General features: G+C 53.5%; 9 protein-coding genes and 4 long non-coding RNA genes across 24 annotated transcripts; 9 read left to right on the forward strand and 4 right to left on the reverse strand.

The window, feature by feature from the left end:
• Nucleotides 1-239: 239 nt before the first annotated feature.
• On the forward strand, nucleotides 240-8430 carry HOXC13 (homeobox C13). The gene is made up of 2 exons (XM_014836324.3): nucleotides 240-1095; nucleotides 6835-8430. The coding sequence occupies exons 1-2, from the start codon at nucleotides 351-353 to the stop codon at nucleotides 7089-7091; spliced, it is 1002 nt and encodes a 333-aa protein (XP_014691810.3). The 5' UTR covers nucleotides 240-350; the 3' UTR covers nucleotides 7092-8430.
• Nucleotides 8431-9804: 1374 nt separating this feature from the next.
• On the reverse strand, nucleotides 9805-12132 carry LOC123279898 (uncharacterized). Its single transcript, XR_011496985.1, has 3 exons — nucleotides 12062-12132; nucleotides 10967-11067; nucleotides 9805-9924 (listed from the first exon to the last, which is right to left on the reverse strand). It is a non-coding gene; the product is annotated as an uncharacterized lncRNA (long non-coding RNA).
• Nucleotides 12133-16415: 4283 nt separating this feature from the next.
• On the forward strand, nucleotides 16416-20515 carry HOXC12 (homeobox C12). 2 transcript variants are annotated; one of them, XM_044756164.2, is made up of 3 exons: nucleotides 16416-17136; nucleotides 17910-18070; nucleotides 18907-20515. In XM_044756164.2, the coding sequence occupies exons 1-3, from the start codon at nucleotides 16527-16529 to the stop codon at nucleotides 18979-18981; spliced, it is 846 nt and encodes a 281-aa protein (XP_044612099.1). In that variant the 5' UTR covers nucleotides 16416-16526; the 3' UTR covers nucleotides 18982-20515. The 2 variants fall into 2 exon arrangements, with proteins under 2 accessions (XP_044612099.1, XP_014691815.1); XM_014836329.3 differs by lacking the exon at nucleotides 18907-20515 and having other exon boundaries at nucleotides 16418-17136; nucleotides 17910-18286.
• Nucleotides 20516-23832: 3317 nt separating this feature from the next.
• On the reverse strand, nucleotides 23833-27726 carry LOC123279963 (uncharacterized). Its single transcript, XR_011496855.1, has 2 exons — nucleotides 27506-27726; nucleotides 23833-25693 (listed from the first exon to the last, which is right to left on the reverse strand). It is a non-coding gene; the product is annotated as an uncharacterized lncRNA (long non-coding RNA).
• Nucleotides 27727-27808: 82 nt separating this feature from the next.
• On the reverse strand, nucleotides 27809-34729 carry LOC123279888 (uncharacterized). Of its 4 annotated transcripts, none has more exons than XR_011497025.1 (4): nucleotides 34591-34729; nucleotides 34072-34221; nucleotides 30203-33454; nucleotides 27809-28551 (listed from the first exon to the last, which is right to left on the reverse strand). It is a non-coding gene; the product is annotated as an uncharacterized lncRNA (long non-coding RNA). The 4 variants fall into 4 exon arrangements; XR_011497024.1 differs by having other exon boundaries at nucleotides 27809-28987; XR_011497023.1 differs by having other exon boundaries at nucleotides 28855-33454.
• Nucleotides 34730-34775: 46 nt separating this feature from the next.
• On the forward strand, nucleotides 34776-39877 carry HOXC11 (homeobox C11). Its single transcript, XM_014836336.3, has 2 exons — nucleotides 34776-35460; nucleotides 36712-39877. The coding sequence occupies exons 1-2, from the start codon at nucleotides 34776-34778 to the stop codon at nucleotides 36942-36944; spliced, it is 918 nt and encodes a 305-aa protein (XP_014691822.1). The 3' UTR covers nucleotides 36945-39877.
• A 6851-nt stretch (nucleotides 39878-46728) lies between these two features.
• Nucleotides 46729-51912, forward strand: HOXC10 (homeobox C10). Its single transcript, XM_014836227.3, has 2 exons — nucleotides 46729-47618; nucleotides 50798-51912. Exons 1-2 carry the CDS (start codon nucleotides 46868-46870, stop codon nucleotides 51073-51075), a joined length of 1029 nt encoding a protein of 342 aa, XP_014691713.2. The 5' UTR covers nucleotides 46729-46867; the 3' UTR covers nucleotides 51076-51912.
• Nucleotides 51913-56578: 4666 nt separating this feature from the next.
• LOC106828112 (uncharacterized) lies at nucleotides 56579-61533 on the reverse strand. 2 transcript variants are annotated; one of them, XR_011496827.1, is made up of 4 exons: nucleotides 61395-61533; nucleotides 57979-60964; nucleotides 57531-57607; nucleotides 56579-56713 (listed from the first exon to the last, which is right to left on the reverse strand). It is a non-coding gene; the product is annotated as an uncharacterized lncRNA (long non-coding RNA). The 2 variants fall into 2 exon arrangements; XR_001397290.3 differs by having other exon boundaries at nucleotides 57531-60964.
• HOXC4 (homeobox C4) lies at nucleotides 56597-117631 on the forward strand. Of its 5 annotated transcripts, none has more exons than XM_044756356.2 (4): nucleotides 56597-56729; nucleotides 113948-114066; nucleotides 114211-115153; nucleotides 115647-117631. In XM_044756356.2, exons 3-4 carry the CDS (start codon nucleotides 114715-114717, stop codon nucleotides 116000-116002), a joined length of 795 nt encoding a protein of 264 aa, XP_044612291.1. In that variant the 5' UTR covers nucleotides 56597-56729; nucleotides 113948-114066; nucleotides 114211-114714; the 3' UTR covers nucleotides 116003-117631. The 5 variants fall into 5 exon arrangements, with proteins under 5 accessions (XP_044612291.1, XP_044612289.1, XP_044612290.1 ...); XM_044756354.2 differs by lacking the exon at nucleotides 56597-56729 and adding an exon at nucleotides 78805-78942; XM_044756355.2 differs by lacking the exon at nucleotides 56597-56729 and adding an exon at nucleotides 80854-80988.
• Nucleotides 61349-64701, forward strand: HOXC9 (homeobox C9). The gene is made up of 2 exons (XM_014836347.3): nucleotides 61349-62415; nucleotides 64147-64701. Exons 1-2 carry the CDS (start codon nucleotides 61878-61880, stop codon nucleotides 64389-64391), a joined length of 783 nt encoding a protein of 260 aa, XP_014691833.1. The 5' UTR covers nucleotides 61349-61877; the 3' UTR covers nucleotides 64392-64701.
• On the forward strand, nucleotides 66674-92184 carry HOXC6 (homeobox C6). 3 transcript variants are annotated; one of them, XM_070494140.1, is made up of 3 exons: nucleotides 66674-66976; nucleotides 89943-90288; nucleotides 91022-92184. In XM_070494140.1, the coding sequence occupies exons 2-3, from the start codon at nucleotides 90135-90137 to the stop codon at nucleotides 91327-91329; spliced, it is 462 nt and encodes a 153-aa protein (XP_070350241.1). In that variant the 5' UTR covers nucleotides 66674-66976; nucleotides 89943-90134; the 3' UTR covers nucleotides 91330-92184. The 3 variants fall into 3 exon arrangements, with proteins under 3 accessions (XP_070350241.1, XP_070350242.1, XP_014691860.1); XM_070494141.1 differs by lacking the exon at nucleotides 66674-66976 and adding an exon at nucleotides 78803-78942; XM_014836374.3 differs by lacking the exon at nucleotides 66674-66976 and having other exon boundaries at nucleotides 89047-90288.
• Nucleotides 70928-74434, forward strand: HOXC8 (homeobox C8). The gene is made up of 2 exons (XM_014836369.3): nucleotides 70928-71506; nucleotides 72874-74434. The coding sequence occupies exons 1-2, from the start codon at nucleotides 71071-71073 to the stop codon at nucleotides 73164-73166; spliced, it is 729 nt and encodes a 242-aa protein (XP_014691855.1). The 5' UTR covers nucleotides 70928-71070; the 3' UTR covers nucleotides 73167-74434.
• Nucleotides 94412-96776, forward strand: HOXC5 (homeobox C5). The gene is made up of 2 exons (XM_014836388.3): nucleotides 94412-94958; nucleotides 95654-96776. Exons 1-2 carry the CDS (start codon nucleotides 94505-94507, stop codon nucleotides 95866-95868), a joined length of 669 nt encoding a protein of 222 aa, XP_014691874.3. The 5' UTR covers nucleotides 94412-94504; the 3' UTR covers nucleotides 95869-96776.
• Nucleotides 117632-135335: the final 17704 nt, after the last annotated feature.

The following is a 135335-nucleotide window of genomic DNA, read 5'->3' on the forward strand; positions in this document are numbered from 1 at the left end:
AGCAGAGACCTCTTCCCTTTCGCCCCGCCCCACCTTGAGGGGTGGGAACACCCGAGACCTGGCCTGGGCATCACGTGCGGGCGGGCGGTGTCACGTGGGCGCCAGAGGGGTGCCGTGGGGAGGAGGGCGGGAGCTGGCGGATTTCTTAATGAAGTGTCCCGCATGCGTAGAGGGGAGATGGGGAGGGAGGTGGAAGAATCAGGAGGAGAAGGGGAGGGGAGCGATGAGGAGGGGAGGAGTGAGGAGGGGAGGAGTGAGGAGGGATGGGGAGGGGAGAAGGGATCGAGGTGTCTCCCTAGCTCGCTGCCTGTGGCAAGTGGAGTTTTTAAAAAGCTCCAGCAGATCATGTCATGACGACTTCGCTGCTCCTGCATCCGCGCTGGCCGGAGAGCCTTATGTACGTCTATGAGGACAGCGCGGCGGAGAGCGGCAGCGGCGGCGGCGGCGGCGGCGGCGGCGGGGGAGGCGGCGGCGCGGGCGCAGCTGGGGGCGGCTGCAGCGGAGCGAGCCCCGGCAAAGCCCAGAGCATGGACGGGCTGGGCAGCAGCTGCCCGGCCAGCCACTGCCGCGACCTGCTTCCGCACCCCGTGCTGGGCCGCCCGCCGGCTCCCCTGGGCGCCCCTCAAGGCTCCGTCTACACGGACATCCCAACCCCGGAGGCAGCACGCCAGTGCGCCCCGCCGCCGGCTCCCCCCACCTCGTCCAGCGCCACCCTGGGCTATGGCTATCCGTTCGGTGGCAGCTATTACGGCTGCCGCCTGTCGCACAACGTGAACCTGCAGCAAAAGCCTTGCGCCTACCACCCCGGCGATAAGTACCCGGAGCCGTCTGGCGCCCTGCCGGGTGACGACCTGTCTTCCAGGGCCAAGGAGTTTGCCTTCTATCCCAGCTTCGCCAGCTCCTACCAGGCGATGCCCGGCTACCTGGACGTGTCGGTGGTGCCTGGGATCAGCGGGCACCCAGAGCCGCGTCACGACGCGCTCATCCCCGTCGAAGGCTACCAGCACTGGGCTCTCTCCAACGGCTGGGACAGTCAGGTGTACTGCTCCAAGGAGCAGTCGCAGTCCGCCCACCTCTGGAAGTCTCCCTTTCCAGGTAAGGAAGAGACCGAGCGCCGCCGCCGCCGCCGCCGCCGCCGCCGGGGACCCCTCCCCGCCCTGCCTGCCCCGGGGCTCCGCGCCCCAGCCACCCCCGCCGTCTGGCCCCGGCGCGCCGGCTCTGCTGGGCTGCCGATGGAGCCGGCCGGGCGAGCTGCGCTGAGGAATGCGCCGGGGAAGAAATCTGCTCCGACACGTTCCCCGGAGCTGCCGGCCGAAAATGAAGCAATCACAGGCGCCCGAACGCCGGGGGCCGCCGGCTTGGAGCTCGCCTCCTCCTCCTCCAGCGGCTCCAATGTCCCGCGCGGCGCTTGGCCCCCCGAAGCCCGCTTCCGGCCAGGAGTGGGGGTGGGGTGGGCCTCGGGTGCCTTGGAATCCACAACCACCAGGACGAAACCCTCAACCCACAGAATAACTAGAGGGAAAAATAAGAACCCCTAAACATTTTCTTTGCCTGGATTTCCAAAGTTGAGTCACTAAACAGTTTTTTTAAAAAAATAGAGATCTAATTTGGCGGCGTCTACAGAAATGTAGGATGTTTCTTTCCTTGGTTTATTTTAAAAATTCGGCGACAAATTTCCTGATTATTAGAACTAAAGTCTCTCCAGAGGGTGTGGAAGGAAGGGAGTTTGCACCCCTCTCCTGGGATATAAAATTGTCTTTGCCTCTGGTATACTGAGCTCAAAGACTAAGGATGTTTCCACTGCCAAATTCCCCAAATGTGTGTGTGTGTGTGGGGGGGGGCAATTATCTGTGCCTGACACAGAAAAAGGGGAGTGAGGGTGAGAGGCAAGGGGAGGAAGACCTGTTCTGGAGGGATCTGGGGTCCAGGCCCAGGCTGGGGACCCCTTGGTGTGATCCGGCTGTGTATGGGGGCGGAATTCACTGATTCCTGCTCCCTCTCCAGTTGAGGCTATCTTTGAACAGGAGGGGACCCTGCAACCTGCCACTCTCCAGGGTGGGGGAAGACCAGCCCCTGGTTTCTCAAAACCCCACCAGAAGCTTTGGATTCATCACTGTGCTGAGAAATCAGGATTCTGGGTCTAGCGAATGTGGAGCTTGAGTCTGCTCTGACTGAAAGCACAGCTCAGTGGGAGAGGGCTGACTGGCTCCCTTCTGTTGCCTACAGGGATCCTGGGGGGCCCAGAGCAGCCATAGATGTCTCCCTATACTGCCCAGAGGGTCCCCGAGCTCTACATGAGGGCCCAAGGACGTGTTCATTGGGAAGTACAGGCCTGAAGACCTCCTAAGGATGGGCCTGAAATTCCTCTGCATCCGGGATTGGGACAAGGGAGGATGGAGAAAAATCACTGAATGATGTTAGAAGGTGTAGCAAATACCATTCTTGTGATCATTCTGAGATTACTTCCTATAACACAACTGAATACCAGGGTGGGATCCACACTAGGCACCCCATTTCTGACTGACGGAAGACTTAAGGATGATAGAATTTTAGTGCTTGGCATCATGCATTACCTATTCTTCTGGCTTTCATATTTTTATATAATATTATTTCTCTTATTAACTAACTAATATGAAACATATAATACTACATTTCTAGAAGATAGGCAATTCACATGTAGGTATACAATAATGTACTGTAGAGAGATGGCCCTTTGATTCTCGATCTCAGCCAAATGGAAAGCTCCTTAGGAGATGTGGGACCAGCAGGAATTCCGGGAGCAGAGGGAGCCTGATAGGCCATGCCAAGGGGCCGAAGAGCAGGGGGGCAGATGCTCACCAGGCCCACTGTGGGCAAGGGCACAGGTCTAGAGCAATGGGCAACGGTTTTAGTGTGAAAAAAGGAAGACAGGGAGCTACTCTGGCATCGGTGTGGATGCATGTGGAGTAGGTGGGGGGGAGAGATTGGCTGGCGAGAAGCTCAGCAAGATCTTTGAGCAAAATAAACATCTTAAAGATTTCCAGAAAAAAACTAGCTAAAAATAAACACTTTTTGATCATAGCCTCCTAGAGAAAAATACCTTTGAAATAAAAAAAAGTACAGTCCAACAGAGATTTAATACATTTGCAAATTACAGCATGGAAATGGATATAAATCCAGTGTATCTCAGCAGCTATGTGCTCACACACTCCTGGCGTGGAAATAGAATCGGGCTGCTCTATCTCAGTGAGTGCAGAGGTCCAGGCAAAAGGCAGAAGAAATTATCTTCAGACAGCCTTCATCTTTCTACCCACACTGAGATCTTTTAGAAGCAGTGAGATTTCCAGATAACTCTGTCTATGCAATTGTGGTTTGTTCAGCAGCATCTAGGCATAAACACCACTGTCTCTCTTCAGTGCCTCTGGCTCTGAGAAACCTCATCTGTGGTAGTCTGGGCTGGTGTGAGAGATGGAGGCAGTTGTTCAGAAAGATCCAGATAATTAGGACCAAGGTGTGTTGTGGCTTCTTCCTTCCCCTAATTATACAGACCCTTGGTTTGTTGCTCTGTTTTGTTTTTTTTTTCTTCCTATGGTGAATGTAGACACATTTTTTTTTGACAGAGAGAGGCAGAAATTCCAAGAGAGAATCAGAGAGACCGTAGAGGGGTGTAGAGACAGGGAGAGACAGAGAGAAACAGAGATAGACAGACAGAGACAGATAGGATTGGAGGAAAGAGCAATAGAGAGAAAGAAATAGTAGATTCTTTGGGCCAAACTGGAATTCCCTAGTAACAAGCCTTTGGATTGTTTTCGAGAAGAGCAACTAGAATTTCTAGCTGGCTGAGGTCCTCTTCAGGGCCCAGCGCCTTGTTGTGGCAGTAGGTGGTCAAGAGCAAGTGGGTAGTAGGAACCTGTACACAGAACCCCAGGAGAAAGCTATGGTGGAGCATTCATCTGACGTGTATCCGCTCCTCAAAGGTGTCTACTAGGTTCCCAGGTATGAAGTGGTTTTTGTGTGTGTGCACGCCGGTGTGTGTGTGCGTGTGTGGGAGGGAAATTAGGGAAGGGCTGACTGTAAAATTAATAGCCAAGTCCCTTACTTATTTTAAGGGGTATAGACACAACTCATGGTCTATGCTTCCAGATGTTTCCACATCAGTAGATCCCACTTCCTTTCCAGACGAGACAGCAGACAATGAAAGGGATCTTCTTTAAAAAGGCGAGACTAAAGGCATTTCCTCAGGAGGCTGAAGCAACCAACAGTTTGGTCTGATCCATGAAAAACTTGGCCAAATCAATCCGTGGCATCCTATAGAGAAAAATTACCAGTTTAGACCAGTTATCTTTTTTTTAAACCAATTTTTTAGGGTTGTGTTGATTAAACCTCATTGGAAATTTAGACTTGGGGTCTAGGGGACACAAACTTGGGTAGATGATTGTGAGCATTTCCAGAAAATGAGGTAAAAAATCAGGGACAATTGTCTGGTTGATTCAGGAACCAAAACCTAATTTTATCGCATCCTACTCTCCAGGAGAAAGGAGAGATTTTAAAGCTGGATTGTACCAGGTGGCCTATTTCCATTTTAGAACTTACTGTGTCTTTATGTTGAGTCAGAAAATCTAGGTTTAAAATGTGGCTGTGTTGCTTAAGTTATTTTACCCATTCTGAGCCTCCGATTCCTCGTCTTGTGAAGTCAGTTTACTAAAATAAGCCTGAAAAAATGTTCTGAGCATTAAAAAAAAAAAAGTCTCACAGTATCCAAAAAACCCCCTCTCTGTTTCACTCTTGTGCCAGAATCATCAATTTCCCAAATCCTAGTTAAATCTTTTTTTTTTTTAACAAGATTTTATTTTTCCTTTTTCTCCCAAGGCCCCCCCGTACATAGCTGTGTATTTTTAGTTGTGAGTCCCTCCAGCTGTGGCATGTGGGACGCCGCCCCAGCGTGGCCTGATGAGCGGTGTCATGTCCGCGTCCAGGATTCGAACTGGTGAAACCCTGGGCCACCGAAGCGGAGCACGCGAACTTAACCATTCAGCCATGGGGCCGGCCCCCCTAGTTACATCTTTAAGAATAAAACAAATTCGAGAACTGAAAGATTAAAAAAAAATTATCTTGTACAAACAAATCCTTTTTAACCTAAAGGATCTGCTATGTAAAGTGAAGTTGTTTTGTTTTTCAGATTTTTAAAAACCTTGGCCTACTCCTACATAGGCAGAGAAAAGTGACAAATGCAACAATTTTGCCGAGAAATTGTCCTCATGAAGACAGCCAAACCAAGCTTTTGGAATCCTGTCTCTCCCATGTTGCTCCCGAACACATTATTTCCCTCCGCACTTGGTTGTGCCCATGTCTCCCCACCCTGTGTGGGCAAGGGACCCTGGGAGAGAGCAGACTCATGGGGATGGGTGTATGGAAGGTTTTATGATGGTGGCATGAGAACAAGCATTTCAGGACAAGCTTTGTGTCTTCATTCCTCACTGTGTCTACACTTCCAAAGGACAGTAAGCGCGAACAGGAAACCCCAAATATTCAGTCCTCCTCATTGGCTTCTGCCTGAAAAAGTCGAGCAGTTACATTTAAAAAATTGAGAGATGAATCATTATTCAGATGATCTTCCCTGTCCCCCACTCCCACTTGAAAGCATTGCAATGAGCTTTTTATTGACAGAGGTGAGGATGGAGTAGAAAGGGGGACATAAGTGAAATATATTGTTTTTAGTTCCTGTGACATTCTCAGAGTGTAAAGAAATGGAACTAGTGGTGGTGGGGATGACAAGGTATTTTAAGGGTTTAGGATTAGGGTTCCTGCATGGAATGGGGACAGTTTCCTTCAGCCTTGGAGGAATGGAGAGGAGAGGATCCTGGAGCAGAATTTGCTCTGTTTTGGTGAGTGAACATTTGTGGGAGCCAGGGGTGGGTATCGAGTTCTTTTTATAGAAGGCTTATGTGTACAGCTGGTTTTAACCCAGGAAGGGCTCTTCTGGTGACTTCTCTCGGCAGACCCTGGGGCACGGACCCTCTACTTCCAGGGACCAATTGTCTGTATCTCAGGGCCAGGACCTCCCATCTTGGATGTAGTTAAGCGGCTCACAACATCGGACTCCTAGAGTGATTGGCTCCCAAGCAGGCTGGCTTCACCTGGACCCTTTTCTTCTTTCTGTTGGTGCATGCCTCAGATTCCTAGTGCAGAGCGGGTCACCAAAGGCATGAAGCCCCACTTGGTGGTCTGCACCCACCAAAGCTGTCTCCCTGCCTGCCATCCCCTCCCTCAAACATACAACAGAACAGCTTCCTCTGATAATGGGGACAAAGTAAAGCTGATGGTTGCCCAAATGATCCAGCGGCAGGAAGGAGGGATTTTCCCCGAATGCCTGCAATCCTGCAGGCCCACAGACCAGAGTGAAATTTGGAGGGACCCTTCTAAGGGTACAAGAATTCTAATAACGAGTGCTGGGCAGAGCCGTATGGGAGCCTGCGCAAAAGGAAAAATCAGTAATACTGGTCCCATCGTTCATCTTTATTTAAGTTTTTGATATTTTGTTCATCGTGGCTTTTTTGCACTCATTTTGATTTTTTTTAAGTTGCATTAAAATATTATTTATCTTAATTCCTGAGTTTTGGCGCCCCCCTCCTTCAAAGTCTGCGCCAGAGGCAATACACCATGGCCTCACCTTAGCCGTGGCCTCGTTAATAACAGAGGTGCGAGAGACTTGGGGCCTATCCGGCCCGCCGCCTTTGAGACTCTGCCGGAACCTGGCGCCTCCGCGGCAGCCGCGTAGCCTCGGGCCCGCCAGCCCAGTCCAGGGTCCAGCCACTCGACTCACTTGCTCCCGTCTTGCCTTTTCTCTTCCCCTAGACGTGGTTCCCCTCCAGCCCGAGGTGAGCAGCTACCGGCGCGGGCGCAAGAAACGCGTGCCCTACACCAAGGTGCAGCTGAAGGAGCTAGAGAAGGAGTACGCGGCCAGCAAGTTCATCACCAAAGAGAAGCGCCGGCGCATCTCGGCCACCACGAACCTCTCGGAGCGCCAGGTCACCATCTGGTTCCAGAACCGGCGGGTCAAAGAGAAGAAGGTGGTCAGCAAATCGAAAGCTCCCCATCTCCACTCCACCTGACCGCTTACCCGGCCACCCGCCCCGTCTATTTATGTTGCCGCTTTGTACCATAACCGAACCCACTGAAGGACGCTTCGCCGGTGCAGACGAATATTTAATGTTAACAAGAGAAAGGAACCGCGCAGCCGCCGGGAGGCAGAGAGGATCCGAGAGCGCGCTCTGCCTCCCCTACTCCCCACCGCATCTTCACTCCGGCTCCCATGCAGATGGGACCTACCCGGCCTCAAGGACTTTGGAAATGGGTCCGGGTGGGCTGCGCGGGAGGAAGGCTGCCGGCCTCCACTCCCCCTCGCCGTCACCCCTCACCTTGCCAGGAAGCCGAGTGGCAACGAAGAGCCCAGTCATTCCGACCGAAGCAGGGTTGGGGAACCCCAGATGACCCCATACTTGCCTCTTCCTTTGCCCAGGCAGGTTGACGACCCTCCTGAGGGTGCGGCCTCAGCGCAGGACCTGGCGAGCTCAGACTTTCCTTCCAGTTCCTCCTCCTGTTTCCTTTCCCTCCCGCACTCCTTTGTTAGGCAAAATTTCCCAGTTAAGATTTTCTGTGCATATTTTAAAAGTTGCATTAATATTAATGATAATTATTAGGGATCTGGCATCGTGACTGGAGTACAGACAGCGCAAAGGTCTTCTTTTTTTCCTATCTGTTTCAACAAAAGCTGGAATTGGCCCAGGAGCCATCTACCCCCCACCACTTAACGAAGAAACTAAATTTCTTGGGAGCCGTCTTTGCCCCCACTGCCTCCTCTGTCCTGCTCTCTAAGTCAACATGTGGAAATCCAAGGAGGATGCACTCCCCCCCCCCCCCCCCGTCTGTCTGTCTGTCTCTGTCTCTCTCTCTCTCTCTGTCTGCAGTAAGGTTGGAGATCAGGCCAGGTACAGAAGCAGAACTTTTTTCTAAGAAGACAAACTTCTCTTCAACGGGATGGAGAGTGGGACACCCCCAGAGTCTCTCTCCAGGCGCTTCTCCGTGGCGGCAATAGTGAAGGAGAGAGACCTCAAGCTCTCGCTTTTAGCTTTTACTGAATGTCCAGAGGAAAGCAGTTTTCCTCCAGGAGGCCAACAGAACCGCCCCCAATTAGCCAGCTCATGTAGGTGCTGCCTACCACTTCCTCCGAGGCCCACTTGGTGCTGGGGCAGGTGGGCTCACCTTCTCCCCTCTCACAGGCGCATTACAAAACAGTGTTCTTTTGAAATGTTCATCAGAAATAGGCTTTTTAAAAATGTTGTGTATCTGTATATAGTATTGTGATGTCTGAATGACAATGTACTGAATGCAAAAAGAAAAAATCTCATAAATCTGTTTTTAAAATAAAGTCTTTTTTTTTTTTTTGCCTTGATTTTCTTGTTCAGTTTCCTTCTGATGTCCCTTCTGCCCTCTGGCTCTTCAGGGAAGTCTGATGCCCTGATTCAGCCAGAATAGCCTGGTTGAAGAATATAAATAACGCCCCCAGCTGGGTAGACCCCAAACTAATATTTTGCTCCACTTAAGTTTTTTAAAGTGGTGTTTGGGTTGTTGATACTATCTAGACAAGAGAAAACTCCTTCCCATCCTGATGCCCAAAATAGATGAGTGTATGTTGGGGAGAGAAGGATGTAATCAGTGACTGGAAAGGCCTAGGAGCAGGTGAGTGAGAAAAATACATTGCTGTTCCCTTCAGTTAATATTTGGGGCTCAGATCTGGATCTGAGTGCTCAGAAGGCAGCATTCCGCCTGGGAGCTGGATGTGGTGGTGATATGGTGGTGTGGTGGTGGCAGTGGTGGTGGCAGCAGCAGCAGTGGGGAACTAACCTTAGGCTCCTGGGGCCCTACTGCCCCCAGAGGGTCCCAAGTCTCTCCAGCCAGTTCAGGGCTGGGCCCAGGGAGGGGTCCGCACAGGCTCCCATGCTGGGGAGCAGCTGCAAGCTTACCATCCCAGGCTGTACTCTTTTCTTCTCCATCAACCTACACAGAGAAATTGGGCTGCTGGGGACCGTTGGCCCCAGTTCATGAAGCCAATCCCACTTTCATTCTCCAGCATTCCCGGGAACCCATCTTCCAGGCAAGCAAGAGCCATGTAGACTCTGCCCCTGATTTGTTTTCTCATCGCTTCCGTCTGTGCCTATCTCCCTATCTGGTGGAGTTAATGAGATCGTTAAGTTGTCAGGTTAAGAGACTTTTAAAAAGCAATATAGTCTAAAACAATGTTATCTCCGATAAAATCTTTACTGCAGCAATTTTTATTTATATATAATATTTTTCCTCTCCTGAGACACAGAAAGACTGGAGGCACTAGGTTGGAAATCAGAGCTCTCCAATCTCTCTTTGCCCGATGGCTGAAGTTCTGAAAGTTTTATTTAAATAAATGTTTCTGGGAGTGAAACACACACACACACACACACACACACACACACACAGAGTCTGAGAGACAAAGAGCCTGCAGAATTCACCCTCTGTGGAGGCTCTGCTGCTGAGGTGGCTGCCGTCCTGTTCTGCTCCATTTCAGTTCTGGGTTAACTACCAAAGAGTCACACGGTGGGCAGTGGGATTTAGGAGGGAATAGGTGAATCTCTCAGGAATAAGGCTCATTCTTAATCCCCATCTCCCCTTTCTCCCCCCACCCACCACCCTAACCTCTCTCCACAACTCGAGTCTTTCCTGAGATGGAAAGAGTTGAAGATGAAACGCGTATTTGGGTAGAAAAGAGGCCCGGGGATCCCTGGATATGGACCCCCACCCCTCCTGACCTGAGGGTGCATTGGGTAGTCCCATGACATGGCTGTAGACACAGTAGAAGTTGGAGACTCAGTGGGGAAAGAGAAGTCTCAAGTTCTCCAAGGGATCCGTCCACTTCTGCAGGCAAACCCACACATAACCAAATGAGTGAGTCTTCCCACACGGAGGGACCCATCCTATGGCTCCAGAAGGGGGCGATGGAAAAGAGAAGAAAGCTTGTGCAGGCTTGTTGGGGCTGCACTGGGGCACGAGTAACCCAGGCAAGGACTGTAGTCCCTCTGAGTCCCTGTGAGCCCTGGTGTACCAGGGTGTTTAGGACCCTCTAATGAACCGGATTAAATATGCCTGGAGGGCTTTCAGAGAGGCATCATGCCTGGACCGACTTTGGAGATGCCTCTTCCATGAGAGTCAGCAAGCATGAGAATGGAAACCCCCGTGTGGGACAGGGGTTGTGTGAGTGTGTGCTCTGGGGAGACAAAGTTGGGAAAACCTATGATTCTTTCCCTGATTGTGTTGGTCCTTATCTTGTCTTCCTCTAGGAGCTGGCCTTCTCACTGAGGATTCTGTGAGATATTCCTGCGAGGGTGTGTGTGTGGGTATGCACATGCGTGTGTGCATGTGTGGAGTCTTTGACCAGTGGAGAATTTCCTCAGTTTTTCCAGTCTGTGTGTGTGAAAGTGTTTAAGTAAGAGTGTTGTCAGCCGTCACTCATCTCAGGGGGTAGAGTGTGCTTTTTCTTCTTTATTTATATCTGTAAAAAGCCTGTCTTTCCAAGGCCTGCCTCCCAGTGTTTGTGTGAGAGTGAGGCTGTGGTGGATAGGGGGCTGCAGGGGATAGAAGAGGTCTGAAGGGCTGTGCCCACAGAGGCTTCCCCTGGAAACACGGCCCTTCTCCTCTGGGACTGCCACTCCTGTTATCTCTCATAATGCAGTGGCACTCTCCACTCGCCATGCTGCCCCCCAGGCCAGGACTGGGGGACCTGTCTGGGACGGAGCCTCGTAACACTCTCCATCTAGAGGTCACTCTACCAGGCTGCCAGGGTGGCTCAGTTAGATCCTTTCCTGAGCTTGGGGGAAAAACCCTTCCCCACCCAAATCTTAGTCCCCAGACCTGGGGCCAAAAGACCTTCCCACCTTTAGTCTCATGGCCAGGAACCCACCTGAGGGAGCAAGGCCAGCAGTTCTCAGGAGATCCCTCCACGACTGTCTCCACACCATCTGTTCCTGAGGCTGATTCACAGGCAGCTGGGTCAGCGGGCCACTGTGGGTGTAAGACAGGGGCAGCCCCTGGGACATTCTCCGTCTCTCTGAGAATTGGAGCTGGGGACCCTGCTGCAGCCCCCTCTGTTCAAAAGAGAACTCCCCACCCTAGGATCCACCTGAGTCCAACTTGGATGGTGTCGGGAGCCCAGCCCTCAAAAAACTCCAAGTGCTGGTTCAGGCACATGTCTATCCAGACCTGCGCTGGTGGAGGATTGAGGGGCCCTGGGGAGCGAGAGGCTTCTGGGAGGAGGAGGGGGCCAGAGCCTTTTCGCAACCAACCAGGCTCTTCCTCTTTTAGCCTTGACCGTGACTAGGTCTTTCTGACCTTGACATCACAGGGAGCACAGGGAATCGGGGAGGGTGGAAAAGGCCTTGATCTTCCGGTGGCCAGAGTAGGGGAGGGCTGCTGGCCCACTTGACGCGCCATCCCCCTTCCCGCCAGAGCCCGCCGCTTCTGTTTACACACAGAGGAGGTGTCGTCTCCAGTCTAGACAGGGGCGCTAATAACGCCCATAAAAGGCGGCCTCTCCAGAGATGCTCTCCAACTCGGCTCCCGCGCGCCTACCGCTGGCTGCTCCCTCCGCCTCCTCCGCCCCGCCCTCCTCAGATACCTTCGCTTGGCCTGCGGGCGGCCTTGGGAGGGGGGACCCAGAGGGTTTCTAGAGGCTGAGAACCCCTGCCCCGCATCCTTCTGAACCTCTTCTGCCTCCAAAGGTAAGTGGACCCCCGTTCTCCCAGCCCAGCAAGCCCCGGGGTTAGCAGCATATCCTCCCACCCTAACCAGCCTCCTGGGCGGGTAGCCTCCATTCCAATCGCCGCCGCACCTCCCCCCCCCCCCCCCAATTCCCCCGGACTAGGGGCTTGGATTTGGGAAGCAGTTGTGTATCTGGGCAAAGCAGATCTCAGCCCCTCCCCAAAGCTAGGCCTGGCCAGAGGCCATGGTCACAGCCAGCCTCTGGCTGTGGGGCGGAAGCCACAGGAGTAGTCCTCACCCCATAACGAGCATTGAGGTCCTCGGAGACCAAACGCCCCGGCTCCCGGATACTTTGCAGGCGGCTGTGGGTGTGGCCTTTGGTGAAAGTGGTTTGTGTTTTTTTTTGACTTGGCCCCCACACCTTTCCTGACACTCAGTAATTCACTAGGCGGAGGAGATCCTCTGCTGGCAGAAGGGGAAAATGTCAGAACTGCGAAACTATTTAACTATTAGCGCGCCGAAAGCACAGAGAAAAAGGAGGAAGATGGCCCATTTAGGGATGCTCTGGTGAGAAGTGGAGAGGTGGCGTATCAGATATTCCCACTTGGAATTTCCAACCCCTTCCCCATTTCCCGAATGGCAAACGGGGGGCCGGGGTCTTGTGGTGGGAGGGGGCCCATTGGAGCCCCAGAAAGATTGGAGGAGGTAAGGACACTGCTGACCCCAGGCCGCTTGTGTGAGCCTGAAAGCTTGATTGGGCCCGCTCACCCAACGTTCCTCTAACCCCTCGCCTCCAGGCTGCAGATCCCTGGAAGGCAACACCTGGGGAAGTGGTCTCCCAATCTTCTCCTTAAGTCCTGGGCACCCTAGAGAGGCCTGGGAGCCAGGAGGGCACTGACTCCTGGAGAAGCTAGTGAAGCGAAGAAAGAGGAGACTGAGCCCCCTGCCTCCACCTCTCAGCCTTGTCTGAACCCGACAAAAACCTGTCCCAAGACTAAAGCGAAATGAGGGGTGGGAGGGCAGGCTTTCCCCATTTGCCACTTTTCATCTCCCCTCCACCGCCAGCCCAGTTCCCACTCACCTCCCTTCAGGGGTCCCGGCCCTGCCTTATTTGCATACGCGGCAGAACCTCTTTCTACAAGCTAGACAGTGACCTTGAACCAAGCCACCGCGGCCTCTCCACTGACCAGGGCGAAGGCAGAATCGTGCCGAATAATCCTGACCTCGGGTTAGCCGGGTAAACCGAACCCGCCGCACACAGCCGCGCCGCGGTGACCTAAGCCTCCCGCAGCGGCTTTGCCCCTGCCACCGGAGCCGCGTGGATTTGATAATTAACTCTTTTCTCCTGGCTCGGCCGTGGCGGGGTCTCAAGACCAAGCGGAGGGGCCGCGGTGATGAGGAAGGGATGGAGGTTCAATCAGACAAGGAGCGGGAGAGGCGGCCGGGCATCCAGCTGGCGGATGCGCGGAAGCGCGAGAGCTGCCCGGTCTTCAAGGAAAGCCTTAACCACATCCTTGCCTTCAATTTTAATTAGCCCCCAAGTTAATGAGCGGGACATGGTTGAGCCAGGCCAGCTGCAGCAGGAGGCCACCTTTTCTAATCTTGTGATTTGACGAAGGTGCTGCAGAGGGGACTAACAGATGGCTCCGCCGTTCCAGGGCCTGGGTCTGGCCGGTACAGTTTTGCATGCGGGCTGCGAAGTGCCGGCGGGTTAAACCCCCTAGACGCGGCTGCCCAGCACCTTGGGCTGCGAGTCAATCCCGGTCTCCTCACCCAGCCCCAGTAGACTACTGGCGAGCTGAGCAGCTCTGGCCCAGGCTGGATTTAGATTTGAAGCTTTACACCCGAGCCTCCCGCCGGCCCCGGGGACCCAGGCTGGTAGCGCGCTCGGGGAGAGGGTGGCTGTTTGTCCTGACCCGGGTAACGAAGGAGTTCCTGAGCTGCGTGTGCGGCGGGGTGCCTTAAAGGCAGACAGAACGGCGGTGGTGCGCGGGGAGGCTGGGCACTTAGATTGTCTGGGTCCTCGCGGGGGACCTGAAAACCCCAAGGTTCACAGTGGACCTCGAGGAGCAGGACGCTGGGGATGCGAATTTTGCTGATGGTTCTAGGCAGCTCTCCCTGAGAGGAATCAGAGTCGGCTGCACGGAAGGAAGAGGGGTTTGTGCTTGTGCGTGTGCCAGTGCCTGCTGCAGGATACGAAACCTGGGGCAAACGGTCTTTTTTTGATGGGGCCAAAGCCACTGGGAGAAACTGCACGAATGAAAGAAGGAAGCCCTCCTCCATCCTCATTTGCCCGGTGTTGCATCCGCCGCCCTGTGGCCGCTGCTCTGCGTGCTCAGCGGCCTGGCTGCGAGGGCAGCAAGCAGAGCTCTGGGCCTGAGATTTTCGAGCTAGAAAATGATGGGTAGAGACTGAGACCGTCCTCCTGGGGTCCACCTTCTAGGAAATTGGAGTCATCTGGGAGGGAAAAAGAATGGGGAGAAGCCTAAACCCCACAAGAACCAGTGATTACTCGACAAAGCTCAGCTGGCCATCTCTCACACCAACAATAGCGCTGAGGCCTGGAGGCCTGGAGACCTGGCCGCCGGCTCAGTGTTCCGATTGAAAACAGCAACCATATTAACGTCACACCTTGTTTATCCACATGACAAAAATAATCCAGAATAAATTTTTTAAAAATTAAGTTTTCAGTGACGCTTATTAATACATCTTGAAAAGGGGGCAAAAATAAGATGTTGGAGGTGCTGTGACACGGAATTTGCAGCTGAGGGATGCTCCCTTCTGCAGCCGCTCAGCCCTTTAATCAATTAGGCACAAAAAGTCCAATCCAGAAGGTCTCCTGCCTGCACCTTGGCGCCTGGGCTCTCGCGGTTCCAACTGGAGGTGATTGTGTGGGCCTGGCATCCTACCGCTTGGCCTCGGTTCCAGTTCCAGCAAGTGAGCCCAGTGGGCGCGGGGCGGGCTCCTGGGGCTGGAGGGACAGGCCAGGCAGCCTGGCAGGCCAGGGCGGAGAAGGGGAAGCGGAGCAAGGGGCGGGCGCCGCCGATCTGTGAGCTGTGGCCCCGTGCGGACACATTTCTGTCCGAGTGAGCAGCTGTGGTTTGGGATATGAAATCGCCCCGCGAGCTGTGGAATTAGAAGAATCTACGTTTTTCTCTCGCGCGTCCCGCAGAAGAGAGAGAAAAAGAGAGAGAGGAGAACCTTCTGCTTCAGTCTGCTTTTGTAGCCTCGGCTCATTCTCAGATATTTAACTTTCACCTACATGGGTTTCTTTTTCCCGTATTCTCTCGGACTCTCTCGGTCTCTCTAATTTTCTCTAAATCTTCTGGTGTTTTCTTGTGTTTAGACGTTTGCTAACCTATTTATCTCACCTTGTATTACTTAAAGCCGTGCTTTGGATAGGAGGCCGAAATAATCACATAGAAATCTGAGTATTTTGTCTACTAGGTCCCAATAGAATACATCTAGTTTTGAAGGTTTTTGTTTTGTTTTTCATTTTAATCCGCTTGACTGTGTTCTGTGGACTTGGTTGAGAGAGGATTGTGGTTTCCAGATGTCGATTAATCTCGCCAGTGGGCAGTGTTGGGTTCTTACCCTTCTGTGGAAGGAGCTGTTGAGGTTAGCACCATAAATATAATTTTAAACCCCCAACAAGAGAATTCTCCGGAGTTCTTTCCCTCACTCCCAGCACACCTATTGGCCTCGGCGCTGCTATCTGCTGGTCCCAGCAGCAGGCTGGGCCGGTTCTGGAGCGAGCTCGGTGTCTGCTCCGCTGCAGTGCGAACCAGGAGCCTCTCCCGACAGCCAGGCGAATCTGGGCCTCTCTGCGATGGGCCCAGAGCCTCCTGCTGCAAAAACTTTGGGAGACCCTCAGAAGCCCCTCTGATCCACGGGAGTCAGAGGGAAGAGTAGGGCGAGCCCCCAGCTTTTCAAGAGCCGGAAGGCAACTCCACATCCAGCTGGAAGCCTCCTTTTTCTGCTTTTTCTGCCTGCCCCCTGCATCCCATCTCAAAAGGTGAGTGGAGGTGTGAGGTTGGGGTGGCTACCAACGGGGCGGGGGGAGACCCTGCATTAACAATTCTCCCTGTGTCCTTCCTGGTGGAGAGGACCCCAAATATCTCCCCAAATTTCTGAGGAGAAAGAGCTGAGGAAGAGGAGGCAATGGCCGCAGGGCTGGAAGGGGTAGAGCAAGGAAACTTGTCCTTACCCCCGCTTCGCCTCTACTGTAAATAAACCCCGAGCCAAAGGGCTCATCCGTCTCCTTAAACAGCCAGTAAACTTTATATGACACAATATCTAATAGTAATTTATTGGGGAGATATTGTAAATTCCAACGGTTTTAGTTAATAAAGGAGCTAATTAAAGAGGGACGAGCTATGCTTGGCCAGCTGTTGGTGAGACGATAATACATCTGGGTGGGGGGTGCAGGGTGCAGAAGTGTGTGTGTGTGGGTATTTTTGGTGTGGCTTTTTTCCTTTTGCCCCGTGTCGGGCGATTGCCTCGTTCTCTGCGCAGGTTTTATACGATTTTTTAAAAAATCAGAATGCAGTGAATAAATCTGCCCCCGCGTTTCGCCCCCCCCCCAAGATTGGGGAAGGGGGAAGTTGGAGTTAGTGCATGGTGGGGGGATTCGCTGTCCCCACCCATCCCCTTGGCGGCAGCGCCCACGTGAGCTGGACGGCCAATGGGTGGCCGGTGCAGGTTTAACTATGTTTAATGTCAGATAGCAATAAAGTAGAAGCTGCCGGTCGGGCCCCGCGGAAATGGGCGAGCATAATCTCCTGAATCCCGGGTTTGTGGGGCCGCTGGTGAACATCCACACAGGAGACACCTTCTACTTCCCCAACTTCCGTGCGTCCGGGGCGCAGCTGCCCGGGCTGCCTTCGCTGTCCTACCCGCGTCGCGACAACGTGTGCTCGCTGCCCTGGCCGTCGGCGGAGCCGTGCAATGGCTACCCGCAGCCTTATCTCGGCAGCCCAGTGTCGCTCAACCCACCCTTTGGGCGCACGTGCGAGCTGGCGCGTGTGGAGGACAGCAAGGGTTACTACCGCGAGCCCTGCGCCGAGAGCGGCGGCGGGGGCCTGAAGCGTGAGGAGCGGGGGCGAGACCCTGGCGCGGGAGTCGGACCAGGGGCAGCGTTGCTGCCGCTGGAGCCGTCGGGGCCGCCCGCGCTCGGTTTCAAGTACGACTACGCGGCAGGCGGCGGCGGTAGCGACGGTGGCGCGGGACCCCCGCATGACCCGCCCTCGTGCCAGTCGCTGGAATCCGACTCCAGTTCGTCCCTTCTCAACGAAGGCAACAAGGGCGCCGGCGGGGGCGACCCTGGCAGCTTGGTATCGCCTTTGAACCCCGGCGGCGGGCTCTCCGCCAGCGGTAAGGACCCCAGTCCGCTCGTGAGGCGGACTCAGGACGGGACATCTTACCAGCGTGGGGAGTGTAGGACCGAGCTAGGGCCGCCTGGGGTGACAATGTACGGTGAGGAAGCGCTTCTTTTAAAAAGAAGTGCGGGGTGGGGGTAGGGGAGCACTATAAACATGTAAATAATGCCATGAAAGAACTGGAGAGATTCTCATTTTCCACTGCCTGAGGCTGGAGGGGTGGGGAGCACCAGAGAGGGGGGATTCTGACAGAGGCTTCCCCTGGCCTGGGGCGTGGGGGATGAGGACGGAGATCCTGGTCCCTGCTTTCCCAGGGCCTCTCCCTCCGCCTTCCCGCAAGCCCCATTACCTACATTTTTTTCTTTTAAGAATTGCCAGTGGTTAAGGCTTACTCTCACCACTTGCTCATGTCTGTTCTAACTGATCAGGGACCAATCCTGGAGGATGTGAGTGGAAGGGGCCAGGATACCCAGGAGAAGGAGAGGTTTGGGGAGAAGTGAGGAGTAGAAACATAGAAGGGTCAGGGATACTGCATACATAGTGGGAGGTAGGGTTGGGGAGGTAAGGGGAAGGAGTAAAGGGGAAAAAGAGAATGATGCAGGTGGAGGGGTGGGGATGGGGCTCTGGGTAGGAGAGAGGAGGTGGGAGAGGAAGAGCTGGGGTCTGCCTTTAGGCCAAGGTGAAGGGCTGGGGAAGGACCTGGCTGAGGGCAATGGGCTTGTCACCTCTTGGTCCTCTGGCCAACCCTACTGGTTCATCTCCACCCAGGCGCGCCCTGGTACCCGATCCACAGCCGTTCACGGAAGAAGCGCAAGCCCTATTCGAAGTTGCAGCTGGCGGAGCTGGAGGGCGAGTTTCTGGTGAACGAGTTCATCACAAGGCAGCGCCGGAGGGAACTCTCAGACCGCTTGAATCTTAGTGACCAGCAGGTCAAGATCTGGTTTCAGAACCGGAGAATGAAAAAGAAAAGACTTCTGTTGAGGGAGCAAGCTCTCTCCTTCTTTTAGGGGGCAAGACATGGGCGCCAGCCCCAGACTGAGCCTGTCTCTGGCAGAGAGGGAGAGGATGCACTGCCTAGGACACAGTCCCCGCTTAGAACGCCAGGCATCTCTGGCAGGCCCTCCCTGGGCATCTTCTTGTCTGTTTTATCTGTGGTTCCCTCCCACACACCCCCAGCAGGCCCTGCCAGGTCCCAGAGAGAAGGGAAGAACCCAGCCAGTGAGAGAGGAAGCCAACAGCTGCAGGCAGGGAGTAGGGGCATGGAAGGCTGCAGCGCTGGGAGGGGCTGGTTTGAGACAGGACTAAGGCATTGGGCCTCCTGGTGAGGATCTGGTGGAGAGGTGACCCAGGCACCACCTCCCACCACTTTCCTTCTGTAGTCCTAAGTTTGTCTGCCTGCAGGAGTAGGTGCGGGTGGGGACAATGGAGCCAAGCTCCCAAAACTCGAAGTTGTTAGTGTTAGGAGAGGCTGAGATGGGGGAGCAAGAGTGGAGGATCCAAAGAGAGAGTAGAGGGGGTCAGGGTAGCTCCGGGAGGGCGGGAGGAAGCGTGGTTCCAGAGAACAGAATGATCAGCAGTGCCCAAGTCCGCTGGTGTCTGGGTCCTCTAGGCCTGCACCCAGAGCAGGCTGAGGCATAGACGTTTGGCAGACCAGGCTGCAGACAAGGTGATCATCAGTTTCATGTCCCCTCTAGGGCAAGCAACCCTAATGATCTCCTGGTCCCCAGCCCTCTCCTGAGCCCCCTCCCCTCCCATTCCCTCACAGGTGTGCTGCCATCCACTCTTCCAGCCACCTAGGCGGCTGTGGACCGGAAGCTGCAAGCGGGTAATTGAGAGCTGAGCAGACGCAGCCTCAGGTTCAGTAGCCACCCTGGGGACCACCATCTTGCCCTCCGGGAAGCCCAAGAGGCTGTGAAAGGGGCTGCAGAGCGCGGCGTCTATTGACCAGGAGAGTTTCTGTCAGCTGCGGCGGCCCGATCCTCCCTTCCCCGCTGGCGTTCACGGTCACGGCCGGAGGCTGGACCGGTGTAATTTACGAGGCGGGAGGAGAATCCGCCCCTAAAGGGGCTACCGGCGCTGAGGCCTCCCTCAGCCTGGGTTTCCCAGGCTGGTGACAATGAAGGAGGGGGTCGCTGCAGCCCCCTACCCAACTCCTTTCTCTCCTTTACCCACTCCCACTCCACCCGCCCCCCAACGTTGCCCTTTGTCTCAGGATCCTCTGCCTCCGCCTCATCAGGCGGAGAGCCCCTGAGTACAAGGACCAGAGCAGAGGGAGGGAGGGGCACATCCCCAGAACCGGTTGGAGGCCAGATAGTGGCTTCATTCATAGACCTCTTCAGGCCCCAGTCCCAGCCCCAGCCCCAGAGATCCTAGGCTGGCTTAGGAGAGAGAAGAAGTGAAGGAGCCTGCCTCCCTTCCTGTGCTCTGTTTTTATCCTTCTCGGTGAGAGCTCCCCAACCTCCCATCTGCTGACCCACTCTTGCCAGGAACAAGAGGATGAGAAGCAGGGGACTGATGGGAGTTGAGCCCAGCCTGGACAGTGGGAAACTGGCCTGCCAGTTTGAAGTTCTTCCTGCCTGGGGAGTCTCCCCCTAAAACATCCTCAAAAGGCAATCCACAGAGCCCCCCCACTCTCCCACCAGCACAAGGCTTCAAGCCTCTGTACAGGCTTGTGCAGAGGCATGGGCAAACACAGGCACAGCTGAGCCCAGCACACCACTGGGCCCACCCCACTCTCTGGACTGTACTTGCAAGCTGCCAGCCTCATATCTCCAAAAGCAACCTTGGAGAACGGCTGTTCTCCACACACCCCATCCCCCACTGGGCACCTGACTCCTGACACACTTCCTCCCCCGTATAAATTTGCTTCACCTAGGTGAAAGTTCCCGGAGATCACCGCCATTCTGGCTGTCTGCATATTCCCCTGTGGGCAGCCCTAAGTATGAGGCACTCCCCCTTTTGCCTGGTCACCCATGTACCCCTTCATGCAGCCCCTCCTGTGACCTCATGGGCTGGAGGGTGCTGGATTCAAGCTCTATCACTCCAGCTTAACTCCCACAGCATAATAAAGAAGAGAGACCAGAATATTCCAAAAGGGGTGGAGAGACAAAAGATATGCAATATTCTATTCCCGTTGCTTTAAACTTGACTTCTGTGAGCTTCTCTGTCAACTTGTGTCCTGTCCTCTGTGTCTATAGCTAGTACCTAGTGTAGCCCCTGTAGGTAGATACCCTCCCCCTCCTCCCTCCCCAGCTCTGAATGTGCCCTCCTAGTCAAATGTCTGTCTTTGGCACGTTTTCCCTTTATATAGTCCTTGTACAGAGTTGCTTCATCATATTAATATTAATAATAATAATTAAAACATGACTGTATGATGATGTGATGTTTTTTGAGAAAAAATTTAAAACTGGTTCCCCACACATTGTCTCCTCTGCCCAGAAAGAATGGGATCCCCAGCCTCCTAGCTGCTCCCCACTTTATTTTCTCCAGCTCAAGTGAATAACAAAAATAATACACGTATAATAATAAAGGAAGAGCAGTTTCAGGGATGACCAAAATATATGAGCAACCAAGACCTGCTGACAAGCTGCCATCTCCAGTCCCAAGAAATTACTAGCAAAGAGAAAACTAGGGGACAGTAGATTGGGGGGAAAGAGAGGGAGATCTGAGGAGTCATGGGGCCATAAAAATAATGTGGACAGCCCTGAGGGGGCTGAAACCACCTTCAGGGCCAGAAAAAGGAAGTCTGAGCTGCAGGAACTCCAGGGCACAAGCAGGTTGGAGCCTGGGTGGCGAGAGTGCCCTGGCATTTAGGGCAAGAGTTGGTGGGTCCACACTTCAACTCCATGGTCCTAACCCCATGGCTTCTCTCTGAGAGCACATTTTGTGCACTGCCAGACCCCTTGAAGCTGGGGAAACAGTCTCCATTACTCTCAGCCAGCGAACCCCTCCAGACCATGCCAGAAAGAGGCCAGGTCCAGGCCAGAGTCTAGGTCTCAGCTGCATCCATGAGCCCTCTGCACCTCCACTTCACCGCTTCCTTCTGAGTGGGACACCCTCCCTCTGCCTCCCCCCTTGAGCCTGGGGTCCCTGAGTTTCCCTTTCTCACATCCTGGCCCCAACTGTGGAGTCTTCTCCAAATTCCACCTCCACCCTTCTGAGGCTGCTCTGGAATAGCAGGGGCCCCCACTGAGCCCAGCATCCTAGCCAAGCCTCCTGCCCTGAAATCTTTCTTTCTCTCCCTCCCTTCCTTTCCTTACTCCTGCGGCTAGAAAAACTAGCAAATTTAGACCAAATCCCATCCTTCCTTTGCCCCTAATCCCCAGCTGTCTTGTACAGCTGACGGGTTCAGGCAGGAAGGAGATCTCAAGCTTTGTGGGTACTCATACAAAGGCCCCACAGAGTGCAGGCGAGGCTGGGGACCAGACAGCTTCTGGCAGCCATAAGCTGGGGGAGGGACTGGGTGGCTGCACCTGGGTCTGAATAAGGGGGTGGGGGATTGAATCCCAGTGAATCCAGGTCAGAGACTACCCTCTTCTTAAAATACATCTATACAGGGACAGTTAACAGTGAAGGCATTTCTGGTTAAAAAGGCAAGAGAGAATTTCAGGAGATCAGGAATAACTGGCCCTTAATTTATTCCTTTGATTTATTCCCAGAGACACTGCAGATCTGAGAGAGAAGGTACTTTGTTGGGTCCTGTCTATGCAGGACCCCAAACTCAATAACTGGGGAAGCTGTCAGAGAAGAAACTACACTATAACCTCCTCCCATTGGCTGAAAATCAAGTCCTTGGGTCTCCTCCCCAAAGAGAAGGTCATGGTTGGAGCAGCCATCCAAATGCTCAGGGCACAGCCGAACTCTAGATGGGGCAAAGGTTGCATCTATTTTGCAGCTATTTGTGTGGTTTAAGCCCTCAAATTACAGTTTACTCCAGTGACTTTAAGAGAGAGCACTCTGTGTCTCTAAGTGGGTCTTGAGGAGCAAGAAAAGGGGAGAATTATCTGGATAATTCAGGTAGAAAATATTTCAGCTGTTGTGTGTTTGAAAGCTTATACCATCCAAATGAGTTGTGTATTTGGCCCTATCCTCACCCAGTTCTACTCCATTCTGACCCTTATAGATGCAGCTAGGGTATCTAAAGCCACCATCTGTCGAGGGGCGGGAGATGGCCCGGCAGCCCAGGTTCTGTGGATGCTAATGCAGCCGGAAACTTGGCGCGATCGATGGTTCAGACCCAGAGCAAAGCAGGGACCGCCGCCCGGATCTGAGAACAAAGCAAACCCCGGGGACCTTGGGTTCCAGACAGGCCGGAGCCCCCGCCCATCCTCCCCGCCATTACCAGGAAAATACGAACGGTTTTTAGGCCCCGGGCCCGCGCGGAAAACGCACCCAGGAGCCCCCAGCCCTCTGCGCTGCGGGCGCATGGAGGCGCCGTAGGTTCCGGTGCAACTCTGCGCAAGGTGGGCTGCAGGCCCCGGCTGCCGCGGCCGCGCGTATGCCGAGCCTTAGGCCCCAGAGGCCGCCTTCCCGCGTCTGGCTCGGTGCAGGCCGAGCTGCCGGTTTTCCGTGGAGAAGCGAGTGGCCGGCGCCCACCGCTGCAGCCGGCGCCGGCTCTCGGTCGCCGCTCAAGGGGAGGCCCCGAGACAAAGGCGCCTCGGCCGCTGGGGGATGACGCGGACGCCTGGGCCGCGCGCTCCCCGACCCACGCCTGCAGCTCTCGGTGCCCTGGCCGGGGAGAGAGGGCTCTGCGGCCTCGGTCCAACTCCCCGCCCACCCGGCCCCGGCCCCGGGACGCTCCAGGGGAAAGGAGCCCGGCACACCCCACAGCCTCGGCTGATCCGCGTAGCTCCCGGCCCGAGAGCGCCGGCAGCGCCGGTCGCCGCCCGAGGGCCGCCGGGGCCCCGCGAAGGAGGGGATGACCCCTGCTGGCCGGAGCCATGGAGGCGGCCGAGACCCAAACCCGCCTGGGCGCTCGGCCCTGAGCACCCCGGGCCTGGGGGACGCCCCATGAGTTCTTGGGAGCCCTCGAAGAACAGCCTGAGTCCGAGGCGCTGCCGGGCTGCAAGAACGGGCCTTTCTCCTCAGTGCCCTCCCTGTGCCGGGTACGCGGCATCCCCGCAGCGGCGGCCGCCCTCCCGCCGGGCTGCCCACCGCCAGCGGCTCTGCCCCGGAGGCTCCTAAAGCCTGCGCTGCCCGAAGGAGCGTGGCACAGGAGCCGAGAAGCTGGGCTGAACGAGACCAGACACAGCCGGACCTTTAGTCAGCGTGACCCAGCCGGTTGCCCGTGGGTGATTTCTCCTGGCCTAGCCGGAGCCACTTCCTGGGGACTCAGAAACCAGCCTTGCAGTTGTCAGTTTCCCGGACCCGGAGTGAAGAACTTCCTTCAAGGATAGGTCTGCGCGGATGGAACTCACCTGCAGTTCTCGCTAAGAAAGCTCCCCGTGAAAGACGCTGGTCCACATGCAGAGCATGGAAAAGATGTTCCGTAAAATGCACACTTGGCCATACTGCTGACATAACCAATATAGGGAAACAGTCTAAAATGCACAGATATCTATATTACACATACATTCTGGACATGGAAAATACACTTCTCTAGAAAATATGCACACAGAGGCACTTTTATCTATTGTATGGGAAAGCAACCTCCTGAGAAAAGATTACATACAGCATGAATATCCACCACACGTAAAAGTAAAAATTTATTTACATATATAAACAGTACACTTGCACATGTCTGCACAGTGAATGTACAGTCCTGCGTCTATTTAGCTACATGGGTGTATACATTCCATAGGACATATAAAATCAGTGCATGGAAAATGCATCCAGATATCAATATAGCCACATTAAACATTACATGGAAAATACATCATATTATTACATATATACAAAATGCATATCTACCCAGTGTATGAAAAATATCTTCCTTAAATTACGTTTGCATATGCGGTGTGCATGTCCCAAACACACTGAAGTACATTCTTTGGGTTCACATATTATGGTACTTGTAATACACATTTCTCTGGAGATCTTAAAAACAGTAGCAGGAGGAAGCTCAGGCACTGGCATGACAATCTCCATCGGCTGAGCCTCTTTTCTGTTCTTCTGTGTTTCTGTCTTTTAAAAACTCCTTCTGTGTCTACATGGATTGTTTTCATAAGTGGTCCCCCATCTCTATTTCCCTATTGTATCTCTTGTCTGAAGTCAGAGTCTACATTTAGAGCGCTAAGTCCCATTTGCAGCAGGGTCTGACTGCATAATCACGCCTATATGGAATTAGCATTATATAATTAGGTTACCCCCCCCCCCAACCCTGTGTCTCAGGACATGTTCTTTTAGACCTAATATAAATATATTATAGAGTTGCTCTGGGCTGCCAGTTAGGAAAGGGGACAAGGGGGGAGCACTGCGGCCCAGTGAGGTGTGAACCCTCCAGGTTGAGGTAACAGGCAGGTTCTGGGTTTGTGCTGAGCACTCAAGGGCTCCTGGAAGCTAAGGTTTGTTTAAATTTTTTAAAATTTATTTTTAAATCTCGAGCCTAGGGAGCAGCGTGACGCAAAGGCTGGACCTCCTCTCTAGTGCCCCTCTCAAATCCCAGAGCAGCCCCACTCCGTCCCAGCCAGCCAGGGAGAAGATTCTGCCCCACCCAGCCCCCTGCTCTAGGGCCCATCCTTAAACTCAGCCAGGTCTACACAAGCAGCAGGGAAAGGTTATCCCATAATCCATGCTATTCTCAACAAAACCCATTCCCAACGCCTTTAGAGAGGCAGTAAAGCATTTTCTGGCACCGAGCGAACTCTGTCTTGGCCCCCTAAAAATTAGTCCCACTTAGCTCTTTCTTCAGCAGCTAAAAATGCGGGACTACCTGACACAAGCCTATGGAAAAATCTCTTGAGAGACAGTGCACTTACAACGAGCAGAGATAATGTTTATGAGTAGTTGGGTTCCGTGTAGACGCGGCCATATTTTACTGTCCAAAGGAATCAATTAATTACTGCCTCGCCAGTCCCCCCAGCCTGCCGCTGCTTGGCTAAGCGTGAGCGGCTGAGATAGATGTGCGTGGCCAGCTCGCTGGTCTTGTTAACAAGCCTCGTCATAAAGATGGAGATGATAAGGAGAGAGAGGAAGCCCTGGCGGCCGCGAGGGGGGGCCTCGAGGGCCCAGCCCAGCAGTCTGTGGGGCAGCCGCTGACTGAGCCGAGGAAGTGGGTGCGCCCCGGTGCCCGCTCGGGTTCATCCAGCGTTCTCCCCTTCTGGGGCGTTCGTGCTGGATAATTCCCTCTCCTCTCCCCTTCTCTGAATTTTCCCTTTTCTTCGTTGAGTCCTAAATTTTGAAGAACATTTTTTTAAAAAATAAAAATACATAAACCTTGGTCCGTGAGTGCCTGTCTCTCCCTCTGCCACGTTTGTTGGGGACCTGCTGCTGCCTCCTGTCTCTGCATGGTTCCGTTTCATCTCTGTCTGGTGCTCTCTTCCCTCCTTTCGCTCTCCCTCTGGCTTCACTGTTGCTTTTTCTACCAGGTTGGTGCTGGCTCAGGCCCCAATGAGCTTGTAAAAAATAATAATATAAATACCCCCTGGTTATCTCGCAGCAGAGTGAACACCCCCAGATAAGCCAGACTCAATGGAAAAAAAGAACAACTAAAACCTTGGATGTAATTGCTGGTTTGGGCTGCAGCACTTAATTCTGTTTATTCTCACCAATGTGCATACTTAACAGAGAGATATTGATATTAAAAGGCAGAGGGGAATTAATTTTACTTTTATAGTTATCTATTAAGAGCAGAAGATGATCTGAGTCTGCTTTAAAGGGACCAAAAAAGGGGGGAGGGAGAGAGAGAAAGGGAGGGGGAAGGGAGAAATATGACTGAGGGTGAACAAAGATCTTTGCCTGAAGAAACAATGTAACACTAGACAGAACTATAAAGTCTGGGAATGTACCAAGGCAGGACTCTCTCAGCTGCCCCCATTTGCAATCCGGTCCCCTGCACTTCCTGCTGAAATCCCAACCCTGACTACACAGCAGTATTCCAGGAAGAATCCATGCAATTATCCGGATAATTGTTGGGGGAGAGAGAGAAAGCATTTCCCTTTTATTATCTGATCCTCTCTGGTGTCTGTGTGGAGGAGGAGGGGGTCGCGTATGGGATACAGAGGAAAAAAAGGTGGTTGGGTCTCCCAATAGCAGCCTAGCCCCTACAGGATGGCTACTCCTAAACCAAGGAGGCCCTAGGCAGGAGCGGACAGATTCTGGAACATACTCAAGAAAGGACAAGAGATTTTGAAGGCCTCAGTGATTCACTTTCATTTTCCAGGATATTTGCTAGGCTTTGCTTTGTCTGCATAGACCTGCCTCATCTAGTATTGTAATTATCACAAGTAAGTGAATAATAGATAATTATAGGGGTGTCAATAATATCATTTATTTTATAGCTGCACAAGATATGATTAGAGTTAATGTTGGAGGCTCTGTTGGAGCCTGGGAGGCAGCAAGAGGCAAGGTAGAGAGGTCCCGAAAGTCTTTTTCTTTCCTATTTTTGTATGTGAATCTCCAGAAATCCCTAATTCTATAAATTCCCTCCCCAAATGTCTTAAGGGAAATCTCTAGGATTTTAGGGGCTGAGAGCTTACAAAAGGGGAAACAACAATTTGGTAGTTAAATCTCTCCCTTCATCTCAGGAGCAGTGGTCTCTGCTCTCCTCATGCCCCCCACAAACAAGGGCTTCATCTCAGTTCAAGACTACTAGGGTCACAGAGACTTAGCAGGTGAGGCCAGTGAGAGGAAAACCAAGGTGAGGGTCTTACCAAAACCAAGTTCCTTGCCATCCCCAAGTGGGCACTGGGCCCAGAGTGAAGCCCCCTTGATCCCAAATTGGCCTTCTTTCCTGGACCCTCTTCCCCAGGGACACCTGGATGGGTCAGAAGCCAGGCTAGGGCTGTGGAGGTCAGCTGGGGTAGTAATGGGGAGAATATTAAAAATACTTTTTCTTGTTCCTGGGATTCAAAAGACCAGAAGGCTGCAGGAGAGAGACAGAAAGAGATTGCGATAGAGCCACCCCAGTGAGACAGACCCAGGGAAACCATGAAACCGGCAGGCCAGAATAAAAGGAAGGAGTGAAAGAAAAGGGGCAGAAAGAGGAACAGCAGGAAAAAAAGACGGAAATAAACAGGAGAAGGTAGGAAAAAGGAAGAAAAAGAAGGAAAAAGGAGAGAAATGGAAAAAAGGAAAGAAGAAAGAGATTTGACAGAGAAAGAGAGGAAGAAGGGAGGCAGAAGCCGGGTCGCTCTGCCTAGCGGCCTCTAGCAGTCTGGGTGGGCGGGGGGCGCCATGACAAAGTGAAGGTCAAGTTAGCAACGTACCTTATAAGGAAGACGTCGGGTCCTCCATTTCAGCCTTTCTTTCTGCCAGGACGCGGCCGTGGCATTTCTGGTCTTGTAAACACTGGACTCTTCGGGGCCTTAAAAATAAAAGACCCCTCTCTTCCTTTATTAGGAGTGAGCTCGACTGACTGGGGGAAGAAGCATCGGACAGAGAAGTCAACTAATGAAGACTCCCGGAAACTTTTCTCTCCTTTTCTCTCTCTCTGGCTCCGCTCCCGCCAGCTGGGGCCCCCTCCCTCCCTCCCACCTTCCTTCTCTCTCCCTCCCTCCCTCTCTCTCCCTCCTCTCTCTCCTCTCCCCATGCCGACGCCTCTTTTCTCTCTCTATCTCTCGATCTTGCGTCTCTCTCGCCACTGCCTTGTAACCCTGAGCTCCCCACTCCCCTCCTCCTCTACAGCAGACTTCTAACTCCCTGCTATTTCACCACGAAACGGAGCAGGGTGTAAATTTGAGAGAAAATTAGCCGTCACAAAGAAAAAGTTCATTTACAGCTTAAATGTCTATTAAGATTTCCTTCTGAAAACAAGGCGGTACATTCGGTAAGGAGGACAAGTGAGGCAGCACGAGTGGGGAGGGTTGATGGGGTAGGAGGCTTGGATTTATTTATTTCTCACATCCAGAGGCGGAAAGAAAGGGGGAGAGGCAGGAAAGCGAGAGAGAAGCATTTTAACCCGGCAAGGAGTAAAGGAAGAGCCTGCCGCCGGCAGGAGTGGGAGCGAAGGGCGCCCGCGCAAGGACCCGGGGATCCGGCAGCGATCCCAGAGCGCTGAGCCGGCTCAGCCGAGGCCTTGGGTGCGGAGAAACAAGTATACTAGATATTTGTTGGTCTGAGAGCTGGGGCAGTGGTAGGATGGAGGGAGGCAGGGAGACGGCGAGAGTGAGGCGGCGCGCTGGAGGGAGAGGGAGTTCCGGAGCAGCAGCGGCGGCGGCCTGGGCTCTGGGCAGCCGGCAGGCTCGCCAAACCAAAGACGCCCGGAGAGAGGAGCCTGAAGTGGAATCCTTGATCCTTTTCCTCCAGGGTAGCACTAGGGATGAGAGAGAGAGAGAGAGAGAGAGTGAATATTGTGTGGGGGTGTCTGCAAAGGGCTCACCTCTTTTTTCCCCTGGACCTCACAGCTTGTTTTTGCCTGCTCTGCGCCATGGAGACTTTTTTTAGTCCTAATCATCGCTTTTAAAATGGGAATTCTATGGCAAGGAAAAGGACTGATGCTCAGAAAGCAACGATGGGGGCTTCTGGTTAAAGCTGATTCTGCCTAGTTTGTTGTCACCTCCACCTTTCTCGACTGGAAAACCAGCCTCTGGGGTCAGTCCCCTCCCCCTTTTCCTACCTGGCTGAGGGTGCCTAAGGGCTCTCTGGGACCTGAAGTGGGGCCTGGGGCCCAGAGGGGATCAGTCAGGAGCAGTAGGGGTGGTCAGTGGAGCTGCCAGGCCTCTTTGCCGGGAGCCCTCCCAGCCTGTGTTCTGATAATGAAAAACAAAGGGGGAGGATTTGATTCTTCCTGCTGGTGTCTAAGGACCCTGGCTTTCAAAACCAGCATGTGCCCCCTGAGATCTAAGGTGATAAGCGTCTCTCCCACAGACATTTAATCTGGGCAAATGACCTACTGCCTGGGCTCAAGGGCTGAGAGGGTGGTCAGGGTGAGGACATGTCCTGCCAGGAAGCCCCAGAGAGAGAGCAGCAGGCCCTCTTTGGCATTTTCTAGAGTTCTGTGGAGAGCATTTCTAAAGGTCAGATGGACTGGGGAGGCCCTTTCTGATGTCCCCTTCAGCTCTTGGAAGGGGGAGCCCCAGGATGTGAGGACGTTTGCGAGCTGGGACATTTCCCCCTAGTGTGGGAAGGACAGAGATAGCCAGACCTCATCCTGCAAAAATGTGTTTTGTGTCTGTGACAGAAAATTGGGAGCCACTTGGGAGATTTGGAGACTTGCAGGGAGTGGAGCAGGGCCAGATGCTCTGGGGAGGGCAGAGGCTGAGGTTGACTGCAGGTGGGTAGAAGAATCTGAGGGAACAGGACTGGAAAGGTATGGCCCAAACCCACGTCTTCAGAGAAGCCAAACACACACACAATGGGCCCCAATATTGAAAAACACCAGATGATCTGCTTCGGAGGGACATAAACAGGCCAAGCGGATGCAGGTTAATAAAACCTGCAAAAGCCCAGACAGGAACACTTAAAATGCCCCAGAAACAAAGCATACCGTGACAAATTCTCACCCAATGCACAAGTACATGCACCAGAATGTTCCCAGGCACAGAGGGACCTTCGTATACCGAGCCTCCACCCGTGGACACTCAGGTGTACCTGCCCAGCACCAGGAGCACACACACATTGCTGTGCCCTCCTAGACCTACCCACAGAAACCCTCGGGGGAGGGGGACCAAGCACTTGGCTGTGCACACACCCCACAGAGCCAGGCCCGTGTCTCCTGAGCCTCAGTAATGCACGATCCATACCCGGAGATAAAAGTCTAGACAATAGATGGCTGTTTATGACAACGAGGCTCTCCAAGTTTGGGGCCAGGCGATAAATCTCTGGTGAATCTTCCTATAACTCAACTTCTGGCTGTAGTGACCAGAGACACAGACAGGAAAGCAGCAAAATGGGAGAGACTTTTAAATCCTGAGCAGAAGGCGACTTCCCCGATGGGGCAAGGGAATGCAGGCGGCCACACTCACCCCATGTACAGTGTCACACTGTGGAAGGTTTTGGATCAAGCTTCAGAACACAGGCGAGTCAGGCTCCTGGCTCCGGGAAATTGGGGGAAATGTGCAGGCAGACGGCAGGGCCTGGAGGCTGGGACAGACCTACAAACCATTCTTGCTGCAGGCAAAGGATCTTTTTTGTTAGTGACCAGAATCTTGCTATGTGTCACCTGAATTTTTTCACTCCACATCTCTTTCTCTCTCTCTCTCTCTCTTTCTCTCTCTCTCTCTCCTTTTCCTTTTTGGATTGATGGGCTGTTCCCTTTTGCATTTTCGACCCAGGCGTCTGATTACAAGTAAAGAGGCACTGAAGTTGATCTCATAAAAATGCCACGAGCTCACTTTGATCTGCACGGACTGGGTCCGAGCCTAAGTAGGCGCTAAAGCCAGGGAATGGCGGCTTCAGCCAACCCAGCATCCTCCCGGCGGCCAGGCCAGAGATCCGGGTGGCCCAGGAGGGCCATCTTGCCCAGAAAAGGCATTTTCTATGCTGCTGCAACTGAGTTTGGAAAACAAGGTCCAATGGTAGCGGCTCCATTTCCAGACTGCTTTTAAGACATTTCCTTCATTTTAGAGCATTTGTGAGGGGGCCAGTGAAACTGGCTCGTAAAATGGGACTTTTATGGGGAGAAATGGGGTCGACTCGCTAGCCTCCTGGGACAATCCCTCCACAGAGGAAAGTGGGTGGGGCTGCGGGGGCGGAAGAGCTGCCCTTCTCCCTCCCCCCATCCAGTCCAGGGGCCTGGGGAACCACGGAGCAGCGTCCACCGGCTTACCTGGCCTGACTTGGGGCCTTGGGCTTGAGGTGATGGCCGGGGCTAAGGAGAAATGGGGGCCAGAACTGGCAGTCCTACCGCCTCTTAGTTCCCTGGCTGGGGGTGGGAGGTGTACCTGGTGCAGTATAAACCACTGGCCTGAAAATCCCCAAGCACACTAGAGGGATTATTAAACGCAGCGGTATTACTCTAAGGGAGAGAAATGTGCAAAATGTGCAAGCCGACTTCTCAGGAGGGCTCACCGTTGCCTGCTCAGCCTCGGAACCGATGAGGGTGTCCACGCGCTTGTTGCTTATCGTTTTAGGGACTCCACTCGCAACTGAACTTCCAGTCCAAGTCCACCAGAATTCTAAAGGCCCCCTTCCTCCTCCCTGGCTTTGCCTCCCAGTTCAAGGTCTGTAGGGTAGGCTCCTTTCCCCACCACAATCTGCTCTCTAGAGTCCAGAGCAGCTGCAGAAGGTGGACCCGTGGCAAGGTGGCCCAGGGCTGTGTTGGGGTGCTGCACTGGAGTCTCCTGAGCCACATTCAGGAGTTACTGACCCCTTCTGGAGCTGCCTGTGGTGTCCCACTGGGGACGGGAAGGGTGCTGTAGTCTGTCGTGGCCCTGGCCAGAGTACGTGGCAGCTGCTCAGACCCCAGCTGCCTGCTAGCAGCTAGGCAGGCAGGCGATGCTGACTGAAGTCACCAAGAGCCAGTGGGACAGGCAGGATAGCCGCGCGGGGCAGAGAATTTCGGGTGAAAGCTGAGACTCCAGGACAGCAGAGGGGCCACAGGCACCCAGGAGACAAGAGAAAAAAGCCGCCTCCACCCCAGGGAGTGCAGCATGCCAGGGTTCTTGGGAACAAATCTGGGGCCACGATGAATCTTATGTCTAGGGAGGCACTGATGCCCTGGGGGGCAGCCTGGAGCAGGCAGCTCAGTCTATACTGCAGAGCCCCTTGAATCTAGAGTCAGGCAGGGGCCACTAGCCCATCCCATGCACATTTTTTTTTGCCAATCAATGCTTCGCTGACCTCAACGGCTGGGGCCTTCTCTCCTTGACCCCAGTAGCAATCTCCAGTTGCTGGGATTTTTAAAAGTTGTTGAAAAGTTCAAAGTCAGACCAAAACTAGAAAAAAAATTGAACTTTGTGCCTTGCTTTCAGGGGGAAGAATATTAATTCTCAGAAGCCTCTGTTGGGTGACCCTAGTGTTGCCTGGACATCAACTCCTTTGACATTCTTTCTTACCTTTCTTTTTTGTTTCAAGGAAATAGAGCCGCCAGCAGCTTCTTGCAGCCGCCTGGCTCACTTTTATGGTGGCCCTGGAATAAACTTTGGTGGTCAAATTCAAGTGCTTAGGCCCACAGCTGTCTCCTCACAGGAAGCGCACCCCCTCCCCACTGGCAGCCCTGGCGGTACAGAATTCGCCTTGGGGGCTTGGGCCCCACATCGCCCTGGAGGCCAGGATCGGGAAGGAGGCTGGGCCCTGAAGGGAAGTGGGGAAAGCCACAGCTGAGATTCAGCCCCTCCACACATCTGCAAGGGATGTGGGTGCCTCTTGCTGGTTCCTATCACTGTTTGGGGAGCATTTTGCCTCCAATAAACTCAAGCTTAATGATGTCAGCACGAACCCCATAAAAGCCATAGTCCATAGTTCCCCATCATTATAATTAAAAATTCTGGCCCCAGCTCACTCTATAAAAAGGGGTAAAGGAAGGAGGAAAAGCAACAGATTTTTCTTCTTGCAACCCCTTACCGACAGAGAAGTCTCACACTTTAGCGAAGCCCCAATCTAGTTCTTCTCTGCCCTCAGTTAAGATCTGACTAGGACTAAGGAAGGGCTCAGGAAGCAGTGCCCAGCAAAGAATGGGTAGGGGGTGCCAGCGGCCTGTCCCTGGGTATTCCAGAGCCACCCGAAGACTGGGATGCATGGCCGAGGTGGCTTCACCTCAGGTGTTGCTCTAAAGCCTGAGGTAATTTGGGGGGAACCCAGAGGGTTGTGAAGAAATGGATTTGGGGGGCTGTATTTAGGGACAAGTTACCATTTTTTGTGGCTTCCCCATCTGGTTTTTTGGGGTCTCAGTACCTCATCAAGTTCAGCAAGGAAAATCAAATTCAAATAATATTTTTAAAGTGGAAACCAACTTTAACCAAGAGTTATGGATGTAAAGAGGTTTTGGGCCATTTCTGGCTTTCCCTGAGAGCACAATGGACTGAATCCTTGAGGGCTTCAGTTCCTCCCCTCCTACCCAAACAAATCAAACAAATGGTGCCCTGGCGGTTCCTCCTTGGATCCAAGGTTGCTTTCTGCTCCTGGCGGTTGCTCTGGCACCGAGTCCAGAACCTTTCAATAGAGTGATTTTCAGCTGGCCAGATGTGTCCTGCGGCATCTGGAGGTATGTGAGGCAAGCGAGGGCAGAACCACTGAGTCCACTCCTTGGGCTGCAGCCATCCAGGAGGCTGGCAGACCTGAGGGAGGGCAGGGGAGGGCTGAGAAACAGGAAAGAGGCACCAGGCCTGGCTGCAGCCCCTGGAAGCAGGGCCAGTGGGGACTTCCCCTAGGGAGTGGGGAAGGTTCCTCAGCTCCCTTCCATTGCCCTTCTGGTCTGTCCTGAAGAGTCATACCTGGCCCCACCACCCTCCTCACAGCCCCCAAATCATTCAAGGATAGGAGCCTCAAACTCAGACCCCTCACTGTATCCTTCCGTGACCCTGACACCGGGCTTCTTTTTAGCCCCCAAGCTGAGGCTGACCCCCCAACCCAAAGGGCCCCAATAGAGCAGATACATGGCTCTCATTCCAACCTTTTTCTTTGGAGTTTGAGACTTAAAAGTCCACAGTGAATGTAGCTTTCTGTGCATTGATTGACAATAAAGGCAGGCATGAAATATTCACCCAGGGCCACTCTCTCATACTAAATATTTAACACAACATTAGAGAAGGTTTTTCCCAGACTTCACCAGGCACCGGCTGGGCGGCTGGCTCACTGCTTACCACTGGTTTATGACTAATCTGAGTCCCTAGCCGCCGGCAGCACAGCGAGCCAGACAAAGTTGGGACACTAGCTTGCTGCTGGGCTGCCTCACCTTTGGGAAACTTCAGTTGCTCTTCTGGGGAGTCTCTCCAAAGGGAAAAGGGAGTCTCGATGACACCCAGCCTTGGTCAGGAAGAGAAGCCCCTTCTTCAAACTCTTCTATACTGGCGCTGGCCCTCTGCGGGTTGGCGGGTAAGAGTTCCTGAGAGGTGGGGGTAGGATTCACATCTCTGTCAGAATCAGGCAGTGGGGGAAGAGTCCTAATCCCCACCCTAGTCTCAGGCTGATCACGGGGAGGAGGCAAGACCCCCCATACGTGAGAGCCCTCCTCCTTCCCCCAATCCTGGGGAAAAGAGAGCAGCAGCTAGAAAAAAATACAATTACCCCCTCCCAGCCACCGCCCCCGCCCATCCCACCGCCCACCCCACCCCAACTCTCTCTCCTCCTTTGCTCGCTCTGTGGAATGGAGAGGAGGGGAGTGAGGAGAGAAAAACGAATACAAATCTGCAATTGATTTTCATAATGTTTCTGCGGTGTTTGCAAACCAATCGCCTGAAGGTCCCCATCTTACCTAAGAGAGAACCCCTCCTACGTCTGCGAAGTGCTCGGAACTGATATATGACAATATCTACTTTGGATCACGTGCTCCAGGAGAGAGACTAAGACGGATAACGCGTCATCTCGCCTTCCCAAATTTTGCCCCCTCGCTAGACTGGGTCCAAAACCTCCATCTGGAGCCGGCAGGAGAAGAGAACGATGTTTAACTCGGTCAACCTGGGCAACTTCTGCTCGCCGTCGCGCAAGGAGAGGGGCGCTGATTTCGGCGAGCGAGGCAGCTGCGCCTCCAACCTCTATCTCCCCAGTTGCACTTACTACGTGCCCGAGTTCTCCACGGTCTCCTCCTTCCTGCCCCAGGCCCCCTCTCGTCAGATCTCCTATCCCTACTCGGCCCAAGTGCCCCCGGTCCGGGAGGTCTCCTACGGCCTGGAGCCATCCAGCAAGTGGCATCACCGGAACAGCTACTCCTCCTGCTATGCGGCGGCCGACGAGCTTATGCACCGGGAGTGCCTGCCTCCTTCCACCGTCACCGAGATCCTCATGAAAAACGAAGGCTCCTACGGCGGCCACCACCACCCCAGCGCCCCGCACGCAGCCCCCGCCGGCTTCTACTCCTCAGTCAACAAGAACAGCGTCCTGCCTCAAGCCTTCGACCGCTTCTTCGACAACGCCTACTGCGGCGGCGGCGGCGACGCGCCTGCCGAGCCCCCCTGCCCGGGCAAGGGCGAGGCCAAGGGGGAGCCCGAGGCGCCCCCGGCCTCGGGACTGGCGTCCCGGGCTGAGGCCGGTGCAGAGGCCGAGGCCGAGGAGGAAAATACGAATCCCAGCTCGTCTGGTTCAGCCCACTCGGCGGCCAAGGAGCCGGCCAAGGGAGCCGCCCCCAGTAGGTAGCAGCGGCCGGGCGGACAGGCGGGCAGCGAGGGAGGGAGCGCGAGAGGGAGGGCGAGGGTAGGGGGGAGGCGAGGGGAGCGGGGACGGCCTCGTGTTTTGGGTCAGTCCGATTTTATGTGGAGTTTTATAAGCATTCAAAGGATTTTATTATAACCTACAAAGCCCTCTCTCCCAACGACTCGACTTTTTACGATGGAGAAGGGGTGGGGAGGGAGGGAAAAGGGCTCTTTGGAAAAGCCGGGTGAACCCCTCTCCCGGTTATCTCCCTCGGTCTGTGAAATTTTTAAAAGCGCCACCATCGCGGGCGATATTAACTTTGATCGTGAACTTAGAGGAGCATTTAAGGAAGGATGGGGAGCCGGGCCGCCGGGGGGTGGGAGGGAGGGGAGGGGTGGAGGGGGAGAAAGGGGAGGGCGAGGGAAAGACAGGGAGAAACTCAGAGAGGGGGAGAGGTGGGGGAGAGAGGCGATGGAGCAGAACCTCAGTCCGGAGAGGCCAGCCAGGGCTGCTCTGCTTCTTTTAAAAACTATTTTTGAAATGTTCAAACTATGTGTTGGCGGGTCCTCGAGCAGAACCGCGAGCAGCCCGGGGTCAGCGGCGACAGGGGGTTGAGGAGAGGCAGCTCGGGGCTCCCCTCCGCTCCAGGCCGGGGTCTCAGCGTTTCTGTGCGGTCCGCGGCCTCAGCGCCGGCCTAGCGGGGATGGCGCGGCCCGCCGCGCGTCCCGGGGCGCCAGGGCCCCCGGAAGCGGTCTGGGCTCTCCGGTGTCCCTGGTGCCTGCTCGCTCGCTTCCTCCCCGCCTCCCCACTGCTCCCGCCTGATCTCACTTCTTGGCGCCTGTTCTCCGCGGTTGCCCTAGATTTCTGAGGGAGGGGTGGTGGGCTCGCAGAGCCACCGGGAGGCAGCGCAGGAAGGGGCAGAGGACCGCGGCTGAGCAGGCGGGGGCCCCCAGGACGCACTTGGGCCCGACCGCCTCCCTTCTCCCCCAGACTCCGTCCGCCCCGGCGCTCTCCCGAAGGGAAGGGGCGCGGGCCCCGCGGTGGCCCGCGATCGGGTCGAGCTGGACCTGGCAGGGGGGTCGCGGCTCCCCCAGTGCTGCCCCGCGGAGAGCCGGCGGCCTGGCGGGAGGGCGGCTGGCGGTGGGGCTGGGAGAAGGGCCGCCGAGCGCTCAGCGGGCTGGGGTCGCCTGGGTCTCACGTGTCTCTCTCCCCCCTCCTCGCACTTGCCCCCTCCCCTCCCCTCCAGACGCCCCCCGCACCCGCAAGAAGCGCTGCCCTTATTCGAAATTCCAGATCCGGGAACTGGAGCGAGAGTTTTTCTTCAACGTGTATATCAACAAAGAGAAGCGGCTGCAGCTGTCGCGGATGCTGAACCTGACGGACCGACAAGTGAAAATTTGGTTTCAGAACAGAAGGATGAAAGAAAAAAAACTAAGCAGAGACCGGCTGCAGTATTTCTCGGGAAATCCTCTGCTGTAACCGCAGACCGGGCCCTTTTGGGGGAGGGAGGGGAAAGGGGGAAATTATTTTATTTTATTTTTATTTTTTATTTTCTAAATCGCCTTCTTTCTGCGGGTGGAAAACTGGACTGTGGCCAGGGCTGGCCCCCACTGCCGTTGCCCGCACTTCTTTCCGGAACCTCCTTCACCTTCGGGCTGACTCTCTCTAGGGGACAGGACGGGCCTGAAAGGGGGTGCAGGGAAGTGTCTGACCCCTGGCGAGTGGACTCCGTTGGCGCCGAAGCCAAAACGCTTTATTTAAAAGAAAACACACCTCGCGACGCTGTCTTGCCGCTCGGATTGGGTGGGGGAGGGGCGAGAGGAGTGGGCGCTTGAGCGAACAATCCTCGAACTGAAAGCCTTCTTTGCCCAAGTGTAAAGATCTGCTAAGACGCCGTGTCCGCGAGGGGAGGCCTCGCGGGCTTCCCGCCCCTACCCCACCTGGCCCCACTGCTGGGGGCAGCTAAATGTGATCCCGCCTTGCTGTGAAATTTCTGTACCTTCGACCTGGTGTTAGGTGTGCAAAGTCCGTGTCCTACCTCCGTCTGCGCCCAGGCCCCGCCCGAGCCTAGCTGTTCTCCCTGTGAACGTGTAGAGCCTTCCTTTGAAATTTCTTAACTGGTGCATTGAGGTTTCCTAACCTTTTTCCAAGCTGTGCCCCACTCCATGGATTTATAGCTATAGTCGATGCAGTTGTTACCTCCTTTTTTTCTTATGAGACAAAAAAAAAAAAGGTGGAGGTAGACAGGCAGGAGGGAGATTGTATTGGGCGCCTCCTCCATGCTGGAGCCTGAATTTTTGTAAATACATTTCACAAGCGTTTCTTTCTACCCAGAGGGGGTGGGGGGAGGACCCGCCTGGAATGAGATTCGAATCACCCATCTCTCTCCATGTGCGTGTGTGCGTCTGTACATGTGCAATCCCCACCCTGCTCCCATCCCAGAGGGATTGCTGTGAATTTTTTTGTGTGGCAAATAAAGATACTTCATTCTGTTCAATATTATGATTTTATTTGACCCTTTTATAAGCCTCTCTCCTCTTAAAACGCTCAATGCTCCCAAGGCAGGGGAGGAGGCAGGCGGGCGGAGCCCGGCCATGAGAACAGGCACGTGAAGGCGAGGTAGGCCGAGCTGGCGGCGAGCCTGCACCCTCTTCTCCACTGGCAGGGGCAGAGCGTGGCGGTAGCTTCCTCCCGCCCTCAAGCTGAGGACATTCCCTGGCTACTCTTATAGCCTTTCTTTCTCACGTGCAGCTGGAGCTGCGTCCAAACGCCCAGAAACGCTTTCCGTTTAAGTACACGTTTGTTGTTGAGTTAATTGTAACCATCATCGAATTTAAATTTATAGGAATTTTCTTGGCTCCACCAAGAGCCCTCCCGCCAGATGTCTCCGTCTGTCACAGTTAAATATGTAGGGTTGGTGGTAGGGCTTTCCTTTTTTTTTTTTTTCTCCATGAGAAGACTGTATTGGAATTTTTATATACAGTTTTGAAGGAAGGAGGGGAGGGGAGGAGAAACAAGCCCCCTCCCTTTCCTCACTGCGGGTGCCCCTGAGGGTGGGAAGGTGGGACTGGGCCCCTTCCTCTCAAGCACAAATGGCCAGGCTCCTCCAGACACAACAAGATGACAGGCTGGGGCCACCCTGATGTCTATACATTGGGTCTCCCAGAGTAGAAAGCCCTAGAGATTTGTTTCGTAAGAGGTTGGCATGGGTGGGGCACTAGAGAAGGAGATGACCGTGGGGACAGTCGCCACACCCATCTATGTTTGATGCGTGTTTCTGCTGTATAAAGATAACCGTGGTCCCTCCAGTGCTTTCAGTGAGGACAAATCTGGCAGTCTCTGATCCAAATTCGTTATTGAGGGGCAGAGATTTGGAACCAATTCTCTCATCTTTCCCCTCTCTTTGGAACTGTTCTTGTGTAATTCAAAGAAAATGTTTGTGTCAATACAATTCTGTTGAATGAAAGAAAAAGGCAGCATGACTACTGACTGTGCGTCTAGATTCTGTCACTGTTTTCCATGACAGGGATCCTTGCAGCTTAGGTGTCTGGATCTCTAATGTATAAATGTGAGTCTTGAGACAAAACTTGCAAACTGGTGTATATATGCGGCCCCACAATTTCCTCATGTGCCTGCACACGAATATTTTATTTGTCGGTGTGCCTATGGGTGCACGAGAAAGAATATTATCTGTACGCTTTTGCCTGTAGTATGGAGTAAACCTAAGGACATGGACATCCAGGGCTTGTGTCCTCTGTGGTGTGGAACCACAGGCAGTGTTAGTGAGTGTCGGCAGGGATGCAACTGAGCATCCTCTGTGTGTGTGTGCATGTGTGCCTATGAGAAACTTCTGTAGGTATGGTGTTTATCCACTCACATCAAGGAATATTGGGCCGCCAGACATATTTCCAATAAAATAAGATGGAGATAACTCTATAGAAAAGACCTGTTTATAAAGCAAAATATGAATCTCCAAAATCGCTCCTGATTTTGGAGAAAAATATTTAAATCCCGCAGCTACCACTTTCTCTGAAATGTGCAGCCCAGAAAAGGTCCCCAGTTGCAGAAGGGATTTCTGAAGGGGGGCGGGGGTCATAGTGAAAGAAAAACAAAGGCTTCTGTGACCCAGGCCCAGGAAACTGCCAGTCCTTGGTGACTCTCTGAAAGTGAGGAAAAAGGGGTCTCTGTCCCCCAAACAGACCCACCTTCGGCCCGGGATGTCCAGCCCCCCTAGCCGGTCGGGGGCACTCTAGGCTTAACCTCTCGGGGTAATCCCCTCCAGCCACCGCGCTGCTCGGGAACAAAAGATCCTCGTCTAGACGCCGCCATAAAGCGACCCCCCCGCGCCTCCAAACCCAGTTTCATTTCGGCCTTAACGACCCAGTCTGGCCTGTGTTAGAAAACGCTTCCGCCCTAAATAGTAAACAAATCCGCAGTGGAAGGTCTTGGCACCCCCAACACACCCCAGGCCCCGCTCCATTACCCCCTTGCCCCATGTTTTCCCCCTCTTCTCCTCCAACCTTTCTCAGCTCCCGGCTCCCCAGCCCCCTTGCCCCCCTCCCCCAGTAAATAAACCCGAGGCCGAGTTCAAAGTTTCCTGGAGCTAAGGAGGAATGTTGGTTGTAAAAATCCAAGTTTATAGCGCACGTGGGAGTTTACAAGGGTATTAAGTGGTGTGGGCTGAGAGAGAGAGCACTCTGGGCCCCTCCCCATCCCACCATGGGCTTTGGGGGTGCTGGGGGACTTGAAAGGAGAAATGGATTGGGGCCAGCCTTGGGTTGGGGTTTCTTTGTCCCTCAGACCCCTAGGTTGTTGGGGAAGGTCGATGCTAGGGCCTCTTGGAAGAGGGCTCACACAATCCCCACCAAGTGGGGCTGAGAGAGAGCCCACGGGTCCTAGGTGTCCCGGATGGAGAGGATGGGGAGCTCCGCTCTGGGGGAGCAAGAAGTTGTAGACCTGGCATCTGAAAGGTGAACAGAGTTGGGGGTACCTGGAGCCAGTTCTCAACCAGAGGGAAACTAGCTGGGGCTAATTTCTTGAGTGGGCTGAAGGCAAGAGGGCTTTTCTCACCAGGGCGAAGAAGAACTTTGAACTTCAAGGGAGTCAAGGGCACCCCCCCTTCCCTCTCCCCGCCCCTCTCAGGAATCTGTAGGGCAATTCTTTCTGGGCCAATATTCCCTCAAGGGGGAAGCCCCTGGGGTTTCCTGGTGCCCCAGGGCTGGATAATGCTGTTTACTGAACCCTTCCTGCTCAGATCTCTGCCAGAACCGTGTGCACGCGACTACACTCTTTATTATTCATATAAACCTTTGGAAAAGGCAACGCCTGGGAAGTTTTTATAACTTTGTTTGGCATAAAAGTTTTACAAGATTTCTCCTCCCTTTTTGAAAAAACTTAAAGTTTTGGTCTTTCCATAGAATGAAATCTCAGGATCTTTGGGAGCTTGGGGAGAGAGAGGCTCTGGAGCCCGGTATGTGTGACGGGAATGTCTGGGGCTGCTTCTTTCCGCCTAAGGCAAAATAAGGCTCAAAGGTTGGGGTCAATCCTTCCTGAGGCCCACTTTGGACTCAGCTTTGGGGAGTCCTTCCAGGCCTCCAGGAGGGTCCTGTCCACTCTGCTCTGGAGACTCACCCTTACAGACCCCGAAAGTCAGTGGGACCAGAGCCTCCCCATCACACCCTCTTGTTCTCCTGCAAGCATCATTCTCTCTCTCTCTCTCTCTCTCTCAAACACACACACACACACACACACACACACACACACACACATAGCCCCTCACACACCCTCAACCCACTGCACAAAGTGGAGACCCATAACCTTGACTCAGACCACCGATTTGGGATTTGGGAGGATCTCTGCGCACACAGCCCTGCATCCCTGACTCCTGCAAAGTCCACAATGGGTTTGAAGAAAGACAGATTCAAAACACCAAGGAATTCCTGCCCAGAGGTTGCAGCGGTTGCAGGACTGAAGGAGGGCCGGCTGGGCTGCAGTCTGGGAGCTCAGAGAACAAAGGTGCCCGTGCGTGCGCGGGGACATGGCCTTGAGCTGCTAAGCCCACGGTGACCCCTTGGATCTGCCCCCCTCCTGGGACTGACAGATCCCCACTCTTTCATTTCCCCTGACTCCAGCCTTGGGGACACCAATTGAGCTCAAATTGGGGCTATTTTAACGTCCATCTCTGGAGCTCAGGACAGCGATGGTGCGACTCCTCCAAAGACAGGCCTGGTGGACAAGGCTCCTGTGGGGCGGTGGAACTTAAGATACCTGAGCCCTGGAACCGGCACTTCAGGGAGCTATCTGAGTCCGTAGGAACGTCCCAGCGCCCGCTTCTCCTTCCCTCTAATGGCGACTGCCGAGGCCTGGCCGCCGGCTGCTGGCAGCCCTATACTTCGCCTTGTGAGGAACCGAGTTAAGACTGAAGGCAGGAGAAGGTCAACTCCAAGCCTGAGCTGCGGGGCTGGGGAGGGGTGCGGCCGAGCCTGGGGCTCTCTCCCCACTGAGCCCAGCGCAAGAGAGAAAAACAAAAAAGGCTTGGGGAAAAGTCAACGGGAAGGAAAGCATTGAGGAGGAAAGAAAAGAGCAAAGAGTAAATTGCATAATAAAGAGAGAAAGAAGGAAAAGGGGAAATGAGGAAGACAACGAATTAAGGAAGAAAGAAAAGATCTGAAAAAGAGAAGGAAAAAATGAATTGCAGAAAAAAAGAGAAAGAAAGAAAAATACAAAGAGAAAGAAGCAAATAAAGAGAAATGAGGAGGACAAAGAAAGAGGAAAAAAGATGGAAAACAGATCTTCGAGAAGAAATTTAGCTGGTAAGGGAGAAGCGGGGCGGGGGGGGGGGGGGGGGGGGGCTGTCTCCGCAGTAAGCCGGCCCAACCACAGCCCTGGTTCCGGCCGGAAACCCGACCTACTGGAGCAACTTGGAAACAAATCATTAAAGTGGGGAGCAAGGCTTTCCCCCCAAGACATCCTCCCATCCTTCTCTTCCTCCCAAAGCTTCTCTCGGACATGTTTGCTGTCTGGTTTCGATTCAGGAGGCAAAGCTAAATAACTGGCCAGCTTAGGCAGGGCAAGAAAGCAGTTGGGCTGGCTCAGGTTAGCAGACTTGGGGAGGCACAGAGGATGTTTCAGGGTAAAATAAATATTTGGGGCTGTGTACACACAATCAAGCTCAATTTAGACACAGGTATAGACAGCAAACTTCATAGCATCTGAGTGCAAATGTGTACAATGTCCAGATGTGACAGCGACTCTGATGGCTGGGCTGCCGGGGTGGCTGTGAGATCTGGCGTAGACCAAAGGCCCCTCCAAGCATCCTTGGCCTCCCATCTCCCTCTCGTACCTGTCTGAAAATATCTTTTTTGGGCTTCTGAGCATTCTGCATTTTTCCTGGGCTTTGCCTGCTCCCAGTTCAGCGGGAACAGAGCCCGGTGCTGGCGAAGAAGAAAAGCAAATGTTTCCTTCAAATTTTGGGAAGAGAGTGATTTATCTGGGCCTCCAAAATGAGAGGAAAAACCCCTGCAATTTTCACTACTGGTGTGATTTTGTTTTCCATTTCCATTGAAGACACTTCAATACACACACTTTATTATTATTACATTTTATTTTACCCCAAAGGGAGAGACAATCCTCCTTTTTCTCTTCACCTTTGGAAATTCTCAGATGACTTTCTTAACCTTTTGAGGAAAGCCCGATAATTTTCCTTGAAGAAATCAGGGTGCTTCTGAGGTGCTTTGAGGGCTAAAGCCCAGGAAACATCCGAGGGCCCTTCCTGTTCATTGAGCACCACACTTTCCTTCTGTTTTCACACGGGGACTCCTGGTGCCCCAGCCCTCCGCCTGCCCTCTGGAACCCGCCGATAGTCCCAGCGTTCGCACAGAGCACCCGCCTCCTCTCCTTCCCTCACAGTCCCACAGGCAGCAGGAAGCCCAGTCCCCCATCAGTGCAGCCCTTCCAGGGTTCGGGCCGGGGAGGAAGGGCATGAGGTGCCAGGGCTCTTGGGCTGGGTGGGATTTGTCAAGATGTAGGCGCAGCCTGAGCCGGGCTCTGGCCTGCAGCTCCTGGATTTTCACATCCCCAAGTTGAGGCAAGAGGGAGCCTCCGACTCAGGCAGAGGCACAGGTCTCTCGGCACTCCCGGAAAGTTGGGGAAATGGCTTAACAGGGTGATTCTACCAACGCAGACTTTTCCTGGACCCCAATGCAGTTCCCCAGGGGCGCAGGCTTGAGGGTCTTGGCCCTGTGGGGCCGGGCTGGTGGGCGCCTGGCAGCGGCGGCAGGCGGGATGGCCGTGGCAGCCCGAGTGCCTTTGAACGCCAGGCCCGGACAATAGGACGGAAGCGGCCTTTGCTCGTGGCCTCGGGAAAGACCGAGCCCAAGGGGGCAGGGCTGGGACCCACATCCGACTGAACTTTCCGGGACCCGCACAAATGCTCCCCTCACCCTGTCCTCACTCTCACGTCTTCCTTCCTTTCGCCTCCCCTGGGGCAGAATCCCAAAGTCTGCAAAAACCCAACTAGTTATTCCTGTCTGCGTCGGCGCGGGCTCTGGTTTAACAGCCCCGGGTTTGCGTTTATCCTGCGTAATTAGAAGCAAACATTTGTCCCACCGGGGGTCCCACTTAAGCTGATGAATTTGATTTCTTTTTTCATTAATGGGCCGTGTTTATCATACTTCTAATTATTTCAACTTTAAACACTATTCGTTCTTGTGAGGAGGTGGGAGTCGAGGCGGGAGGCTCCTGCTCCCGGGGGGGATTACTTTCCTTAATAATGGCAAGGATTCTGAAGCGACTCCATCCCCTCCCTTGGCCGAGGTAAGGAGTGAGTTTGGGATGGGAGTCGGGCTGGTAGGGGGAGACAGGTCGTGAAGCCGAGCGACTCTGCTCCTCTCCCGCTGGCTCCCCAGGTTAAGCCTTGGGGCTTGCTGGTTTTAAGAGGTAATCTGGAATTTGTCTCCTTCACCCTCCGCCGCTGCCTCCCTCGCCCCCTCCCAGGCGGGGCTGAGACCCTTCCTCTGCGAGGCTCCTCGCAACCTTCCGCCGCCCCAGCCGGATCCCCGCCGAGCCTGGGCAGAGGCTCCGGTGGCGGAGTCCCGGCCCCGAGCCACTAACACCGAGAGAAACACTAGGAAAGGCTGAGGTGGCCAGGCCGCACCTGGGCGTGGGGGAGAGGGCCCAGCAGACCCCTAAACGGGAGCGGGGGCAAGGGCAGGGGCCTGTGATGCCAAACTCCAGGGACAGGCACACCAGGCAGGAAAATAAAGGAGATGTGAAAGAGGGGGGAGGGAACCCCCAAAGCCATATAATTCTCAATTGCTTTGGTCTTTAATTTCATCGCCCCATAAATGAGGAAATATCAGTTCCCATACTAAATTTTTATCCCCGGCTGATAAATATGACGGGGAATTTTCGTTGGGTCCTCGTAAAAGCGAACAGTTTCGATCAAACTGGTGGGGAAAGACTTATGCAGATAATACAAACAGAGTGGCCATAAAGTCTCGCCGTTTCCCGCGGGGTGGGCGGTGGGACAAATGGCTCCCTGGATTGACTGCCGCCCGGGCTGTCCCAAGTCTCGTCTGGGGCCTAAGCAGCCTAACCTTGCCCGGGCCAACCCCTGTGCCGAGCCCCCGGCCACCCCTGCAAAGAAAACACAAACCATCTCAAACCTCCCCTGGCTGGCCCTGCGAGCAAGTCACACGTTACACGTTTCCTTCCAGTTTTCCCGGGGTTCGGGGACCCCTGCGCCTGCTCTCTCGCCCCCTGGATGAGAGAATTAGGCGGATTTCTTTCCGAAGTCCCCCTCCAGCAGCCGCGGGCTTAGGCCTCCCTAGAAGCGATCCAGCCTCCTCACCCCACCAGCCAGGGCGCCCGGAGCTCCGGCCCCTTCCCAGCTAGGCTCCGACCCTTCGGAAAGTCGAAACCCGAGGCTTCCTCCAGGGAAAAATGCGGGGCGACCGGAAAGACAAGTTATTCTCCAGATTCCGTTTCCTGAGGAAGGGGTGGGGAGTTTAGTTCGCTTTGGGAGAAAGACGATGGAGAAACGGAAGGAATTATTTGAAACATACCTGTCCTTTATTTCTTGTTTCCCTTTAATAAAAAATAACGACAACAAAAATAGACCGGTCCCTCTTCTCCTCTCAAAAATGTCCCCCGCTCATTCGCTCTGTAAATGTCACTTCTCTGGGTCGGATTTTGTCGCTGTTAGTGTCCTGGTTTCCCGCGTGGTACGCGACTCCCCCAAACCGGCCGAGGTCCCGCGGGTTCCCTCTTTCTCTCTGGGAGTATCCCCTGGTTTAGTGGGGGCAAGGTCAACTGGAAAGCAAGGGCCGCGAGGGCCTGGAGCAAAGCGGCCGAACCCACTGCCTCCAAGGCCAAAGGCTTCCAGCCGCTGAGACGCTGTACCAGGAGCCGCCCACCCAGCCAGGCCCAGGCCGCGCTCCCCGGTGCCTCTGGTGGCCGGCTTCCTCCTCCCCTGACCCCTAGGTCCCCTCGGAACCTTCTTTCCCGGAGCAGCCCTGAAGTGATCGCGACCCCCTCCCTGACCCACCTCGGACACTGCGATTCCCCGTCAACCCCCCCAGAGAACTTGCAAGTCAACCAACTTCCGTGACGGGGCGGTCCCCGAACTGAACTCCCAGCCCAAAGGGCCAAGCCCGACCAACGACGAACGAGGACGCAGGACAGCAGAAACTTTAGTCCTGTTTGGGATTCCCTAACTTTTTCTCCCTTTCTCTGCCCACTGGAGCCTTCCACCCCAAGCCTCAACCCTACTCCCATTCCATGGGGAGAAGCGCGGGCGGGAGCCGAGGAGAGGAAAGGGGGAGGTGAGGAGAGGGGAAGAAGTACCTGAATCCTGTCTTGACCTTTTAATTTGAATTTGACTGTTTTGAGCCCCGAGTTGCCTTTCTCTCTCCCTCTCTCCCTCTCTCCCGTGTTTACCCCCCGCCTCCGCCCCCCTCTCCCCAGGAGGTACAGGCTGGCTCCCGAATAAACAAACCGCATCTTCCCTTGGAATGGGAGAACCCCCCCATTCCCCTCCACCCCCTCCTGCCCCTGCCGCCCCGGGGGCGCTTCCTTTGTTCGCGGGGAAGGGCTCCGGCGCCCCTACCCCGAGGCGGCTGCTAGGTGGCGCTGTTACTCCACGCTGAGCGCTCCGCCTGCCGACAACTTGACCCCGCTGACGTCACGGCCGTCTGAATCATCAAGGCCATTTTCAAATCCCATTGGTCTAGCCGTCACATGGTGAGGACCGAATGCGCGGATAATTATGGAGCTGATATTTCCCCCCCTCCCCTTCTTTTCCCTCCCGCCCCTCCAAGCGCCCCCCCTCCCGGATGGGGAAAAAAAAAAGATGTCAGCTCCTCCGCTGTAGTATTGCTCCTTAAAAACCCCTCTCTCTGAAAATGACATGCCCTCGCAATGTAACTCCGAACTCGTACGCGGAGCCCTTGGTTGCGCCCGGCGGAGGAGAGCGCTATAGCCGGAGCGCAGGCATGTATATGCAAGCTGGGAGTGACTTCAACTGCGGGGTGATGAGGGGCTGCGGGCTCGCGCCCTCGCTCTCCAAGAGGGACGAGGGCAGCAGCCCCAACCTCGCCCTCAACACCTACCCGTCCTACCTCTCGCAGCTGGACTCCTGGGGCGACCCCAAAGCCTCCTACCGTCTGGAACAACCTGTTGGCAGGCCGCTGTCCTCCTGCTCCTACCCACCTAGTGTCAAGGAGGAGAATGTCTGCTGCATGTACAGCGCAGAGAAGCGGGCGAAAAGTGGCCCCGAGGCAGCTCTCTACTCCCACCCCCTGCAGGAGTCCTGCCTCGGGGAGCACGAGGTGCCCGTGCCCAGCTACTACCGCGCCAGCCCGAGCTACTCCGCGCTGGACAAGCCGCCCCACTGCGCCGGGGCCAACGACTTCGAAGCCCCTTTCGAGCAGCGGGCCAGTCTCAACCCGCGCGCCGAACATCTGGAGTCACCCCAGCTCGGGGGCAAAGTGAGTTTCCCTGAGACTCCCAAGTCCGACAGCCAGGCCCCCAGCCCCAGTGAGATCAAGACCGAGCAGAGCCTGGCGGGCCCAAAAGGCAGCCCCTTGGAGAGCGAAAAGGAGCGGGCCAAAACCGCCGACTCCAGCCCAGACACCTCGGATAACGAAGCGAAAGGTAAGGCCGTCCGGTCCGCGGCCCAGCTGGGAAGCTCGGGCACTTGGTCTTCGGGGCCGGGTCTGGGGCGGGGGCAGGGGGAGGGTTGGGCCGAGGAGGCCCTGGAAGGTCCCGGGAATGCGACCCCGGCTTGCGACTCGTGCCTCCTGAGCGCCAGACTGGTGGCGCGTCATTTGGCAAGGGAAGGTAAGCGGCGAAGTGGAGGTGCCGGGCCGGCAGCGGCTGTGGGCGCCGAGACCGGGGGTGGCGCGCACCGCGGGCAGCCTGCAGGCGCCCGGTGCTGCCCAGGGCGAGTGACTGCTCCCGAGCGCGTGCTGGCTTTGGTTTGCTTGCTCTACGCTGGTGTCCTGGAGGGGCTCATGTCGCCCCCCGCGCCCCCCCTGCTCAGGTCAGAAGCTTGCAAAAAGCTTAAAATGGCGATCTTGGGCCAGGGACTAGGGAAAACGTGGGAGAAGGGGGATTTCGCTTTACTGCGTTTTCCCAGTTGAAAATTGTTTCCTGCGAAGCGCGATTTGTTGTTTGTGGGTCTGGTGTGTGCCTGTGGTTTGCGCTCCTGCGGTTTTTGGCTCGGCCGGGGGCCTCGGGCAGCGGGGCTGGGGCCGGAAGAGGTGGAGGTGAAGGGCTGCCCGCCACGTTCCTCCCGCCCCAGATGCCTAGCTTGGGGATGGCGTTGGAACAGGGCATTTGGAATGATGTAAGTTTTTTGTCTCCCCTTCTAAATTTTTTCTTTTCCTTTTTTCTAGTTAAATTAAGAAAAAAATCTTTTCGTTGCTTTCCAAAAGCAGCTTACAAATGAATGGTTGGAAAATTTCTGTGTGCGTGGCATGCGATCTTCTGGAAGGGAGTGTGCCTCTAGTTGAATTTCATTGTGATTTTGGTTGGAGAGAGAAAGCCTAGCCAGAGTTCAAGCTCAGGGTTCAAGATTCATTTCTGCTGCAGGAACTGGGGGCCTCCAGGACCTTTCTCTGACATCTGGAGGAAGAATGTGGAGGAAACGGGAGCAGTGAAGGGGGGCTGAGAGGACCGACTTTCCCTAAAAAGTTGGAGCAAAGAGCATCAGAAAAGGCCCAACTGGGAGCGGAGAAATAAACCTGCTCCCCATGGCACTGGCTACTGGAAGCTGAATATAAGAAGGGCGGCTCGCTGAGCACAGAGGCAGATGAAATAGTGAGAGCTGAGCAGGTTGGGGGCGGCCTGGATCTTGTGGCGCTTTGTATATGGATGCGGTGCACACGCATGCCTGGCTGCAACCCGTGTCACACTTATACACACCCCTCTCGCGTGCTCTGCGCACACTCATGGATGCCTGCTCCCACACACACACATATGCATGCACTCTTGGGGCGGGCAAGGGCAGAGCCTTGCCCTCTGGGGTCTCCTCTGCAAAGGTGGCCTTGGCAGATCAGTCCATGGAGACCCTGGCCGAAGATGAGCATGGGTGTGTTCATGGGGGTGAGGGGAGGGTGAAGCACATGTACCCAGGAAGCCTTCATTGGGGCACATGAGTAGCATGAACGTTTAATTTTATACCCTCTCCCCAGACCCTGGGCTTGGTTGGGGTGTAGCTTTAGGGTAGGAAAAGCTGCATTCTAGCCCCATCAAAAGCAAAGTCAAGGTTAGCAAGTCCACCTCCAACCTGGAACTGCCCCCATTCCAGCAGGCTCCCCTTCTCTCCTGCCCTCCCCACAACAACCTAAGCCCTCCCACCCCAGCTAACCCCTCTCAGTCTTCCCTGTGCCTGTGCCCTTCTTGCCTCCCCCGCTCCCATTTTGGTGTCTCCATCAGGCTAGAGGCAAGAGGGCTTTCAGCCAGACTTCATCATTTATAATTTCCCCCCTACCCTCCCCCAACCCAACAACCCCAATAAGAAAATAAACAGGACATAGTTGGACATGGAGAGCCTTTAAACAATTTGGCAGGAGGTTGCAGGTGCAGAGGTGGGGGCAGAATTAATGACATTTGGATGTTTTAAACTACTGCCTCAAGTTTGCATTTTTCTGGTCCTTCCTGGTTCTGCTAGGGCCCCCACCCCACTCCCCATCAAGGTGAGATCCAGGAACCTGGCAGTTTCACTTGGCATACAGGGGAGATAGAGTGTAGAGTCCTTTGCTGGGTGCCCCTCTCGGGTCTCTGGACTCTGAGTCTTTCCCTAGAAAAGATGGCCAAGGTCTCTTCTGCTGCTTAAGGAGCAAGGCTGGTCTATTTCAGCAAGAATGTGTGCCAGGGAGAGAAGCTATCAATAAGATAAAGGGAAATACAAACTATTCTTATAGTATCTCCTTATATAAAGAGACACATGTGTACATGCCTATGTGTCTGTATATCTGTGTAGGAGTGTGTATGTGCAGGAATACACATGTATGTGCAGGCATACATACCTGCATAGTCTAGGCAGGAGATTTCCAGGAGGCTGCATTTCCTCAGGATATCTCTCTCCCTTGACCTTAGGTCCTACGGCCAGGGCAGTTGTCTGAGGACCCTCAGCATGCCCAGAGCTGTTGCCCCTGACCTCTGCTGCCTGCACAAGCCCCCTGCCTCAGCTACTCACACCTGGGGGAAATGGCCAGGAGAGGAAGAGCTGGCCATGGGAGATCGAATGGAGCAGAGTTGCTCTGTGGCACTTCAGGTGGGAGCAAGGGCTGGGGGTCTGGTGCAGGGACAGCTGCAATGGCCTCTGGCCGCAGAGACTGGGGCGATGTTCCTCCGCTTAGTTGGAAGGGGTCAAAGCTCTCTGGGAATTGCTCTAGGCAGCATGGTGGACTCTGCAACCTGGTGTGGGGCCTGGAAAATGCTTATCCTTCTGGTTGCAGCTTTCCAGAGCTGGAAGGGAACAGAGAGGAGGGAAGGCCTGGTGAGCTTCAGAGCACCCACGAGGGTCAGCAAACTGAGGGAGAGTGGGAGTACTCAGAATCTGCTAGGTCAAGGTGGATTTGGGTAATTTACATTTAATAAGCACTTTGGAGGCAAGAACCTTCTGTCTTTCTCCCCTGTAAGTCTAGACCCCAAAGACATTCTGAGAGCCCTGAGCCCCAGAGGACTGCACCAGCCGGGCCTGTGGGGCAGAGCAGCTCCCCAGTGCTCCCTCAGCCACCCCCACAGCAGGCTGGCAAAGGCTGCAGCATGCTGCGAGGGCTTGCCTCTTCGAGGGTTACTTATGTAAATAATGTTATTTTTAACAGAGGAGATAAAGGCAGAAAACACCACAGGAAATTGGCTGACAGCAAAGAGCGGAAGGAAGAAGAGGTGCCCCTATACTAAACACCAGACGCTGGAATTGGAGAAAGAATTTCTGTTCAATATGTATTTGACGCGAGAGCGCCGCCTGGAGATTAGCAAGACCATTAACCTTACAGACAGACAAGTCAAAATCTGGTTTCAAAATCGCAGAATGAAACTCAAGAAAATGAACCGAGAGAATCGGATCCGGGAACTGACCTCCAATTTTAATTTCACCTGAGCGCGCGGCCTCCCCTCCCCCTCCCCTCTCCCCCCCTCCTTCCTTTCCCCGCCCCTCCTCCCTTTGTGCCTGGTGGTATATTTTTTTTTCCTCCCTGAGTATAAATGCAACGCGCCTGCAAAAAAGGCAAAGACCTCAGACTCTCCTTCCAAGGGACCTATGGTTCGTGCTGCGAAGATGCACCGTCCTAAAGCATGAGAAATGGCGTGCCGGGTGTGGGCTGTGGGGTGCCCGCATAGCCGAGGGTGGGAGTGTGGCTGGTGTGTGTGTCAACCCCTCACTCACCCACGCACTCACGCACAGCATCCTGTTCTCCCTGCAAAGTTAAGGTTGAATCCACCCGATTATAGGGGAAAAAAAGAGGACAAAAATCAACCAGAGAAGGTCTGTAATCTCGCAGAGCACAGTCAGAATTGCTCCTTCCTTGCTGCATTTCCTTCTTAGAATAATAGACGTTTTGGAAAGTTCGGCTAGTGTTTGTGTGTTTGTTGTAGCGCCCAGCGCCTCCGCCAAACCCCTCTCCGTGTCTTTACCTCCCAGTCGCTCTGGAAATCTGCTTGAAGTCTCGTATTTGTACTGCTTTCTGCTTTTCTCCCATCCTCCCAGCACCCCCACATTCCCCATCCACTGACATCTCAGAAATTCCATCCAGAGGAACAAAAAAAATTAAAAATTAAAAATAGAACATAGTGAAGCAAAGACAGAATGTCCCCCCCTCCAATATCCTCCTGTCCCTGTCTGGGAGTTGTGTTATTTAAAGATATTCTGTATGTTGTATCTTTTGCATGTAGCTTCCTTAATGGAGAAAAAAATCCTAATAAATTTCCAGAATCGTAATCCTCAAATGGGTGGTTTTTTGTTTTTAGTGTTTTTCGGTGACACCCCCCCCTCCCAAAAGAGGCTGAGTGTGTGGATGTGTGTGTTTTGTGTTTGACTCATCTCCTAGAGCCTTTCTAGAATGTCTCTTGGTGGGTTTAATGTAAGTGAGAGACCATAACGTTGATTTAAATATTATCCAGGTGACCACAATAAGTCAAGGTCATAAAACAGTAATGTCAGGACGGTCTTGGTGCGCGCGAGAGGTGGATTTTATGATCTGCAAATATAATGTGGTGCTGCAGTAAAAGATGCATTTAAAGGTGACTGGAGGAGGGAAAGAGGCAGAGAGCAAACTGCAATCTTGAGGAGCAGACGGATCTGATTGCCTGGGGTGCTGGGCCAGGCGAACCCCACCGCTGCTGGGGGGAACCCCAAGAGCCCCCCACCTATCCAAGGAGAGGAATAAACTTAACCGCCGGAGGGGGACGAGGAGCTCAGCCACCCCCCCTCGACAGCAGCAGCAGAAGCGCGGGCAGCGGCAGGAGGAGGAGGCAGCAGCGACAAGGTAAGAGAAGCGGTTTCTTGTTCTTCTCTTGGCGGCGGAATGGGGACTAGCGGCGTCCCCAGGTGCCCGGCGCGCAGCGGGCAGAGCAGGGAGGAAGGTGTTTCGGGCATCCGTGCTTGCTGAGAGCCCAGGCTTGCCTTGTGGCTGCTCGCAGCGGAGGGCAGTGGCCGTGAGCTCCCTTTCCTCCCCTCCCCGGCCCATTGCTGTGGGGTTCGGCAGTTAAAGGGGTAGATTGGTGGTTTTTGGCTTTTTTCTCTACACGGGCACTTAGGGTCGCCTTGAGGTCGACACATGGGTCTTGATGTCGCTCAGTCTGGTTGTCTGCTGGGGGTAGCAGAGAGGGTGGGCTAGAGAGGGTTGGAGCTTGAAGCTTAGGTTTTCCTGCTTTCTGCTGGCTTGGATATGAGCCTTGTCCAGGCTCTTGGTCCCCACGCTCCCTGGCCGTGGGGCTTTACGAGGCAAATGGCCTGATTGGAAGAGGCTCTGGAGCACAGGCACCGTGGTTTGGCCACCCATAGACGCAAGGAAGCTGGAGTCTAGCAGAGAGAGGGAGAGGATCAGAGGAAATCTAGAAGGAGAGCTCAGGAGAGCCAGATGGACAAGACAGGGGACCCAGCTCAAGAGTGGAAGGACACTCCAGCTTCCCCCAGGGCCAGGGCCAGAGCCAGGGGAATAGCTCCACTGCGGTGCTGGGGGCGGGGCGGGGGTTTGGCGGCTGGAGGTCCCATTTCACCAGAGTTTCCCTGAGCAATTTGCTTAGACCAGAAGCTGATGAGGCAGTCAGATCCCCTACCCACTCAGCCACCCAAAGTCTACTCTCTAGTCCTTAGGGAGGTTGTGGGGGCGGAAAGGGGGACGGGGCTGAATTTCTTCCTTCCCCAACCCCCTTCCCTTCTCCTCCCGGTAGATGCAAAGCCGAATCTCCCGCCCTGCTCGCTCAGCTGATCTGTGGCTTAGGTAGTTTCATGTTGTTGGGATTGAGTTTTGAACTCGGCAACAAGAAACTGCCTGAGTTACATCAGTCGGTTTTCGTCGAGGGCCCCAACCCACCTATCCCACTTCTCCCTTCCCCGGTGGGACTGCCCCACAGCCCCCTCCCAGATAGGGTACAGTGGGTACAGACTGAGGAGGGCAAGTTGTGATTGGGGCCACAGGACAGGTCTGGAGAAGCCTGCTTTGTACTGTCCGCCCTCAGCCTGTCCCAATGCCTGTGACTGAGGGAGAGGAGTTTCTCCAGCAGCTATTGTTTCCTGGGCCAAGCTGATGGAGACAGACAAAGAAGGTCTAGCCAATTCCAAGGAAATTCAGGAATTTGAGTAAGAGGTGGCCTGATGGGCCAGCTCAGTTGGGCGGCAGGGTGAGGCAGGAGTGCTAGGAGACTGAGGAACACAGAAAGGCAAAGCAGTCTCTGGAAGGGTTAGCTTCTCTCACCAGCCACCTCCAAGGAAAAAATACGCCTCCAGTCAGCTGGAGCTGGAACTTCCCCTTAGAAAAGTGGGGTGCCTACGGGGGGGGGGGGTGGATCCCAAGAGTTGGAGAACTCTGAGCACCAGCTCAGCCACCTCCCCTTCCCCTTCTACAGCTCTGTTCCCAGGAGAAGGGAATATTTGGGGTGTTAGTTAGTGAGAGGAAAGCCATCAAGTCCAAGTAGAAACCCCTCACACACACCCTAGTGGGGAACGTCAGGGCAGGAACCTGGCTCTGGTCTCTGTCTAGCTGTCTGTGGCCCATAGGCCTTGGTCTGTTGTGTCTGTGGCTGTCAGGCAGCTGCTTGTCCTTGCGCTGTGTGGAAATGTCTGGGTGAGCGGAGGCTGCCAGCGCCCACCATTACCATATTGTTGGGAAGGTTTTTGGCTGATGCCAGGGGGAGGAGGGGTGGATAATGGGGTCAGGGAGAATCTGAGAAATGTGAAACTTTGCAAAGCTTCTTCTCCTCTTTTTCCCTCCTGGTCCCTCAATTCTGGTCCTGGTTGCTAGAGAAAAGGCTCTCAAAAAAGGTTTCTCTGCCTGCAGAGAAAAATGGGGGGGGGGTCAGGAAAATGGGGAGATTTACCCCTGTTCTCAGAGAGACTAGAAAAGAGAAAGCCAAAAGGAGGACAGGTTCTTGGTGTTCTTACTTTGGAATTATTATGATTATTAAAACATTATAAACTTTCAGACAGGGGAACAAAATCATGTCCCGATGTCAAAATATATACATGGAGTTCCATATTCTGGCAATTGTCTGTGTGTGGGGGGATATTTGTAACCTTGTATAAGTGTGGGTCTCTGCTTCTGTATCTCTTTCTCCTCCAGGTCTCTCAGATCCCCAGTACATAGTTACCAGCATACCCATGTATCTTTCTCTCTCTCTGTACAAAGAGATTTCTTTTGACCCCAAGGAGGCTGGAGGAAAAAATGGTAACAGAGTCTTTCTTCTCCCCAGCTGAATTTGTCAGTCTGTCTTTCTGTCTGTCCCTCAGCTCTTTGTAGGGGAAAAAAATCTCTTCCTTTGGAGGCAAGTGCTCAAATCTCTCTATGGCTCCCGGGAACATAGGTTTTCAGAGAGGAAGACCAGCTGGGTCGAGGCAGGCAGGGGCTCCCCTAGTTTGGGAGCCCCCAGCAGTCTCTGAGTTTTCAGGCTATCAGAGGCACAGGGCCAGTTGGAGTGAGGGGAGTCCCAGGCAGGGGCGGGGGCTCCCGAGTGCCTGGCTTGGAGACAGCATCCCTGATGGGCCGAAATTCACCAATGAACGACTTCTGCGCTTTGGGTCTTTCTACCCACCCCCCCACCCCCCCGTTTCCGTTTCAGAGCCGCTGGGCTTATGGAGGGGGGGTGGCCACAGAGCCATGGGTCTGGGTGTGTCCCCCCCCTCAAATCCTGAGAAATGGGACAAGTTTTCATAGGGCCAAGGTGAGGGCCAGTCTGGTGGCCAGAGTCCACCCCAGGGCCCTGGGGCCGTGGATCATGGCTAAGGCAGTGGTGATTATTTATTCGCTTCGCTGGAAGGGAGTCTTCAGAAGAAACAGCGTGAAGAGGAGGGAAAAAATTATCTCTCTCGTCTGCGGATATTAAGATGGATTTTTATTTCTTAAAGGACCCTCCCCGCCGAGAGCGCATAAGCGTAAACTTAATATATGCTCCGCAGCCCAACTCCAGAAATCGCAATAAAAGTTAAAACCTCCCCTACTGGTTTTTTTTAATTATGATATGGGAAAGAGGAGCAGGATTTATAGAGCTGAACTCTCGGCGTGTGAGTGTTTAAGACTTGCGGGAGAAGGAGGAAAAGGCAAGAGCTTGCCAAGGAGAGCTTTGGTCTCTGAGACACCTCGCCGGCTGCCGCTCGGCTCAGCCTGGCCGATCCCCTGTGGCCTCCCTGGGACCTCGGTTCCCCAGCACACTCTGCCCGGGCCCACGGCCTTGCCTCGGCTCGGAGATGCAGCCCTTCCCGAGAACAGGTGAAGGGCAGCGGCGGCCGGGGACGGGGGCTGAGGGTGGGAGCGTCAGGGCACGGGCTTTGTGTGGGTCCCATGGAGGGGAGGATGTTTGCAGTCCGGGGAAGGGCCGCAGCCCGAGTGGCCAGGCGGGTGCCTTGGCTAGGAGGGGTGTCCGGGCCGGGCGCGAAAGCACGGACAAGGTGGATTGTGTGTGGACTTTGGCCGCAGACGGAGCGAAGCGGGCTCCCAGGCAGAGGCCAGCGGCAAGGCAGGCAACCGGATGTTGAGTCTGTAGGAAGGACCTTGAGGTCTGTTTGGTGTTTGGGCTGCTGGGGGGCGGCGGCCGGGAGTGCGGAGCGCGCAGTGCGCGGGGCGCGGCGGTCAGCGTGGGCGAGGCAGCAGGCCCGGCACACCTCTGCAGCTGCGGGGCCGGGTCCACTGCGGCTGAACTGAGGCCGACCACTGGTCAGGGCATGACAAATAAATGCAGTGAGGGGTCTTTCTTTCTTTCTTTTCCACGTGAGCGGTCCTTTCTTTTTTCTCTTTCGGAGATACCTGGATTTGGTCCAGAACAGGTTGCCCGCGGGAGGGCCCCGCGAGCGGCAGCGCGCAAGGGAGGGAGAGAGGGAGGGAGGGCGAGACAGAGGGAGGGAGGGAAGGAGGGCGGGCAGCGGCGGCTGCGGTGGCCGGGGCTTCCCTCCCCCGGCGGGAGGCGGCTGCCCTGCATCTGTGGCCGTGGGGAGCCGAGGAGCAGGTAACGAAGGCGCTTCCCGAGGCGGGATTGGACCAAGCCAGAGGGACCGAGGGACGGAGTCTTCCGGGTCTCTGCCCAACGCCCTGGAGGGGAGAGAAGGTAGGGAGATCGGCGCCCGCCGGCCTGGCAGAGAGGCCCTGGGCAATGTTGAACCTGTATTTGATTTCAGGCTCACACTCATGTTGTGAGTCTGTCTGCCTCCGGAGATGCGGTTTGCCTGTCTGTCTGTCTGTCTGTCTGAGAGGTCCCAAAACCTAGGCTCTCCTTCCAAAGGCTGAAAAAATCGGGAAAATTCGTCGGAGTGTGCACTTTCATTCATTGGATTCTCTGTAACTCAGCCGGGCTGGTTGCTGCGCCCCCAAGTTGGAAGGGAGCTTGCTGGATGCCGGATCCCCTGGTTCCCTCCGCCACGGGCTGAGTTTCCGGCTCCAGGTTCGCGGGTTGCCCTGAGGTTTGAGGCCAGACAGCTCCTAGTCTGGCAGGGAGGGCGGGGGAGAGACTAGCAGCTCTGGCCCCTTAATTGTACTTCGGACCCGTATTGTCTCTCCTTTCGCCACCTCGGCTTCCTCAGTCTGGGCTCCAAAGTCACTGCAAATTTTCTTGCGACACACACGCACCACACCAAGATCAGGTAACAAGGCGCCCAGGGCCGTGGGGGCTCCAGGCAGAGAGCACCCCTAGCTCTGAGGCTGCTCCCCCTCCAGCCACTTCCCAGGCTGGGAAACTAGACCGGGTTGGGGGCGCCGGAAATAGCCCCGTTTGCTGCGGGGCGGCAGGGCAGGGGGCCGGCGGGAAGGCAGGCCGTGGCGTTGAGAGGGCCACGTTCACAGGCCCTAGGGGTTTCACTCCTGCTGGGCTTGGGGACCTGACTCCTGGTGTGTAGGGATCCCGGATACCCACCTGGGGTGGGGGCAGGACGCGGGTCTCCTCGCGGCAGGCCAGAAGAATTCAGTCTCTGCTTCCAGCGCAGGCCTTAGCTAGGAGGAGTTGTGTGTGGGTGTGTTTTTCCCAACAAAGAGGGATCAGGAGAGAGAAGGGGGGAAAGTAGAGGGGAACCAGGGAGGGGGCGGGGAGGGGGAGAGGGCAGCGGAGAGGTGAAATGAGCCCATTTCAGGGGGAGAAGGAAAATGAAAGCAAATGGAGCAGGGCCTCCTCCGCGCGCAGGCAGACGGGCGGGTGCTGACGAGCCGGGAGCGGGCTCCCTGCCTGCAGAGGCCGGGATGGCCGGCTGGGGGACGGGGAAAAGCCTGTTTTAAATTTAATCCGAACTTGACGGTGTGGATTGAACCGGAGGGAATTTAAATCACTAAAAGGGAGGTGCAGGGCAGGGGGAGGGGATGACTCTAACCTGTCTTTCTGTCTGTTTGTCCTTCCCACGGTGGTGCTAGCTTGGTTGTGGTGGCAGCTGTCCAGGTCTGAGGTGATGGAGTAGGGTGCCCCTCCCCCTTAGGGGGCTCTCCTGTGCCCTGTGAAACCTTTTGGGGTCGAGGAGGCACTCTAAGAACCAGAGTGGATGCAGAGCTGCCAGCTAAACCTGGGGTTCCCCAACCCCCTCCCCAACAGAGACTCCCAGTGGCCTCCAGTCCCTTGGTTTTGCCCCAGCAGTGCTGAGGAAAATTGAAGGGAGAGGTGGGGGTGAGACGGAGTCTGGGAGTCTGGCAGGAGATTCAGCTGGAGTCACTGAACCTGGGAAGACAAGCCCCTCCTTCTTGGTGCCCCTACACTCTTTGTGCCTCCACACCTACAGGCCTGGATTAGGGGGAGCCTGAAGGTCTGCTTCAGAGCCCTGAGCTACCACCCCACCTCCAAATGCAGAGAATGGGGGTACAACCCACGTGCAGTTGTGCAGTTGTGGAACCTGAGGGCCCTCGGCCTGGCCTGGTGAACTCAGGGACTCCCAGCCTCTTCCAGCCCCCTCCTCAAGCCTGCCTCTCTCAGCAAGGCCTAGGCAAAATGGGGCATTGGTGGGGAGGGGGCTGTGGGCGAGGCCTGCTTCCTGATCCACAGCTGTGTCTGTGCCTGAGTGGGGAAGGTCTGAGTTCACGGTCTAAAACGAAGGTGACAATCTCCCCTCAGTTTCTCGGGGAATTTGATGGCAGCAGGGAGCGTGGGCCGAGTGATCCTGGGTGATCCCGCTGCCCTGCTGCTGCTGCCTCTGCTGGGTGGGCAGGCAGGGTGGGCAGGCAGCTCCAGAGTTGAAAAGAAGGCAGTGGCCAAAGTGGGGTAAGAGAGAAAGGGGCATCTGTTTACAGCTACTGTGTCTGAGGGGCTCTCCCAAATAAAAGAGGCCCATAAGAGAGGATCTTTAGGGGCATCTTTCTTCTAGGAAAACCGAGGTTGGGGCAGATGGGCCTGTCGCCTGGCAAAGATGCAAAGGAGGAGCCGGCGTGAAAGCTCCTTCCCCCTGTCTTCTTCGCTCCTGGGTGGATGCCTGGGCCGAGATGGGGTTCTCCATCCCAGAGGCCTAGTGTACCCACCCCAGCAGGTCGCCTGGGAGGGGCAGGAGAGGAGGCCTCTTCCTCCTTTGTGTCCGGACAGAAGTGGCCGCTGCGCCCCGGAGCTGGTCCCGCGGCAAAGGCCCGGCAAGCTAGCGGACTGCACAATGCCACGGCTGCTCCGCCAGCCCGCGCCCTGCCCCGTCCTGCCTGCCTGTCGCCGCCCTTCCTCCGGCTCGCTTTCTGCACGTCTTCCTTTCCCTACTCTCCTGTCTCCTTTCATCTTGCCTCCCCTCTTTTCTTTAATTCTCCCCTCTCTCCTTTTTATCCAAATTCTCCGTTTTCTTCTTTCCTTCCCTCCTCCCTTCCTTCCTTCCTCTCCATGGGCCTGGCGCCGTGTTTCAGATGTTCTTTCTCAGGCTGTCTCAGGCTCAGTCTCTCACAGGCTCTGTCCCCTGATGTCCTCTTGGTCGCAGTCTGGCCCCGGGCCTGCTGAAGGCTACATGTCTCTGCTCATCGCTGCCAGCAGCCTCCCAAGAGCTGGGCAGTGTCCCCCAGCCACCCTGGCTGGAGGAGGTGCTGCCCGTGCTGGGGATTTGGAGAAAACCTCGGCAGGGGGAGAGGAACCTCCTGTCTTTTCCTTGAACTAGTGAGGGAGAATTTTTGATTGACAGCTAACCCGACTCCTTCAAGGCCAAAGAGATATTGTGTTTCTTGCTGTAATTTAGATTTCCCAGGCCAGTCCAGTCCGGGGGAGGGGAGACAACCGGAGCCGAGGGTGAGGAGGCTGAGGCCCTGGGGTCGCCTCTCCCCAGCCAGGCACTTCTCACATCCCCCCCGTGCGTCGAAATCCCAGCCCCGCTTGACCGAAAAGGAAAGAACCAGAGAGGGGGAGGAGCAGGGACTGGGGAGGGGGCCTGGCAAGCTGGGGTCAGTGCTGCAGGCTGCAGATCTACCCTTCCCCCCTCAACTTCCCTCCCCCCCAACACACACACTACACTCTCTGGGACACCTCTTTCTGGCCTTCTCCACCCCAGAGGAGACAAGTCAACAGAGATGCAGGAGAAAACTAGCCTCCGCCCCCACCCCTGGCATTTGGTGCCCTCCTGGGGACAGGAGTGGGAAAGAAGGGCAGGCATCTTGGGTCTGGGAATCCTTGTCCTTCCCTGCTGCCTCAGAGCCTGCAGCTCAGCCTCAGCTCCTGCCTATTTCCCTTAGCGCAAACTGGGGCTCTTCCCTTCTGACTCTGAAATTGCACCCCTCCTCCAAACTCACTGTGCCATGCCTAGGATGCATCTGTCTCTGGGGACCCCACCTGCCCTTCTGCCCCCCAGCCAACCTCCCTGCCCCTCTCTTGCACCCATTTTGAGAATTCCTGCTTGCCTAAAGCCCACCTTTACGAAACCATCATGGGACAGTCTGATGGAAAGCAGAGGGCTGGGCAACGAACCCCAAATTCAAGGAGGAGGGTAGCAGCCAACTTACTGGGGGGAAGAATCGAAGTTGTCTGATCTTTCCTACAATCACACTGCCCCCTCCAGAATTTCTGCATCAGACCCCAAAGAAACCGCTCTCTCCCATCCCTCCGTTGCTTTTTTCCCGTTCCAAAACAGCCTACAATTTTATTTAATGAAAGACACATTTATGAACAATCAAATGATCCTCATAAAAATTTTATTGAAGGACGTAAAAACAAGCTACTTGCCCACGACCGAGGTCGCTCTCTTGCCTTGCCCGCTCTCACCCTGGCTCTCTGCAGACAGAGCCTGGGACTGACTTCTTTGGGGGAGGGGGGCAGGGTGTCGCAGAGATGGAGCTGGGGACAAAGTAGGGCGAGCAGGAAGACGGGATGGGGACGCCTCACTTAAGTTGTGTAGATCTCTCCTCCACTTCTTCAAGCTGGCAAAGAAAGATAAATAGACATAGACAAATTTAAAATAAAGGCGCTTGCACATCTGTGTCAAAGCAAACAGAGGACTTCTGATGATAAAGGTGTATGAGGTCCCGAGGTCCTACCCCTCCCACCCGCGGACCACCTTCCCCAAGCTTCCTCTACCCAAGATTTGGGGGGCTGAGTTGGCCAGTGGCAGAAGGACGTTCCCCTTTCCTTCCTTCCCTCCCTCCACCCCAGCTTCCCCAGTCCCCTCCCACCCTCCCTCCCTCGCTGCTGCTGCTCCTGAAAGAAATACATACATACACACCATTTAAAAACGCATTTTTAAAAGCCACGTTCCGAACTGACAATCGCTGATCTCGGCTCGCGCAGAGACTGCGGGAGCGTCGGGGCCGACAGAGACGGATTACGTCAAGAAATAGTTCCTCCACCTACCTCGGCGGCCTCTCCGTCCCTGCGGGGCTCCCGCGCCCAGCTCGGCCCGGGGGTCCGGGGACCCTGGCTTCGGGGACTGGCATTTTCACCCCATTAAGAAAGCCGCCTGGGGGAGGGGCGGGAGGCCATCTGCTTATGGGTGGACATGGGCCAGGGGGCTCCCTGATGAGATACGACTTGTCCTGAGGGGGTGGCCGACGCCTCGGGTCCAGAGTCCCGGACCCCCAGGAAAACGCAGGTCGCGGGGATCAGCAGAGAGAAGGAGGTGGGAGAAGAAAAAAAAAAAAGCAAGGAAAAAAAAAGCCCCTGCGCATTGATCCGCGCCGTATTTTTGGGTAAATACGATCACGTGGGGGCCGGGGAACCAATGAGCTGCGGGGAAAAGGCTGGAAAAATAATTACCTGCCTTGATTGTTCTGTGAGCAGATAAAAAGTACATATACAGTTCATACAATAATCTTATGTATGTAAAACCCCGTTACGATGTCGGCGACGGGGCCCATCAGTAACTATTACGTGGACTCGCTCATCTCCCACGACAATGAAGACCTCCTAGCGTCCAGGTTTCCGGCCACGGGGGCTCACCCCGCCGCCGCCAGACCCAGCGGGCTGGTGCCGGACTGTAGCGATTTTCCGTCCTGTAGCTTCGCGCCCAAGCCGGCCGTGTTCAGCACGTCGTGGGCGCCCGTGCCCTCGCAGTCGTCCGTGGTGTACCACCCGTACGGCCCCCAGCCCCACCTCGGCGCCGACACGCGCTACATGCGGACTTGGCTCGAGCCGCTGTCCGGCGCCGTCTCCTTCCCCAGCTTCCCGGCCGGGGGCCGTCACTACGCCCTCAAGCCGGACGCCTACCCCGGGCGCCGCGCCGACTGCGGCCCGGGCGACGGCCGCAGCTACCCGGACTACATGTACGGCTCGCCCGGGGAGCTGCGCGACCGCGCCCCGCAGACACTGCCCTCGCCCGAGGCGGACGCCCTCGCCGGCAGCAAGCACAAAGAGGAGAAGGCCGACCTGGACCCCAGTAAGTTGGGAGCAATTTTCCTTTACAACCAGCGCAGGAGGGGAGGGGAGGCCGGGCGGGGGGAACCGGATTACAGCTCCTCGGAGCGGCGCAGGGAGCGCGGGAGAGGGGCGAGGGCGAGGGGGCGAGGACTCAATAAAAGCGAATTACCTTGCGGAGCTTTCAGGGGCAGGAAGGTCTGAGAAGGGGGCCCAGGGAGCCAGGTTGGGAGAGGACTGAGGGGGGCTCCTCTCCCAGGAGCTGGCTTTGATGAGAGACCCCCGCCCCCAACACCCCCAGCCCAGGCTTTTTGGCTCAGTCGCTACTTTCGAAGAAATGCACACAGGGCCAGGGGATGGGGTGGGGGCGAGGTTCATTTTATGGTTGGAAGTGGGATGGGAGAGAGATGAACAGGACACTGGGGGCAAAGAGGAAGTACCCCAGGGAGAGAAATCACCCCTACCTCCCAGCCAGCCTGTGTGGGGGGTCCTCACCCCACTAGAGATTTGTAAGACAGAAGGTCCATGCACTTCTCCCCCAGGAGCATTGGGTGAAGGATCTGGGGGATTTCACAGCCTGGGAACTTGGAGAGATCAGGACTTCCAGAGTTGGGGGAGAGAAGTGGGGTCCCAGTCTCCTTAAACTTGAGAGCCCTCTTCTGAAGGTCTGCAGGAGAGAGGGCTGAGAATGAGGGTCAGGGACGAGGAGTGGGGAGAGGCAGCTCCCCAGATTAGAGAATTATACACATACATACACACACACACACACACACACACACACACTCCAGTCAGGGAGACAGGAGCCTTCTGAGTATTGCAAAGAAGTGGGGGGGGGGGGGGGGAAGGTGGGAGCTGCAGGGCCAGAGAAAGGGGAAAGAAGGGGAAACAGCAGGGGAGGGGGTGCAGCCCCCTGGGTGTGAGGAAGTGTCTGGGGGAGTCCCAGGAGGGGGCTACAGGAAATCCTTTCCTCCAGCCCCATAAGGGGCCAGGGCCTAATTATACCCCTCTGAAGGCTTTCCTCCTTGCCCTCAGCTACTCCCATAAACCTGAAATTGGAGGCTTGGCTCCTGCAGAGCCTGTCCTGAGGCTGGCAGGAGGGGGGCACTGGAAGCCAAAGAGGGAAGCTGAGATATAGGGGAGCCTGTCCTCCAAGGCCAGCAGCTCTCCAGGGAGAGGAGAAAGGCTTTTCCCATCCCAGCATCACCCTGAGAATTCGCCTCAGCAGGGTTGAACTCTGAGAGCGAAGACAGCGGAGACGGGCGCTGGAGAGAGTCATGAGGGGCTTAGGGACTCTCAGGGTCAGGAAGCAGAACTGCTGAAATTTCAGGACTTGGTCGTGGGCTGGGAGGATGGGAGGGGGCAGAGGAGGAGGGAAGTGGGGAGGAGAGAGACCTCGCTATAAAAATAAAAAACAAGAGAGAGAAGCGTTTATGGGCCTATGAAACGGTTGGGAATTTGGACTTTTTATGAGGATATTCTCGAATTACTACTCTTGAAGCTGAGGAGCAGACTGTAGGGGCTTTGATAGCTTCGATTTCCTATAGTTTTAGGTGCTGGAAACTGAGGAGCGGGGAGATGGGGAGGGGGCAGAAGGCAAAAGGAGTAAGGGGGGAAATTCCTAAAAACAAAACGTGTCCAAATTCAGGTTCAATTGATGGGTTTGGGGAGCCTGGTGAAGCCTGGGGGTGGGGGTGGCAGGGGTCCTGGGCTGGAAAGGGGCTCCACTGACCCCTGCCTGTGTTTGCCCCTCCAGGCAACCCTGTGGCCAACTGGATCCACGCCCGCTCCACGAGGAAGAAGCGCTGCCCCTATACCAAGTACCAGACGCTGGAACTGGAGAAAGAGTTTCTCTTCAATATGTATTTAACCAGGGACCGTCGGTATGAGGTGGCCCGGGTTCTCAACCTCACCGAGCGGCAGGTCAAAATCTGGTTTCAGAACCGGAGGATGAAGATGAAAAAGATGAATAAAGAGAAAACCGACAAGGAGCAATCCTAAACCCTGCCCCGGCCTGCTGCCTCGGCACAGCCAAGGGAAAAACAAAAAAAAACCCCACAAAAATACCCCAAACCAGGCGGGAGAGAGGACGAAAAAGAAAAGGAAAGAGCAAGATAGAGAAAAGCCAATCAGCTTAAAAAGGAAAAAAAAAAGGAAAGGGAAAAGGAAAACTCTTGCAATTTGGGAGGGTTCAATGTTGAGAAATTGGTGTTTTAGAGTTAGTTCTACCCAGCGAGGAGGAGGAGGCGGGGAGAGAAACCGCGTTCTTTTCTCCCAGCGCAACTGAAATAAATGACACACTCAAATGTGATTTTTTTCTCCTTTCTTCAGAGAAGCCAGTACTTGAATCGCTATATTTCTATTTTTTTTCCTGTATTGTATTTGGTCCGGGTCATCCCTCCCCAGGCCTGGGGTGCTCTGCGTGCAGATTTTGTACAAAAAAGACACACATACATATACAATAACGATTCCCAGCCCAGGCGCTGAGGGTTGAGGGCCGGGGACCGTGCCGCAGGCTGGGTCCGGCGGCTCAGGCCGGCGCCTCGGGCATGTACATAGCAGTGTCTCCTCTCATTCCCAGCGTCCGTCCTGTAATGTGCTTCTGTTTGTTATGGTAGAACAGCTCTGTGTTAATATATCGAAGTCACTTAAAAACCCAGAAATCCAACTGCATCCAGTTCTCGTTATTTCTCCTCCCTGTGGCTCCCAGGCTGCTGTCCTGGAGGAGGCAAGTGCTCAGATCCTTTGGGGGAGATGGGAGCCAGCAAAGGAGCTCCCTCTACCTTGGAAGGACAAGTGCCTGCTGCTTCTCTCCAGGCAGGGTGGGGTGGGGGTGGGGGCTCCAGAGGTGGTGTGGAGGCTGCTGAGGCCACGGCCCAGCTTGTGTCTGCCCCGGCTGGCTGCCTGCGAGTTTCCTGGTAGCTCAATGGAGTCATGGGTGGGTGGATGGGGGCACGGCTTGAATGGTTTTCCCTAGCTGTAATTAATTGTAATAATTTATGAGTACATGAGATCGGAAGGAAGAGATAGGTGAAGATGAAAGTTGGGTGCTGGGTGAGGGCCCAGGTTGGATTCTTGCCTGCCTGTTTTGGTGCTTCGAGCGATGGCTGCGGGGGGGAGGGAGGGTGTGCGGTGAGCGGTGAGGAAAAAGGCTGAGCAGGCCTCAGGGAGCAGAATAGACGCTGAGGATTGTGCTGAGAGTAAAAGAAGGAAGATGCAGAGAGCGAGAGGAAGTAGGGAAGGAAGAAAGAAAGATGGAAAAGGAAGGAAGGAAGGGAGAGAGAGGGGGAGGAAGGGCAGGAGGGAGGAAGAAGGAAGGAAGGAAGATAGGAGGAAAGGAAGGAAGGGAGGGAGGGAGATGGCAAAGTCAATACAATCAGAACTAGATTTAGTTTCTACTTCTCAGTGCATTCTCAGCTTCTCTCTCTCCCCATCTCCTAGTTCTCTCTTTTCTTGTCTATCTCTCTCTGGTGTTTAGTTTGAATGTTGGTTTGGGGGTGACCTGGTTTTGCTGAGCGGCTGCAGCATTTCTGGAGGATGGTGTGGCCAGGGCCCAAGGATTAGCCAGGAGTGGAGTGTGCCCTGGTGGCTGTGGGACCCCAGGCGCAAGAGTGTGGGGATGTGTGTGTAGCAGCCCGATGGGGCTAGTCAGCTGCACCGCACCCCATAGTGCCTCCCCAGAACCGGCAGTTTTCATCTGCTAATCAGAAGCAGACACAAGCTGCTGGGTCTGCTTCGGCCCGGCGCCCCCTTTCTCGGAAATCCCCCAATCTGGAAACTATTAAACTCAGACTGCTTGAAATATAGCCCTTTAATATCTCAGGCTGCCCATTCTGGCGAGGGTACAGGGCGTTGCTCCGAATACTTGGGGAATACCACCATAAAAGAAAATAATTGGGGACCCCAGTCCGTGTGCAGCTCCCCCCATCTGTCACCTTACAGGATTGGTGAGGCACTTACAGGGACCAGCCCCTTCCCCATCATTTGAATCTCCTACCCGCTCCTCCCATTGAACACTCCAATTTCGGGGGCTGGAGGAAGGTGGGAAGGGGTGAACATTTTGTTTCGATCATATTTCGAGGGGGTCCATCAAAAGTCGCAGGAACCCTTTGGTTTTCCTAGTCACTGAAGCACCCTCTCCTCTTTCCCCGTAAGAGACCTCCTCCCCAATTGCAGAAGCGATTGTTTTCTCGGTCATTTTGAAAGGTGCTTTGCCCGTATTTTTCTCTCTGCTCTCAGCCTCACTCCTCCCCTTGGCCATTTTGTCGTCTGGGACCCTGGCCTCAAGTCTGCACCGGCAGAGGCCCAGGCATCCATCTCCCTTGGTCCTGACCGCGGGACTCAGGCTTCTCTCCCAGCCCGGGCTCGGCAGCCTTCCGTGCTCCCACCCCGCCCCTGCTCCAAGGCCCTGTCGCCTCCCCTCATCCGTCAGCGCGGCCTGCTTCCTGCAGCCCGCCCAGGCCGGCCTTACTCCGGCAGGAAGGAGGGCCACAGGGCTCGGAGGGCCCTGGCGAGAGCGTGGGATCCAGAGCAGACCCACCCGGCCCAGCCCACTGTTCGGAACCAGCTCAGCCTCCAGCCTGCAGGTCAGGATTGGATTCGATTTTTATTTATGACAGTTTGTGAATTTAAACAGCAACACAACACACATCTGGGGAAAGAAACGAAAGCTGGGGGGAAAGAGGGGCTAGCAACCGCCCTCCTGCCCTAATCTTCCCCTCCCCACCTCTCCTCTGCTCCTTTGTCAGATTCACAAAACCCTAAAGGTTGTTCCACTTGGGAAGGCAGCGGATAGGTACATTTCCGCAGCCCCGAAATGCCACTTTTATGGCGCTGTTTGTCTCCCCGCGCTGGATTCTGAATGGGGTCGAACAAAACAGCAGCGCGGAGCTGGCTAGACGTCTGGGCTTAATTGTTTTATGGTTTAAATAAGGTGGACACTCTTTCCTTTGAAATCGGATTATAGGAATGTTTTGTCTATGGCCCACGGAGAACAGGACCTCACTGGCTGGGAGGGAGAGGTGGAGAGAGAGCGCGCGTGAGAGAGAGAGGGATGAGCCACAAACCGGGGGGCAAACAGCCGGAGAAGTCAGAGTCCCACCGCAAAGTCCTGCAGGCGGCGGCGGCATAGGCGGTGCGGAGCCAGCAGCAGGGTAAGAGGAGCGAGGAGCTGCGGGTGCGCGCCGTGGGCAGGCGGTAGCGGGAGCTGCTGAGCGTGCATCTGCGTGCGCGGAGGTGTTCCGAGTCCAGAAATGCGCGTGAATGGGGAGAGATCGCTGCAGTTCCTTTGCACAGGGTCTCAGTGCGGGAATGGAGGGTGACAAAAAGAGAAAATAGTGTGAAAGCTTTGACAAGGTTTATTTCGAGAACTTAGAAAACAAAAGGACAGCGGCCCCTGGGGCACTCCCTTCCGGGGACCTCTCTCTCTCTCTGTCTCTCTCTCGCACCCATTTGGAAACTCCTTCCTCCCACTTCCCACCTTTGGGCCAAGCCTGGGACCAGCTTGTTCTCTCTGTTGGCTTTTTCCCGGCCGGACTGCATTGGAGCAAGTGGACGCGAGGTGGCGCTGTTGCTCAATGTTAGAGGCGGCGGCTGTGCCCCGGCCGGCCTGGCCGCACTGACATTTGAGGCCCGGCCCCGAGGAGCAGCGGCGAACAGGCCTCGCACCCGGCCCGGCCCGGCCCCACTGGCTCTGAGCGAATCAATCCTCTCACCTGCGAGGTGTAAATAAATCGCGAGTGGCGGAGGGAGATGGGCCCTCGCTCTGGTAGCAGACTCGGGAGGCTCAGGAGGGCGGGCGTCGAAAATAATCGCTTTGCGGAGGAGATAAGCACGAAACGGGCAGCGCGTAATTAACACAAAAAGGCAGCATGACCCGGACAAACGAACATAAATCCGTGGTACCTAGGAGGGCGGTGCAGGCCTCGGGGCGAGGGACAGAGACGCCTCAGCGAGGACGGCTGCTTGCGGTTCCTTTATTTCCAGGCTCCGGGAGCGAGATCAAGCAGATACGTGTAAAAGAAAAAAAAAATCAAATGAAAGAAAAAAAAAGAAAAGGTGAGGGACCCCCAAAAGGGGAAACCAAGTCCAGCGAGGGATTTGGGGACTGGTGGGCCCTCCGAGCAGGCGGTGATGGCGGCACACTCGGGACAGTCGCATTCCAAGACACAAAGACCGGGAAGAATAGCTCTGTGGCAGGGTTTTCGCTGGACCATAAAATGTCGAGATATTCCCCCCACCCCCTAAAAGATAAGGCGCAGGCCCCAGAGCGGATCCGGCCTGCCGAGCCTCCTCTTTCCAGGTCGGGAAAGGAAAGTATTTATGACGGTCCCCAGTGACCCAGATGCTGGGAGCCTGGAGTCCATCTCGTTCGTTTAGCTCGGTACCCGCAGAGCGGGCTCCGAGAAGGCAGGACTGAACCAAGGCTGGAGCATGCTCTGGTAGTGGAGGAGACCTGTGGTGCCCCCCACTTTCCTGGACCCTAGGGAGGCCTGCAGCCCTGGCATAGTCCTTCTCTGACCCTCCCTCTTGCCACTCTAGGGCCAGAGTTGGGGTATTGCAGAGTTTCAGCAGTCCCTAACTCAGATGGGGGCAGGTTCCTCCAAATTCGGGGGATCATGGAAGCTCTCTTGCTAGGGCACCCATGAATCTCCTTTGGGAATTTGGCTGAGAGTCCTGTTTCCCCAGCAATAATAGAGAGACTGGGGGGGGGGGGGTGCTCATTCTCTCTATCCCATCCTCCCCTGCACTGCCATTCCTTCCTCCATCACCAGAGCTGGGCTCCGGATGGGGAAGAAAAAGATCTGGTTTTCTAACTGCTTCCTTCCTCATCCAACCCTGAAACCCCAGGATGTGGAAGGAAAATAGCAAATTTTTTCATGATGCAAAGAGCTAAAGGTGCCTGTGTGCTTGTCAGATGTTATTTTCATATGTCCCCGGTGTGCATGTGTGTGCAGGGTCTGTAAGGGGACAGGGTACTTCCAGGCATGCATGGCAGTTTAGTGAGCAGCATTTGATGTTTCAGGAGCGAAGGTAGCACACACAGTATGTGTGTATCCTGAGTGTGCCCCAGTGTTGCCCTGCGTGTCACAACCTCACAAACCATGGAGAGGGAGGACAGGGAAAATCATTCTTATTCCTGTTCATTCCTATGCACACAGCACACACATCCACAGCTCTCTCACTTTCTCCCTTTTCTCTCTGTCTGTGTTAAGCCCACATAACTGTACACACTCATGGCCAAAGAAGCGTGCTGATGGACTAAGGTTCTTTCATCTATTAGAATTAACTTGAATTTACCCAGTCTTGGGAATGGGGGGAACCCCCCAGAGAAAACGTGAGTAAATATTTAAAGAGTGTCTGTTGACAGTTCCCATCCACATCCAGGCCTGGGCAGCCTGCCTGGGAAAGGGGGGTTGCGGTGAAGCCAGAGGGCTCCTCCAGGCTGAGCTGGCATTTCCTATGGGGTTAGGGTATGTGGGGACAAGTGAGGGGCCTGTTCCAATCTCCTCCAACCAAGACACAAGTAGTTTCTCAAGAAGAAACATCCTGGATCAGCCCAGCCAGAAGCCGGGGACCCACCAGCTGCTCTCTCCTTCTCTGTCCCCACAAACAGCTTTGCTCTCAGTGCTCCCAGCCAAGCTCGTGGCCATTGCCTGGGCTTCCTGCCTCAGGCAGGAGCTGGTGTCTGAAGAGGCAATGCAGCCCTGACTGGGTATATGGAGTGCCCCCCACCTCTAGCCCTCTTGTCCCCACAGAAGGCAAGCAAGAGAATCTTAAGGATCTAGGGAAGACAGGCCTGCTTCCCACCTGGGAGGGGCAAGAGACATGGAGGGTTCTGATGCCTGAAATATTGGGGGGTGCCAGTGTGCTTGCTCCTCCTCGGAGCCCCCAGACTTAAGGACGCCCCTGGGGAGCCCATCTTTTGGGTTAGAGGACCTGTTCTCTTGCTGCCATTCAACCCCCTGGAGGGTCTTATACCTGTTGAGGTAACCTGAGTTGACCTGCTGGCTCAGGTACCTCTCTCTGAGAGGAAGGAAAAGAGAAGGGGGGGAGAGGCACCTTCAAATCTGAATGCGCACCTTGGAAAAACTGGCCCTAGCCATTAGCTGGGGCTGGCTCACCACCCCCCCACACACATATACACACCACACCCCCATCCCTCCCCCTGCCTCCCCTCCCCTTCCTCCAGGTCCCCCTAGCCCTGAACCCCTCAACCCCCCGCCATCTCTTCCTTCTCTCTCTCCCTCTCTCTCTCTCTCTCTCTCTCTCTCTCTCTCTCTCTCTCTCTCTCTCTCTCTCTCTCTCTCTCGCCTGTCTTCATGTCGTGGATTGATGAACGCGAATCGCGTGTAAGCGCCGCCACCGCCGGGAGTCTGAGGAATTCGCCTGGGCTGTTAAAGGAAAGAGCTAAGTGCGGGAGCGCGAGCTCTACCTACCGACAGTGAAGAGCGCCGCCGCCGCCGCCGCCGCCGCCCGCCCGCCGCCCGCGCCCAGCCCGGAGCTGCGCTGAGCCGGCGGCTCGGCACCCAGGCGCCCCCCACCCGCCCACCCAGCCCCAGCCCAGCCCCGGGGAGCCGGCCGGCCCGGGGTTCGCTCCGGGGGGAGGGGAGTTTCGGGGTCCTGGGCGGGGGAGCCGTGAGCCAGCGGGGAGGGGGCCGCGGGTTTTCATGTGCCCAGCATGAGCTCCTACTTCGTCAACCCCCTGTTCTCCAAATACAAAGGCGGCGAGTCCCTGGAGCCGGCCTATTACGACTGCCGGTTCCCCCAGAGCGTGGGCAGGAGCCATGCGCTGGTGTACGGGCCCGGCGGCTCGGCGCCCGGCTTCCAGCACGCCTCGCACCACGTCCAAGACTTCTTCCACCACGGCACCTCGGGCATCTCCAACTCGGGCTACCAGCAGAACCCGTGCTCGCTGAGCTGCCACGGAGACGCCTCCAAATTCTATGGCTACGAGGCGCTCCCCAGACAGTCCCTTTATGGGGCTCAGCAAGAAGCGAGCGTGGTGCAATATCCCGACTGTAAATCCTCCGCCAACACTAACAGTAGCGAAGGACAAGGCCACTTAAATCAAAACTCGTCTCCCAGCCTCATGTTTCCATGGATGAGACCCCACGGTGAGAAGCCTTTTCTCTTTCCCCCTCGGTCTCCCGCGCTCCGGGGTCTCCCCCCTCCCTTGCCTCCTTTTTGTCTGCCCTGGCTTTCCCTCCTGGCTTTGGGGTCTCTCCAGCCCCACCCCCGTGCCTGAGTGGGTTTCTCGAGGTTGGGAGGTTCAGCTGGGGGTGGGGCGCGGGGCTTGCCTGGGTTATTTGGGGGATTAGGGTGAAGGTGGGGGGAAAGGTGGTGGCTGGGTGCAAAGGGTTAAAAGTCCTTTTCTCCACCTCTGTCTGTCTGTCTGTCTGTCTCTCTGTCTCTCCCCCTCGCTATCTCTAAAGTCAAAGTTGGGGAGGTGGCTGGGAAGGGGCCCGAGGACCCTGAGGTTTCCAGCCTTTGGAGCAAAACGGTTTCTCTATAAGGCAGAGAGCTTCAGTCCAGGACAGTGTCCAGGCTGTCTTGGGGCGAAGGGAGACCCCTGTTTCCCTCCCCTAGCTGGGTCAGAGAGTGGCAAGACCCCAAGGACAGGTGCTCTGACTCTCTGGGGTACCCACTGCCTCCTCCCAGAGAACTAGCCTTAGGGCCACAACCCCAACTTTGCTTTACTTCCCTCAGTTGGAGAGAAGAGAGGGAGCCAGAGAGGAGAAAAAAGAATGCTTGAAAGGAGAGAGGCCGTGCAGATTGGGGGGCTCTGAGGTCCTGGGGACCCTAGCCAAGCTGCCCCCAATCAAAGGCTTGTGGGGTTTCCCTGAGACCCTCAGAGTGGCTCAGGTCATGAGCCCCTCCAAGGGTGGCCCCTCATGGCCCAATTTCGAAGTAAAAGGGGAAGCGAGAAAGCGACAAGTTCCAGCGGAGATGGCCCGTGATTTATTTGCTGGTCTCCAGTTAGCAATCAGGCCAAGCCGTGATACATTCCAGATCAATTATTTTTCTTCCTGGCAAAGCACTAGGCAGAGAGATTCGAGGAGTGGGCAGTGAGCAATGCCCCTCTTCTTTGCCCCCAGACCATTTTTCTCTCTTTTGGAAACAGCCTCTGTCCCAAGCCCTGCTCACCAAATGCCACTCTGCACTTGTAAACAAAGCTGTAAGGGCCAGTTTCCTGGGGCTGCAGGCCTGGGGGGACTCTGCAGTGCTCCCCTGGCCCCTGCCACCCCCTAGTTCTCAGACAGACCCCAGTCCCTGCCCCCACCCCCACTCCACCTCCCAAGGTGAAGCCAAACCCAAGCAGGCCCCCAAACTTTCCTGCCCTTGCCTGCTTCCGCTCTGGCCTTTTCCTCAGGAGGGAGGGGAGCTGGGGAGACCAGAGCCGGGACTTGGGGGGAGGAAGAGTGGCAGGGGAAAGCCGAGCTCCCACCCACACATAACGAGCCTGGGGTTCTGTTCTGTCCAGCTCCGGGGCGGCGCAGCGGAAGGCAGACTTACAGCCGGTATCAGACCTTGGAACTAGAAAAGGAGTTTCTCTTTAATCCTTATTTGACACGAAAGCGCCGGATTGAAGTCTCTCACGCCCTGGGACTGACTGAGAGACAAGTGAAGATCTGGTTCCAGAACCGAAGGATGAAGTGGAAAAAGGAAAACAACAAGGATAAACTGCCCGGAGCCCGAGATGAGGAGAAGGTGGAGGAAGAAGGAAATGAGGAAGAGGAGAAAGAAGAGGAGGAAAAGGAAGAAAACAAGGACTAAGCAAAAAAGAGAGCCCCCCCCCCCCTTTAGCAACTCCCTTGAAGTTTCGTTTTATGGTAGCGGATAAATTGAGAAGTTTACGACTGTCATTTGCTTTTATAGAGAATAGAATGACGCTCACAACTCTACCTACCTGTCAGATACTGCAGCTCTGGTTTTATTACCTTTGGACTTCCCCCATCTTTATTTGTTTGGGGGCTGGAGGGGGGAGACCGAGACGCAGCAGAAAGTTCGGAGTCTCTGTCTCAGTCGTTGCCCCACCACACACACTTGTCCCTACCCCCACCCTCAAAGTCCTGCCTGGATTTTAAGGGCCGAAACCTGGCCTGTTTGCCCCTCTCTCGGCCCCTTCTTGCCACACTCCCACCTCCCTGCCTGTCTGGTATTTATTTTAGAGGGGAGCCCCCTCAACATGCGGAAGAAGACTCATGGCTTTGTTTTTATGCTAGGGTTAGTGTATGAGATTGACTATTTTTCAAAAGAAAGGGAAGAAAAAGTGAAGAAAGGAAGGAAATGAAAGGGAAAATGTTTAAAGAAATTAAAAAATGGTAGCAAGGAATATTCCATCTCCCTGCCTGGGGCTCCCCCCTTAGACAGACTCCCTTGACTTCCTCTAGAAACCTGATGGAAACCTGAAGGGGTTGTGGGTCTCTCCCCTCCCTGTGTTCCATGAGGTAGATGGGAGCCTGCAGTTGCCGAGAAAATGCTACCTAGCCATCCCCTGGTCACTGGGGCCCATGCCTTCCTCCCCTTTGCTGTCTGATTTCTGTCGTTGGGCCCAGCTTCCTCTGAGCTGCATCAGTGCTGTCGCTCAGAACTCACCATAATCATGAAAATAATAATAATAATAATAATAATAATAAATCTTTAACATACTACCTAAAGGGAACCTGCAATAATCTTGAAAAAAAATAAAGAAGAGAGAAATTTTTAAAAATCCTAATATGGGAGAAAAAAAGAGAAAAAGCTTAAAATAAAAAAAAAGAAAGAAACCTCCAACGTATTTTATCACTACCTATAGAAAGAAATCCTGCTTTGAGAGTATTCGTAATGCGGTTTTGTTGTCGTTTGTTGCTGCTTATTTCACTAAGAAAAACCCAACAACTGAGACTGCCTAGCCCGCCGGTCCTGTGCGCTTTTATTGTGCTTCTAACCCCAGTAGAGTAGAACTAAATTGCACTGAATGTATAGTTAACTCTGTCTTGAATTCTCTGTTTATGCAATGTGCTCGAAAGAAAAAAACGTTAAAAATATATCTATAATAATAATTTTTGGTCATTTGTCTTTATGTCCAGCTATGAATGTAGATTTTGTGTCCCGGCAGCTCTGTTCCTGGTCCAAGTACTTTGTATTGTATACGTGAGTCATAATAAAAAAGAAAGGAGAAAAAATATTTGAAGCTGGAATGACTTGCTCTTTCTCCAATGCCCTCCCCCCATCCTCCTTATCCTTCCCTCCCAACACTCTGGAAAAGGTCTTCTCCTCTGATACCACTTTGGAGTGGGGGGAACTTGCGTAGAGAGGAGCTAGGCTTGAGAGGGCAGGCTGGGCTGGGAGGGCAGGTGAAAGGGAGAGAGGTGAAGAGAAGGAGGAAGAAGAGCAGGATACTCTTGGGAAAATCTTGGCTCCAAACAAAGTGGGTTTCTGGATGCCAGGATCCCAGTGGGAAGAAAGCGTCTCCCACTTATCCACCTTCCTCCTCCTCAGCCCTGGGCTGGGCCCAGAGAGAGACTCTGCCCCCATGCCCCTCCCGCAGCTAGGCCTTTTCCTTCCACGGCCTGGGGCTGCAGATGAGGCAGTGGGGTTCTTTCTGCTCTCCACATGCCCCTTGTGGCCAACTCTTGGCCCCCAGTGCCCAACACTAGAACAAGCAGCCTGGAGGACTTGGCTGGAAGATGCCTAAGGGCGGGGCCTGAGGAAGCTTAAGCCTGGGAGAAAGGAGCGAAGAGGAAGGTGAGTGAGGTGGTCCACCAAGAGGCCTGGGTCCACATTCTGAAATTCTAATTCGGCCAGCACAGAGCCATCACTGTCACCCAGCCCACTTGCATCTGCTCCAACCTCTCTTCTGGCTGTTTCAAGCTCACTCCTGGCTTCACCTTGGCAATTTGGCAGCCTGCCCTGGCCTCATAGTGCTGGCCATTGACCTGCTGAGTGGACTTGTCCCCACCCCAGCCACAGTAGGGTAAGGAGAGTCTTCACTGGACTCCTCATTCCCCAAAATAAAGGGTGGAAGGCTAAGGGACTCAGGGGGCAAAGGGGTCTCTTATTCCCCCCGTAGAGGGTCCTACATTGTTTATGCCAGTAAGATTCTGGTCAAATAATACCAAATTCCAGAGATACAAGTCATCTGACTCAGTCAGGAGAAGGGGAAAGGGGAGGGGAGGAGATCCTCTGGTCTTAGAAACCAGACCAGACCCCCAAAGACTGAAATGTTTTTGAGGCCAGATCTTTCTCTCTCTCCTGGTCACTGATTTTTCCAGACTTAGGCCCAGGCCGACTCTTGAGTAATTTCCTCGGGGCCTGGGTCCCTGGCTCCGAGGTAAAGTGGTCCTGAACACAGGACCGGGTCAGGTATCATTGATCGGGGACTCCTGCAGCCCGCGGGAGGCTGCCGGTTGGAAGCACAGGCTGCGGGCAGCCGGGAACAGCTTTGAGCAGCTTTGGGGGAAATCTCTCCGAACCTGGGGTCCCTGCTGCGAGCCGAGGCGCCAGCCAGGTAACTCCATCTGCTGCCGGAGACACTGGCTACCCACCGGGGAGGCCCGAAAAGAGAGAATTTCGCTCCGACCTCAGGCCTTCCCACGGGCGTGCCCTCCAGACTCCGAGGGCCGGCTAAGGGCCGTTTCATTTTTAAACGGAGAATTATGATTGCTATTAATAAGAATCGCTGGCCCAACAGTCGAGTGGGTTGAACCCTTCATTAAGTGGCTCCGTAGGACCTCGCTAAATTTTCCCCACATCAAATGTGCCCTTCATCCCTGGCCCTGCTCAGCAGTGCCCGTGGCCCCAAGCCCGGCGTCGGAGGGCGGGGTGCGTCTGGCGCCCGGCATCGCTTGAGATGCGAGGCAGCATCGGGTGGGCCAGAGCAAGGGAGCTCCAGCCGCCCCTTCTTGCAGCACCCGCTCCCCCACCCCTTCTGCCCACCGCCTCTGTTTTCTCGTTTGGAGAGAAAAGGAGGTAAAACTCGTTTTATGGGGGAACTTAATTGCGAGCGGGATGCGCTGCCTTCAGAAACGCGTCCTCCCAAATGCTCCTGCCGTCCCATTAGCGGAATGGGGACCATTCGGCTGCGGCAGATAGGACTTTCTCTCATTCTTTACTTTTTTATTAGCCAATCAAAGGGTCTTCCGAAAGCTATTTGTGATTTGTGAAAAATAGTATCTTTCAAAATGCTGAGTTGAAGCATCTCGCTCATTTCGCCTTGAATTTATTATTCTAATCTCAACCGTAGAGACGGGATAATGCAGCTATTAAGTTGGGGGGCAAATTCGTTTCCTGGATTTTTTTTTTTTAATCCTCGGCGTCTTCTCTCCCTCCCCACGTCATTGCAGAGGCCAAGGGAGGTGCGGGCTCCTGGGGTGGAGGAGGTAGTGAGAGCCCTAAAGGGCTCCTTGGGGGGACCCTAGGATGGGAGAGTGGATTGGCGTCCCCAGCCTCACCTTCCCCAAATGAGATGCCCCAGGGCTTCATGATGCTGGAGAAAGTTACCCCACCCCAATTAGAGCGAACTCCGGACAGGTTGTGCCACAGACTAGAAGTAAAATTTCCGGTGAGCTGCCTGCAGCGCTGTCCCATTCTCCCCGAGGCCCATTGTGAAAAGCCGGGCCAGCGTTTCCTTGTCGTAATTTTTAACTACCTGTTATAAAATTTATGGGTGGGTTTGTAAAAGAAACGAGGTCCCTGCATCCGGCTGAGAGAGCTGCTTTGCTTACTGTGGAGGAAGTCTGGGGAGGGGATGAGGGACCCCCTGTTGGTTGGGGTGGGGTACCCAAGCATGGAAGACCCCATGCCAGCTCTGTGTGGGACTTAGGGGAGAGCTTTGGGCCTTCACATCTCCAGTTGGCGGGGAGAGTACCTGAGCTTCGACTGGTTGGCAAAGAGTCTCTATGAGGGAACCTATTCTGGTTTTCCCCACACTGGACTCATCACTAAAATTAGGGGTCTGGAGAAAGGAGGGGGGCGCCTCAGGGACTCGGAACTCAGCACGGAAGGAGGGCTTTAGGGAGGGATAATGTTCTTTTTTCAGGGCCTCCAGGGTGTGTCCCAGCTGCCAGGACACTGGAATTTTTCTGAAAAAGGCAGGCGGGTGTGGGCCACCTGACAAGACAGAAAAGGCTTCAAGGCGCCTTGCACCTAAAAGAAAAAGAAATGGGAACCAAGATCCTGACCTTTAAGTTTATTTTCAATTCTAAAAAGATTGGGAGTCAGCTGCCGTTTGAACCTAGCAGTTGAGGAGAGCTGACATTAGGGATGGTCTTGGGGGAAAGTGTCATTTTCTCTGAGAAAGGAGCTAGGGCGCTTCGAGGGTTCTGGAGCCTGCTCTCTAGTCCCACCCATCCTGCTCCCTCCGCAGCACTGCCCAGGGCCGGGGCAAGCGCTCTCTGCTCTTCAGACCACGACCAGGTCAGCTTGCTTGAGGCTTCCAGCGGCCTGCCCCTCCCGTTCTGTCTGGGGTGGAGTGGGGGGCTGCTGGGGGCACCCCATTGGGAAAGATGTTCTCTTCCCAGAAAAATAGGTAGGGGTAGGAAGCGCACCCCTTCTCAGTCCCTCCACCCCGCCAGCCGTCACTGCCCCAATGTCACAAACCTTTGCAATGCTTCGTTCCCCCAGATCCAACCTTAATACCCCATTTATTAAGGAAAATATTTAAAATTCGGCATGGCAAAGGGAGGCAGCCGACTCAGCGCCAGAATCCTTCCTTCTCTCTTCTCGCGTCCTCCCTTTGCCCTTTCCGCGCTAGCCTGGAGCTGTCCGGCCCCGTGGGGAGTGGGCGGTGGGTGGGGGTGGGGTGGGGGTCGGGGGATGCTCCCTTTTCGAGAGAATTGGGTAAACATGGCGACCGCGGCGCCCATTTGCACACGCTACACAAATGCATCGCATTCCCGGTTGTTTGCAGAAAATTTACAGCTGAGTAATAAAAGTTTACGATCGACTCACAAGTTGGATTGGCCACAAGAAGTCATGTGGATTCCATCCATGAACGTGAACTTTTTATTGTGGTTTGTCCGTTCGGAGCGCTCCGCAGAACAGTCCTCCCTGTAAGAGCCTAACCATTGCCAGGGAAACCTGCGCTGGGCGCTCCCTTCATTCCCAGTATTTTTTTTTAATTAATCAGATTAATAATTATTTTCTCCCCCTATTTAATTTTTTTCCTCCCAGGTGGAGTTGCCGGAAGCTGGGGGCCACCTGGGGAGGGGGGAGGCGGGGAGAGGCAGGAGTTGAGGGCACCTCTCTCTCCCTTCCCAACCCTTGAGCCCCCCAAGGGGCAGGAGGACAGCGGGAGCAGGAGTTGCGATAGGGAGCCGCAGATGCCTCCGCCCCTCACCTCTCCCAGGCTTTCCCTCCTGCCCCCTTCTTGCAACTCCCCTTAATTTTGTTTGGCTTTTTGATTATTGGGACTATTCTTTTTTATTTTTAAATTTATCTAAAGTATATGTATGTGTGTGGAGCTGAGACAGGCTCGGCAGCGGCACAGAATGAGGGAAGACGAGAAAGAGAGAGAGTGGGAGAGAGAGAGGCAGAGAGAGAGGGAGAGGGCGAGTGACAGCAGCGCCCGGTAAGTGTTTCCTTATTGGTTCAAATATGTAACTAATGGTCCGTAGCTGGGTGGCGGTTTCAAGATAAGAACAGCAGCGGCTTGTCTTGGTTAGAGAGGAGAGGGGGCTGGCGAGAGGGTGGGCGCGTGGGCAATTATGGGGAGGAAAAGTGGGTGGGGGGGCGAAATTGGGTTAAACTGGAATATGGTAGTGGGGGAAGTGTGTTTTCCTAATGTCACTGTACGCCGAAGTTGGGGGTTGGGGGGCAAGAGGACTGCGCCTGTGGGGCTCGAGGCCGGGGTCCAGTGCGCCGATCCGCTGCCTGATGCCCACCGTGTCCTTACCTGTTATAGATCTGCGGCCTCTTGGCTAATGGGACTGGGATCGAGGAGGCCCTGAAGCTCAAACTGCAGGGCAGGAGAGAGAGAACCTGTAGGCTATAACCATTGCCCCTTGAGCAAAGTCAGCCCCCCAACCCCCAAACAAACTTTCCAGCGCCCACTCCCTGCTCCGCAGCCCCCTCCCTCGCGGACTGCGCGACTGCTAGAGCTCACACATGCGCAGTGCCAGCCCAGGGCCGGGCCGCGGAGCAGGAAGAGAGCGCAGCTAGGCGGGCGGCGGGGCCTGTTAATTGGCAATTAGGGGGGAGGCTGGTGGCTGGTGCGCGTCAGCTGAGGGGAGAGCGTCTGCCCACCCCCGGCTCCCGCCCCTACTCGAGCGGATGGGAAGATGGGAGGTGCGCTGCACTGCCGGTGGATGAGTGGGGGTGGGGGACGCGGTACTCAAAAGCCATCTTGTGCTTGAGGAAAGGGGCCAGTCGCTGTCTCTCCCCTGGCCCGGTGTCCCCACCTCCAACCGCAGCCACGCCACCCAGGATACCCAGTGGGCTGCTTCACCCGCCTCGCCTGGCTGCTCTGGGCTAGAATCTGCTGTGTCTGGGGCGGAGGTGGGAATTGGGGAGGCCCCAGGCTGGGTGGAGACAGGCCCAGGCCTCGCTGGCGAGGCCTCCTGCGTGAGTGGAGGCAGTGAAGACTTAAGGCGCGGCTGGCTCCTGGGGTAGGGACATCAGAATTGGGCGGCCCGGAGGGTCCTGGGAGCTCGAGATCTTCCTAATAATTGGTGCTAATGGCGTGTTGTATAGTCTTAACCCGACACATATGGTTTCATAACACAGTGGCTTAATTTCTTCCAAATGTACGTGGCCCTGAATGTGTTGCAGTTTGATATATGACCCCGCCCTGCTCCCTGGCCTGGGTCCGAGGCGGCCGCATACGTGTGAGCTGCTGTTTATAAAGGGCAACGCACACACAAGCGCTTACACACCCAGGTAGACACACCCCAGAGCCGGGGTGGGGGGCGGAGCGCATATTCCTGGAAAGGCCTGAGAGTCTGGGGGCCAGACTCACCTTCAATCCGAGCTCAGAGCCACCCCCCGCCCCATCCTCTCCCACCAGCGCGACTGGGCTTCTCCTCCAAGCCCGAGTGGGGGAGGGGATCGCTCCTTGATTTCCTGTTTAAACCCTGACCCGTCTCCTGGGGGCTTGGGGGGGGACCTGTTTTTATCAAATTCTTAAAAATATAGTTCGACTGCATTCAAATCACACCCCTTGAGCCCGAGTACACGGTGAATCTTCCCTCCCCTCCCCCTACAACCCCCGTCGCATCCTCTCCTGCCCCCCCCCAAAATTCCCCTTTCGCAGCCGACATAAAGGCCTCTGAGGTATTCTCCCGGGGGAAGAAATGGCATTTTCTCTCCCCCTCCCCCCCCCCAACTAGGACTGGTGTGTCGGCAGAGGCGTCTGCCGAGGGGCTAATTTCGCGTTCCTTGTTTACGATCGAGAAAAGCGCTTGGCTCTCCCCAAATGGGCCCAGCCCGCCGCGGCTCCGGCTGCCTCGCGCTCGCCCGCCGCTCCGCGCGGCCCAGGCGCTGACGCCCCGGGGATCCCGGCCGCGGCCGCCGAGCCCGGCCTGCGAAGGGCCAGGGGCATCCGGTGGGCCGGTGGAGGGGCCCCGGAGGCCTGAAAATAGGAGCCTTTCTCCTGGCGTAATGTGGGAACCGCCGACCGGTGAGGCCTCTATTTCTGTCTTTCGCCTGTTGTATTTTGTTTGCCCCCGCTGGCTGCCCTCGCCCCTGCAGATGGCTGCACTGACTTGGAGGGGGGGGGGGCACGAGAGTCTCCTTTGTTTGCCCCCAGGAAAACAGTCTCCAGAGAAGGCCAGTGGGGATTCACCTGGGACATCGGAGGGGCCCCCTCCCTTCGGAGAGGTGGGCCCGGCTAGGCTGGGGTGTTTCTCTCGGCCTACGGGGATCTAACCGAATGCGCTGTTGGTGAGATTTCAGGGTGCTGGGGTTCGTGGTGGACGGGTTAACAGAACCATCCTGAGATGTCCTTATATAATATTTTTATCAATTGATTTTCTATCCCTTCCTGGCTAGGGTCCTGCAGACCCCCACACCCTTCACCCCTACACTGCTCCTCGTAGACTGAGAGATGCAGAGAGCATAGCAGCAGTGACGGGCCTCGGTTTCCAGTTTTCTAGTCTGGCCGGGAATAAACCTGGCCCCAGCCGCCAGCCTCCTCCTTCCCTCCTTACTTTCGATTTTCTTTCCCGTCTTTCTCTCCCTCTCTGGGCTCAAACAGAAGCACAAGAGGGGCCGTCAGTGGCAACCCCCAGCCTCCTTGCAGGCCAAGCTCCCTGCAGACGTGGTCCTTCGTGCAGGAGGGCACTGCTGTGATTATCTAATAATAGCCAGAGCAGCTGAGAATAGAATCTGGCTCAAGGACTCTGCACACCCAGGGCTGAGGCTAGGAGGCACTGAATCTGTGGGTCAGGGTCTGGCAACACTCCCTGGAGCCTCTGGCCCCCAGAGTTCCCCTCTGAGTCCACTCTTTGAGCACCTCAGGCCTGCCCCTTATGGGCTTTGTCAACCTAGCCATCAGCTGTATTTCACGTGCCAGTTCCTGGTTAAGGAGAAATTGGCAAAGCAAGCCCTTTCTCTCTCTTGTCTGACAGTTGTGATCCCCAGGAAGAATTCGACCTTGTTTGGAGAAGGCGGTCTTGTTGGGTTGCCTGTTGTGTTCCAAAACCAGGCTTGGTAGCTTAATACATTTATTATATACAGGCTCAAATGTACAGACTCGGACTTATGCATGAATATATACAGACTCATATTTCCCCGGTAGTTAGTTGTGTGTTACCATGCCTTTATTCGCTCGACACCGTTTTATGTGCATGCAAAATTTTGTTAGCCCTCACTGGATGCGAGTGGGCTCAAGGAGGCACTGGGTGCACCAAGAAGGCCTTCTGTGCGTGCTCTGCTGGAAATGTGTGCGCGTGCTGGAATCGGAGTATGCGGGTTCCAGTAACCAACGGATGCCACAAAGCCTTTCTCAGACCTTATTGCCTTTGCAGTCCAAGCAGCTGGGCTGGGAAAATACTGAATCCCCTCTAGGTTCTCTCTATACCTCCCTGCGAACTTCCCCAACTCAGAGACTGTTTTACCAGGGGGATCCAGTTGTGTTGAAAGTGATCTCTGTGGGAAACTTTGATGGGTGCAGTGGGCCTATGAGCAATTCTGAGCGGTCGGTCGGGCCCTGGTGCCGTAACACCAGGGGCGTGGAGGGAATTGGTCAATAAGGTGGCCTCTGGGCAGTGATCTGGGGCTGCTGCCTGACAGGGTGCTTGAAGGGGCTGGTGGAGAAGGCCAGCCAGAATGGGTAGGGGTGCAGTGAACATCTGTCCCCCACCAATGCTCGTCCTGGCTGCTCACTGGACCCCAGATTTGCCTGCATTTGCGAGGCAGTTTGGGGGCTAAATTCTCCAAACACTCAGATCTGGTTACTGGTGGGACTGCATTTTAATCCTCTCAGCTACCTAAGCCAGGGAGAAGGCTGACGGGCAGTGCCAGAGAAGATGCTCGGTCTAGCCGCCTGTGGGCCTGGAGCACTGAATGTGGGCTGAGGCTGGGAATTAACCAGCGTCCTTTTCTAGCCTTTCTCCCTTCTGGGGCCAGGGAAAGACAGAGCAGGGGGAGATACAAATGTCTGTGAAAAACCCCATGAAAGAAAGGACAGGAGGAGCTGGCGGGTTTTCCTCCACTCCCTAGGCGATCCGGTTCCTCCCAGGACTCTCCTGTCCGGACATGCTGCGGTGCTGAGGCGCACAGCTTTCTTCCACCTTTTCCCTGCCAGCATCAAGCCTCCGGCTTTTGGGCCTCAGCCACCCCGAGGTGCTAGCGTGACATTACCCCCAAATTGCGCCCCTCACCCAGCCCACGGCCTCTGCCACGGCCCCGCAGCCGCCCCTGTTTATTGTGTCTATGAGTTGTTTACTTGTTTTGTCTGCTGCCACCCTGCGTCAGAAACCCGCCAAACCAGCAAACTCACCCCGGAGAACAAAGTGCAGCGCTATCCCGAACTCCCTCCCCTTTCCGGCACCCCGCTCCCGCCATTACCTCCTCCCTCGTTGTCCCTTTCCGAGCGGAGGAAGCAGAAATCGCCTAAAATAGGGCAGCTGTTTATAGGGTTGGGGGAATTATGGGGACACCATAAACCTCCGGGTGTCCTGGTGGTGGAGAGACAGAACAGCCCTCCCCTTGCCTCCGGCTTTTCTTCCTTCCGCCCGGCAACTGCTTGGTTAAGGGGGCCACAGTCATTGAGAAAGTCGAGCCCCCTCACCCCACTCCCCACTCCTTTCTGCAGGAGTTTTCCCTGAGACACAGGTTGTTGGGTTTAAATCAGGGTAATGTTGGTGGATTCATGAAGCTAGATAAAGCATGTCGCTCTCCCCTCACCCTCCCTTCTCCTCAGCCCCCCAAAATAGCAGTGAATTTAAGCAAATCCTACAAAATTAAATTGCCCCTTCGCTAAAGATCCTATAAATCTGCAGTCCCGCCAGGTGTAGAGTCGGAGAGGCTGGTGTTCGCCTCTAATTTTGCTCCTGGCTATCAAATCTAAAAGAGTATCATCGAAATAAGTAATATTCTCGTTTCTGAAATTAATTCCCCCCTCCCCATCTCTCTCCCTTTTTTCACCAGCGCAGATGAAATGGTTCTTTTAGATCTGCAAACAATAAAGGATAAAATTATTTATAGGGAAATGAGGACGATGTTTCATTGTTGGCTTACTGTTCCAGAACATAATAACAATTTTATTTTCAAGTGGGAGAACTTAGACCAGGAGAAGGGGAAGAGGAAAAAAAGTGAGGGGAGGCAGGGCACCCACGCACAAAACTCCTGCTGTATATAACTTTTGTGACACTTACAGTTTCCTCATGACAATTCACTGTGACGTCATAAATGCCATGTTCTTGAATTTTACGATTCTCATAAACCTCCAAAATGGGTCCAAGAAGTGCTCTGTGTGCAGGGGCATAAGAGAAGCCAGGAAGCTGGGTATCCTTTGGCCCAGCCCAGGGCAGCACACTCACTACTGCCCCTCCTTCCTCATCTGACACCCTCTTGAGGCCTCATTCTGGAGACCAAAAACATTCTGAATATTCTGGATTTTAATTTTTTCTCCTCGGCCAAGGAGGGGCACTTGGTTTGCCTCTCTGAAATGTCACTCAGCATCTGGGTTCCCTCCTCATTCCCCATGGGCTGAGATACTGTGTCTGAAGGTTCTCTGCATGCCCCCTCCTCAGTTGATACTCAGCTGCTTTGGATAGAGGTAGGAGGCCTGGGGGCAAGGCCCCAAAAAGCCAGAAATGATTTCTTCCAGAGGGAGCCACAAGGGGCTCAGGGCTGGGACAGAGGTGCTTGGGACCTATTTTACTTTGACTCTTCAGCCAGAGAAGTGAATTGAGAAGCCAAACAAACGCAGATGTGGGAGTCTGTGTCTGCTGATGGTAGCAGCATTACGTGGCGTGTTGGTAAGGAAGGGTCAGGCAGAAATCTGGAAGGAGAGAGAGAAGGAGGAGAGAAAACATGCCAAGAGTTAGCTGAGCCCCTCCATCTACTTTTCTTCTCTGTTTAATTGCAAATAAAGCAAAAGCAGCTCTGGCAGCATCTCAACCTCTTAGCTCAAAAGAGGAGTTGCCAGCCCAGGCCTTGGAGGTGTTTGGGGCAGTTCTCAGGCGCTTGACATGCCCCATCTGGCCTCTTCCTCCTTCCCCCCTCCCTGCTGACCCCCAACTCCATTCAGCTGACCAGCCTGGGCCCTGTCCCCAGAATATCAGCACCCCCAAATGGGATTCATTTCCGGGTTAGGTGTGTCAAATTTCACTTTTATCCAAGTGTCTCCATGCCTGAACTTTGAAAGGAGAGGAGCGTTCTTTTTTGGAATGCAATGTGTGTGTGTGGGGGGGGGGTTGGGGGGGGTATGTGCTCAGACAACTTCCCCACCATATCTGTGAGAAACTGGGGGCTCCTTGGGGGAGCTGTGCTTTGGTGTCCCCAGGCAGACCCAGCTCCCCGTGGCCAGGTTCTCTGGCGGTCTGGGAGACTCTCTCTGCAGTCCTTTTACTCCACATTCTCTGGAGATCAAAGGAGCTCGGACACAAAACACTAGGCATTTGAAGCAGGATTCATTTTTGTAATTTTTAAATTAAAAAATCTAATCATAAGCCAGTCAGGCCAACTGAGCCGTTGCTCTAGAGCAGCAAAGCCTTAACCAAACAGTGCAATTGTGAGGTGAGGTGAGCTGACCAATTATTGAAACTCGGCTTTCTCTGCAAGAGGGATTTCAGCTCTCACCCAGTGGCACAAAAGGGGCTGGTGGGGCAACTGCTCCCCTCTCACTCTGGAAATAGAGAATTGGAGGGTGGGTCGGGGAGCTGCAGTGGCTTCCAGGCAGCCAAGCGCCCAAGCCAAGCGCTGCTGAGTCCTGCGGCTCCAGTGCCGGGGTCCCTGACCAGCCTCCAGAGGCGCCGAGCTGTAGTTGGTGGCGCCGGCAGCCAGGAATAGAGTGTGTGTATCTGTGTGTGAGGCTGGGTGAGTCACAGACATCTGCGCAGAGTTGGGGGACCTGGGGAGAGAAGACTGGAAGAGCACAAACTAAGCAGAAGCTCTAAAAAAGACTGTCCCCAAATAAAAATTCCAAATCTTATCCCTCTCACTTCAGATACCCTTCCCCAAGAAACTAATATGTTTTCCAGAGCAGAGTGGAAAGTAAAGGCAGGCAAGGTGAGGCCTGCCCAGGAACCCCTTCAGGGCCAGAGTCTCGTCCCACCCACCCTATCCCCAGTTCAGAGCTGCCCAGGCCACAGCCCCTGGCCTGGAGCGGGCAAGGCTGGCATAGGAGCGCTTGACTAGCCCTGGGAAACCCCCCAGTGCCCACCCTCCAGTGCAACCCTTAGCCTTGGGGACTCCAGGCCAGTGACTGGCCCCCACTCAGGCCCATGGTGCCTGCAGTAAGTTCCTCTCCTATAATTAGCACTCATGAAAAGCATGTGTTTTGGGTTGGGGGGACTGGAGCAGGGAGCAGCAACTTTCCTCCCTTTATTCCTTTTCTGTGTTTTTTGCATTCTGTCTTTGAATCCACTAATTACAGCTCTGAAAGCAAAAATCTGCTCTCGCACAGCCAAACCCCCTCGGAATGCCCGATGCCGGAGGCAGGCTGAAGGGGCAGAGCCACTCGGAGACCTGCGGGCCTGATGGGGTGTACTCTGATTTCTCTGGGCTTGTTTTATAGAAACAAAGAACAAGTTCTCCCCCCCTTCCCAGGACTTGTGCATATTTACAGAGCTCAACTGCAGTTTTCATAAAACATCTGTTCTTGCTTCTGCTGATGAGTTCCCATAATTGTTTTCAGACAAATTTAACAGGAAAATAGAAATATATTTAGAAAAACCCAAGTCCCAGCTTTTCCCCTATAGACAGTCATTCTTTCGCCAAAAAAATAAAATTAACATGAAATGAGAAAAGGAAAATATAATCCAATGGAGGGAAGATTGGGCTCATCTGACCAGATCTCCCCCCTTAGAGCGAATCCTTCCAGCAAATTTCAGCTGCATAATTAAAGATCTAACTGAAGGAAGGCGCTTCTTTCCTCAGGAACGGAAGGTGACGGGGGAGAGTGTGTTGGAAATTAATTTTACCAAAAATCCTTATGCTGTGGGGGAATTTATTTGTATTTCTGCTTCTCTTTCTCTCCCCCATCCAGCATTTCTGCCTTTCTCCCCCAGCAGCTGGTTTCTGTTCATTATAAATCGGCGAGACCTTTCAGTCTCTGCCCTCTGTTTAGGGACGTAATAAAACACTTAACTTTCCGGGGCTGAGACTTACATTCTGCTCTTCAGGTCACCCACCCCCGTGCCCACCGCCTTTAGGCCCCCAAGGAGTCTCTCCCCAACTTTGGGGCCCCTCTCCCCTCCAGACGTGGTTTAGGAGAGGCTCAGGGAAACCCAGGCATCCTTGCTAGGGAGCTGCAGCACATGGTGCCCCAGAAGCCCCTTCTTTCTTCCAAGTTCCTTCCTTCCCCCACCCACCCATAAAAGAAATTTTAAAATACGTAGAAAATCAACACTCATTGAAAGCGAAACCTCATTAAGACATCCTATCTTCCATCATTCAATTTGTTGTACATTGCAACAATTTAATATCTTGAAGGAAATATCACTGACATGATTTATTCCTCTAGCAATCTCTCTCTGAAATGGGGGGAGGGAATTTACTCTCTCTTCCGGCCTGTGCTGCGTGTTACACCACTACCTTTAGGGCAGGAGGGAGGCTGGGACACTGAGAGTAGCTACTTGTGTCCAGGGGTGCACTGACTTGTTCCTCTGCTCATTCCCCTGGGTCTCCCCACCCCCAGTTCCCTCTCCCTCTCCCCCTCCAGGGGGCCTGGAGCCCCAGCCAGCTGTTGGAAACCTCTGTCCAGGCATGCCATGAATTTGAGGACAGCTGGATTCTAGAGCGTAATGCAACTCACACTGGTGTCTGTGTACCTGCCATATTACCCCAAAATGAGACAAGTCGTCTCAATTTTTTTTTTCTTAATTTAAGAACCCTCTATTCTTCTCCTTCAACTCCTTGGGGAGAAGAAAGTATGGTCCAAGAGGAGGAATCTTTATAATTATAGGGGGCTTTCTCCTACCCTTCTAAATACCAACAAACTTCCCTCCTTTTTGAAGGAGTGAGGCTGTATTTTTAAAACCCAACACACGTTGTCTGGCAGGAAGACTCTTCAATCCCATAACGAGGTTCATGTATTAACTAATACGTCTCTACCAGCTCCTACACACTGTCTGCTTTTGGGTTCGAAACTTTATTTTTCCCCCCTAGCGACACTCCAGGGAAACCTTAACGCTACAGAAGATGAATAAACGAGTTTTTTCCCAGCGTATTCCCGTTTATGGCTTTATTGCTACCCATTGATTACTCCGCTTTGTTACACAGAAGGAAAAGATCATAAAATCCGGCGACATCCGGGTTCTTGTTATAGCCGCCCCCCCCCCAAAAAAAATGGTGAAGGGAAAATAGGAGCCTCCCCTGCACCCTCTGCTTGCCCCACCGCCCCCTCTTTGTCAACTCAAAGTGTTTTCACCCTATGTCACGATATCAAATTAAGTTTGGATTAATCAGGAGAAAAACCCCGTCTGCACACCTTCCGCTGTTTCCGTTCGCCCACTGCGGCTCGCTTAGGAGCCTCGGACTCAGCTGCCTTTTCCTAACCTTCTCTTCCTTTTCCTTAGCCCCAAGGTGGAAAGAAAATGGAGGTAGAGGCTGCTGAGAGGCCTGGCCCCACCAGGTGTGGCTGGCCCCTGGGCTAGAGCTCTCCAGAAGCCCTTTGCTGGAATCTCCAAGCCCCAGAGCTCAGGTCCAGGGGCGCCTCTCTTGGCAGGGCAGAGAGTCTGGAGGGGGCAGGGGGCTTGTGACCTGGGCAGGGGCTTGAGCCTGTGGGACACTAACTGTCCATCAGAGCCCCACCAGCCTTCTCTTTCTGGCTGGATCCTATGTGAATTGCCCCACCGGCCCTCGCTGGCTCCAAATCATAAATTCTCACCAACATAAACAGGAGTTGATGTGTCTAGAAAGACTCTCAGAGTTCTTTCTTCTTCCTTTCTTCCTTCCTTTCCCCTCCCCTCCCACCTTTTACTTCTTTCTTGCTCTTTTCTATTGTATTTTCATACATTTTCCCTTTTAGGCAAAAATGCTGCAAGAGTTTCCCCAAAAAGGGGGTCCTGAGGAGGAGGCAGAGGGGGGCTGGGAGGAAGAGGGAAGCAGACGCCTGGCCCTTTGCCCCCTTCTGCTCTGCCACTGGACCCTTAAGTCTCACCCTTAGCCCTTTAGACCTAGTGGCTCCCCACATGCCTTCTACACCCCAGACTCTCAGCCACACTCCCCTTCCTCTGAGCACCATGTTTTATGCAATTTATTTCTACTTTTGATTTTTTTTTAAATTACTGGGGATAAAATATGCTGGTTTAGTGATGAGAACTCACTCCATGGAGTGTCAAACCAGGATTTCCTGTAGGATTTCTGGGGCTCCCCTTGAGCTGGGAGGGAACTCCTCCCATGGAGAAATCAGGACGTAATTTTAGAAGGGGGCAGATATAAAAGACGAAATCAGATTGAAAGTACACGGATTTCTCCAGCCCTGGCACTGACCACAGCACAGCAAAGTTAGCTGGGGCTGAGAGATTTTCTGGGAGTGCAACTCTGCCTGGAGTGCAAGGCCTTGCTTGTGAACATTCACCCTTTCTCCACCTCCAAATCAGTCGGCCCCTCCTCATATGTATATACACACATATATATATGTATATCTATGTATATATATTTTAAAAATCCAAGTCTTACTTTCAAAGCACACACTTAGTCTCAACTAGGGAATCAACAGAAGCAGAAGCGATTTTTTTCCCCCTTCTTGACATCTGGCTTGCGATTGGCTGGAAGGGGGTCAGCTGACTTTGTCATTTTGTCTGTCCTGGATTGGAGCCGTCCCTATAACCATCTAGTTCCGAGTACAAACTGGAGACAGAAATAAATATTAAAGAAATCATAGCCCGACCAGGTAAAGGCAAAGGGATGAATTCCTACTTCACTAACCCTTCCTTATCCTGCCACCTCGCCGGGGGCCAGGACGTCCTCCCCAACGTCGCCCTCAATTCCACCGCCTACGATCCAGTGAGGCATTTCTCGACCTATGGAGCGGCCGTTGCCCAGAACCGGATCTACTCGACTCCCTTTTATTCGCCACAGGAGAATGTCGTGTTCAGTTCCAGCCGGGGGCCGTATGACTATGGATCTAATTCCTTTTACCAGGAGAAAGACATGCTCTCAAACTGCAGACAAAACACCTTAGGACATAACACACAGACCTCAATCGCTCAGGATTTTAGTTCTGAGCAGGGCAGGACTGCGCCCCAGGACCAGAAAGCCAGTATCCAGATTTACCCCTGGATGCAGCGAATGAATTCGCACAGTGGTGAGTTTTACAGCTCCGAGATATAAATTAAATAAACTGAACTGGCTTTATGACCGGCTTCCCTAGAAGAACGGGCGGAGAGAGTTTTTTATGGCCCCATAAAAACAATCACGCTCGTCTCCTCGCCGACGCCGAGACAGGGCCCCCTCTTCTGCCCCCTCTGCTCGCCTCCCGCTTGCTCACAGGGGCCTGGCCCCCTCGGCCCCTGACGGATTGGAGGGCTCCTAGGCTCCAAGGCGAGCTGAGGGGGCAGGAACAGGGCAGGGGAGGAGGGGAGGGGTATGGGGTGGGGGAGCCCCCCAAAGTCGAGGAGTCAGTCTGAGGAGAAGGGAGGGGGAGAGGAGGGGGCAGAGAAGTGGGGAGAAGTTTCCAAGGAGCTAGGATGCTTGGGGAGGTGGGGGAGCCCAGTCGTTGAGAAATGGGGCCCTCATCCCCAGTGTTTGGCATTTTTCAAAAACCAGCTTTTAGACTTACAGCTTTCTGCTTGGTTCTCGCCCCCATCCCCTTTTCTTTGTGACACATACCTACCAACCTATGGAGGAGACTAAAGGAAGTTGGGATCCTGGCTGTACCCCCAGTGGGGGTGGGGCAGGGCAAAGGGGAGAAGGCTGGAGCCCGAGGGGGCCGTGAGCTGCTTGGCCAAGTTGGGAGGGTCAGGACTTTGCTAGGCTAAATCGTCTGTGGAGGATGCCTTGCTGATTGTTTTTAGTGTGTTTTGTGCCCGGATCTCTAGGGGTCGGCTACGGAGCGGACCGGAGGCGCGGCCGCCAGATCTACTCGCGGTACCAGACCCTGGAACTGGAGAAGGAATTTCACTTCAACCGCTACCTAACGCGGCGCCGGCGCATCGAGATCGCCAATGCGCTCTGCCTGACCGAGCGACAGATCAAAATCTGGTTCCAGAATCGCCGGATGAAGTGGAAAAAAGAATCTAATCTCACGTCCACGCTCTCGGGGGGCGGCGGAGGGGCCGCGGCCGACAGCCTGGGCGGAAAAGAGGAAAAGCGGGAAGAGACAGAAGAGGAGAAGCAGAAAGAGTGACCAGGACTGTCCCTGCCACCCCTCTCTCTCCTTCTCCCTCGCTCCCCGCAACTCCCTCCTAATCACACACTCTGTATTTATCACTGGCACAATTGATGTGTTTTGACTCCCTAAAACAAAATTAGGAGTCAGATATGGACCTGCAAGTCAACTCTGGACCCTCTCCCTGACCGCACAAACTCTCTCACCACGCGTCTTCTCCTCCCTGCTCCCTGCTAGCTCCTTCTCGGCTCGTCTACAGGCCCCTTCCCCCGCCCAGGCCTTGGGGGCTCCGTCCCTGAACCTCGCTTCAGACTCCAGGGATCTCCCTCCAAATGAGGACTTGGCCCCCCACCCTCTCGGCGCCCCCACCCCGCCCCCGCGCAGAGAGCCGGCTCGGGCCCGGGCCTTGGCTCCGGGGCCTCAGGGCCCGGCCTGGCAGCGGGGAGGGCGGGAGGCCCAAGGAGGGCGCGTCGTGGCCCCGCAGCAACCCCCAGGGCCTCCCCGCAGCCCCTGCCCGGCCCCTCTGCCCCAGCAAATGCCCAGCCCAGGCGAATTGTATTTAAAGAATCCTGGGGGTCATTATGGCATATTACAAACTGTGACCGTTTCTGTGTGAATATTTTTAGCTGTATTTGTGGTCTCTGTATTTATATTTATGTTTAGCAGCGTCCGTGTTCCAATCCCATCTTAAAAAGGAAAAAAAAAAGAGGGAAAATTACAAAAAGAGAGAAAAAAAGTGAATGACGTTTGTTTAGCCAGTAGGAGAAAAAAAATAAATTAAAAAAATCCCCTCGTGTTACCCTCCTGTATAAATCCGACCTCTGGATCCGTTCTCGAATATTTAATAAAACTGATATTATTTTTAAAAGTTTATATTGGGGTTTCTGTCAATTCGCTCGCCCGCCGGCCTGGGCTGGCAGCTGGAGCCGGCTCCGCGCTCCGCGCCGCCCGCCGCCTGCCAGCCCCCGGCCCCCGCTCGCCTGCCCCTTCCCGGGAGCCGGCCGAGCCGGCCTCCCCATCCTGCGGGGCGCGCGCTGGGGGCTGGGAGGCCTCTCGGGGCTCCCTACGCGGAGCAACACACTCACCCCGCAAAAAAGGCCGCCAAGGATTTCGGTGGGGGTGGGGAGAGGAGCCCGGGTGAGCGGGTCGGTCTCCACCCCACACAGGCCTTTCTTCCTGCCTGTGGCAGTCTGGGGGCCTCGGCTTCTGAACCCCAGCCCCCAAAGGCCAGGACGGCAGCACCAGCCAGGCCCCGGGGTCGCCCCCGCGCCCGCCCGGAGTGAGGAGGGGGCCCCGCGTGAGCCGCCCAGGCCGCGCCAGGCCCACTCTTGCGAAACGTGGCGGAGGCGGCGCGCCGAGGGGAGAGCAGCCCGGCGGCCGGAGCCCTTCGGGAGGGCCCGAGCGATTCAAGGACATCGCGGGAAGCAAGCCTGGAAACTGAGCTCTCGCCTGCTCTGGGACTCCTGACGTGGCTGGGACAACATTCCTTCTTCCTCTCAGCCCCAGCCCCTGTCTGGTTCCTGACTCTTTCTTCTCCCCTCAAACTCGGCGGGTGAGGAGCGCAGCCAGACCCTAAGCCTTCCCCAGCTCAGGCCTTCTCTCCTAAGCCCAGCCAGGGAAACCTGAGTGGACCTAGGAGTGAGGTAGTGAGGGGGTCTCCCGGAGGGAAAAAATCCGCCAGAGTTTTCCAGACCTTCCAGATCCCCGCCAGCGCCCCCTCCAGCGCCTCCGCCTGCGGGGGGTGGGGGTGCAGGAGGGGGGCCTCTCCTGGCAGGGGCGGAGATTTCCTGGGGAGAGGCAGGCAGGAAAGAATAAGACTTGGGGCTAGGGGAGGGGGGTGGGAAAGGGCCTAATGGCTGCGGAGCCCCTGGCCACAGGCTGTGAAGGTTGCCCCGGCGCCTGCCCGGCCCACCTCCTCCATTCCCCAACTCCCAGCCAGGTCCTTTCCGCGCCTCCACATAGCTCAAAAATTGCTCTCCTGTGGACTTTCTGGATCCAGGTCCCTGGAAAGCCCGATCCAGAGAAGCTTTTTCCCCAAAGGGCACAAAACAGGCCTTTTTCTCTGCCCTGCTCATATAATATTTGTAGAGGCTTGAATCTTGCTTCTCTGTGCCGTCAATTGACATGTATTTTCTACCCAAAATATCTGACATAGGTACAACATGAGGGCCATGCACAGGATGCAGAGCAGTCCTCCAGCCCATTGTGTCTGGTTCTTCTCACACACTCGCAGGCACACACACAAAATTGCCTTGTGGCCATTCCGGGGTCCGTGGCAAGGTGAGGTGGTCTACTTAACTCCACCTGGCTCCTCCCCTCCAGGCTCATCCCAGAGTTCCCAGCACTCCAAACCTCATGACACCCCCCCCCCCACTAGTTCTGTCCACCCAGGACCCATCCTTCTGGGCATCCTGTCTACCTCTCCAGAGGTTGGGTTCACTTTGCCATGCTGACAGGTACCTCCTCAGCAGTAGCAGGCCCTTGGGGCCTCCGAGGAGAGGGACGTCGTACCTTAGTTTAGAGAACCTGAGATAAGCCCCCTGAGATCTCCAACCTGGGCAGGGGCCCCCCCTGCCTTCCACCATTTTCGAAGATTGGAAAGCCCTTGGGGTGAGGAAGACAGGACTAGCCGTTACAAAAAAACCCACTCTGTGCATCTTAAATGAGGCCTACTCTTTCCTTAAAGTTAAACACAATTTCAAAGGCCATTTCGGGAGTTTGTTGCAGCAACAACCAGCTTCTCCTCTACGCGGTGGAAAATCCAGCAGCCTAAAGACAAACCGGCGCGCCAGGCTGCAATTCCTAAAAGTAGACACCAGGTGTCGCTGTGGGCTCGTTGTCCCGGCTACCCCCCAATTCCAAGAACCTTTTTTTTTTTCTCCCCCTTCTCTCTCTTTCTCTCTCTCGCTCCCTCTCCCCCTTGGTTGGGCTTTGCCAACATATCAAGATGCGTTTCGCCGGCTTCCATCACTAACCTCCTGGAGGTCATCAAGCCAAATTTATGAGTGGCCGCTGGAGTCACGTGACTCTATTTAAGGCTCCCTTATTTGGGAAGAGCGCATAGGATAAAGAAAGAGATATCTCCACCTATAAATTGTGCACTTTGGAGAACAAAAAACCCCTCAACTTCAAAGAGTCACAAATCACCCTTAATCAAAAAGGGTGCAGAAATTTTTTTTGGGCCCTCCCCGCCATGAGCTCCTACGTAGCCAATTCATTCTATAAGCAGAGCCCCAATATCCCTGCCTATAACATGCAAACTTGTGGGAACTATGGATCGGCCTCAGAGGTGCAGGCATCCAGGTACTGCTACGGTGGATTGGACTTAAGCATCACTTTCCCACCGCCTGCGCCTTCCAACTCTCTCCACGGGGTAGACATGGCTGCCAACCCCCGGGCTCACCCCGACCGCCCCGCCTGCAGCGCCGCAGCCGCTCCGGGACACGCTCTGGGCAGAGATGAAGCGGCTCCTCTGAACCCCGGGATGTACAGTCAGAAGGCGGCTCGCCCAGCGCTGGAGGAGCGAGCTAAGAGCAGTGGGGAGATCAAAGAGGAGCAGGCGCAGACAGGGCAGCCCGCCGGACTGAGCCAGCCACCGGCTCCGCCACAGATTTACCCGTGGATGACCAAACTGCACATGAGCCACGGTAAACTTTAGGACTTCATTTTGCGCGCTCGGGTCCGCCTGGGTTTTATAGGCCATGCGGGGCAAATAAAGAAAAAAAACCTGCGGCCATAAATTTTACGATCCAGGCATCAATGGCTCGTAAAACTGTCCACTAAAAGGCTTAGAGGCTGTGTGCGCCCAAATTTACGACGACATAATTGGATCATAGGAACAAAACGTGTATAAAAGGCAATATTCAATTTTTGGGGGAGAGGGAGGGAGTTAAAAAAATAGAGGGATCTGAAGGGTGAGGAGCGCGGGGCTCCAGAGCGGGGATCCCCCCGCGGCTCCCTCCCTCCCTCCCCTGTGGAGCCGGCTCGGCCGGCGCTCGCTGCTCCGGAGGATTCCAGCGACGCGGGAGGGGCGGGAGGGGGGTCCCCGGTGCTCGGATCTCGAGGGTGCTTATTGTTCGGTCCGAGCCTGGGTCTCCCTCTCCCCCCCTCCTCAGCCCCTCCGGCTGCTGAGTGAAGGCTGCTCCGGAAAGTTTCCTGCCTGGGCGGAGGCGCCTCTCCCGCGGCTGGGCTGGGCCGGGCCCGCCTGCGGCCCGCCGGGCCCGTCCTGCCCTGCTCGCCTCCTCTCCGTCCGGCTGCGGGTGGGGGCCTGGGGCTGGGGTGTGGACGCTGGGGCTCTGCACGCTATTCACCCCTTCCTGGCTTGGGGGGGCTTATATTCCAGAGACGGACGGCAAGCGGTCCCGAACCAGTTACACGCGCTACCAGACTCTGGAACTGGAAAAAGAATTCCACTTTAACCGCTACCTCACTCGCCGCAGGCGCATAGAGATTGCCAACAACTTGTGTCTCAACGAGAGACAGATCAAGATCTGGTTCCAGAACCGCAGGATGAAGTGGAAGAAAGATTCCAAAATGAAAAGCAAAGAGGCTCTTTAGAGGCAGCGAGAGGCCCGCAGAGAGCACCCGAGCCCGCTCTGGTCCTGCGCCTTTCCTTTTCCGTTTTCCTCTCTCTGTATTTTGGGGCAAGGGCGGGGCTGGAGCACAGGCTCCCGGGCCGCACAGACAAAAGCGCTTTCCCTTGACATTCCGCATCTCCCCGACCCCGTCACCCCCAGGTTCCCGCAGGGCTGCGCGCGCTGCCCGGACGCCCCTCAGTTCTGCTCAGCACCCGGGGCCCAGGGCAGGCTCCGCAGGGGCTCCCCAGAGGGCTGTGGCCTACGGGCTGGTGCTGAACGAACCTGGCGTGGGCTGCCTCTCAGGCTCCCAGCCCCAGCGTGGCAGCCAGAATGAAGGTGGGCCCTGCGGGTGCCGCAGGCCCCGCGCCCCGACCCTCCGGCCTCGCCCTCTCCTTTGTTCCCGGGCTGAGGCCGGCCAGGCGGCTGCGGGCTGGCAGAGAGAGAGAAAGTGGGTGCTTGGCGGAGTCGCGGCCAGACTCGGGGTGCTTCGTTGTAGTGACTAAACTCGATGTTCATTTTTAATGATTTGCATATGAAAGGGGGGATGACCGAACGTCGGCCTAGGGCCCCCTCGGTTGCCCTAGCTTTCCAAGCCTTCCCCCTCCACCCCAAAGCCCGCGAACCTCTCCAGCCTGCACCCTCTGCATGCCTGCTCAGGCCCCCAGCCTCAGAACACTAACTAGCTCATCTATTAGGGTTCCCTGCCACTGGACCCCAGCAAATAGTACTAGAGGCTCCCAGCTGCCCAATAGTTCCTGCCACGACTTTCTCTGCCCTCCTGCCCCATCGCTGTTATCCAACTATTTATTAACTCCAGGTCTTTCCTGAAACTATATTTTGTCATATCAAATAAAGACAGAGAACAAGACTAACATACGATGCAGCAGCTCCTCTCTGTTTGGGGCATATATTGGGTTAAAGCGTCTATGTGGGCTTGGGGGGGGGGGGCAGGTTGTAGGGGGAGACCTGCAGTTTTTCAGCCTTTCCTTTAAAAGAATTTTTAGGAGCTTCTAAGAGTATTGAGAAGCGGGAGGTGAAACTGAGCTGCTTTCCTGATCCCTGGCTCCAAGAAGGGGCTCTGAGGGAAGGGCAGGGCACGCAGCAGTCTGTACTGGCTTTCCCATGCAGTAGCTGTCCAGGGAATTCAGGCCTCTGCACCCCATTCCCACCTTGGCTGGGCAGGTCTGAGGCTGGCAGCGGCCCCCACTGTGTGTCAGAGCTAATCTGCAGGGACCCGTGGCTCCACGGTGCTCAGACTTAGGCCCTCTGGGCCTCTAAAGATCTCTCCCAGGGCTAGGTGGTCCCTAAGGGGCCTCACTGGACATGGAGGGAGGGCTGAGCCCTCAGCCGAGGGACCCATTTGGTCCTGGAAGTTTCCTCAGAAAGAGTTGGTCCTGCTTGATTGAAGGGGTGCTGGGAAAGTTGGAGGAGGTGTGTGTCTGCTTTCTAAGATATTGCGGGGGGGGGGGGCAGGGAGGGCAGTCTGCAGTGTGTACCTGCTTGGCAGGAAAGGTTCAGACTGTCTCCCCCAGCTCCTAGGGCGTAGGGCTATGCAGGACAATTAGCTGGGAAAGGAGCTGCATAGACCAGTGCCTGAGTTGTGTGTCTGTTTGCCATCATTTATCTCAGTCTTGGGGATTTTGTCTGGAGGGGGAGGGTGGGCTAAAGGGAAGGAGAAAAGGCAGATAATTCAGGTGGTGCCTGAGGCTGGCTTGGGCCCACGCTCTGCTCTGCTCCAGGCTCCTGGGATGAGATGGGGGAGGAAGTACTTTCTAGGAGAAACAAATGTGGGAAGGGTCCATAAAACTTTACTGCATTTCCTCTCCCGCCTCCCACCACGGGGTGATTTCCTGGAGCCAAGCCTAGGCCCCCCACACTGGGGGGCGGGGTGGTTCAGGAGCTGGGCTAGAAGGCTGCTCCAGCAGCCATGAGGGAAAGGGAACAGAAAGGCTCTGGGGAGGGGCAAGGGGGATATTTATGATTATTAATGCTGATGCTCCTTGGATTTATTATAAGGACTGACTTCTCTGCATCCCACTGCCTAAGCTACCCGTCTGTCATTTTTTAAAAGATCCAAGAGCCTTTCCTCACCCCATGCCTAGCATGTAGGAGGTCTCAAGAAATGTGTATTGAACTGCGCCCAGCCCATTGATACATCCTTCCCCTTCACCCTGCGCTCGCTCTGGCCAGGTTAGGGCGTAATGCCTCTCCTCCTTGACTCGAGGCAGAGTCAGCCCGCCCTGCACTGACTCATCTCCTCTCTCACACCTCCCCCCCTCAAATAAAATGTGTAGTATTCTTCAGGGAGTTATTTTAATTTTTTCTCCATGCTGAGTAAAACTATTGGGCGAGCGGTGAAGCGTGGAGAAACACTGGCGTCTCCAGTGGGTAACAGTTAACTAAGAAAGAGGCCGTGGTGCCCGTCATCGCCGCCCCAGCCTCTCTGGCTGCCAAGTCCCCGCACTTCTTCCCCAGGGGATGCACCACACCCGGAGGAGAACCAAGGGCTTTGCCGGGGTGGGGCAGTGTTGCTCAGACCCACGGGGCAGGGCACACCAGCCCCACCCACTGCCTGCCTCCTCCCTAAAGGGTTTGGGCCTCTCTTTCGCTGGAGGAGCTGGAGACTGACTCAAGTTGGCCAGGTCTGGGTAGACACAGCCATGCCTGCCTGTTTCCCCGCTCTTGTCACAGTCTGCAGGCTGCACCCAGGCCCCAGCCTCTGTTTCAGTGGCATCGGAGGTGGCCACAATCTAGCCAGAGGCCTACGACCTACTCCCCTGCAGGAGTAGGTACACCCCGACCCTTGCTTTCTTCCTGAGCAGAGGCTTATGCTTTGGAGTCTGGGGTGGTTCCCCCACTGGCCAGTCTCCTCCAACAATCTCCAAGAAGCAGGGTTTGGTATTGCTCTGGGGAGTTAGTGGGGGGCTTCTGGGTCACAAACAGAGACCACGGAGCCTGCCTCTCCACTTTGCCCTGAGACCCACCCCCTCTGGCATCGAGAAAGAAGGGGAAGAAGCGTGACTTACCTTCCCTTCCCGGGGGAGTGGGAAGAGGGGGACACGGCCCACTCTGAGCAATTAGAGGAGAGAGGAGGAAAAAAAATAGGAGGAAAAAAATATCAACACGACCTCGAAGGCGACAAGTCCTTCTGGAAATAGTAAGTAAGTAAATAAATAAATAAATGAGGATCCACCCTCTCCCCCCTCCCCGCCCTGCAAGGGGAGTGTGGGGGTGGGGCAAAGGAGCAGCACAAGGGCTTTTTAGTGTAACTGAGCATTAGAGAAATACGCACGGCTTCTATGTGAATTTAGGAGTTTGAAACTTTTGGAGGTTATTTATGTGAATGGCCCGAAGGCAAGCCCGTGAGTGGCTCTTGGGGGACCACGTGATGTCATTAAACCAAGTTTTATGGTGTAGGGAGAGCTGACAAACCCACAATATATTTACATCATATATAATCTTAACTGTCCAGCCACGCAGCTGCTGGTGAGGTTTAATGCTAGGACAGAGGGCCTGGCAGTTAGAGGGGATTACGGCGCTGGGGACGATGGTGAGAGAGGTTACATCTTCGCAAATGAATCCCAGGCGGACACTGTAAGTTAATTTTCTCTCTCTCTGACCCCTTCTCCCGTTTACCTAATCCCCCCCTCCATGACAGAAGGCAGTTCCCACTCATTAAAGCGGTGGGGGAGGCCTTCCCAGGCAACCCCAGGCTGGAGTGGGAGAAGAGGAGAAGGAGCCGCTGGGAGGTAGGAGGATGGGGGAGCTTGTCTCCCCAGGCCAGCCCTCCCCTCCCTGCCCCTCATTCCCTCCAGCTGCAAGTCAAGTGGGATAGAGAGAGGCCTGGGTTCTTCTTTGCCAGGTCTCCCTGGCCCCCTCTCCCTCCTCAGTTGGGAAGAAAGACAGCGGCAGACACACGGGTGTTTGGTGCTTGCAGGAGTGTGTAGTGTGTAAACTCTAGGCGCAAGCGCAAAGCGCCTCTGGGGCCCCCTGGTCCAGGGAGGGCTCAGTTCAGTCCTTGGCCAGTGAGCCAGAGTCCAGGCAGGGCAGGCAGCTGGGGAGGGAGGAGGGAAGCAAGGCTTTGGGACTTCTGAGCCCACAGGCTGAGACCTGAAATGTCAGAAACATCTTAAAGGTGGACGGTTGAACCCAGGGGGCCCCAAAGCATTCTCTTTCTCCTCATCATCAGGCCTCCACAGTCTGGGGGGTCTTAGTCTCTGTGGGCCAGTATGGTTTCATGCCTCCCTCTCCCTCTAGCTGTTGGGGTCTTTCTTGGCATCTCTAGCCCTTGCCTGAGGTAAAACTAGGCCCAGGAGGCCTAGAGGTTCCTGCTGTGAGTGGCGTGTACATGGGTGGGAGAGTGGAGGCAACGTCTTCACTAGGCTGGCCAGGAAAGCCCCCCAGCCCTGAGGAGAGAGTGGCCTCTGGGGGATGGAGCCATCAGGGCCCAATATGGGCATGGTACCCGGGGTCAATATCAGGCTAGGGCTCCCTTCAGGTTTCTAGGAAGGAGCAACAGAGGCCTCAGGCAGGTATAGGAGGCAGGTGTCCGCTACACCTGCCAGTGTGTGCCCTTCCCACGGTGTCACCCAGAGCTAAGCCAGGAAAGCGACATCACATGAACTCAAGCTCTTTGAAGGGGCCACCGGATTCCTGAGGGATTCCGAAGCAGGGTGGAAGGCGGTGGTCGTGAAGGGCGACTCTTCTAGGCCACGGGGGGAAGGGGAGGGAGCCGAGGGGCGAGTCAGGTCTGTGCCTTCCTGGAGGGGGAGGGACTGTGTCGGCGCGAGGGGGTCTGGGCATCCGCATTGTGGAGAGGCGCGGTTAGGGGACGGGGAGGGGACGCAGTTAGCTTGCCCCTGCCGCCCAAGGAACGAGGAAGAAGCAGGAATCAAGCAGAGATGGAGAGCCTAGGCAGACTGGGAGGGTGAAAGGGGACAGAGACCCAAAGACACAGGGCGGGTGTCTGAGCCGAGCGCACCCCTCGCTCTAGGTCTGCCGCCTGAGGGAGGAGCGGGACGCAGAGAACCCTCAGATTTCCCTCAGCCCCGCGCCAAGATTCGGCCTCGCCCACCCTCCTCCTCCTCTGCACCAGCGCCCCCCCTCCCCCCATCCTCTCCACTCCTTTCTTTCCCGGGGAAGCCTTAGGATCCCAGAGGATGCTCCCCACAGCCCTTGGAAAAGTTAACTCTCAGTTAACCTCCCTCCCTCATTACCGGCCCTCTTCCACTCTCCCCTCCCCACTAGTCTGCGATTTTGAGAGTTTCTGGAAACTTCCCATCCAAGCAGCAGGGAAATGGGAGTCTCCCTTGGTCTCTAACTTGACTCTTGGCCTCCCCAGGGCCTTAGGGAGCGAGTCTAACAGTCTTTAACCGAGAATTTAGCCCGGCCAAAGTTCCGCACCCAGGCAGGACTCGCTGCCTCCCCGACTCCCGGCCACATCTCAGTCCTATTTCCTTCCGCTCCGTGAAGACGGGTCTATGAGGCTGTTTCTGCTTTACAGACTGACACAGTGTCTCTTGAGGGTTCTATGTCTTCCTCGTCCCCTCTTCTGTTTCTTACGCTCAAAAGTTCCATTTAATTTTCACCCCCTCTTCCCACCGCAGTAATAATAGGTTATCATCCTCTCAAGTAATTTGCCCCAGCCAGTTTTTTATTGGGTGTTTTTTGGGGACAAATACAAAGGGAAGTAAAACAAATACAAACGAGGCCCGAGATTGTTGGTTTTCCCACCCCCTCCCCCGCACCCCAATTTGGGGGTCTCTCTGGGGCGGGGGATGGGCTGTCAATCAGGTGCCAAGGTGCCCCAGCCAACCCGGAAAGCTTTTAATTTTGTTCCTAGGTGTTTAACCCTAGAAGAGGTCAAGCAACCAATCAGGAACGCGCTAAGCAGGGTCACATGGCCGCGAGCAACCAATCAGCCAAAAAGTTCTTGAGTCTCTATCTCGTCCTTCCCCTCGACTCCGCCTCGTCCCTCCCTCCCCACCTCCCCCTTTAGCTACTGGGTCCGCCCTATCTCAGTTGTGAAGGGGAGGAGTGATGCTGAGAATATTCTGGCCCCCTCCTTCTGTCCCTGCACCAGCTCTGGGGAGCCTTTGGCTTGTGTCTTCTAGTTCTAACAGAGTTGTACCTCCAGGTCAATCTCAATTGTCCAGGGATCTGAAGTCGTGGGGGCGTCCTCTGGATTATTCTAATTTTTGCTTGTGTGATCCTATCCAATTCTCTGGGCTTTATAGATGCGGACTGTAGACTAGGCTGTCCCGCAGGTGTGGCCGTGAACTCCAACCCTGAATTCAAATTCTGCCTGTGATGATTCCCTATGCACTTACCTCCTAAAGGTTTCCATTCTCTTCGGATCCTTCTGGGCGCAGGTGGGGTGATTAGAAGAGACTTCTTTTGATTTATCTTTCTGGAAATGCTCCAGGAGCCATTAGCTTTATCAGACTCCCTTAGGCATGGTTGAGGAAGGGAACAAAAGTGGAAACTTTTTGAAATTTGTGTTTGGTACTTTAGTTTGTTGAATAACTTTGGGCCAGTTTAAAGAAGAGTTCTGGAAAAGGGTGTGAGCACAGAAAAGCAGGACCTCACCCCCAGATTAAGGAGTTGAGGGATTTAAGTCCTTTTCCTTTCTATTTTTTAACAAGATATGATAATGATAATAGTAGTAATAAGTGATGATCCTCTGTCCTGGCCAATTGCTGTCAAAGGACACAGCTGGTGAAGGTGTGGATTTCAGTTTTTGTGTTTACTTGGGTCAGGTCAGAACAAGCAATGGGTGAGAAACTGTTTCTGAGCGAGAGCACCTGATGTCACAGAGTGTGCATGTGTGGTGGAAGTGCTTATGTTTTTTGAACACTTGGGCTGGGCCCTGAGCCGACCCACTGGTAGGTCCAGACTCAGGCATTTCTCCCCCCACCCGCCAGTCTCCAGAGCTTTGTTCCAGGGTTAATTTTCTGGTTGAGTTCTCCTTCCCTTCCCTTCTCCTCCTGATCTCCTGCCCTCCTTGTGCTGACTGAGGGGCAGGAGTTCTGATGGGCTGTACCACCCAGACCTCTAAGCCCTCCTCTGGGGGCATCTAGGGTGCAGGAGTGGGAGGGATAGCCCAGTTTGAGCTGAGCTTTGTCAGCACTCCCTGCTTGTTTGTCTTCTGGGTGGGACTGATTTGGGGACAATTCCACAGGCCAGGTGGGAAGGATTAGGAAGAGAAGCAAGAGGGAGACTGGCTTTTCTCAGAAACTGTTGAGTCCCCACTTCTCAAGTCACCTTCAATCACACTGCTCCATTTACCTCTTTCATGAGTTAGGATTAAAGCACGTACACTTATTTTTCCCTGGTAGATGGTGTGGTACTCTTCTCTGAGACCAACCCCCACCTCCAGCATAGAATTCTCACACCAGAGATTCCAGATCCCACGAAAGGTAGAGAAAGAAAGACAGGGGAGATTGGCTCTGTCTAAGCAAACACTGGGAAGAGAGACCTTATCACCTCAAAAATCTCTCCTAAAATCCATGTAAACTTTATCTATCTCTTTGACTTTCCCTCTTTGTGTGTAATTGCTTTGAGCTAAGATTTTGAGCCGAACTATCATCCTGGGCTTCAATTCTGTGTTTTCTTTTGCCGGGGAGACAAGCACCACTGTCAGCCTCCTCCTTGGTGGGACCTGGAGACCCTGGAGCCCTTTGAGGTATAGAAGGGAGGGAGATAATCTGTATTCAGGACCCCAAACTAGGTCTTTTGGGATTAGAGATTCAATTTAAGGAAGAGACCAGTCTGCTAGAAGGCCAAGAAAATCACATCCCCTTTTATTGGATCCTTGTAACTCAGAATGGTATGTCTTTTCTGATAACATCTCCTTTGGCCGCTTTGATGGGGCCCCAGGAACCCAAGGAGTCTGGACTGAGGAATTGGGGTGATAGAGATCTCTCTGCCTTTGAGTCCTACAGAACTCTGGGATCCTTCTCCCTCTCCCATTCCTAAGGCTCACTGAAGGGCAAAAGGGGAACAGAGCCGCCCAGGAGGACTCACTGTGTGTTGTGTGGTGGTGGTGGTAGGGTGCAGCTTGGGACTTGGGAAAGTTGGGCTACCTTATCCAGGACCTTATTCAGCCTCTGATGGCCAGGCCTTAGAAGCTACAATGAGAGGCTGAATGGAAGGCTCTGGGCATGCTGGGCAGCCAGTGCTGGGAAGAGGCTACTTCTCTACAACTGACATACATACAGAGAAAGTTCCACCATGATCTGCAGCCCCACATGGACTGGGTGGAGTGTGTGGGCTCAATTACCTGGTATCCCTTTGGTACAGAAGGGGCTGCAGCTCCCAGAGGGGTCTAGCAGGCTGGGTTCTGCCCTTGAAGGATCCCTACTTCTCCTAGGTCCCAGCCCTGAACATGCAGAAGTATGTATGTGTGCCCAAGTGTAGTATGAAAGAGCTCAGAAGCCCAGGTTGGACACAGCAAACCAGGCTTGAACCAACTTCCCAGTCCTTATCCTGCCCTATTTTTCCAGGCCAGCCTGGAGACCATTTGTCCTCCTCTCCCTACCCCTGCCCTCAAGCCCTGGGCCACTGTTGAGTTTCCTCTCTTCTGCCTCCCTGGAAAACCAAAACCCTGGAGCAGCCCCCCCCCTCCCCCCCCAGATGGTGGCAGTCAGGCTCTTGGTGACTTTTATTGTCCTGTTGGCCTGTTGGGTTGTGGGGGGTTGGAAAGCCATGCAGGACTATGGGGCCAGACCCTTATCTGATCAAATTCCCCTTTACCCGCTATTCCAGACTCAAACTCCAAATCTCTCAGGGCTGCTTCTTTGCCCAGACAGTAGTGAAAAATCTTGTGTAGTAAATACTTCTTTAAAAAGTCAACTTTCTGCCTGGAAAACTCTGTGTGTGTGTGTGTGTGTGTGTGTGTGTGTTTGTGTGTGAATGAAGAGAGTAAGGGTCAGGTCTCTCATTTTAGATGGTGTCTCTCCCCCTCCTCTGGGTGGAGGATGGGGGCGTGGGCTGAGATTTTATTGAGGGTGCCTTTCCTGTTGGGAGTAGAGACAGGTCATAAAAGCCTCGAGGAGGCTGTTTTGATCTGGAGGCTTCTCAGGAAGTAGCATCTGAGGTTTTGCTTTGTAAATCGCTCTCTCCCAAGTTGGCCAGCTAGATTGGATTGCACTTTCCTGAGCCCACCTGGGGCCCCTCCTTACCTCCTTTTCCCCAGTAAACCAAAGGAGAAAAATAAAAGGGAGTCCGGGGCTCCCCAAATCTTCTACCTCCTATAAGAAAAGGGCTCATTGGTGATTTTTTCCCCCTCTCAAAATCCCAGATTTAAAAATCATGCAAGCTCTCATTTTCTTTTGCCCACACAGACCTTGGTCCCCCAACCCCTCAATTAAACAAGAACTAACACTGAAGGCAATCAGCTTCTGAGCCTGGCAGTGGATACCATGACTCCTGGGGCCTCTATTCTCTTCTGGGGCTGCTGTCTCCCTGTGACCCCTTTCCTGACCCCAAGCCCCTCTTGACAAAGTGGGACTTGAGGTGTATAAGAGAGAGCTCATGAAAAAGGGATGGGAGAGAGGCATATAGAAGACCCCATCTAGGACCGAGTGAATGGAAGACATGCTCTCTGCAACCTGTGCTTGGGTTTTATGTAATTAAGATGGGTACAGGGTGTGTGTGAAAGCCCACAGGCTTCTCACATCTCTCTCTAACCAAGCTGTCTCCAAACAAAATCATATTTTACCTAAATGGCTCCATTTTGTAGTGTTAATGAGCCTTTCCTTCCTAAAGACACCCCAACCTCCCAAGGGTCCCTCCCCTAAGCCTTGGGCTAGGGAGTTGAAGAGAAAAGAACTAAAGAGCCCTCTACCTCCGTCTCAGTTCAGGCTACATCAAGTAAGGATGCTCTCAGGCCCAGGCATCTCGGCTCCTATCCATCTATCCATTGCTAGAGAAATGCCCATGTGCTGGAAGTAAGGCCATAGATTATGTGAGTTCCTGGGCCCTCTTAGCACTTGTGCAGGCTCTAGTTTACCCTCATTTATTTCTCAGAGAAGTCTGGGATGGGGCATCCTGAACCCACAAGCACTCAAGAATCTCCCTCATTCCTAGGACTCCATGCAAATATGCATATCTTTATAGAGAGCTGAGCAATCCTATAGTTGTATATGTGAAAATATATTTACAGATGGCTCTATGTCTATACAACAGGATGTATGTTTCATGCCCCTCTCTTCCCCATATTTAAATGCAGATTTATAGATCTTCAGATTTATAGATCCACAGTGAACATAGCAGTCCTCTGTCAAATTCCTGTGTGCACATTACCAATCTTTCTATAGTGGTGGGTATATACATTGCAATGCATTGGTACAGCTCTGTCTGAAGATCTAGATGAATATTTGGTGAGGTTTTTTTCTTGGTGGGAAGAAACTGCATGTGTTGCTCAGTCTCTATTTTGAAAATTTTATCCAGATTTATGCAATGGTCCCAACTCATAAAATAGCTACATGTTGAAGCTACACATTTGGAGATCTTTATAGTCTTTGCAGTTTTGCTGCAAACTTAAATATTTGAGAATATGTTTAGAGATGGTTCCATAATGTATGTATCTATATGTAGGGGCACAGATCACCCTCTAGAAAGATTTAAATTTACTGCATCCCTCTCTCTCTCTCTCTCTGTGATCAATAAAGACATCAGGTGAGTAAGGATGGGAAACAAATACCTTTTGGATGTTTTGCTAATTAAAGCCAGTGATGCCGTTGCTACCTCCAAGGCTGTCTCTAAATCTAGTCCAACCGAGTTATCTGCCCCCTCAAAACCCACTCCAGGGACCACAGCCTGTCTCCAGGTTGTCCTTGTCACCTGAAGTTCCAGCCCAGGCTCCCCAACCTGCAGAACCTCCCAAGACAGCTACTAAGAAAGGAGAGTAAAGAAAGGGAGCAGTCCTCCAGACCAGCTCCTCTGGGCTTCCAGGGTGGAGAGGCTGACAGAGGCACGAGAGTCCTCTACCCCAGCTGGGCCTTTGAAATTTAGGGAAAAGGGTGTTCAAGTCTCTGGACTATTTTTGTAGGGTGCCCAAATGGTGCCAGGGTCACTGCCCGCCCCATAGGTGCTCCCTCCGCGACTGTTCTCGGTGCTCAGGGCCCAATTAAGCGGCAGCCTCGCTCCCGGCAGCCGCGCTCTTATCGGCGGCGATTGATGCCTCCGCGGCTCCTGTATATCATTTCCAAGATTTTTTCTGTCCAACTCCTCGGCTCCTTTGGCTTCCGCGGCTTTGACTAATGATTGCTACAGATGCCAGCGTCTCCAGAATCCTAATAGCCAGGCAGGCGGACTCTTATTTACCCGGCAACATCGCTGCGGGGGAAGGGGGTTGGGGAAGTAGAGTTTGGGGTGCCGTAGGTTGGGGTACAGGGAGAAGGTTGTGACCAACTCAAGTTTCAGTGAACTTCTTTCCCGGTGAGAAAGACATTCCCAGCTCCCTCCAACCCCTGAGGGAAAAAATAGAATAATAAAATCCTGCTAATGGTAACTCATTGCTTGCCTCATTGGAAAGGATCAAAGAATGAACAGGACTTGGGAGAATAATCAGAGAAGTGTTTATTAGTTGTAAATAGATGAGAGATTAAGCGGAAAACCAGAGGTTTGGGGAGGAATGAGTTTTTTCTTCTGGAGGAGAGAAAGGGAAAGAGATGGGCCAAGGCCACGGTGAGAGAAGGGGCTCCTTTTCCTTATTTCATGTATTCCCCTGCCTCACCCCACCCCAGGTCTACTCTTCTCATAAATTAAAATTCCGCCCTTCTTTCCCTTCCTTGCCTCACCTTCAGTCACTCCGGAGTAGGGCAGCGCTGACCAGCGTGGTCCTGGACGAAGGTGGCCGCAGCACCTCCAGGAGGCTGCTGCCGCGCCTGCCGGGGCTGCCAAGGTGCGGGGCCGCGGAGTAAAAATCACCCCCAATTGCCCACCGCGGGATGGGGCCGCGGCCAGGCCGTGGGTCCTGTCGTCCCACTCGCGCTTGGCGGCGGAAAGTTGTGGCCGAATTTGCCTCTTCAAGCGCTTGTGGGCCGCAGGCGCGGGGCCCGGGTCCTGGAGGAAGCGGCTCGAGCTCCCCGCCGAGCTTGGACCAGGCATCGTGCTTCCTCGGGTCTCAGTTCAGACCTAACACACACTTCATTCGAATGAAGAGAAAATACGGAAACGCGGAGCGGCCAGCTCCGAGCCCAGGCGTGGAGTGATAACTCAAACTTGGAACATTTCTCTATCAGAGAATAATGGAGCACAAAATAATTCAGAAAGGCGAATGGGCAGGACCACAGTGTCAGAGCCGGCGCCGCTGCAGCCCGGCCGCGCTGACAGCCGCAGGAGGACCATTTCGTTGGAGTGTAGGACGAGGCAGCAGCCCCGGACCGGACCGAGGCTGCCGAGGGGCGATCTCTAAATTACAGCCCGTCAGGAGGACTCGGAAATACAAAAAGGGAGCCGAAAGATTTAAACAGTCGGAGGCAGAGGCGTCCCGACGCGGCCAAAGCGAAAATCAATCACGTAATTAAAACGGGGAGAGGGCGAGGCCCGAGGCTGGGGGTCCCGGGTTCGGAGGAGGCGGCCAAGGTGCGGGCCCAGGCGGCAAGCAGCCCGGGGATGGGGCCCTCCCGCCGCGGCCAAGCGCGGAGGGGCTGCGGGGCAGTTTACTGCGGATCGCTATTGATTCCCGCTGTCTGGGAAGGGCAGGCTGTGCGTCCTCTCCCAGGCCGGATCCTGGAGCCGTCAACGGCCCCTTCTCGGACTCTCTCATTTCCATGGGGTTGTGGCACGCAGTTAAGGGCTGCTCCCCAGGTCCCAGTGAGACCACAGATGTCTAAACAAATTTGTCTGAGAGCCCAGGTGGCACCAAGAGGTTGCCCCTGGGTTTGAGGGGTCAGAAGGAGGTGGCACCCTAGTTTCAGGCACTTACATATTGCCCTCGGCCTTGATTTCCCCAACCCAGGAATCAAGGCATGTCTTTGGAATGACTCCCACCTATGGGCCGAGGCTTGGAAGAGGAGAAGGAGGCCAGCGAGCTTATTAAATGGGAAACTTGGGGCTGAGCAAACTGGACCCCTTTGGGCCAGGAAGGAGAAGGAATAGTTCCTCAAAGAAGAAAATACGGCACACAGGGAGCTCTGTTTTGTGAGGGGACGATGTTCTTGTTATTATTGAGGTTAATAATGGTAATGATCTGGTATAGCTGGGTCAGCCCCAGGAGACCGAGCTCTACCCGGTCCTTTATCGCAGAGGTTTCTCTGGTGAAGTAAAGGACTCCCCAACTTTGTCTGTGGTTGGGGAGAATGAAATAAAAGTCTTCTCTCCTTTCCTCGGCCCTTTTTTCTCCCGCTCCTTGAGAACTCCAGAAAAAGGGAACCTTGTAAATTCTCCGTCACCCCCATCATTTCCCTCTGCTCTCTCCAGTCCACAAAAATGCAAATCTTTGGGCACTGGGCTTTTGAGGGGTGCCCTGATGAAGTTCAGCACGCTGATCAAGTCTCCGTGAATTCTGTCTCTGACCTTGGAGGAGACCCAGGATTTTCTTGCTTGCTGCATGGAATTCTCCCTCTATCCTTAGCCTTTCCTAGTCTCTGCTTTCCTTGGTCCTGGGTGTCTGATCCTATAGGTCTCTGGCAGCTCAGAGGCCAAAAACAGATTAGGGCATCTTGAGATGCCCTCATCAACCCCCCAAAGGGTTCTCGGCTTCCTACGTCTCTTTAGTTCTGGGAGCATGAGTTCAGGGAGCTGTCTATAAACCACCTTAAAGTCAGCCTAATTCCTGAATCTCTCGAAATCGCATTTAGGCTCCTTTAAAAGTAAAAGTCCTTTCCCTTCAAACAAGAAAAGTTCAGATTACAAATCTCCAGCAGAGCAAACTTCCTGCAGCCGGGAGTCAGAATTTTCAACCACAACAACAACAATATTCATAATAAGAAGAATTAAAGCTTTCATCACAGAGAGAAAGGGACGCCCCGGCCCAAATTTTAAAGGGGATATAATCCAGCAGCCTTGGATGGGAGTGGGGGTCAGTGAGCCCAGGATGAGCAAGGAAGAGGGTGGGGAACCCAACCTCTAACTAACAATTTCTCCAGCATAAAAATGAAACATCAAATTCGTTAGCCCAGGGCCCTCATTTTTCCCCTTCCACATTATAACTAGTTATTGAACTCGCTGGAAGATCTAAAGGCCATTTGCGAAGAGACAAATTTCAATGGAGTTTCCCCATCAATAACCCCATGGCAGTGACCTATTGGAACAAGTCAAACACCCGAGGTGAAATGCAGGTCACTCTGTCTAACCAATATTAAAATGCGGCCACTTTTTAAAAAGCCACTTTAAACGAGATTTGAGGAAAATTGAATTCCAAGGAAGGCAAGGCAAGGAGGGGGAAATCCACAAGAAGACCTTGCCTATGGTCTCGGAACAAACAAGAGAAATTCATCTTTAATATTTTAAAGGGGGGCAAATTAACATTCTATGATTGCTTTTTTTTTTTTTTTTTTGAGACTATAAGCGATTCCAGGAGGAAAAAAAAAGGTTGAGTATTTTCTGGTGACACGTCTGGGTTATTAAAATCATTTTAGACCAATTCATTACTTTTACTGACAAGAGATTTAAGAAAAAATCAATTAAGCATTTGCATATTCTTTTGCATACATTAGCCCTGCCTGCTGGCATTAGAAAGGGACAAAAACACACATATATACATACACATACAGGGGAAAAAAAGGGATAAGAGTCTTGCTTTAGTTTGGGGTTTTCAAGTTGCTTGGAGAAAAAATAAAAATGAAATGAATTACTTGATTGTATACCATCTAAAAGTCAATTTATTTGAGGAAGAGGAAAGAGACGTTGCCATTTTTAATCTCTAAAACAACATCAACAAAACCACATACAAAAAAAATCCTGCACTTCTGAGAGTAGGGAAAGACATGACCCTCATATTCCTTCCCTTTGCCCTTCAGATCCTGAGTTGGTTCTCCCATTTATTTTTCTCCTTAGGAAAATCCAGGGAGTCTGAGAAGCGAGATTCTAATGCAGCACAGAATCTGTGGAGCCGCTGAGGTCTCCCAGCCGGCAGCTTGTTACCGGGGAGGGGGGGTATGGGTTAGCCACCGGTCAGTATGGTAATCTGGGCACAATAAGGCCTTGCACACAATGGACACATATTTTTCTTCAGCAGTGTCAGAAGGGAAGCGCTTTGTACTGAAACATGTTTCCAAAAGAGAAACCAGATCCAGATTCAGATTAGAAAGGAGATGGGGAGGGGGCGTTTGGAAGCTGGCGAAAGGTGGTCAGGAAAAATAAAATCGGGGCAGCGAGAGGCAAAGGCAGAGCGGGGATGGAGACCCTTGGGCTGGCAAGGCAGGAGTGCGAAGGACAAAAGGAGAACCTTTTACAGGACCAGATACAAGGATTCATCACAGGCAAGCGCCACATTAGTGCCCCCCCCCCCCATTAAGCCAGTGCAGTGGCCCTCTGAAGGGAGTTTATTTCTGTGCTCACAATAATATCCAAGTGAAAATGTTTGTGTGTATGTGCGTGGTGGAGTCTGGCTTACTATTTTCCCCATGTGATAGGCGACTTCTTTCTATTAAGCTATAGGAGCCCAAAGACAGTTTTTTGGGTAAATGATGTAGATGAGTGTGGGCATATTTGGGAGACTCTCCCAGATTTCACTTTCTGGATGTGCATATTGAATTAGCTGTGCAAACCTGGAAGGAGAACCCCACATATTTATGGCTGCATAAGGAGGCATCTAATATATCAATAACTATTAATAGTATGTATGCATATATATTTGTTAGCCATAATAACTGAAGACAGACTTGGCATTCATCTCAACTCTCTCTATCTACTTACACATACTGGCCCGAAGTGGGATTCCTGCTCCTGCTCTCTCGACCCACCTGCAGCAGCTCAGAATCCTGAGGAGCAGGGGTGTAGGATGGGCAATGCCTTGGGAAGGACTCCCTAACAAGCCCAAGAGGGTGAAGAGATTGAAGAGAGTTGAAGCAGGGGCAGAGCTGGTAGAAGGAGAGTGTGAGGGCTGGGAGGATGGGAGCCAGGCCGAGACCTCACCTCACCAGGTGGGGAAGAAAATATTCTGGGCCAGGATGGGGTGGGGCAGCCTGATCCCTGTGCAGGCCTGGGGGTGGGGCTGGAAGGCTCTCCCCCTCAGCAACCCTCCCCTCACCCTACCTGAGCTCTCAGGAGCTTTGGCTCTTCCCATGGGGCAGCGTGGGGCTGCGGTTCAGACTTTTTATGTAGGTCAGCATTCAACATTGGTTTTCCTTTGCTCTCTTCCAGCAGCTTATAATTAACTCACCCCTACTACCAATAATGACAAAAAATAAAACCCTCACATACTCCAAACCACTATCAACCTTACAGTCTCAAGTTCCTCTTCCGGCCAGACCAGTCAGTCCTCACAGGAGAGGGTGCTGGACAGGGGTGGGCAGGGGTTTTCAACCAACTTTGGAAATTTTGGAATCTCCTCCAGGAGATAGTCGACTTCCAGGGAATTCCTGTTCCCTCACCCACCTGGTGGCAAGGGGGGCAGGAGGCACTATCCTCATGGAGACAGGGTATCCAGGGAGCCCCAAGCACTGGCTCCTCCCTGGTGAGCCTGGGGAGAGGGTGGGAGCCTGAGCATCTGAGGAGGGAAGGTGGCCAGGGGCCCAGGCAGACCTTCAGCCCCTTTGGGCATCGCTATGGCCCACCGCCTCTCTCCTTCCAGCCCTTAGGGTGAGCCCTCATTTGGAAGGGGGGCCCCCTCTCCTGCATCCCAAAGGTGGTGAGAGATATGTTGGGAATCTCCCGCCTTCAGTCGCTCTCTCACAAGGTCTTTATTTTTTTTCTTTCCCCTCCTCATTCCCTTAATTGCAGATGTTCTAATTAAACCCTCAAATAGTTGTTATGCCGTTTTAAAAGGTACTTATTCAAGTGTCAACCAGGCTGGGCTGGGAGGAGGCAGCGTAGGGCGGCGAATTAAAGGTAGATTGACTAATCACGGCGGCGATCATAATAATAAAATCAGAGGGAAAAAAATCACATTACGACTTTTCGTGGAAAGGAGGGAGCAGGCAGCCAGCGGCCGCCAGCCCTGCCGCCGCCGACACAAAGAGTGCGGGCGATTCCGCGAGACTGATTTATGACGTTTTACAGCCCTATAAAAGCTGTAGCGACGAGGCAAGCGCTCCTACCACCGCTGGCAGATTTAGTCTAATAAATAAAACATAAACAGTTAACTTTATGTGTCACTTTTATTGTTATCAAGTAAAATATAGCTGAGCCCCGGCAAGCTATGATTTTAAACTATAATTGTTATCAAGTACAACAAGGGGACCTGGCTCCCTCCCTGGGCTCTCCCTTCTGCCACCACCCCCCAACTCTGAGTAATGGGATCAGTTAATTGGAATTGGTGGCATGATGTGGCCACACCAGCTTGGGGGGGGGGCAGTCAGAAAGCAGCCGTTCCTTGCCCCCTCCCTCCTCCATGTCCCTGCCACCCCACCATCAGGGTATTCCTGTGGGTGGGTGGCAGAAAGAGGGGAGGGGGCAGGAATGGACTGGAGATCCCCAAGGCCCGCCCAGCCTCCCCAGTTTGGTAAGCTCACCCCTCAGCCTTTGGAAGGCAGCCTGGAGCTGGCCCTGGGGAATGTGTGTTTACATGTAAACACATGTGTTACATGGATACAATCCCAGGCCGGAAGCAGGCTCTAGCCAGACAGGCCTCCCTCTTAGCTAGGTCTGCCCTCTGTGGGGATGGAGAAAGAAGAACTCCCAGGGCCGTGGCTGGGCCCGGATCACTGGGCGCTGACTCCTCGCAGATCGCTCCCCTCCTTGCCCCAGCTACTTAGGAACCAGCCTTGGAGGTAGCAGGAGGTAGCAGTCAGAAAGCAGCAGCCCAGATGAAATGGAGAGTGGAAACAGCAGCCAGCGGTAGAAGAGATCCTCTCCTCTGGGGCTGGAGCAGGGAGGGTCAGTGGGTACTAGGGGAGGGCAAGACTTTTGAACTCTGCTTTTGCCAACCACTTCCTGTCTCTCCTCAGCCGGGGGGCTCAACCCCCAGACCTCCAGAAATGACGTCAGAATCATTTGCATCCCGCTGCCTCTACCTGCCCTGTCCAGCTGGGACCCTGCCTCGCCAGCCCCCTGGCCAGAGGGTTGGGTGAGTGTGTGTGGGGAAGGGGGCTGGACTCTGGTATCCTTGGATGGGGGGCACCCCAGGCACTCCAGTCTCCTGGGCTCAGCCTGGGCCCCTCCCATCCAACCTCCACTCCAGTCCTCATTCAACTTCCTCTTCCTCCGAAAGAGGGGCGCTGCCCGGTGACCTACACAGACTGAGACAGGATCGCCATGAATGGAGACCTCTGGAAAAGCTCAGGAGCCCAGGCCCAAGGGGCCCATCGGAGGCCCAAGCGGAGACCTCGGGAGGGAGCTGAATCACAGCCTCCCGACGGCCCCCCAATGCCCAGGCTTTGGAGGGGAGCTGGGGGCTTCCCATCTCCTCTTGCAGGGGAGGGTTGTCAGTCAGCGGGGTGTGCACTCGGGGCACCCCAACCCCTGCCAGCTAACCCCACATCACCACCACCACCACCACCCCCAACACCACCACCACCACCACCACACACAAAAAAATTGGATACATTTTGAATAAAGCGATTCGGTTCCTTATCCGGGGACTGGGTTGCTCCGTGTGATTGGCCGGCGGAGTCACATGGTGAAAGTAACTTTACAGGGTCGCTAGCTAGTAGGAGGGCTTTATGGAGCAGAAAAACGACAAAGCGAGAAAAATTATTTTCCACTCCAGAAATTAATGATCATGAGCTCGTATTTGATGGACTCTAACTACATCGATCCGAAATTTCCTCCATGCGAAGAATATTCGCAAAATAGCTACATCCCTGAACACAGTCCGGAATATTACGGCCGGACCAGGGAATCGGGATTCCAGCATCACCACCAGGAGCTGTACCCACCACCGCCTCCGCGCCCTAGCTATCCTGAGCGCCAGTATAGCTGCACCAGTCTCCAGGGGCCGGGCAATTCGCGAGGCCACGGGCCGGCCCAGGCGGGCCACCACCACCCCGAGAAATCACAGCCGCTCTGCGAGCCGGCGCCTCTCTCAGGCGCCTCCGCCTCCCCGTCCCCAGCCCCGCCAGCCTGCAGCCAGCCAGCCCCTGACCATCCCTCCAGCGCCGCCAGCAAGCAACCCATAGTCTACCCATGGATGAAAAAAATCCACGTTAGCACGGGTAGGCAACTTTGCTTTTTGCTCTCCCCCTCCCTCCCCTCTTCCCCTGCGCTCCCCACCCTCCCCGGCCCCCTCTGGCCCCCGTCCTCCTTTCTCTCCTTCCCCCTCTCTCTCCAGGAGCGACTCTGGGTTAGCACAATTGAACTGGATTTACGAGCGAGAATGGGTAATTACATCCCCCATAAATTTTATGGCTTAGCTACTCTGGGCAGTCCGAGCCATGTGCTACGATCTGTTATGTATGTGTGAAAACTATGCTCGCTTTCTAAGGGCGCATAAATAATTCAGTGTCGTTACAATGAGGATTCCCCTCTTATTACACTACAAAGTCTCCAGCTTCCTTCAACTTCTTTATAACCCATTTAGCTTGATGAGTTTATTTCCACCACCCCCTCCTCCAGTTCCACAGAGCTGAGGATGGGGTGAGGGTTGGGGGCGGGGAGCCTGCTGCCTCTGAACCCCACTATTTGCTTTTCCCCTCCCCCTCCTCCCAGTGAACCCCAATTATAACGGAGGGGAACCCAAGCGCTCGAGGACAGCCTACACCCGTCAGCAAGTCCTGGAATTAGAGAAAGAGTTTCATTACAATCGCTACCTGACCCGAAGGAGAAGGATCGAGATCGCCCACTCGCTGTGCCTCTCTGAGAGGCAGATCAAAATCTGGTTCCAAAACCGTCGCATGAAATGGAAGAAGGACCACCGACTCCCCAACACCAAAGTCAGGTCAGCGCCCCCGACCGGCGCTGCGCCCAGCACCCTCTCCGCAGCCACCCCGGGCACTTCTGAAGACCACTCCCAGAGCGCCACGCCGCCGGAGCAGCAGCGGGCAGAGGACATTACCAGGTTATAAAACATAACTCACACCCTGCCCCCACCCCATGCCCCCATCCTCCCCTCACACACAAATTGACTCTTATTTATAGAATTTAATATATATATATTTTTTGGTTCTTTTCTCTCTTCCTCCCACCTTACCCTTGTCAATTCCAAACAGACAAAATGGATAAACAAACAAGCCCCCTGCCCTTCTCTCCCTTCCACTGTTAAGGACCCTTTTAAGCATGTGATGTTGTCTTAGCATGGTACCTGCTGGGGTTTTTTTTTCAAAGCCATTTTGGGGGGTTATTTATTTTTTAAGGAAAAAAAGCTGCAAAAATTATATATTGCAAGGTGCGACGGTCTGGTTTGGGTGAATTTCAGGGGAAATGAGGAAAAGAAAAAAGGAAAGAGAGATTTTTAAGCCAATTCTCCTCCTTCTTCTCCTCCTCCTCCTTCCCCCCTCTTTCCTTAGGCCTTTTGCATTGAAAATGCACCAGGGGAGGTTAGTGAGGGGGAAGTCATTTTAAGGAGAACAAAGCTATGAAGTTCTTTTGTATTATTGTTGGGGGGGTGCTGGGAGGAGAGGGAGGAAGACAGCAGACAAAGCTAGATGCATCTGGAGAGCCTCTCAGAGCTGTTCAGTTTGAGGAGCCAAAAGAAAATAGAAATAAACTTTCAGTTCAGAGAGGCAGTGTATAGGTAGACTCTCCCCACCCCCTCATCGTGGTTATTGTGTTTTTGGACTGAATTTACTTGATTATTGTAAAACTTGCAATAAAGAATTTTAGTGTCGATGTGAAATGCCCCGTGATCAATAATAAACCAGTGGATGTGAATTAGTTTTACGTCAATGTCTGATGGTTTCTTTTTATCCCCCTCCTCCTTCTGGCCTGATAACATCCTGCCTTCTCCATAGTTGCCTAAGTTTACTCAAAGCAAACACACAAACCTTAACTCTCCACTCCAGTTTTCCAATGTCCTTAGAGAATCAGCAACGGGGTTGGGGCAGGGGTCCCTCAGAAGAGGGGAAGTGGAAGGTTAGGGCTGACTTCTGTCCCTTCCTTGAGTCTGTGGAGGAGCCAGGCTCTCCTGGGGGTGCTTACAGTGGAGCTGGTGAGGCGGTGGGTGGGGGGGGGCGGGAGGTCTCACTTTTCTGTAGTTAGGCACAGTGCTGTCTATTTCTCTATTTCCCTCGCCTCTCTTCTCTCTGTTGAGTAGGCCTGTCTAATTTGCAGACAAGAAGGCAAGTTTAGGGAGTGGGAGAGAAGGAGTTTTCATCTTTCAGGGCTCTCTTGGGAGGAGGGATTAAAGAAGATGCCCCCTCAACACGCACGTTCTCCTTAAAAGAAGAAAGAGTTTGAACTGGTGATTTTGAAGCAGCAAAGTGACCTGTCAGGATGGCTTCTCTGTTTGTTTAGACTTGGAAAGAAGGGTGAAGTGGAGGCCAGAGGCCTGGGAGGCCCCCTTGCATGGGTAGGCCTCAAAGCCTGATGCCTGGAGATAGGAAGAACTTTTATTTTTTTCCGTAACTTTTATCATGGACCTGCCAGGTGTTGAGAAAAGACACAGGGAGAGGCAGGGACCACCCCTCTTCCTACAACCTCCCAGGTCCCAGCAGGGCTTGGGGATAGCCTGGGGATAGCCAGAACAAGGCTCTCTGGCTGTAAAAAAAAAAAAAAAAAAAATTTTAATTGTTTCCTTGGGACTAAAAAAAGAAACAACAACAAAAAGAATCCTGGCCTGGATTTGCTTAATAATTAAGCTAAAGGCTCCCAAATAATTCTGGTCCTGAAGACCAGGCCCTACACAAGTCCTGCTCAAATTTTGGCTTTTTTGTCAGGAGAAGGGGGGATTGGGAGCAGTTGGTGAGCTTCTCGGGCAATTTATCCAAATTTCAGCATGGAGGGCTATCAGAAGTAGAAGAGAGAGGGAGAAGGGATCTGGAGTGTGTAGGACAGCCCGGGATTCCCCTTTTCTCTCTCCCCAGATTCCAGCATGAAAGGCCACAACAGGGCCAAGTAGTGAAAATCTGTTGGCAGTGCTTCGGATTTATTTCCTCTTGAACTACTTGCTGGCTGGTACTTGGAGTGGCGTGTGTGTGGGGTGTGTGTGTGTGTGTTGGGGGAATGACTTGTCCTGCAGGTCTACTTTCTCCTCCCTCAATGGTACCCTGGAGACAGAAAAACGCGCTGCCTACAGTGTGAGGAAGCAGGGCCAACAATTATCTGGAGTTATTTTACGTAATCGAGGTGAATTAGGGGCCAAATCTGACAAAATGATAGCTCCTATCATTTTGGAGCTATTGACTTTGGGGCAGGAAAAGGGGGTCTAGCTGTGCTTGGGAAAAGGGAAGGAAGGTCTGAGGGGTGGACTTGGGTGTCTTTCCAAGCCTGTGAGCAAGCTAAGATGGAAAGAGAGGGGACAGAGAGGGAAATTAAGATTCCTAACTTTGCGCGTTTGGTTTTAGGGGCATTCCTCCCCTCTCCTGCAGAAAGTAGAAGAGACAAGAGCAAGAGGGGAAAATCACTCTCTTTTATTTCTTAAGCTCCTCCTGGAACTTGCTGAAGGGACACTCTTTAGCTCAGGAAAAGCAGCATAAAGGATCTGCAGTTCCTTCATTTCCCCATCTTTAGGGGCTTCCGGGGAGTTTCTCCATCCTCCTCTCATACATACACACATAGTCCTTCTCTGTGTGTCTCTTTCTGTTCCTTTTGGTCTGAAAAGGGAAAACATCAGAAATCCATAATTCTTGACAACTAAATCCCCTTATATTTGAGTTTTTGAAGATTTTGGCCTCTGGCCTTCCCTCCAGTGGGCTCCATTCTCTCCTCTTTCCCCAGACCTCTTCTTTGCCTTGGACCTGACCATCCAGAATGGGATCCACTGCTGAGAAGGGCTGTGGTGTGGGCAGTGGGGCGTGGGGGGCCCACTTCGGCCAGGGCCCCTACTCCTGCAGTCTTGGTCCCCCGCTGCTGCTGCTCCACCCCTTACTGCTCCAGCCTCCCTGGGAAGCCTAGGCCAGGGCTTTTATTGAAGTTGGGTTGAGCAGTGGGGAAGGCTGGGGGGGTGGGGAGGACTCAGCCCAGGTTCATGGGGAGGACACAGCATTTTCTCTCTCATCGCCTTTATATTCGGCAGCGCCTCTGACCTCTCCCCCACCCCCATCTCCAACCCTCCCAAGCCAGCCCTGGCTCAGCCCCTGGTCTCCAGATAGGATGCCACACTGCTTTTGTAGGGCTGGGGATTTCTTGCCCAGAGTAATGGGAGAGGCAAGGCGCTTGAATGCCTGCTAGCGCATTGTATGTCTCTCTCCAATGGCTAAGTAAAAAGAAGACGGGTGAAAACGGCGACACCAATCTTCCAAGGTCCTCCTCTCCAAGCACCAGCAGATCCCCACAGGTCAAAAATCCCCTTGACATGTAAGTAGTTAGCACTCGATCTGCCGGGGGCGAGGAGCACAGCAGTCTCAACTCTATCTCTGTTGCCATTCAATTTTTATCTCACCTCCCGCTCTTGGGGAGAGAAGGCGGGAAATCCGATCAGGAACGGAGAGTTCTGCTTGGGGAAAATGGAGTTTCTGTGCGGACTCGCGTACCTGAGGAGTGAAGCAACTTGGCTCCCAAAGGAGAGAGAGAGAGCCAAGAAAGTGAGCGGGGTGGGGGGGGGGGGAAGGACTGGAGAACTTTGTTTCTCTGAGGGCCTCTTGCTGCTGCTTGTAGGAAGCTTGTTAACAGAGTTTTCTCTGCAATCTGTGCATCAGTTTTTTTCATGTGTGGACTTGGCGGATTGCAATCCAGAGACATCTTCCTGCTGTTGGATGTACGTGTGTGTCTTTCAGGGGGTGGTAGGGAAGATAAAACAAAGAGTTCGCTGGAGCGTGGAGCCAGGGTACCCTCTGCTAGGCACGGCTTGTCTGCTCTCCTAAGATGAGGGGAGACTGATTCCACAGGGGGCCTTTGAGATGGAGGGGGCTAGGACAGGGAGGAGCAGCATTCTGGGCAATTCCACCATCTTTTTTCTCTGCTTTTTGCCTAGTCCTGAAGGAGAGTGCCCTCACAAAGCCACTTCTCATGGTTTTCCATAGCTGCTTTCAGGCACCTCATCTTTAGAGAGCTAATTCTAATTAAAATATTCCCCTTTCAAGAGACCCTTCCCAGGCTTGGGAAAGGGGAAGGAGGCTCCTCCAACTCCAGCGGCCACCAGAGCAGAGGGAATATTTATTACCTTTCTGGATATCATTACCTAAGAATACAATTTTATGAACTTCCTAATCTGTTAGCTTGATTTATCTGGATGGGCAGGGGCCCAAAATAAACATTTGGGGTATTTGGTAGAAAAAAAAGTCTTTGCCTCTAACCAGTCTTCCTGATAGAACTGACCACCCCTTTGGCCTGCTTTCAGTGCACCCTGTATCACTTAGCCCCGTTTTAATTTTTCTCCTGCAGCGTGTGGCTGCTTTGGGTATCTGAGTTTTAGCTGCCTCTTGACAGTTAAAAATGGTAGAGTGCCCTGTTTGAACCTGCAAGGATCCCTCAGCCACCTCAAAATCTGTGCAGCTGGAGGAGCTTGGGTCCCCTTTGGATTTGGGGTGCAGAGAGAAACCAAGGTTTGCTCCTTGCCCTCCGGGTCCAGGAGCCCCTTCTCAGACCTGGCTCCCCCTCCACTCAGGATTTTTCTGTTCTCTCTGGTGTCAGCTCTGGAGCTTCTCTGAACATAGGGTCCATCCAGAAGCCAAGCCCACATCCATGGAGCAGGGGTGAGGGCCTCTGTGGCTCCGTCTTCCTGTTTGCCAGTCCCTGCAGGCCCAGCTAGCTGATAAATCAGGAGACAGGGAAGACAAGGATGGGTGGAGAGGGTCTCCCAGAATGTTTGAGGATGAACAGGGTTACAGAGCCTAATAATGGAAAAGGAACTATTTTAAATTTCCAGTCACCATCAGCAATTGCCAGATTCCCTAAGATGTAGGGTCCTCCAAGGTCTGCTTTGCCAGCCATTTTAGCAGTGTGGGTCAAGCCCAAAGAAGTGTCACCTCTCCTCACTCCTCCTTTCTGACCCTCTCTTCCCAGCATCACAGATTGGGAGAGAGAAGTATATTTGAACTTCCAGGCAGAGAAACCCTAAAACTGAGCGTGTAGGAGGCACTGCGAAATAGCCCAACCCTAGGTTCCCGCTCTTGGACTCTGGTTTCCCGGGAAGCCAGGCGCCAGAGAATGGGGCACAAAGCCACTGCCTCATGGGCGGTCCCAGGTGCCCTTCTCGGAGCAGCCATGGTCTTGAGGATCGAGAAATGGGGCCCAACTGGGGAAAGGCGAGATGCGAGGGGCCAGCAGCGGCCCGGCTCCTCCTCCGGGTTCCATCCACGCCGCCGCGTCAGCTCCAGGCGCAATGTCGCCTTCAGCTGGGTCACGACCCCGGCTCGGCTCGGACTGCGGACAATAGGGTGCGGGGCGGGGGCCGCGGCTGCGTGGCCGGCCAAGCGGGTTCACAGCGCGGTGAACTCCGCTCCACCTCCCTGCCGGGTCTCGCCCTTTAGAGCCCAAGATCCCTTTTCCTGCTCCTATTCCACCTTCCATTTTTTCGCGGAAAATTGAACAGACTCTCAGTTGCCTCTCGACCTACCAGGACCCCACCGGTACCACCACCAAAGAAGGAGATTTCACTTTCTTTAGAAATGAAAGGACAGTTTTCTCCGAGTTACGAGAGTAGGAAACGGGACCCTCTCGAGACTTTGGTGGGGACGGAGAGGGCAGATCTAGTTAGCAGCACAGCATCCCAAAGCCGGACTTGGCGGCTCTGAAGAGTCCCAGGCCATCAAACCAGCAGCCTCCTCCACCCGAGGAATCCGGGCCAAGAACCGGTCCTCCCCCCGCCTCCACCCCAAGTCATAAGAAGAATTGCCTCCCTCTTCCCCTGGCCTTTGTCTCTGGATGCCAAGTTAGGATTAGGGCTCTTATAAAAGGGGAAACACGTTCTCAGATCTGATGGGCAGGGACAGGGCTGGGCTATCCGTGGGGGTAGGGGGTGAGTCACCTGGGAGATGTCCCCCAACCAGTTTGTTCTTGTTGGATCTCTCTCCCCACACCAATGATGACCTGGCTCTTGTTTGTGACTCTGTCCATTTGGGCGGTAGCACAGTGTTTGTAACTTCGTACATGTGGAGTCTTTCCACTTAGCTGGAACAGACTTTGGAAAATAAGGTTACAGAATAGGAGCTGAGTTCTAGCTGGTGGAAAAAAAGGCAGGCAGTCTGGGGAGAGGAGAAAATGGGGGAGGTATGGGATATTCGCCCTGCACAGTTGCTCCTGCCTTTAGCTGCCTTTCTCCAGCCCCCCACCTCACCCCTATCCTGCCTGACAGGCACAAAGGCATGATGGGGAGATATGGGCCTCCCAGCTGGAAACCTCTCCTCTTGGACTCAGTCTCTCTGATGATTTTGAACCATTTTGGAATGTGACTGCCTCTAGCTCTGTCTGTCTGTCTTTGCTCGGCTGTTTCAAGGTCTCTGCCTAGCATTTCTGCTGCTTTCTGTGCTCCCTGTTTGCTCACATCCTTGCTCCTCGGCCCCTCTCATCCTGCAGTAATCCTCTGGGACAATCCCCAGCCCCAGTGCTCCTCCTTGAACTCCCTCCAACTGAGAAAGCAGAGGAAGAGGAACCAAAAGGTGGGGGCGCCAATCTGGGAGCGACAGCTGAGGTTCAAAGGTTCCTGGCTGAGCCTCTAGTCCAGGCAACCTCAGGGGCCCATCTGACTGCTCCAGAGTGGCCCCTGGGCCAGCCGCAAATAGAACAAGGTTTTATAGCCCAGGGCAGATGTTGGCTTAGCTGTCTCACCCAGATTCCCCTTTATCTCTCCTCCACCAAAGAGGGTCCCCACTACCTTTGTTCTCTTTCCGTTTTCCCCTCCTCCCCCTCCTCTTCCTCTGTTTGATCCTTCCTTTCCCCCTCAAATTATTTCTTTAGATCTGGAAGCATCTGTTCCTTCCTGCCCCTTCTCCTCACACCCTCCTTCCCTCCTTTCCCCCCCTTCCTCCACCTCTAGCAGTCAAAGAAGCCCCCAAATTGAGGGCCTCTGGCCTCTAGCCTGTCTGCTATCCCAGGGCCCAGAGGTCTTTGAGGCCAAATCTTGAGACCCCTCCCCAACCCCCAGTCACTTTTGTTTCATTCTCCCAGCTAGAGAGGGTCCTCAAATTACATGATTTGAGTCTTGGCCCCAGAGGCCAGTCTTTTCTCTCACTGGGACAGTTACCTGTTAAATTCAGGTAAAAGCTAGCACTCTGAGGTGGACGGGTTCAGGGTCGGTGCTAAATTATTTACATAATTTCGCCAGTTCTCTGCTGGGCTCTTTAGGCTCCAGATTTGGAACGTATCTTCCTGTTCTGACCATAGAGGGGAGGTGGCTTTTTCTAACCTCTCTACCTGGTGCTTCTTTATCACCCTCTCCTGCCCCTTCTCTTGCTTGCAAAGTCATGTTCTGAGCAATTAGAAAGTCCCTCAATCCCTCCCCAAATTCCCAGCCCTAAACTGAGGAGACCAAGGCGATGTCTGCACCGGGCACGTGGGACGGCTGCTCTTCTTTGTCTTCCAAAAAACAAAAAGAACCAAAAAAAAGACTCCCTCACATCCTCCTTCCTCCAGGCATATCTAGGAATATGTGGTCTCCAGAGTTTGAGGGAGAGGGTGGTAAACTCAATCAGGGTAGACAATAGCCTGTCTTTTCCTCTCTTGGCCAATCTCGTTGGGTCTGAGTCCAGATAATTCAGGCCCAAGACTCCTGAACTCTGCCTGGTAGACCTGTCTCTGGCAAGAACCCACCTTACATGCCAGAGTCCCAGACTGGAATAATCCCAAGGTCCTTGCCCTAGTGCCCACAGCTGAAAACTGATAGAAAAGAGTAAATCCTCCTGCCTCCCTCCCCTCCAGCTTCATCCTGAGCTTCAGGCCTGCCTGGGATTCTGCCCCCTCTTCTCTCCTTGAGGACTGGTGGTTGGCCAAGAGCCCCAGATTCACGTTTCCTAAGGCTCTGCCACTCAGTTTCCATGGTGATGAGAGGCAACTGAACTACCCCCTCCTTCACTCTCCTTCCCCTGACTGGTTGGACAGACCTAGACCAGCCAGGATGTTCTCTGGGGGAACTTGATCTAAGAAAGATAGAGGAGACAGGAGCCTGTATTTTGTTAAAGCATCTCTGTGAATTAGTCAGGATGGAAGAGGGAAGACTGGGGAAAGAGTTCATCCCTCCAATCTACAATTTCATAGTTCTTTCTCTCTGCACACATGTTTACCTAGAGGCACACCCTCAAAACACACATGATACATACTTGCAAGGACCTCAACACATTCATTTCTTTTGTTCATGTATGCATAGGTGGGTGACTTTGCTGAAACCGTGTGTGCGTATGTGTGTGTGTGTAGAGGCAATGAGTGACGTAGAATAACATCTCAACTAGAGTGCCTATGAAGTAGGTTCTTTGACTTACCACTGATGTCACTACTGACAGAGGCTTTTGCTGTCCCTGCTTCTCCATACACTGCTCTAAAAGGCCTGCCCATTTGCTGAAGACCATGTGGCCTGAGGACTCATCCTTGATCATGCACTTGGTTCCTAGGCCTGGGGCGGTTAAAGAAGGAGGTGCGAGTCAGAGGCCTCTGGAAGATCCGATTCCTCACTTAATACTCTCATTTCTATGTCAAAGTAAATCAAAACCACACATATTTCTCTAACCCTCCAATCCACACCATTGTGCCCATAGGCAGGTCCTAGGAAACCACCACCACCACAACAGCAGCAGCACCTGCAGAGTAACGACCCCCTAGGGTTGTTGACTGCCTTACAGTGCGATTGGAGGATTCACTGGACTGATGTATGGAAAGTGCTTAGATGAGTGCTTGGCATCCAGTAAACTTTTGTAAGTGCTATGTATTATTATTATTAACAATAGTAAGCATTTTCTTAAGTGCTTACTATGTCCCAGGTACTGTGCTAAATTCATTATCTCATTTGGTCTTTACAATAACACCATAAAGAAGTTGTCATATCCCCATTTTAGACAAGGGCAAGCTGAGTGAGGCCCAGGGACTTAATGACATGCTGCACTGGTAGAGTCAGGACTCCAATCAGACTTGCCTGACCCCAGAGTGAGTGTTCTGAACCACTCCAGTTCTTTGCTCATGATGGACATGGGCACCGGCTGTTAGGATGCGACTGAGTTTGGCAGGAAGCACTGATGAGGATGTGGGGCAGGGCCAGCCTGAGGGCAAGCAGGACTTAAAGGAACCTGCATTTTGGTACTTGGCTTGGTCTTGTTTTGGCAGCTTCTCGTCCTCATCAACAACAAGCTCTGACCCAGTGCTGCTCAAACGTTTTGGTCTCAGGACCCCTTTACACTCTTAAAAATTACTAGAATCTCAAAGAGCTTTATCAATATTCACCTTATTAGATATTAAAACTGAAACCTTTTAAAATCTTTTTAAATAATAATAAATGTATTACATGTTAACATGACTAACATTTTATGGAAAATAACTATATTTTCCAAAACAATTTAGTGAGAAGAATGCCATTGTTCTATATTTAGGCAAATCTCTTTAATGTCTAGCTCAATAGAAGATGAATGGATTCTCATATCTGTTTCTGCATTCAATTTGTTGTGATGTGTTGTTTTGGTTGAAGTATATGAGTACATTGCCTTATGCAGATATGTAGTTGGGAAAGGAAGGACCTCGAAGAGCTCCTGAAAGGGTTTCAAGGACCCCCAGGGATCCTTGGACCACACTTTGAGAACCACTGATCTAACCAATTGAGATAACCAGCAGAAGGCACTCCGTAAAAATTATGTTGGACAACATTTTAGCTCTCTCATGGTGCTTCTAACTCCGAAACCCATCATCACTTCACTATTCCATGATGTATTTGGATTGTGTTATCTTAGGCTAGTTATTCAGTTTTTTTATCCCATAGATAGATAGATATACATACACAAACACATGCTGTACATGTCATAGGTGCATGTTCATTATTTTTAGTATGACTACATAGAGTAAAATATAGATTTATAGATAAAACAGCTTTCCTATGTTTAGCATTATTTGAGATGGGCAACTTAGCCATTAATATCAATCTTGTTTTTCAGAAGGGGAAACTGAGCCAAAGAGGGGTAATGAGACTTGGTGAAGATGATATGCTCAGCAAGTGGTGGACAGTAGACTAGAATTCCTGTCCTCTAACTCCTAGACCTGTGCTCACCCACTCAGAATCTCTCTTTCTAGAGACATGGCTGCATAACATGCATCTGGAAGGTGTGTGTGTGCCTTGCACAAACTGTTTATGAAAGTATATATGATGGTTGCATTTATCTGAAGATATCTATGTATGAGAGGAAAAGCCTATCTTGTACCTGCATGCAAAGTCACAGTTTTGTTGAGAGGCACAAGGTACCGCCCTGCCAGTGTTTCTCCTTCCTCACCAAACTCTCTATGCATCTGTGATCTTGGGTTGGTCTGTCCGTTGTCAGGGACATCTCTTCCATCCAGGTCACCCATTGGTACATTCTCACCAAGCGTATGTAAATTGCCCAGATCTTTACTTCTAGCACACAGATCAGGCACACCTGGGGGTAACAATCCAATCCTCCTCTTCTTCTTTTTTTTCTGTACGTCACATCTAACATACCTTTTCAAGACAAGTGATCTACAAGTGTACAACCAAGAAACACATGGCCGTGTGAACGGAGGTGTATATGTGTCTCTGCAGATGCAAATGTGGAACCCTTCGGCGTCTGTATACTTGTCTAGATAAGCCCAATGCAAATGTATGAGCAACTGGGGTCTCAGTTCTTTCATTAGTGTGATAGGTATTTATTCATAAATTCTATATTTTACGGCTGTCTGAGGCTCGTGTTTATGCACCATCCAATGAGAAGAACCATCAGAAGGAAGTCAGGCTGCCTGAATTCTAGTCAGAGCTTTCTGCCCCCAGTTGCCTTAAGCAAATCACTTACCCAGTGAAAGCCTCCACTTCCTCATCCACATAACGGGGGGAAAGAATTACAGTGTCAGCCACGTCTCTGGATGCAGAGTGTAGAGGGAAATAGTAGGAGATGCCTAAGTGAACATGATTCTTTTTCTACTATGAAACAGTTCAAACAAAATAGTAGAGAGAATAATATCAAATGCTCATATACCCATTACCTCACTTTAACAATGGTCAACCCATGGCCAATCTAGTTTCACCCAGATGAACCCAACACTACTCATATATTTTGAAGCAAATCCCAGACATCATAGCATTTCTTCTGTGAACAATTCAATGAATATCTCTAAAAGATATAAACATTTTTTACAACATAACCACAATATGATTATCATACCTACTTAAAAAAAAGTTAGCAAAATTTTTTAGCTTTTAAGGAGTGGAAAAGATCTTAAAAAACACAGAATGGCTGACCCCTGTGTGTCTCACGCACAGTTTGATGAATATCAATAAGGGAAAATAAGAATGGTGAAGAAAGGATGGAGTTTCCTTTTTTATTTCCATCTTAAAATCCCAGTTCACCTCCAGAAATTCCCCTTTATTCATTAGGTCCATTAAAAATGGTCTGGGAGGGGACCCTGGAGGTCTAAATATGGTGGAGGCAGCCAGGAGGGCCTTTGGAAGATACTGCAGATCTCATCATGGAAGAAAATAGCTGTCGAGCCAGAGGGAATCTGAGCAAAGGGTCTGTCAAACCATTCTTCCGCATCAGATTTCATCCTTGGCTTGCCAGGCACTTGAGAGATATTGGAAGTCTCATTGGAGTTATAGATCTCCAAAGACATGCAGATACATGTAATAGCATCTTCATACACACATCCAAAAGGTGATGTGCACAGAGGCACAGGCAAATCCATCTGCTCATACACAGGTCAGGTACAAACACATGAAACATTCAGAGGCAGATGCAAATGTATGAGTACACATTAGCAAACTCAGGCATGTGGGAAAACACAGAGACACAAATCCAAACACTCAGACATATGTTAATATGCAGGGATACAAACATGCAAGTCCTGGAACAAAAATATGAAAAGCCAAATACAAAAGCCCAGAGGCCTGCAAATACATGTTGCACCATTTTTACTCATGACCGGTTACTATGGCCAAGCCCCATTCTAGCTGGCTCCTTTCTTATCCCATCACATGGAGTAAGTACCAGCCAATGCTACCATCTGTGTCACATTCATGCAAATGCACCCCTGAGATAAGTCATCTCAAGGTCTTCCTGCTGCCTCTGCCAGCACAAGTTCTCTATCCTCCAGTCCCCTCTCTCCCCAAAAGAGAAGACTGAGAGTAGTGTGGCATGGTACGTATGTGTGCGTGTGTCCACATGAACATATATTTCTTTGTCTTAACAAGTCAGCTTGGTGAGAAGGGGGAAGGACACTGGCCATGTATGGACTTCAAGTCCCCTCAAGCTGACAAGGGAACATTGCTTTGCCTATGCTGTGCTATAGCTGTAGGTTGGACTGACTTTTCACTGAATCGATTGACCCAAGTGAGTGTTTTGGCATCTTATAGACATGACCAGAGAGCTTTCTCTGGACCTGAGTGAGGCTGTCTCATTTGTCTGGGTTTGATTTCTTGAGTAAACTTACCAATCAATTCAAAGAATAAAGGCGATGGAACTGAGTGGGTGAGGGGTGGACTAGGCTTTGCACAGCCACAGAGTGATTTTGAGTCAAAAGGGAGGGACAGAATCTGACAGTTTCCAAACAAGATCCATCAATTAACTGGAGGTAAACGAGTGGGGTTATTTGGCACTATGTTCACCAAAACTAGTCAACTGACTAAAATGTTCTCATTTCAACCAATTTTTGTGAGATGCAGCAATAGCAACAGCATCTGAGTCAGGAGACCCAAGTGTGTTTGCATTGAAAGCTGGGTCTACATTGGCATTTAGAGTAGGGAAAGTGTTGTGTGACTGTATATTTGGAGGGATAAAGTAGTGAGGCATGGCTGTGTATGTGATTACATGAGTACCTAGATCTGGAACTTACAATTAAATCTTTGGCAAGAGAGTAAAAGTTGTGTAGTATAACTGGGTATTTTCCTTTAATATGAAATCAGAGAATGTTAGATATTGAAGGGACCGTAGAGCACATGTGGAAACTGAGGCTTGGAGAGTTTTAAATGACTTGTCCAAGGTCACACAGCAAGGAAATGGCAGATACATATTTAGACACCATATTAGTTTGCTAGGGCTGCCATAACAAAGTACCACAGACTAGGCAGCTTAAACAACAGAAATTTATTTTTTCCCAGTTCTGGAGGCTACTGGTCCAAGTCAAGGTTTTGTCAGGGTTGATTTCTTTTGAGGCCTCTCTCTCTGGCCTGTAGATGGTCCTCTTCACATGGCCTTGGCTTCACATGGTCTTCCCTCCGTGTGTGTCTGTGTCCTGATCTCCTCTTCTTATAAGGACACCCTTCCTATTGGATTAGGGCCGCCCATTGACCTCTTTTTACCTTAATTACCTCTTTAAAGACCCTATTTCTAAACACAGTCACAGTCTGCAGTACTGGGGGTTATGACTTTAGCATATGAATTTTAGGAGGAACATACATAATTCAGCCTGTAAGAGACACCAAGGCTCTGGACCCCCAGTCTATTGTGCCCACATCAGCCTGATGAGAGATCTGGTGGATTCTGTTCTTGAACTGGTTCAATTTTGTTTTGTTTCTTAGGGATGGAGAAGTTGTTATTTAGTGCCAACGTAAGATTTAAAAATATTTTCTGGAGTCAAAGTCCAATGGGAAACTGAGTGACTCCTGCCCGAGGAATCTGGGATTAGACAGACCACAAAAGATAGGGTAAAGAAAGTTCCTACCCAGAACCTTTGGAAGCTACTCTGAAAGGTTAACTCGATCGCCTCAGGGGGATGAGAACTTACCTGGTGTTTTCAGAGAACACAGGTGTCCGACTTTCATGGCTGGCAAGTTCTTTCTTATGTATAATCAGCATTTCTCATACTAAGCTCAACCTCCTTCCCTTGCCTTCAGTCCTCAGAATTGGACAATAGCAAGTTTTTTCCTTTGAAGCTTGAAGAAGGCTTGACAACATATTAAGGAAAATTTTCTATTCCAGACAGCCTCTTTCTCGCCTCTTCTGAGGCTGGAGGTGGGGAAGTCAGAGGCAAAAAAGCTGTGCTTACCACTCTGCTCTCTGCCCTGAGACCTTCGGCCCCTCTCCAGGCCCTGGCCAGCTCTAGGGAGTGGCACGGATACAGGGAGCAGGGAGAGGCTGACTAATTTCACAGAAATCACAGATGGGCTCCAGTGGGGTTATGGAGCACGGCGTGGGTATGATGACACATGTGCCAAAAAGTGGCCACAACCAGGCAGGAAGGCTCACATTATTATGATGGTTGGCGCCTACATTCTCTGCCATGGAAAGCAAGCTTGGATCCCGGGGTTTGGAGGAGCAATTCCAGAAGTATCCAGCTGAAATGCAAAGAGAGCCAGATGCAGCATGGTGTTGGGAAGAGTACTGGTTTGGGGATCCCAATAGCTGGGTTCTGGTCTCTGTCTGAGCCTCAGTTTCCCTTTGTTCACAATGAGGTGGTTCAATTAGGTTATCACTAAGATCCTTCCAGCTCTGAGACTCTAAGCAAAAACTAGAGGATGCTGGGGGGCAGGGAAGGAATACTCTTTGTAGCAAATCAAATGATGGACTATGTGTCTCCGTGAACCAAACCAGGCACAGAAAACTCTCCATCTTCATTCCAGAGTTGGTGGGGGGCGGGAGAGAGGGGGTGTTAGCTGTGGTGTCTCTTCATTTGACAACTCAACCTTTTCCACAGGGTCCCTGCAGACACACCATGGGGAGCTTTTTCCCTTAGGGACCCTGCCCCTGAGGGGAGGGAGGCAAAGATAAGATGGGGCAGGATGATGGGAGGGTGTCTGCATGATGCCAGCAGCCAGGTAAAAACAGAGAAATCAGCTCACTATCTGCTTAGTTTCAAATATCAGAATAAAGGGCTACAGTTTTCATCTGAAGTTAACGGATAATGAGATGCAGGATCAGCCTTATGTAGTGATGCAGTTTAAAGCCCCTGGGAAGGCTCTGTTTCCCCCTCCCCAATTATCCTGCCACTGAAATGCCTTAAGTTCCACCATTAGAGCACAAGGTGTTAAGTGTAGTCCTCTGCAGATCGCATCCTTTAAAATACAAAAGCACCACTGGGATACTTTATCAAACAAGGATAGAAACAGAAAAGTAGTGCTTAAGGCGGATGCTCAGGGAGATGAGGGGCTCTAAAGATTAATCTCTAGATACTTCTCAGTCTCACATTGGCTGACCCTGGTGAGAAAGCTAGACTCTGCCTGGGGGAGGGAGTGGGAACTCAATGACTCCTCTATAAACCAGGTACCCTAACTAGAGGTATATTTCTAGTCTTGGGAAAGGGGTGAACTCTAAACGGTATGGGTAGTCATCATGCTGAAAAAATCACAGGGGCTGCCAGTAAAACTGAATTCAGAGAGATGAAAATGCCGATAGTGTACATGCACTTGGATGGGCCACTGTAGAAGCCAGTGTAGAAGTGCCTCGTGGAGCCCCCTCCCTATGGGCAGAGGATGTAAAACTATTTCATAAAAAAAAAACTCAGTTTCATTTCCATGATTATCTGCTGTTTAACCCAGGAGGCATGATTTGGAAGTGTTAAAACCTAGCAGATGGGGAAACACACAGCCAGGGTTCAAACCTGGCTATGTGACCTTGAGCAGGTGACTTAACCTTTCTGAGATTACACTTCCTCATCAAATTCAGTATAAAGCACCTGGCATATAGTAACCCTCTATAAATGGAAGCTATTATAGTTATGGGTATTGACGGGGCTTCAAGACACTATCCGTGAATTGGAACTAAGTCATGGAATGAATGACCACTATGTTCAGAACAAATCAGAAGCCCAGACCCTAATAATTCATGAATAATCTTCTTCTTACCTGGATGAATCCAGTTTCTTTCTAACTTAATTTTACCTCTCAAGATCTGGTGATAAAAGAAGCAGAAAGAATTCTGGACTGCTCTAAGCAGCCTGGAAACCCTAGGTTTTGGGCAAGGATGGCCTTACCCACGGAAAGGAGGGATGTCTGCCTCTATGATATGGTTTAAGAAAAATCAACAGCCACTCTTACACAAATTTATACAGTGCCATCTGCCATGGGTCTGAAATCCCATCATTATAGCTATTTCCTTCCATCTGGGCAATGGCTCCTGAAGACCCCTACCAAAAAGCACACAGTCTTCTGGGAGAATGTACATGTCAAGACACTGGTGGCTTCCTAATATGGTGATGTGGCTGTTACCTAGTAGAGATTGGGCTAGGACTCAGAACAGTGAGCTTTGATAGGACTGGGGATACGAAAGGGCCAGAGGCAGACAGTGGGAAATCTAGTCAGCAGAAAGACATGAGGACTACAGAAAGAGGAAAAGACACCAAATGGGCCATGGGACCCACCAAAATATCAACTATGCCATCTATGGTTTAGAGAGCTTAGAACGGTATTCAATTCTCTTTTCCAGTTCTTCTTGATATTGACTCTACCTAGCTCTTACATCTGCAGTCCAGACTTGCTTCTTCCCAGGAGCAGTTGTGTACTTGGGCAGAGAGGTGAAGAGCTGACCTCAGTGTCTGGGTAGTCGAAGCAGCAACACCCAGGATCTCGATGGCAGGCCAGGCAGCTCAGTCTCTGACCAAGACTATCACGACCCCAGCTACAGTTCTCCACCTGGGGCCGGGGCAAGGAAATGAGTAGCTAAGAGTGTGCTCTGCAGATCACTGGGACTCCGGGGGCCTTTTAGGTGGTCCAAGAGTCCACCCAGAATCTGTCACCCAGAAACATGTCTCTGGCTTGTGTTTTAATTATAATCTCTGAGAAGATAGAATTTCTATTTAAAAGTGCAAAGAAATGAATATTTTAAGAAGTATAACCATTGTCATGGTTATTCACTCAAGAAAAATATGGGTGTGAATATGCATGTATATGTAAATTTATATATATACACGCATACACTCATATGTCCTCCTTCCTGCTTTCCTCCCTCCCTCCCTCCCTTCCTTCCTTCGTTCTTCCCTCCCTCCCTCCCTCCTCTCCTTCTCTTTCCCTTGCCAAAGAGGCCAATGAGACATGTGGGGCCTGGCATCTCTGAGGTCTGGACTGAACAATCTGAAGGCCACTGGTGTGGATGCTACCTTTGCAGGACTGGCCATACTCCTCCAGTTGACTCAGATGTCTTGGCATCATGGTGGCACAAGTCCTCTCTCCAACCTGATCTGCCTCTAAATGCTGTGCAGCAGTTTCTGCCCCACAAAGAGCAATCAGAGAAGGAGGCATTTGTTTCCTACCACACATCCTAAATATTGCTGTGATATCAGGGAAATAATATTAATAGCTACAGATCTCTGGGCCCCAACTACTCTCCTCCCTAACCTTTCCTCTTCTAAATTGTGGGGAAATTTCCTTAACAGGGATGGAAAAAACTGGGAATGAGACAGGAGAATTGGGAGTGGGGAGACTGTGCTAAGCAGGTGTAAACACAGGGAGGGGTTCTGTAAGCCTCCATCTCTGAGAAGGCGACGTCGTGGATGGGAGGAGGAGAAGGAGCTGAAGGGTGGTAATTAGCTTATTATTGTTTCCCCTGGGTGTTGTGAGAATTCCTTAAGAGACACTTGTGGAAAAACAGAGGGAAGACAGTAAATACACATCTAATGATATGCTAAATAAATTATTATTGTTATTATTATGACTATTATAGCAATTGCAACTTGCTTCTTGCATCCAAGTTTCCGCTAGAGATGGGAATTGGTCCCCTTTCAGCCAGGCCTCCACTGCTGCCAATGTGCCCCCAGACTCCCCCACCCTCAGGAATGAGTGGAGTAATTGTGCAGTGTGGACCAGGCTTCAGCTAACAGCCAGTCTCCTGGTTTCCGCTGGAGAGCAGATCGGGAGCCGGGCATCAGCACGCAGGGCCTCTGCCTGGTGCCTGCTCTAGCAAGGGAAAGAAAGAAGAGAGCTTTGCCAGGGCTGGCAGGGCTTATCCCTGGGGAGGAACTTCCTGACTCCCAAGCAAGGAGACTCAGGGAGGGCAAAGGCAAAGGCAGACAACTGGGGACGGGTCACAGAAAGAAAGGGAAAATATACAAATTAGGGATACTCAACCCAGAGAGCCTGTGGAATGCCAGGAACTGTCAACAACACTGTCTGTGCATTTTGCTGGGGAGAGGGCAGATTGTTTTTATCGGCTTCTCAAAGGGGTCTGGGACTCAGAAACAGCTAAGAGCCATTCCAGCCTAGGTAAAAGGGCTCAGGACACTCTAGGCTCCACAATGTATGGCCAGTGTCTCTTCATTTTCTGCCCTATAGCTGAGGACAGGCGTTATCTGAACCCCACAGGTTCGGAGGTTTACAGCCACTGTCCCCTCTACGTCCCGGCCTGAGCCCAGACACCTGCCCTGAGTCCCGCTTAGGCAAACATATGTAAATGCAGGCCCCTGCCTGCCCCCTCCCTGCATTTCTTTAGGGAAAGCATCCACCAGCCCTGTAGGCATTAGGTGTTGGGGGAGGGGAGGGCTGGGGGTTTGAGGAGGAAATTCTCAAAAGCTGGGCGACTAGAAATGAGATTCCAGGTTTAACTTAGCCCCTCTCTGGACCTCAGTCCCTCACCCAGACACAGGGCAGACTGCCTCTAAAGATCCTTAGCAGAACAAGGAACCAAATGTGGGAGAGTTCTCCCGGATCCGTCTTGATGGGAGAGGGGAAGGCCGTCCCTTCTCTATAGAGCAGGATCCTCACCGGACAGGAAAACTCCGAACCTGCCTGTCTCGCCCCATTCACTGACAGTGACCCGCCTGTCCCCAAGCTCCCGGAAGGAACTATTCTACAGGGACCGAATTGGGGGAACAACGACAACAAAAAAAATAACTATTTGAAATAACCCGATTAGGGGGTGTGACTGGATCAGAAAATTTGAGAGCTTTTTAAAGTTAAAAAAATTTTCTTAAACATTAATTCTGATCCGTTTGGTAGCATCCCTGGGGCAGGGCTGAAGGTTAGAGAGAGGCCTGTCCTTTGGCTGGGTTGGCTGTCTCTCGTTGATTTATTTTTGTTTTATTTGTGTATTTCTTTCTCCTTTTTCTGGTGAGGAAGATTGTCGCTGAGCTAACATCTATGCCAATCTACCTCTATTTTGTACCTGGGACACTGCCACAGCATGGCTTGATGAGTGGTGTGTAGGTCCACTCCAGGGATCCGGACCCGCAAACCCCGGCCGCAAGGCAGAGCGATGGAACTTCACCGTCACGCCACTGGCTGGCTCCATTTGTGTATTT

The sequence above is a fragment of the Equus asinus genome, chromosome 22 (genome assembly GCF_041296235.1).
Source record: "Equus asinus isolate D_3611 breed Donkey chromosome 22, EquAss-T2T_v2, whole genome shotgun sequence".
NCBI classification, from domain to species: Eukaryota; Metazoa; Chordata; class Mammalia; order Perissodactyla; family Equidae; genus Equus; species Equus asinus.

What these genes read in the sequence shown, in the direction of transcription:
- HOXC10 (XM_014836227.3), top strand. Translation starts at nt 46,868, where the DNA reads ATGACATGCCCTCGCAATGTAACTCCGAACTCGTACGCGGAGCCCTTG. An exon ending in CTCGGATAACGAAGCGAAAG is followed by an intron (nt 47,619 to 50,797) that starts GTAAGGCCGTCC and finishes TATTTTTAACAG; the next exon opens with AGGAGATAAAGGCAGAAAAC.
- HOXC5 (XM_014836388.3), top strand. Translation starts at nt 94,505, where the DNA reads ATGAGCTCCTACGTAGCCAATTCATTCTATAAGCAGAGCCCCAATATC. An exon ending in CAAACTGCACATGAGCCACG is followed by an intron (nt 94,959 to 95,653) that starts GTAAACTTTAGG and finishes CTTATATTCCAG; the next exon opens with AGACGGACGGCAAGCGGTCC.
- HOXC6 (XM_014836374.3), top strand. Translation starts at nt 89,889, where the DNA reads ATGAATTCCTACTTCACTAACCCTTCCTTATCCTGCCACCTCGCCGGG. An exon ending in GCGAATGAATTCGCACAGTG is followed by an intron (nt 90,289 to 91,021) that starts GTGAGTTTTACA and finishes CCGGATCTCTAG; the next exon opens with GGGTCGGCTACGGAGCGGAC.
- HOXC8 (XM_014836369.3), top strand. Translation starts at nt 71,071, where the DNA reads ATGAGCTCCTACTTCGTCAACCCCCTGTTCTCCAAATACAAAGGCGGC. An exon ending in TCCATGGATGAGACCCCACG is followed by an intron (nt 71,507 to 72,873) that starts GTGAGAAGCCTT and finishes TGTTCTGTCCAG; the next exon opens with CTCCGGGGCGGCGCAGCGGA.
- HOXC11 (XM_014836336.3), top strand. Translation starts at nt 34,776, where the DNA reads ATGTTTAACTCGGTCAACCTGGGCAACTTCTGCTCGCCGTCGCGCAAG. An exon ending in GGCCAAGGGAGCCGCCCCCA is followed by an intron (nt 35,461 to 36,711) that starts GTAGGTAGCAGC and finishes CCTCCCCTCCAG; the next exon opens with ACGCCCCCCGCACCCGCAAG.
- HOXC9 (XM_014836347.3), top strand. Translation starts at nt 61,878, where the DNA reads ATGTCGGCGACGGGGCCCATCAGTAACTATTACGTGGACTCGCTCATC. An exon ending in GAAGGCCGACCTGGACCCCA is followed by an intron (nt 62,416 to 64,146) that starts GTAAGTTGGGAG and finishes TTGCCCCTCCAG; the next exon opens with GCAACCCTGTGGCCAACTGG.
- HOXC12 (XM_014836329.3), top strand. Translation starts at nt 16,527, where the DNA reads ATGGGCGAGCATAATCTCCTGAATCCCGGGTTTGTGGGGCCGCTGGTG. An exon ending in CGGCGGGCTCTCCGCCAGCG is followed by an intron (nt 17,137 to 17,909) that starts GTAAGGACCCCA and finishes ATCTCCACCCAG; the next exon opens with GCGCGCCCTGGTACCCGATC.
- HOXC4 (XM_044756356.2), top strand. Translation starts at nt 114,715, where the DNA reads ATGATCATGAGCTCGTATTTGATGGACTCTAACTACATCGATCCGAAA. An exon ending in AAAAATCCACGTTAGCACGG is followed by an intron (nt 115,154 to 115,646) that starts GTAGGCAACTTT and finishes CCCTCCTCCCAG; the next exon opens with TGAACCCCAATTATAACGGA.
- HOXC13 (XM_014836324.3), top strand. Translation starts at nt 351, where the DNA reads ATGACGACTTCGCTGCTCCTGCATCCGCGCTGGCCGGAGAGCCTTATG. An exon ending in CTGGAAGTCTCCCTTTCCAG is followed by an intron (nt 1,096 to 6,834) that starts GTAAGGAAGAGA and finishes CTCTTCCCCTAG; the next exon opens with ACGTGGTTCCCCTCCAGCCC.